The 123,489-nt window shown below is 43.1% G+C and overlaps 2 protein-coding genes and 1 long non-coding RNA gene across 7 annotated transcripts; 1 reads left to right on the forward strand and 2 right to left on the reverse strand.

Annotated features, from left to right (window-relative positions):
• Nucleotides 1-505: 505 nt before the first annotated feature.
• Nucleotides 506-6,526, reverse strand: LOC147602262 (uncharacterized). Its single transcript, XR_015261034.1, has 2 exons — nt 6,313-6,526; nt 506-758 (listed from the first exon to the last, which is right to left on the reverse strand). It is a non-coding gene; the product is annotated as an uncharacterized LOC147602262 (long non-coding RNA).
• Nucleotides 6,527-49,303: 42,777 nt separating this feature from the next.
• Nucleotides 49,304-83,427, reverse strand: HSF2BP (heat shock transcription factor 2 binding protein). Of its 3 annotated transcripts, XM_086766097.1 has the most exons (8): nt 83,372-83,427; nt 81,022-81,172; nt 76,364-76,467; nt 72,129-72,278; nt 67,813-67,951; nt 65,526-65,643; nt 58,643-58,746; nt 49,304-50,030 (listed from the first exon to the last, which is right to left on the reverse strand). In XM_086766097.1, exons 1-8 carry the CDS (start codon nt 83,405-83,407, stop codon nt 49,822-49,824), a joined length of 1,011 nt encoding a protein of 336 aa, XP_086622223.1. In that variant the 5' UTR covers nt 83,408-83,427; the 3' UTR covers nt 49,304-49,821. The 3 variants fall into 3 exon arrangements, with proteins under 3 accessions (XP_086622223.1, XP_086622207.1, XP_086622217.1); XM_086766081.1 differs by lacking the exon at nt 72,129-72,278; XM_086766091.1 differs by lacking the exon at nt 72,129-72,278 and having other exon boundaries at nt 81,022-81,169; nt 83,372-83,415.
• Nucleotides 83,428-83,642: 215 nt separating this feature from the next.
• RRP1B (ribosomal RNA processing 1B) lies at nt 83,643-109,258 on the forward strand. Of its 3 annotated transcripts, none has more exons than XM_086765987.1 (16): nt 83,643-83,812; nt 89,100-89,182; nt 90,122-90,179; nt 91,351-91,436; nt 92,464-92,525; nt 94,603-94,732; nt 96,175-96,239; nt 96,810-96,973; nt 97,543-97,637; nt 98,458-98,555; nt 99,072-99,091; nt 99,496-99,621; nt 100,030-100,772; nt 103,689-103,835; nt 104,598-104,664; nt 105,774-109,258. In XM_086765987.1, exons 1-16 carry the CDS (start codon nt 83,680-83,682, stop codon nt 105,959-105,961), a joined length of 2,265 nt encoding a protein of 754 aa, XP_086622113.1. In that variant the 5' UTR covers nt 83,643-83,679; the 3' UTR covers nt 105,962-109,258. The 3 variants fall into 3 exon arrangements, with proteins under 3 accessions (XP_086622113.1, XP_086622121.1, XP_086622128.1); XM_086765995.1 differs by having other exon boundaries at nt 97,546-97,637; XM_086766002.1 differs by lacking the exon at nt 83,643-83,812 and adding an exon at nt 87,658-87,771.
• Nucleotides 109,259-123,489: the final 14,231 nt, after the last annotated feature.

The raw sequence follows: 123,489 nt of genomic DNA on the forward strand, positions 1-123,489 counted from the left end.
AGACATCGAGGCAAATCAAGCACTAGACGCACTGTCTGGCTGGTAATGTGTTTGAGAGACGTGCTATTTGCAATGGCAGAGAGCAAAACTCTCCTTTTGCTTGCGTGTGCATCACAGCTTTCAAACAATGCCCTCAGGTAGAGTCAGTGCTCATGCTAGGGTTGGGGGACCGCTGCCCTAACCCCTACCACCCAAGTACCTGCCCTTTCTCTCCTGGGGTCAGAGCCCCTTCCTCCCTCCAAAACATAAGCATGAAGCTCCCACTTCAAGGCGAGGGGGAGGCCATTTGACATGAGTGCTCTCCTCCTGCTTTTTGGCTGTGTATAGGCAGTGCTAAAAATCAACCTGCATAAACCACCGGAATAGGAATGGAAAGCGTAACAGAATGATCATATGCCTGGTAGCAGGCCAAATGCTGACAGTGAAGAAGCCTATACGGGCTTGTTAACCTACTAAAATAACATCACTCTTTCCCCACTGGTGCATTCATACATGACTTCTGCCATAACAGGTCAGTAAAGATTTATTTACCAGGTCTGTGGCACAAAGGGTAGGAAATGCTAGCTGGACCCTGCTGGGAGGCTGGAGAAAAACGCAGTAAACAGCAGCAAACTGTTGTGAGTGTAAGTGCTTTGGTGCTTCTCCTCTTGCTGAGACCTCCGTTGATGACTATAAATCTTCGGCTGCCACTTGCAGTGGGTATTTATTAATTCTGGCATCAGCACGTCTTGTACCAGTCTGTGGGTCCTTGGGATAGCCTAGCAAGGGAGCAGAAATAGTTTTTCAGCGAAGGCAGGTTCGAGGAATGAATGTCTCAACACTGATTTCTCCACCACTCTGGCAGCAGTGCTAGGAAACTGAGGATCACAATACGGAGAACAAGGATGTTAATTCTACCTAAATAACAGACCGCGTTTCCTCTACCCGGCTGTTCTGGGGAGCTAATTACACAGATTCCCAAATCAAAGAAATATAAAACAGTCTGCAAACGATTGCAATGTTGATGTGTTGGCAGTCCAAAGCATGACATATGGTTCTTCAGTATGCCATCCCAGAGAACAGGCTCACGAGCAACGCTCGTTACGCAAAATAATGTCGCAGATAACAGAAAGAGGCTGATTTTAGAAATGTACTTGAGGTGGCTTCCCTGCTTAGCCCCACAAGAAGACAGTCAGTGTTTCACAGAGCTGCTGCCAGCCTGGTGATAGGTTCCCAAATGTACCCCTCCTTGAGGGGGAAGGAAGGTGAATCATATCCAGATGGGATCCCTGCTCAATGAATACCCACACACAAACTTTGCTAAAACAGTGCTAAGGTTGCAAAGTTAAGTGTTCGGCACCAACGCTCACTGAGCACCACGTGGGTGTGTGCCACCAGCCCTGTTTTGGGAGCGCTCTGCAGTGGTGTGCCAGCCATCAGTGAGACTTGGACCTTGAAGTTCACCACCTGGATCCCCACCACACACCTCGTGGAGTCAGGGGTGCCTGCACAGACCACCTGTAGGCCAGGAGGGGAGAGGGGTGAGACACGAGCATTCCAACGGCTTTCACACGCCTTCGCCCACAGCAGCTGCATGGAGGCTGGGTGATTTGTGGTCCCAGTCGAATAGGTGAGCATCGCTCCTGGTGGCACAGGGCTTGTGCTATTCCCCAAAAGTGAGATCCTTCCTCTCTCCTCCTCCTTCATGCTGCCCTTGCCTGAGCTCTTGCTATTCTTTCACCCTGGCAGCACCTCACTTGGTACCTTTGCAACTTGAGCCACTGCCACCACCCCACCTTGGCTCCTGGTCAGCCCCTCAGTTTGTCCTCTGTCCCCCACGGGCACCCCAGCACTAGCCCATCCAGCATGCTTGGCCTCAAGCAGAAACCCTCAGCAACAGACCAGCGCTCCTCCCTGGCAAGCACAGAAGTGAATTTCCCTCTTATTTTCTCCTTACCCCTGGGGCTACGAAGTTCAGCTGCTTGGCAGCACAGAGCAGCACCCCTGCATCGAGCAGCTCTGGGCACTGAGATCAAGATTTTCGCCCAGAAGACAGGTAACCCAGGCTCCCCTGCCCACATCCTCAACCCATCCTCCTCTTGCCCCATCAGGACCGCAGGGTGGTAGGGAAAAGGCAAGGGGGAGTGTGTGACCCACCACACTACTCCTCCCTTAAGGTCATTGGTCATTGTTTTGCTGCTTGTAGCCCTGGGAATGGATTATTTTTACATGCCCAACGCCTGCTCTGGACAGAAGTCATTTGCTGCGGAGTTTATTATTCCAGGAAAGGCTAAAGGGGCACAGTGCCATCGCACTTGCCTGTCTTACTGCACAGTGAAATCCCAAATTCTGGCGTGCTAAGGGCCCCAGGTTGCTTTCCTCTTGCTCTGTGTTTGGCCTTCAAAAGGGCAAATATAACTCCGATAACGGCACAGAGGAAAGCTCGGAGAGGCCAGGGCAGCCTTGCGCCTCTTGGGAAGGAGGCAGCAGATAAACAGGATTAGAGAATTTTGCATAGCACAACCTGCCAATTTTTGCAAAAAGGAAATGTAGGCAGTGCCTGCAGCCCTGATTCAGAGGAGAAGCCTTTGAAATGCCTGCCAGGCGAGACGTGTTAAGATACAAGCTGCTTTTCCTCCTTAACAGGGTGCCGTGCAGGGAACAGCCCTCCTCTGTGGAGCCCACCCTGTGCCAGGCACAGTCTGTGGTGCGTAGCTGCACGGTGAAAGCCCTGGGAGCCAGGCAAAGTGGGCCTGATCCTCCATCACAGGCTCCACCTACTACTGGCATTCAAACAGGGAGGTCAGCTGCAAGATGTTCTGTTATAGACCAAACCCAAAAAATTTTGCAAAGAATTGGTTTCCCAGGAAAATCTTGGGTTTTTTCACCTCTGTTTTAGAATCACAGAATGGTGGGAAGGGACCTTTAAAGGTCTTCTAGTCCAACCCCCCTGCAAGGGACATCTCCAACCAGATCAGGTTGCTCAGAGCCCCGTCCAACCTGGCCTTGAATGTTTCCAGGGATGGGGCATCCACCCAGGGATGGGGCATCCACCACCTCTCTTCCCACCACTGGGCCACCTGTTCCAGTGTTCCACCACCTGGTGTCCACCCGCTAGCTCCAACACCTAGTCCCACAGCAGCAGGCATGTTCTGCAGTGGTTAGGGCTTCACACTGCAGGAAAGTGACATTAGAGGAGCCACCCTAGCATCACATAACTCTGCCCTCGAGAGTCTCACACTCCCAGGAGGAGAGAACGTGCCCGTAAATTGCCTCTGCTCTGGTACAAGGGGAGCCACCAGTGTCTCTCCCCAGAGGAAGAGCCCCTGGCATCCTCTCCCCACTCCTCGTCACAGCACCAGAGGACAAACGCTGATTTCTGAGTGAGCTCTCTGCAGGCAACCGCATAGTGAAGCCTGTGAGGGCTCTGCTTATTAAACCCAAGGGACGCATACTGGGAGAAAGGGCAGAGGCACTGCAAAAATAAGTTGCTGCTGTGTGATCAGCTCTATGCTGGTCCAGCCCAGCTCATACGATGTCACTGGATCACTGTGTTGGTAATACTTGGCATTATCACCAGCAGCTGTTCCTTTTTGCCCCTCAGGTTTGACTGGGGATGGTGCCCTGAAAGCCCAGATGAGTTCTGCAGCAGTATCTGCGTCCCCTGGGTGGGAGTGAGGTGACTGGTGGTGGTGTAAGGTGGTGGAGATCTCCTGAGTGCCCGGAGTGCTCACAGAGGATTTGGCCATGTGTCCATAAGAGAGGGGAGCGAGGCAACCCCCAGGCAGCTGCCAGCGATGGAGCATGGGGCCAGTGTTCCCCAGCGAGGAGCTCCGGGTTGGGGTGGCTGGTTCCATCTTTGCAAGAAGGCTGAGTCCGCAGGCCTTGCACCTACAGGGCTAAACCAAACCCCAGCACACATAAGCACAAAAAAAACCTACACTCCTGGAGTATTTAGTTCTAACCAAGTCCAGTAAAAATGAAGAAAACTCTAAGCTTTTAGTTCATGCATATTCTTTTAATTATTTATTTGCAGATAGTGATTCAGAAAAGCTTTTTTTCGAGCTTGGTCTGGACAAGCCTTTTGTTAAAACTTACTCTTCTCCTGCATGAGTGGCACCCACCACTGTTATATGAGCACAGAACTAAGTGAGGAATCAGGTCTGTTTTCCCTGCATCTGATGTGAATTTTCTCTCTTTCGCATTGTATGACATTTGTTCTCTCCCTCAGGGTACTCTTGTCCTTGGATGAGATTTTAGTGTTGCTCTTAAATCTTATTTGGATGGACTTCCAGCAAGCCCTAGACAGCTGAAAGCTTGGTAGCATGGCATGCGAGATAGGACCCATAGGTACGTGGCACAAGGAGCAGGCATGGGTAGAAGCTGCTTCTTCAGACAAGGTCTCATGTGTGGTGGGCAGGTTTCCAAAGCAGAACACCTCATTCCTGCTCCCCTGGGCCTGGGGGACTGCAGGTGACCTGGGCTGCTGGCCCACTCCACAGAGCCCTGTGTGCAGCCATGTCACCCACCTTCATGGCGCAACCATCGCAGCATGTTGGCTCTCAGGAGCCAGCAAACACAATTGCCAAATTGGCAGAGGTTGGCAGCACCCAGAGGCAATGCCCAGGGCTAGGAGGAAGCTGGAAGACATGCCTATGGAGATCCTGGCTGCACCCATGCTCTCTAGCAGGCCAAGGGATGGCTAGGTTGGTCAGCAAGCTGAGCTGTGTCCTGTGATGTCCTGAACACTGATGCAGTTGGATGCTAAATGTTCATAAACGCTGGGCCTGAAGCTTTACGCTGGATCATGCCCAGAGAAGAAACTCAACTCCCTCTCCAAGTCTTTCTCTCTCAGGTAAACTGTATATCAAGTTACATCTATGCAGAGATTGCTTAGGACATTAGAGACAGGCAAAAGAACCTGTAAGTAAAGAAAAATTGTCAAAGAAAAGTTGAAAAAATATCAAATATCCCACAGCAGTCTGAAGTAATAGCTCAGCTGCTATAAAAGGTGAAATTAAACAGGTCAATCTGTAGAGCTGTGCCATTTTATGCCAGACAAAGAAGCTAGCTTCTTGTCTGCTAGACTATGTCATCATTTGCTTTTCCAAGAATCCATCTCTCTGCTAGTAATGATGTCAAATAAATCTTCACTAAAATGTAAAAATGTTTATGATTATACTTACTGACTCGTTCCTTTATTAAATGAGGACAATAGGATGATGCCCTGATATTTGCTAATGGGTTACTCCCATCCAACCTTTTCTTGTTCATCCAGATCATCTGTTTTCATTTCATCATACAATAGTTGCCAATAAAATTAAGTCAATTAAATTAAAGGTCTATTATGTTCTTTGAAGTCAGGCTGAGACCTTATTTCTTTCCTCAGTCAATACACTGAGAAGATTTTTGATAGGGCAGCTGGGAAATCTGGAGCAGATTCTCATCTGCTGTAAATTGGTTTAGCTTTTCAGAAATCAATGGAGTGGCCCTAGTTGAGGGCCTGAACTCTGATGTGTATGAATAAGCCTCAACCCCATCTTTGGACCAAAATTTAGATCTGGAATTTCTCCCTCACCCAGTCTCAAAGAGCTTGTCTACTTACCGCAGAGTTAGCAGTTACCTATAACATAAGTTCTGTAGTTAGGTACAGCATTAGCAGCCGGGTATACGGTGCAGTTACACCGTGATCTCTCCCCTACGTAAATACCCCTATTCTAGTATAAAAATGACCTTTTAGAATTAACTTTAAATGTGAGCTGTTCCCAGAAGGCATAAGTGAAATCAATAAAAGGCTCTAATGTCACATACTAGTGTCTGCATGAAGCTGCCTGCTTTGTATTTCTGATATAAAACATTTTGCTGCATTCTTTTTCCAGTATAGACAAGACCTTAATATCTCATTCAGTGATTATTTAAATAAAAAGGCAAACAGAGGAGGAATGTTCTACATCCTCACAAAATCCTAAGCTCTAGCCTTGAAATGTCATTCAAGTATCTTAAGAACTAGTAGTGGATATTACAACTATAAATGGTCTTAATTTGTGGACAACCCAATCACTCTGCAATATCTTTGCAAGTGACTTCTCATTTCTGGGCGAGGCTTCCAGTAAAATTTTACCGTAATCAGCTGCTTCTTAAAAAAAAAAAAAACCCAACATTCAGCTATATCATCCTTACGGGAAAGGCTAAGGCTGATAAGGCAGGGTGCACGTAGTTCATTCCCCTGCCTTGCTGTGGGACAAATGCTTTGTGAAGAGCTGAACGTGCCCCCAGACAGGATGTGTAAATGAGGGGAGCTCAACTGCTTTGAATATCCCCGGTGTGACTCACCGGCTGGTGTGGTCCCCAGTTCTGCCTCGTCTTTGGAGAACGGCCTCTCATGTGGTGGGGCAGGACAGATGCCTCCAGTCAGTCAGTGGGAGATGCAGCCAGGCGCTCCGACCCATCCATGGGAACACCTTGTGTCAGGACGCCTTGTAGGAGACATGCAAATTGGCTTGTACTTCCTAAGCAGTTGCAACTGATTAGTAAGCCATTAGTGACACCAGGGTCATGACTTGGCAAGGTTTAGGGGCTGCAGTATGAGGCTGGGCTCTCAGCCACCAGGAAACCTTGGACTGCAGCCTCCAGCAGCAGGAGGTATGGTCTGCCTGGTGGAAACCCTGCACTGTGGCAATCACAGCAGGGAAACCCCCCCGGGGATGGGGAGATCCTTCTTCAGGCACAGATGAGTGGCAACCGCTTGTGCAAAAAGCCACATGCTGGCATGTGGTCAGGGGAGAGAGGAGAGGCTGCCAGAGCAGCTGGGGACTACCGCGAGGAGGCTTCCCGAAAGGTGTTGGGCTGCAGCCCCATAGACTCCTGGTGGAGTGCGGGACACCAACCAGGACAGGCCATGGGGTCTCCTTCAGTCTCATCTCATAAGATGGGGATGAGACCTGCCTTTCTATAGCCCCAAATGTCAGGCCTTGGGAAGACAAAGGGTATCTTATCTGTCTTAGAGGCCCAAGATATTCTGATTAACCCTTTAGATGGCATAGAGAAGTAAGCTTGTTCACATCACTCCAGGATACCTTTTCCTTTTTGTGTTTTAGTGTCTTCCCCCTCATTATAAAGAAGGAATACGGATCTTGTCTGTAAAATTCTTACAGGGCTAGTGAAAATTTCACAAATAAACCTAACCAAGACACCATCATCTAGCTCAGGTCACAGTCCTGGATGCTTTTTTCGAGGTGAACCTCCCTTAACACTCTCTCTGAATGCTCTGGCAGAAGTCAGCTGTAAACCCTTAACCCATCATATCAGTACTGCTGTTAAATTTGAGTCCCCAGCTCTCTGACAGCAATCATCCTGAAGAGCTGGTGCACAAGCAGAAAGTGTTTTAACTGTCTTCCTGCAGACTTGATGGCAAAGTTAGCACAATCCCCACCAAGCCTAGACAAACTGTGCTGTGAAAGGAAGGCAAATAAAGACCTGGAAGAGCTCCTTCACAGAGATTCAGAGGAGAGAAAATGTTTACCCAAAAAACTTAAAGCAAACTTGCGAATTAACACTGAACAGCTTTGTGTGTATTTCCAAGTGCGAGACATTGTAAGCAAAGCTTTGTTTAACTCTCTGCTGTCACAAATTCAAACAGTGAAACAGCTCCTAACCCTAATTAACTCAAAATGTTTGACATCTTAGAAAAGCTTTGAAGCACAGAAGGGCTTTCTATCAGCCAAACCTACAGTGCAGACCAGAAGTTTCTCTATTCAAACTTCAAAGTTTTTCAGTTTGCATCAGGCATTGTATAAATGACACGCAACCTTACACAAGATCCAGCAACATATTTTAGTTGTAGAGTCCATTTTTCTAGGGAAAAAAAAAAAAAGCTTTAAAGTGATCAACACATTTCAAACCGTGAGCAGAAAATCTCAACTTCTTGTCAGACCCAAGGGACATGAAAATCCATACAAGAGATATGGGCACACCATCAAAAGGCAAGGCAAAAATGTCCCTTGCATGGTGTTGCAAGGGGGATACGATAAGAGGTCAGGGTCAGACCTTCCTCTGAGATGATCTCCTCTCTGCCACTGAGCAAGGAAGGGATGGACCAGAGATATCCCAAAGTTTCTTGCCATGGCATCCCTACTCAGGCTGGAGACTGGCTAAGGATGGAACCATAGAATCACAGAATCATAGAATGATTTGGATTGGAAGGGACCTACAAAGATCATCTAGTCCAACCCCCCTGCAAGGAGCAGGGACATCTCCAACCAGATCAGGTTGCTCAGAGCCCCGTCCAACCTGGCCTTGAACGTTTCCAGGGACGGGGCATCCACCACCTCTCTGGGCAACCTGTGCAGTGTTTCACCACTCTCATTGTAAAAAATTTCTTCCTTACATCTAGTCTGAATCTGCTTCCTTGTATTCTAAAACCATTACCTCTTGTCCTACCAACACAGACCCTGCTAAAGAACATAGAACATTTAACACTCTTTCCTCAAACGATCTTATAATTCATTTAAAGGTTTCCAACTCTGAACAATCTCTGAAACTATGCAAACAAGACTGGGTTGCTCGTTGCCTGTTAATAACCCTGATGTCTGCAGTTTCATCAGCTCTGTGTAGAGCTAATTTTTGCTAAACAATCACAGCTAAGCTGCTGGAAACCCACATGTCATCAATTTCAAGAACTGTAAAGGTGAGCTTCCTCCCAGGAGATCCACAGCCCTCCTGTAATTGTTGAATTAATGGAGTTACGTTGGGTTAAAAACAGTGTAAATGAAGAGGAAGCTTGCTTGGCAATTTATCTGCTGTATCAGGAAAACATTATAACTTCTGATGTATCAGGTGGATTCTCTGTCCACTGACACCTCTGTAACACAACAGTGATTTTGATGAAATCCTTAGGTAATGATTACATCAGGAGAGTTACACCACTGAAAAAAACTACAGCATTTTCCATCTCTGGAGCACATTAAATATCAGCAATGAGGACTTCCATGGGGTTATCGCTGTGTAGAAGTGAAGCAGTAGAGTTCAGATGCCTGCGTTTTTGTCAAGGCAATGCACAGCTTTACAGTTACTTCCAGTTGCTCACAGGGAAAGAACATCTTGAGGTGCTTTACTACATTGCAGCTTACAAAGCAAACAGGGGTCACAGTGTTGCCACAGGTAACTACGGCTTCTCATCATGTGAAGCCTGAGAGCCACAGCCAGACCTTGGTGTGGGTGAGAGAGAAAGGGAAGGGGATGCTTATACCTGATGTGCTCGGGGAAGGAACAGGGTTTGACCAACAGAAGCAGCAGTAGAACAACTTCTCCATCTCCAGATATGCATAATGGCTACAATTCACTGATTTTCACAGGAAGTAGAAGAATAAAACTACAAACTTGCTGAACAAGATAATCTGAGTTTGTACACAGCAACCTTTGCCATCCACTTGCCTTTTCCTTAGAGAAAGATCTTTCTTTAGATCTTTAGATCAAGGCCTTGATCTATCAAGGTGCCCCAACGAGAGTTAATGCTCCCTTTGAGCAAAACTGAAGTGTTGCTGTGATAAGGATTAGCCTGGGGACTGTGGAAGAAAGTGTACCATGCTGAGGGTAGGCCAGGGTGGTGCGCTCTGTCACACGGCTGCCCAAAGGCTTTGCAAATGAGGGACGTCTGGACTGCTAAGTCACACATGTGGAGAGGGCTTCTGCTGCCAGCAGTGGCCAGAAGGCCAAAACATGCAAGAAAAGCTGTGTCCCATGTGCCTCCCATACACAACGTGGGATTTGGCAGTATGATTCAGGAAATCTGTGTTGGAAGGGATGACTGAGAGGCTTAGCCCTGACTGATGGGTGAGGGGCATCCATTGCTAAAAACAGCAGAGGTGTGTGGTTCCTGTACACAACACGGCATGCAGCAGCAGCTCCCACCTGTGGTACCTATGCATCCTAGAGGGGCCTGTCCACCACCTGGGCAGCACCTCACTTTTGCCAAGGAAAGATGCTGCAGGGCATCCCTGGCCTCTCCACTGGGCTCTCTTCAGGCCAGAGCTGCCAAGGAGGTCAGCTGCCTATTTTAAGAGGTTCTGTCTTGGATTGTCTCCTGCCCTGGCTGTTGAGCCTCAGTCGAGGCCCTGCTGCATCTGGCTGCAGGCACCTCCATGTGAGGAAGGGAGCATTCTCCCTGAAGGCTTTCCCCTGGAAGAGTGGAAAACCACCATCAGTAAGAGAAAAGAACGGTAAGATAATGCACCGACGGGGGTGGACAGCGGTGAGAGGGAAGAGCGGTCATTTGACAGTCTGATTTATCAGGCAGGAGTTATTTACAACAACATCCACAGTGGAGTGATGGAGCTGCGGCTTTTGTGGGAGTGACATCTTTGAGCCCAGTTCTAACAGCCAAGGGCTTCCTGTGCCACAGGTCCTGGCTTTCCTTTCCTACCAGGTAGACTGGACACCTGACATGCTTTTTTTTCCCCTCCTCTTGTTTGCTAATGGGAAGAGGAATTCCACTGCATTAATCTGGGAGCAAAAGCCAAGAGAACAAAAAGGAAATCTTACAAGACTTACAAAATCACAAGAGTTGGTAGCACTGCGTAGATTCACCTGTATGTTACTCATGGGAGACTCAACCAGCCCACTGGCAGAGACAGAGACACATGGTGCTTCATAAAACTCGGAGAGGAGAACAAAGTGAAAAGGTAGTGTAACCCAACTCCCTGCAGATGTAGAATTGCAGCGTGACAGTCTTACGGATCTCATCTCTCTCTCGGTGAATGCCCTTGATCCCTGCTGTGTCTCCAAATCTCTATGGATTTGAGCACGAACAGGTACTCCTTGAGCCTTTCACCAAACTGAAGGGGAAACAAGGTCCATATGACAAGAGCATGAATTAAGAAAAAAAAGGCTTTTTAACTCCAGGCAGTCTCCAAGTCAGTGTGTCTAGACTGTATCCAGACCAAAGCTGGTGAATCCTGCCTGTGCCACGTGGGCAGACCAGCTTTGATTCCCACTGCCTCTGGCATTTCAGTGGCCAGCAGTGTTTTGTGGTGCAAACTTGTCTTTAGTTCACTCACAGTCCTCTGCGGTTCTCTCGGGACTTCTTTGATAAATGTATGATCTTCTCAGTGTCACCACAGTAAGGACCTGTGAGCCATATCCTGTGCTCCTCATGCATTTGATACTTTCAGGCCCACAGAAATATCCACTCTAAGGCTAACATCTCAAAGGAAAAGTTAAAGATGCCCTTTCAGAAAAATATCGTGGTTGGACGCTTCAAGTCTTCTCTCAGATCTGGAGCTTCAAAAGCAGTTCTTGGTATGGCCACATGGTTTAAAGGAAAGCAACAGCTTGCATTTCGTTTCTAGACAGCCATTTATTAAAAATGCCAAGACAAACAACTTTCCAGAGAGTCACACTAGCCCCTTTCTGCCTGCCGAAGGAGAGCTGCCTTAACCAGCCACCAGTCAGACTCTTCCCCATGGAAGCACACTAAGCCTAACATCCTGCAGCACCTAGGTCTTCCCTCTTTTGACTCCAGCTTGGGTTTAGGAAAGGGGCTCGGCTGATATAACACTGCAGGAAACAAGATATTCTTAGGCACAGTGGTTACGGTAATATTGTACCTTTGCAGGACAGAAATAAGACCATTTCTTTTGACAAGAACCAACAGCAACAAAACCACTGATGTGGTGGCAAAACCGGGCGTGGTGAAGGAGCGAGAGCCATCTGACAAAGCTAAGTAAACACGCTACAATAACCAAGATAATCCCAACCATGTGGTGGGTAACCAGAGCAGCTTTTTCTCTGTCTATACAAGCACACACACATGTACACGTGCATCTATATATACACATACACACGTGTGTATATATATACACTCAGGTAGAACTATTATTCAGATAGAGGTCTAATTTTAAGCTGATTATGCCCATTAGTGCAAGGTGTAACCAGCAATTTGGAAGCAGTTGGAAACGTTTCCTTTCATGGGTGTAGAGTTGCTAAACTCGCTGCAGAGGCAGCAGTGCCTCTCTCTTTGGGAGACCATGCTGCGCAGCCCAGGGCTGGTGCCTCTGCTGCCCCGTGTGCCTTTCGTTGCAAGTCAGAGCCAGGCTGCAAGGAGGATTTGCTGCCTTATCACCTCCTCCTGCCCCTTTCACTGGAGTTTACATCAGCCTGAATCTCGCCTGGCTCATTTAAACAAAGCCATCAAAGAAAATGTCACTGTGTTTTCCTAAACACAAAGCGATTTAGTGAGCCCAGCGTAGCAAGTGGCAGCGTAAAACTTGCTTGCTTTACAAGTACAATCTTTCTGATGTAAACCAAAAGACACATGCCAAGGGAAAGTTTAATAGTCACCTGGAAAAAACATTAACTTGAGTTACATCTGTTTTCTAATGGCATATTGTGTATGTAACAACACCCCCAAATAATTTTTGGAGCAGGGATGTTCCCCCTTCTAATTGTTTTCATCATGGGGGCCGCCGGGGCTCTTACGTGTGCTTTCGACTGCCGCTGTGAAATATGTGTTCCCTGTTTGTTCTTGTTCTGCCTCTGCAGGAAATCAGGGACTCTGGCTTCCTGTAGGCTGCAGATGCTTTATTCTTTGTATTCCCCAAATAGGAAGTCCTGGGGTCATTCTGCCAAATATATGGAAACTTAATTTCATTTCAACACAGGATTAATCACTAGGAAGTGTCAGGACATTGATGGTCTGATAACAAGACAGTTTCAGCAGAAACCTTTTATGGGCACCAGGGCTCAAGCATTTGGCAACAAACACGGAGCTGTAAGTCTCTGCATCAAACGGGGAAGGAAGGCTACCTGATGAGAATTAATGCCGGCAATTGTAATAGTGGTGGGTTTTTTTAATGCCCTCTAAGCCTTACCAAACTTTTATGCCTTTATATATTTTAAGAGGAAGGTAGATTGTTTTTGATGACTAACCTCCGTTTTTGATGAGTAAGCTCTTATGTTTTTTCTCTGCAAATCATAACAGTCTGCGGTGAACGTCCTCTCACTTACCACAGCCTGGCAATGGCACACCTCCACTCAGCTGGAGGAACGGCTTCGGATTTGCACCCTTGGGAGTCATCGATCAGCCCCCTGCCACCACTGCGTGTCAGAGAGGGTGCAGATTTCTCAGGCTAATGGATACAATGGGAACACTGGAAAAACAGTTGCTCAATTTAAGTCTATAAGCAATTAAATGGAGTTTCACCAAGTGTGCTCAGACTTTCTCTTTAAAGCATCATCTAAGCCCAGCCAATGCTGTAATGCTGGAAGGTTATCAACTATTATTATTCCCATTGTAAAGACTGGGAAAAGTGGGATGCAAAGTCGGAGAGCCTGTCTGTGCCCACAGAGTTGGGCTCTTTGTCAGCCCTCAGGGATCGACAGCATCAACCTTTGTGCAGCACCCAGCTTTTGCTCAGGGCTCAAGATAGCTTGCGGAAGAGTTGCTTTACCTAGCATCCAGTTTTAACCGATCAAATCCCAACAGCATGACCTTCATAACACCTCCTCCTGTATTCCCTTCTGTGTGGGCCAGCTGTTACAGGCCCCCTCTCTCATACGGCACCCTGCTCAGCTCATTAGACATTTTCACACTTTTTGGGAGGTCCAGCTTTAGGGACAGGCACAACACTGTTTTATCATGACACTGGGCTGTGTTCATCTTAGCTGCAACTGGGACAGAAATGCAGCTCTGTAAGGGACTAGCATGGTTTATGGCAAGCAGTTAAGGACAAGACAGGGTTGTGCGAAACATTTTGTGAATATAACATCATCTCCTGCCTTAGAGGAAGAGAGCTGTCTGAACTGTAGGACTTTGTGAAGACAGTATGCTTCAGAAAACATCATCGGTTTAGCATTTAAAATGTTCAGGGCCAGGCTGGATGGGGCCCTGAGCAACCTGATCTAGTCGGAGATGTCCCTGCTCCTTGCAGGGGAGTTGGACTAGATGACCCTTCCAACCCTAACCAGATTCTATGATTTTCTATGAGGAGTAAACAGTGAGGGAGGAATCTTCTTGACAGAAAGCAAGAACCCCCTTCACAGAGACCAGGAGGCATGAGATGCCTGGCCCAATCTGCCCTTACGCAGTGTGCAAAGGGAGCTGACACCTCCTCCCTTCTACAAACACACTGCAGCAACTGAGTATTTTAATTTCCACCCTCGTGTGAAATCTGCTATGGAAAAGCAGTCAGATCAGCCCACTGTGCTTCAGATGCCTCCTCCATCTCCACCAACAGAAGCCGGCAGTGAGAAAAACTAGGCCCGTAGAGGGATCACCCAGCTGCCATCACCCTTCCCACCCAGCAAAACTGAGATGCTCACCAAGGTCTTGAGCAACCCCACAGAGCATTCCACCTGGCAAATCCCACACCACAAAAATGTCCCCTGATGAGTGAGACTAAAATATCAACATTGTGCCCTGGGAATGAACTGTTGGGTGCACAACCGGCAGCGGGGGGAGCCTTGGGCAGGAGTGCACCACTCCTCCGTCTGAACCCAGCTCGGCAAAGCTCCCCCCTTCTTGTAATTAATCCCCTTCTCGTTCAGTGATATAGCATGGACAGTCACATAAATCCAATAATAAGCCATGGGATTTGAGCATGAGTTTAATATTAAACTCATGGTTAAACGTTCTGCTAAATAGAAATGGAGCCAAAAATGGGCTTATGCACTTTGCTGAACAGGAACGGTTTGCTGCCATTTGGCCTCATCGGAGAAGGGAGGTTACTCCGTGAGGATGATTCACTTCTCTCAAGCCCAGACAACTCCGAGCTCCGCAAGCCAGATCCCACCCTGCTTGTAAAGGTGACTTCAGAACACAGGAGGTTGGAATTGAGCAGCAATGCGTATGATGACTGCCAGAAGACACCCAGGATGTGAAAATAACAAATGCAATAAGGTTCGCTGCAGAGCATCACTCCCTCGGGGGTCTACGTGGATCTGCAGAAACACTGCATGAATAAAGTGGTCACCTCACCTAACTGACGTACGGCAATTGAGTCAAACCACTGGCACTCCGGTCAGCTTCACTTAGGAGCATTTGTCTACACTACAAAGCCTTTACCAGCAGCTAAGCCGGCTGATTTATATCAGCAACATCTCCCAAAGCAGACCAAGCTTATATTTGGAAGCGGGTGATTTGGAAGATTTATCTTAATGTCCTCCCTGAATAAAATAAACTGTGTACTTCTGCTGGTCTGAATTCTGCTTACTCGGCATGTTTTCCTGACCTACCTAACCTGGTTTGGGAAATAATCTCTTTTCCTCAGAAAAACTACAGAACATCAGCTTGACTGAGGAGACTGACGCAGCAGCAAACACACATAAAGAGGGCAGCTTAGGAGAAATGAAATATAAAGATGACAAGACGCAGGAAATTTGGGATAAAAAACAGGCAAGGAAAGGCTTCCTGATGCTAAATTTTTTTTTTTTTTTTTTTTTTTTTTAACAGACAAAACCCAAAGGGAAAAAAGCTAAACAACTTATCACAGAAAAGAGTCATGCTAAAAGCCTGTCACAGAGAGAGTTTACATTAGGGGACAAACAAAAGACATCAAGAAAGGCGTAAAATGTTGCCCTGAAGGACTTGTCCTTTTCAGAAATGGTCGGACTCTGGAGGACAGAGCAATCAGATGAAAAGGAAGCCAAGAGACCTAGATTAAAGCATCCTGCTGAAATCTGTTGAGATATCTGTTTCAGTATTTAAAGCCTGAACTGGAACAGTCCCTAAAAAAAGTGAATAACAGCATTTCTTCAATTGAAGGGTTTTACCAGGAATCTTCAGAAGCCTTCTGAAGATTTATGGTGCGCACATGTGTAGCCCAGGGCATGAGCTAGCTACAGCCCCCATGGCGGGTGTGAGTGGGCTCTAGCCGGCCTCTGTGCCGGCCAGTTCCAGCTGTGCCAAGCAGAGATCTCCCGAGCATGGGAGCTGGCACTGGCAAGGAGCCACCAGCACCAAACCAAGCCCCTGTGGGGAGGCTGTTCTTGAATCATCACCGACATCTTTGTGCAGCTGTACAGAGCTGGGACCAGAGAAAGGGGTGAGGGGTCCAGAAGGGGATATATTGAGAATCAGATGACCAGTGAGCAAGAATTGCACTTCCCAGGAAAAAAAGAAAAAAGAAAAAAAGAAGGATTTCAACACTTGTTCCCCACTCCATGCCAGAGCAGGAACTCAATTTTGGATGGCCCCAACAAAGGAAGAGGAGGGAGGAGAAGGGAGAGGAGCGCCGCAGCAGCAGGCAACTCAGGCTAGGATAAAGCCAGCATGCCTGAGGTCAGGCGCGAGGAGCACTTAATCCTCAGCATGGCCATTCATTTCCTCATGTGTTTAAAAAAATACACATATTTACAGGACCTCGCAGGGAAGGGAAGTTCTGTGAATCAGTGTCTGGCTATTAGTTGCGGACTCAGATGAAGGCATTAGTAATTTGGAGCACCCCTTTCACGTCGGCGCCCCAGGCATCCTGTTCGCTGTGTGCCATTAGTAATTTACAAGGGCTTTCTCTTCCTGCCTTGAAACTCTTATTTCAAGCTCCTCAGCTTGTTGAAGTGCAAAATCTTTCAGCTTCATGATAGGAAATTCTTCAAAAGGAGGTACCTTCTCTCTACACCGCACTATCCTTGGAGCTTCTCATGGCAACCAAGTTCCTACACTAAGGTGCTTTTGATCATACCATTGCTCTGCACAGCACCCCAAAACATCTACTGCCAGTTTTCAAGAGCTATGGATTGCTGAAGGAAATCTTGAAGCTGCCCATGTTCTCCTAGGTATTAGAGACACTCCTTTCCCACTGCGAGCTGCCATCAGGCTCCGCAGCACTTCTCCTAGGCTGAAGGGTCACATCTGCTTTCAGCCTCTGTCAATGAGGCCTTTCCTGTACACCACAGCCCTCGTCCCGGGCCAGAGAGGGGTGGTATTCAGGCAGCGTGGCCACTGCGGTTTCCCCAAGTTCCTCATGCCTGCAACAAGGGAAACCCTTGGAGCAGAAGGGCTATTTGGAGCCCTCGTGAATTAGACAAGTCCTAAGTTTTCTTGATGGCATCTTCCAAACTTCCAGCGAAAAGCAGTCCTGGGAGGTGAGGACCAGCACGTCAGCCCAGCCCGGGGAGTGCATGGCCACAGAGTAAGGTGATGTTGGAGTCTGCGTAAGTGATGGAGAAACTTCACAGTGGTTTTAGATAAGAATTAGGCACCTGGCGGCACATTTGTAAAGGCACACAGGCAGGGGGTTTTCAGAAGATCCCAATCTCCCAATGCATTTATTTCAATGGAAACTGAGGACCAAGGGGCTTCACAAAGCCCCATTGCTCCCCCCACCACCAGAGATCATTGCACATCTGGCCTTTGAGAGCCACTGGCATCACCAACCAGCAGGATTTCGGCTCTGAAGGCTGCAGCTCTGCCATCATCACCATCAGCTCTCTGCGCTAGCAGGTCACTTGGCAGGACAAAGCTGAGCCCGAGCAGTCAGGCTTACACGGTTGCCTCTTCGTTGAATTAGCTGCAACAGGCAGCTCGACATCTGTGCAGCTTTACTCCCTCACCCTGGCCTCCTGCCAGCTTCAGGAGGACGTGGAGCACCTGATCTAGCACGAAAGCTGCTGTAATAATGTTAACCCATCCGAAAACACTCTGTCTGGTGAATAAGAAGTAGCAGGGGGATTCAAAATAGCAGCTTGCTGTTTCGTGTTATAGGGTTGCAATGGATTTGGGTCAGCGCTAAGTGCCCTGAAAGTTGATTTACTATCTCATTGAGCCATGGCCTCTGCTACTTGGGAAATTTGGAATAACATTTCCAGAAGTACCTGATAAATTTTACTGACAAAAATTAATTTCCTTAATTTCCTCTTTTTCATCCCACTTTCTCCCCTTATTCCCATTATAAAGAATTTATGTCAGTGCCATGAACAGCTCTGAAGTCATTTACTTACAGCAGGGAGATTTTTTTTTTTCATCAGAAGGTTTTATTGCATTTATTCTCTCCTCCTCCTTTCTTGCACCTATGCCTGGCCTCTTCCTCCCTGCACTAGCATTTCAAGACTCCCCCTCAGCTGCTCTCGTAATGGAGGCATCACTACTGAGTCATCCCTTCGCATGCAGCTCCTTGCTAATTCACCTCTTGCTGTTTCTTTCACAAGGGTTGTTCACTCCTCTTCCCCACATCCATGCCCAGCAGTCTCACCCTCTGTCACTCCTGTTACCTCCTCTCCGAATTTTCTCTCTCTCCTTTCTCTGGAGACTGCAGTATTGAAGATGGTGCCTGTCCCTTTCCCCTACCTGCTGTTTATTTTAATGTCTTCCTCAGATATCTTCCCAAGCTTCTGGCCTTCCTCCTTGCCCCCTTGCTATGAAAGCAGCTACCTTATCCTCATCTTTACAGTCACCGCGGATGCAGCAGGGATGGGCTTGGCAACCTTTTGTTTTGATAATTTTCCATGGGAAACAGTTTTCCCTGTTTTGTCTTTGCTTTTGTTTCTCTGCTCTGGCCACTGGAGTCCTGAGACCTTCTCTCTCTCTCCTCCTCCTCCTTCTTCTCCTCCTCCTCCTTCAGAGGCAGCTGGGAAGGAAGGAGGCCTGGCTGCTCTTGGAGGCTGGCAATGCAAAGTCAAAGCCTCTCCAAAAGCCTCTCTGCACCTTGTGCTTTTGAGGCTGACTCAGGAGACAGCCCTAAGTAGAGCTCCTGCATGAGATCCAGGAACAGAGAAGGGAGGAGAAGTGCTTCCAGGCAAAACAGCTGAGGTAGGGCAAAACCCACTGTCCCTCACACTATGGTGTAACAAAAAGAATCATTATTTGCAACACCACAAAGGATATGTAGCACACTGCAATGACTTTATGGGCGAGTTGCTTGTACTTAACCAAAAAAACCCTTGGTTTTCCCACCTCCCCTGGAAAGAAGAGGACATCATAGTCCTTCAGTCCTCCAGGTCCTTCCCCCTCCCCTCCTCTTCCTGCAGCCCTCTGCTTGCGAGTCTAGCCATAGGGTTGGGGGACTCTGAGGGTTTCGTCCTCAGGCTGCCTCTGCTTGGGTGTCTGGGAGCTCAGAAAAACCTGGGATGAGCATGACAGCAAGGAACCACACCAAACACCTTTTAGAGAGGAGCTGGGGCTCCTTTGAAGCATTTGAGTCCCCATATCAGAAGCCGGTTGTTCTTACTAGAGATGAATCACACTTCAGAGAAATGGGCTGTGCCAAAAACAGTGATTGATAGCCAACACCAAGAACACAGGAGGCTGCATGTTTTTTTTACATCATGGTCAGGAGCTTTCATACCAGATTCTCAGGGAAGGGCTGAGACCACCATCGAAATCAGACCCTTTCTCGTCCAAGCAGCAGCTCTGCCCTCCAGCACAGTTAAAGGCTTCAGAGCTGAAGAGACTCTCTGTGCATGAGCACATCAAAAAAGGCTGTCACCCCACTAAGCATGCCCATACCGGCCTCTTCGCAGTTGTCATCCAAGAAGTCCAATGTGCAAAACAGAGGTAGAAGATGGATAGGGAACAGGACACGTTCCAGCTCATTCTTTCAGAGGTATACAAATACAGTCCGTGTAGCCAGGACATCAGCTGGCAAAACTCAATCACCCAACAAAAAGGGGAAGTAAAAAATAGGTTTAAGTGTCCACAATTAATTCAACTGACAACAGCAACAACCTTTCAGCAACATGCTGGCTATTCAGTAGCTTTTGGTGCCATTTTTATTAGCCATATAGGATGGAGATTACATGGTCCTATCTGGGTAACACCATTAAACTAGGAAAAGATACTACAGCAAAACAGCCTTTTCTGTGGCTTAATTACATGGCCTTCATCCAAATTCCACTGAAGTCAGTAAGAATCCTTGCCACTGACTTCTAACGACTTTGCATGACTGAATACTCCCAGCAGGGCTTTAATAGGAAGAAAGACTGAAGTGTAAGCTGCAAAATACAGGATATAATCCGTACAGCAGGAAAGCTGCTGACACACTTCCATGGCATAGGCAACTGTCATTGATGGGAAAAAGGAGATTCTGACCTAATGGGAGAGCTTTGGGGTTTCTATCTTTGTTTTCTGTTGGTGGGCTGAAGGAATCCTTTGAGATTTGCATTAATAAACCAGTGCCTAACTATAAAACGTCCACTGTCAGAGGGCCAAAATGGAGAGGTACAGTATGTTGACACCCAGAGCTCGTTTTCTTACTGTGCCAAATCTTGATTTTGTTGAAGTGAATGGAAACACTTCCACAGGCTTCAGCAGGACAATGATTTAGCTCACTCTCTGGAAAGGGCTGGCATTGTGCAAGGAGCACGATTGCACACTCCGGACTGACTGTCACTTCGCAGAGTTCTTTTTATAGATGCTTCTTGTTCATAAGCAAAAGTACTTACATTAACATTGCAAAAACAAATAGTCTGATGTTGTTACATTTTAAGGGCACATTAACTTGAAAGAGCAGCCAAGTTTGTTGACTGAAATGATTTACATAACTCTAAGGCCACTAAACAAGTATTTCTCAATGTCTCATCAGCAGCTCAAGGGAGCAGAAGCTAAAAATGCCACAGCTCAACAAACAGTTCTTACCGTTGATAAGTACATCATGTTTCTTTGAAAATAAAAGACTGTCAGGGGTTGCTTTAGGAAAAAAACACAAAACCAAAACAACAAACCAACAGACAAGCCATAATTAAACAAATAACACAAATAATTTCTAAACACATGCTGTTCTCTTTCCCTCCTTCCATTTCCCTCCTATAACAACTTCACTACCACAGCCCCAACAAATCACCTGCAATATGCCCAGGATTCTCTAATTACCTTCAAAGACGCTGCTGGTTGGCCAAGGGGCAACCTCTCGTGTGGCTGTTTCAACAAAACAGCCCTTTGTTTGGCAGGGACAGGAAAGTCCGTGTGTCAGTAAACTCCATTTACACAAGTTGATCATCCAAGGTGCTCAGGTTGCCCGAGAGATGCTGAATGTCCTCCACCAGCAAATATTTTGATGGGAGGTGAGCGTGTTCAGCATCACGCTGACCTGGTAAGCCCCTCACCGGGGCCAGCCCTATGAGCACAAGTCCATGCATGGCCATGGGGCCTTATGTGTTATTCCAGTTTGCACATGCACCCACTTAACATCCCATGTCAAGTTGCAATGGGAATAGGTCCTTGCCAAAGGCTGTCATTGACAAGAGCTCAGTCAAGATCTCTGCTCAGCTCATCAAAGGGAAGGGTCCAGGTGCCTTGCCAAGGGAGCAGTATGAAGTGGAGATGCTTCTTTAACAAAGCAGGCAAGGGAGTGGTAAGACAAGAAGGTGGAAACCGAATTCAGGAAAGCATATGCTAGCAGATGTCTAATACTGAGAGCAATCAATCAAGGGATTCATTCCCAAGGGACACTGTGCAATCCTCATTACTTGGTGCCTTTACATCTAGACTGGCAAAACTTTCATAAAAGACACTGTTCAACCAAAAGTTGTTGTGCTTGATTTTAGGAACTGGAAGATAAAATTCAAAATCCTCCGCCATATAACGGTCAAGCAAGGTGATCACAAAGGATTTGAAAACACTGAAGACTACAGATGCAATCATTTAAAAGGTTTGAAAAGCTTTTGTCTGTCAAAACATAGGAGCAGCAGAACGGGAAAGCGTGCACTGCAGCTGGACTGCAGGCAGTGGAAATACCAAGAAGCACTACACTGCCCTGTCAGTTTTGGTAATTTCCATGGCCATGGTTGCCAGACAACAGACATCCTCACTGATGTGTTGACTTCAGCAGGCCTAGCAAAGCATGAACATGGCCAGCTTTCACAGCTATGGAAGGAGATGAGAACCACTGCTTTATGTCATGCAGTCACATAAAACATCAATGTGTCATCATGGAGGCATGCAAAGTACTTGCCTTACTTCCTCTGCTAAGCCAGCTGAGAATATGTTTAGCTGTTGCAGTAAAAATGGTCAATCTGCTGAATGGCACATTTGGGGCACACATCTTCCATCATATATAGTTTGTCTTTTCCTTTGGGTTTCCTTCTGTTCTCTGTAAGGTAGCAAGAAAGCTTCGCTGTAAGTAGACAGGCATCTCGCAGACTTGATTCTGACTCAGGTCCTATATCCTTACCATGCATATTCATTACACACATCTGCTCTGCCACAAGAAGATGGCTGGTCTTTTGCCTGTTATAGGATCATTTGCCAGAAATGTTTTTAAATAGAGCAGACAATGAGCCTGTTACTTAGAAATGTTTTCTGATAATTACGTTCTGTCACCCTGAGCCAAAATGATATAACATCTCTCCTCAAACGGTTTCTACACAGATGCTGTCTGAGACCCGTTTTCCCTCTGAACATTTGGCGAACAGTGCGAGATGAAGCAGGAAAACACCACTTTGAGTAACATTTGGCAGTATCTCCACGATGCCGGGAGAAGTCCATGAGCTGAACTCTCTTTACATAAACACCAATAGGGGATAAGTCAGTCCTCTTGAAATCAGTATGTCACCTTATTTCAACATCAAAATGAAGCTTGATGCGAAAATTCAGTCAGAGCTGAAGCTGGCTCCACAATTTATAGTGTTTATTTAACTTAGGAGCCAGCATGATAGTAAAATATCTCGGATATCTCTGGAGAGTTTATATCCAAAATTGCAGTTAACTGTTGGAGGATAAGAAGCAGGGAGAGCCACAATTTGGAGAAGGTTTTATTTGGTGCATTGGTAACTAACTGCCTCTTGGATGCCCATCGTCAGGAAAAAGACCTGGAGAGCGGGTCCAGAGCAGAGACGAACTCTGGCCTTGGAGGCCAGAGGAGAGGCGGGAGAGGAGCGGGAAGGGAAAAACATGTCCATACAGAAGGGCAAAGGCACTTGGGATTTCCCCCAAAATGTATGCTACAGGGCAGGAAGCTCAAATGAGAAAGGCATGGGCCAAGCTTGGCACAGGAGACAGCTCAACTAACCGCACTGCCCCAGGAGGAGACGGGAACGGCTCCACAGGCGACACACGCTGCCTGCACTGCTCATCTTCATCTCCTCCTCCCTCCCTCCCTGCCAAGGGGCAACGCACATGTCCTCTGCGAGGGATACAACCCAAAAGAGCATTCAGTGTCTGGCTATTGAGTCACACACGGCCCTCGATGTAAAGGTTGATGTTATTTTGGATGCTAATGACTGGGCTGAAATCTGCTTCAGTAAGGAATTATACCAAATTCATCTTCAGTTTGGGGGGCAAGGAACAAAATCTCAACAATTTGCAAATTTCCCCTCTGGGACATATAGCTATGCATTTGGATTTTTAAATATCAGTTTGCACCTTATCTATAATATAAACATACATTTGCAGACACATATATATAAAACTTAATAGACTTTTTAAAAAAGACATTTAAGTGAGGTAGAAAGTTGTTCCACTTCTCTTCAGGCAGAGCCCCAAAATGCCTCTCACGGCCAGATGGCATTCCCTGCCTTCTTCCGCAGATGTCTCAAGAAGGCAGCGGAGATTTGTGCTTCCTCGAGAGCCGGAGTCCCTCGGAAACTGTGGAGGGACTCGTGCTGCCCATCTCATGCAGGCTCAGCCGGGAACGGACCTGCCACAAGTGAAACCAGGTGAGGTGAGGCCAGGTGCCCCCGAGGCAGGGGGGCTGCTGTGCTCTGTACAACAAAAAGCGAGGCTGTTATCCAGAGGGTGCTGCAGCTGAACTACTTGGGTGCAACATCAGGGTCAGCACGTCTCAAAACGGCCACAGGTCCCAACACAGACCTGCTGCGGGTGGCACAGGCACAACGGTACCCTTGGACCCAAACCGCATGCACCCACAATTGCCGTGTTGAGTGGCTTGGTTCGTTGGGATGGTGACAAGACCTAACGAGGCCCAAGGCTTCGCTTTATGCGTTTGCCTGGTCCTGGTTAACCGGTGCCAAGATCTCCTCCAGGACACCGTGACAAACGCCTTGTCTAATGGCTCCCCCTGGAAAGCCAGGATTTTCTGAGTCCCAAAACCAGTCATCGCTGGACAGTCTAGGAGGCAGACACAAGTGATTCAAAGAGCAAGCAAATGCCAGAAAGGAGATGGTTTCACTGCATTACTGAACCACACATTTGAGAGATAAGCCTGGCAACCAGGACCCTGTCCGCAGGCTGACTCCCAACAATCAGCTACTGCTGTAGCTCCCAGCCATGAGGCTGCACCGCTGCAAACGCACGAATAAATAAATAATCTCCTATAGCATTTGTGCAATAAGCAGAATATTAACATGTGGCTCTCAAGATGACCTTTCTCAAAGGAAGCAGCATTTATACTGGAGAAACTTATCTAAAAATAAATTATTATCACTCATGTATACATAGAAATACCAAGGGCAAGATATGACTTTCTATAATGTGAAATGACTCATTTTCCCCCTGAAGTTTCAGTGAGTGTCGAAGATATGTGCTTCTGAAAGTGATTCACTCCAAACAGCCACTGAGTTTGAAGGAATCTTGGGGAGGAGAGCTGACGTAAGGTTGAAGGGCCGTGGGACTTGGAATGCATGGGCTATTTGCAGGGCAAGGATGGCAGACATTAGCACTCAGTTGTCACTAGTAAATCTCAAATTGCTTTGACAGGTGGCAGATTGTGAGACGTAAATGGCTACAGCTTCCAGGGGAACACTTCTTTTCCTGGAAAGTGGGATGAGGCCAAGGGAACAGCCCATATTTTTTCTTTATGTATGTGTGTGCTTGCGCACATATTTAGCTGTAAAAATTAAAGCACCTCTTTTATGGATCAGTAAACTAACTTGAACCTCATTTATACTTACTAATCCCAAAGTAAGAGCTCAAGCTTTCTGGAAGCGTAGCTGGATTGCGAGCCTCCAGAACAAGCCCAAAACAGTTCTGGTGAGTTATCTACAAGCTTTGCAAGTGCGACAGAATTCAACAGCTCTCCCGGTATTCAAAGGGAAGTGAGTATCTCGCTGGGTTCAAAACACAATCGATGACCACAGTATGATGCCTGATGTGAGTTTTTTTTCAGTTTTCCCAGGGAGGTTTGTCCTCTGTGTCATTCCCAGGTGTCCACGTCAGCATGGGCACTGATTGGCACCTAAGGACATGCCACAAGCCTTAGGGAGAGGTGGCAGCCCCTGTCTTCCTGGATTCAGCCAGTCTGGTCAGCATATTAGTTGTGACAGCACCAGGGGAAAAGCTTTCTTCTCTCTTCCCAGTGGCATAGATGGAAATTGAGGGTGGGAGGAGCAGGCACAGCTGCAGTGTGCTAACCAGGGACCCAAAAAAATCCTGACTCACTTAGGAGTGCGTCCCCCAGGGCACAGGCATTACATATACATAAATATCAGCTTCATATTGGAGAAAAGTCCCAGGGAGGGAATCACAGAATCATAGAATGGTTAGGGTTGGAAAGGACCTTCAAAAGTCATCTACTCCAACACCCCTACAAGGAGCAGGGACATCTCCAACCAGATCAGGTTGCTCAGAGCCCCGTCCACCCTGGCCTTGAATGTTTCCAGGGATGGGGCATCCACCACCTCTCTGGGCAACCTGTGCCAGTGCTCTACCACCCTCAGTGTAAAAATTTTTTTCCTAATATCTAATCTAAATCTACTTCCCTCTATTTCAAAACCTAGTTTCCCCTAGTCCTGTCACAACAGGCCCTACTGAACAGTCTCTCCGAGCCTTGACTTTACAGATTAGCTCACAGCTTTTCTCAGTCTCTTTAATCAGTGATTAGAGCAGCCTGGCTGCTGAGAAGGGAAAGATCCCCAGAAAGCTCTGCCTTCCAGAGGAACTTAGCAGCCTCCAGAAGCAATGCAGGTATAACTGTACTTGGTGATAACACATGCCAGCCATGCAACATGTCACTCAGGTAAAAGGGGCTGAAACAGCAATGCACGTATGCCTTGGAAATGGCAGCACATGGAAATTAATATTCTACAATCCACTACGTACAGTCCAGTGCCTGATGCATGTGTGGATTGTCTACACTCAGTGAACTCAGTTGCTGAGCAAGGGTCCCACACAGGCTTTACACCTTGCGAAGGGACTGGCTTACTGGCAACTGTGTCTTTCATTTTCCACTCCTGCGGGGAGCAGCCAACACAGCTTGCCCTGTATTTTGTAGGGAATTTCGTGGAAACTAGTTGCAGTGGGGTACAAGTTTTGCTGTAGGCTACAAGAAAAAATTTAAATCAAGTCAAACTGATTCAAGGCAAACTTGTTCGGAAGAAGTGTTTCCTCAGAGGACAGAGCTGTCACGCAGAAGGTCTTTCAGAAAACATGAGAAACCTCTTTTGACTAACACAGTCTGCCAGAAAAGATGAAATCTTGGAAGGATTTTGAAAATGAGAGGCAAATGTGGATATTCCCAGTACTGCCATAGAGATTTTGTGTGACCTTGGAACAGTGGTTTAACCCCTCTTTGAACCATAACGTCTTCCTTCCTTCAAAGGCAGAGAGATGACAGGAATGCCTGCAGTTCCTCCCGCTCTATAACAGCATTGGTAAGTCTAACACACTAGACAGGTAGGGATTTTAAGCAGGTGAATTATTTGCTATAAACATTCTTTTCCGTTTTGCTAATTATTCACATACCTATTTGGACGGCTATAAATTTATTCCTGATTATTAAACAAGAGAGGGATGCAGCTGTACCTCATCCTGCACAAAAATTATTTGCACAACAAGAATGGAGTCAGCCCTTGTCCCGCTGCAAGAGCTGTGCAGCTGCACAGCCACAGCCAGCTGCGGCTCGGGGAAGAAAAAGGCTCAGGATGTCTTGGCCAGCCTCACACAGCAGTAAAACACGAGTGCAAACCACTCAATTTTTTTGCTGTCGTGGAGTTACTCAGTTGCACGCCCTGGTCCCATGATACCTGATGGTCAAAGCCACAAAGAAAAGCCAAACTAACCCTAGGAACCCTTCCAAATATTGATATATTTGCATTTCACCTTCTTGAGAACAGTCTCAAAAAAACACAAAAACTCTTCAAGTAAGTGGAGTCCTCAATAGCCAGTAACTCATGTGGTTTCTAATGAAATTAAGGTTTCTGGGTCCTTTTGGGAAGAATTTCAACTGCTCTGCTCTTACAGTGATGCAGCTTATCTAGAGGAAAAGATATTGTATAAAAACACAGATGAACTGGTTTGAAATCCCATCGTGCCCCGGCTCTCCTCTGTGACTTCAGACAAACTGGGTAAGCATTAACTACAGTTTCCATTTTCCACCAGAGGACATTCAAAGGACTGTTTCACCAGTAACTGAGAAGAGCTCATAAACTACACAGATGAGATCTATAACCGTTTGCACAGGTGGAGCAGAAGACTTCAACATGACATGCTTATTTAACAGAGAGCCAGGCAATAGCTGATACCTGAAGAACAGATTCTTGCATGAAGAATTTCAATAAGTACATTCCATTTTCAGTGGCTGAGATTCTCCTTTGGAGAATAATTAAGAATGCAATATATGGTTTAAAACAGCTAGGAAAGAGATTGAAAATACAGAAATTAAAGGAAATTATTTCACACTGGAGTGCTCTGACTCTGGAAACTAAGTTATAAATGCTTTTGAGAACCTGCATTTATTACTTGCAATAAATAACTTTTCTTCCAAACACGCCTTTGTGTGAGAGACAGATTAGCAGTGCAAGTGGAGCATATTTCTGCTGTGCAGAAGTTACTTATTTTAGAATAATGGACGTCACATATTGGCCCTGCATAGCAACACTCATTGGAAAAAGATCACAGTTCCACTTAACACAAAAGTGCAATCTTGAAGCCCATTGAAAATGAAGTCTCTTCACAGGGCAAACACTGAAGTAGCTCCTCATTTGCGTAAAGAAGCTGGACAACTGCTCCACTTCCATACACAAAAAATTGCCTAGATATCTGCTACGCATGAGGAAAGGCTCATTAATCACATTACAGAAAGTGAACATCCCAAGGTTAAATCCTGCTGCTGTGGAGTACTTCAGTGTTTTATAAAGTCATCTAAATGGGATTTATATCCACAAATCTTCACCGTGTGGTGAAGATTTGGAGCTTACCTTTCAACTCGGGGCACTTCTTTTTCCCTGTAAGAAAAGCACGGTTCTGAAAAACAAATTTAGATACATAAGCTCTGATTCTCCACTACATTAAGCCTGTTTTACAGCTGTGTCACTGCAGTGAAAATCAATGGAGTGGCACTGGTGGAAAAAAACCATAATGACGAGGAGAACTAGCCCAGGCTCTTTAAAACGCAGTTCATGCAGCCATTCCCTCAGGTTTCCTTCAAGTCCATTTTGCTAGCTGCTATGTGGCAGGAGGATGTGGGGGAAAAAAGGCCATGAGGCAGCAAACTCTTCCACATTTATTTGCTTGGTTTATGGCATTCCTGTCTTTCTGCCTGTACATCATAACTCTGCTTTCCTTCAAGGAAAAGAAAACAATAAGACCTAGATTTATCCCCACTAAGCGAGCTGCTTTCCTTACAGTTTTTTTTCAACGAGAAGCAATTACACCTGAATTTGTTCCACTGCTTCTCACCACCCTGGGAGGACGGCCGGGAGCACAGGCTGTAAGCCAGCTTAGCTCTAAATGGGACCAAGGGAAGGGTGCTGATTTACACCCACAGAGGACCTATCTCACGAGGTTTGCCATCAGGCATGTTATTTTGCTTCTGGAGTCTCCACTGGCAGACACCAAGTTTCCCCTTAGAAGCCGGCCAAAACTGCTCAAAAATCTCGCAGACGGCTTCAAAGTCACCTTGAAAACACTTGTGAGCAAAAAGGGGGCAGCTCCCCTGCTCGTCACCAGTCACATGCATCCCTCCCAGCGCCCGCTGCCTCCCACCCAGCCCACATCAGCTCTCACCCGCGCTCCTCCTGGCCGCTCCGCACTGGGCCGTATCCAGTCTCACCACTCCGTCCCAGACAGAGCCAGATGATAAGGCACACATGCTGGGGTTTCTCCTCATTCCTCATACCAAAAGCTGCTCTTATGTGGCTGAGGCCCAGACACAGGATGTCTGGGTTGGTGTTTAAACTCGCTATGGACTCCCTGCCTGAAATTAGGGAAAACACTTGAGCCCTCTGTGTCTCAGTTGCCCGTCTCTGATGCTCACACCATGGCTTGCCCTCTCATCCACTCCCTGTAGGCTGCATCAGCTTTTGGGAAAAAAGGCCTTTTTTTTTAATGTGTCCCCCCAGATTTGTCCTGCCCCATCCCACTTCACTGTGTGAAACTCCGTTCAAAGCTTAAACTCCCTTCAGAGCTTAAAGGTGGGTTGCACACCTGTGCTTGCATTTGCTTTCTTAGAGCATTTTTCCAGAGTTTGGGTATAATAAGGCCCAGTGGCAGGAGAGCAGGCTGGGTGCTGGGACTCCACTCAGCAGAGTTGCGGGCTGCCGAGTAGGTTGGCAGAAGACAGCTGGCAGCAAGAAATTAGAATCATAGAATGGTTTAGATTGGAAGGGACCTTCAAAGGTCATCTAGTCCAAGCCCCCTGCAAGGAGCGGGGACATCTCCAATCAGATCAGGTTGCTCAGAGCCCCGTCCACCCTGGCCTTGAATGTTTCCCGGGATGGGGCATCAACTACCTCTCTGTAAAGCTTGTTGTTCAAGCTTTTGTTCGAGTCAGAGGAGCATGTGAGCAAAAGAAAGCATGTATGAGCACAAACCTGCTTGAAAAAGAGGGCCACACCTGGGACCCTGGCTCTGGAGAACTGAGAGGAGAAAGGAGACAGGATGATTGAGCAAAATCTTGGGCAAGAGTCAAAAGCCATGTAGGCACAGAGCAGCGCAGCACACTGGCAAATTTTTCACACCTCTCTGATATGGCCAAGAAACATTATTCCCCTTAAGCACTTTGTGTCACACAGCTGCAGTGTTCTTTTGCCCTGGACAAAGCGCTCTAAACCCAGATTTACCACCTCCCAGACATGGAGACAGCCCTATGGAGCAGGGATTCAGGATCCCTGTGCAGCGGAGTGGCTCTGTGGTCACATCTCCAACAAGCGCTGCTGCTGCTGCTGCGGTGCAGTTGTGTGACCCAGCAGAGCTAAATCACCCTTCGTTAATTAACAACTGATTCAAAGGCCACGCAGCTGTCATATCATCCGTCCCATTCCTGGGGTCAGGCTGTTTTAATTTTAGCAGCCCCACATACCTCCGGGGCTACTTAGGGTAAGTTGGAGACGGGGGGTTTCCAAGCGAAAGCTGTGGGCAGCCAGACCCGCTCAGAACTTCTCGGTTCTGGAGATGACGCAGCTAACTGGACGTCAGCAACTGGAAGGCACAGGCAGCTCCACAAGGCGGCTGCGAGTCACATCTGCCTGGGGTTTCTGATTATGGTTTCCCTTTGTCTGGAGGTACAAGTGAAGTGCCATGACTCCCAGTAAAATGACAGAGCACAAAGAGGAACTGCAGGGATTCAGCCAGTGACAAAGTAATGAGTGCAGCGGGGAGGAAACTCTGCCTGGAGGACTCTTCTGTTCATCCCCAGCTGGATAAATTACTCCTCCTGATAACTTGCACACATTGTCCACAGGCAACAGGGTGGGCTTACAGTTTTGTGCTATGTTCAGCAAAGCACAAGATTCAGCACCCGTTTGTGGGAACATGGGGCCAGGTAAAGGAATGAGGTGAATAAGTGATATATCAGGAATAAAACAAGGTAAAAAGTTAGCTTTGTCAGTGGTGTAGCCAGAAGGAAACACAGGTGAATACAGCTTACCCATTTCTAATTCAGACACCTCCTTCCTTCATCTATGAGGAAGCAGCCAGACAAGTGAGTTTACCCACCTCCTTCCTTACCAGGTCCCACCAAGCTCCCCTGTTTTATATTTAGCTGAATAGCCAGCTCCAGCACTGACTTTTAAAGCACTACACAATCCTGTGTAAGCCCCCTGTAAATAAAAGAGCTTTCTATCCTGAGGACAGGCAACTGGAGACACCCAGGCTACATCCGTAACAGCGCATCAGACATGCCCAGGTCTATCCTCTGGCACTGAGGCCAGCCAGTGTGAGATACTCCGCTTCCAGGCTATTGAGCTTTCTTATCTGCCAAAACAAGGCAGTTTCATCTCAAATGTCTACCGAAAATGGTCTCCAGGCCCAGTTGGCTTCCAAGCCATGCTTTTGAAACATCTGAAGGACCACAGACGTGCTTTGGACATCCTAACAATTCAACAGTATAGATGACTCAGTCTTAATGTCTGGGAATGTGCCCTGGCACCATTTAATTAAGTAGCAGAGAAGTAGCTTGAGGTGCTGAAGTACTGCTACTCCAGCTAAAACCAGGGGACGGTTTCAGCCAGCCACTGGCAGCTAGCCCTCTCCGTGGTTTGAGCTGAGCACCAGCATCCAAGGCACCAAGAACAAAGCAGCTTTCTAAAGCCTCTTTGTTGTGATTGACTCACTGGAGTAACAGAAGATGTGTCAACATCCCTGCCCCAGAGCATCTCTTGGATTGTCTCTTATCTCCTGCTGGAGAATGATGTGGGAGTGAAATGTCCTTTCCCTCATCCCCCGTTGCACCCTAGTTCCCACACAAAGGAAATCTGAGTGCACAGGCTGAGCTAGACCCATGCCCCAGCTTGAGGAAAATGTAGATGCAGCTGCAGTGATCCAGAAGAATTTGGAAACATGCTCCTCAGAACTCTACCCCTCCTCACATCATCGTAAGAGCTCTACCTCTCCTCTGCCTTTTGCCTCAATTTTCTGGACAGTCATCTTCTGTGGCTAGGTCCTGGAATCAACCCTGAGTTTAACTGCACAAATGACAGCATGCAACTTGCTAATTAACAGCAGACATGTCAGTCTGCATTCATGGAGCTGCGCACATGCCACGCATTTTTAACATTGCTTAGTAAACAGCAGTGATGAAATGCGATAAAGAATGCCAAATGTTTAGCACTGATACGATGCCCAGACAGGTTTGAGTGCCTTCGGCAGACAAGGGAGCGGGTGAGCTTCTTTTCTTTGCCATCACAATAAGCCAGCAGTCTCACTAGAATCGTATCTGCAAGATCTCAGAACGAAGCAGGATGTCCTGTTCATAAATCAAGTCCCAGCAGACCTCTCCCTCGATAGGCTTTTCCCTTCCTGGACTGGACTTTCTGGAAACTTAACATTTAAGATTCAAATCCTGCAAACATTGGTACGCATATTTTCCTACCTAGAGGTCCCCTTATTGAAGTTAAATCTGTGCACGAATGTCGACAGTACAGGCCCATGCCTAGGAAGAGATTTTGTAATGTTTCTTTTCAGCAAGGTACCTATTTCTAAACAAGTATCTGTATTTTTCCACATGACCTCATAACTCTGGGACAAAAAGAGAACTGTATACACCCACTAAGTGACATTATAATCAGTTGTCTTAGCAGCCTTGCCCTATACCAGATTTGGGATGTGCCCTATGGAGTACCTCAGATATTGCTCAAGTCTGTTGCACTTCCCTCCCTATTATTTAGGCAGTAATAGCTGATGGGGAGGGTATTTCCTGAGAGTCATCTGGAGAAAATGAGGTCTCTGCCTTAGGCCCGTAATTCAGAGAGGAAGTCAGTCCCGCCCGGTCCCCCTACGCTGGGCCCATGGCTCTTACAGCAAGGCAGCGCGTGGCTGCTTGGTTTGGGGTTTTCAGGTATAAAAAATACGTTGGACCTACATTTGTATTTTCTTCACTGAGCCATTTCTCAGGTTTCCAGAGTGAACGGTGATTTTGGGGCACAGGAGGCTGCTCTACTTCCAAAGGGAAATTTTGCCTCAAAGGGTCAATGGACTGTGGGATGTCAGGCTGCAAAAGAGGAGATATAGAATAGACAACATATGCAATATACGATAGACACAATCAATATGTGATTGCTGTCACGTGTCATGTATTGACAGCTGTGGCCTTGACAGGACACATAGGAAGGCTTCACAAGCAGCAAGGGGCTGCACTCTGCATTTGAAAAACCTCTGCTTTACGTAGGGACAAATTTACTGATCCAACCACATGCTCGGAGCCACTGCCCTGAGCCATAAGCCGCCATCCATAAGCTGGGTTTATGGCTCTATTGAATTCCCGGAAAGCTGCACAGCAATCAGAGCACACAGGGGAATCCACCACAATTATTTTATACCAGCATTTCTTTGACTGGTCTGTTCTTTTCATAGAACCTTTTTTTGCTTAAAATTGTTACGATTGCAGGAATTATTCTTCTCAGCAGATATACACACACACACACATATATACATATGCATATACACATATACATTTCCTTTTTTCCTAACAGAGAAATTAAAAAAAAAAACCAACTTGACACAGAGATTTTAAAAACCTTGAATTCAAACCTGGAAAAATGCCAGAGGATATGCTGGGGAGAGTTTTGTTAGCTTTGTGCACTGTGAGAAAGAGAAAATATTTTTTCAGATCTGTGCCTGTACGACTACAAAGGTTGTAGCGCAGCCCCAGCAGCCTGCAGAATTGATTGCCACGGGACAGCAGCGTGTTCACAGGCTGGGCAGGATTGATGTGGAGTATTTGGAGCCATGGGGTATTCTCTAAAATCACTTGTTGCTGCTGCAAATTAGCACACTTCTCCTAACTTTACCAGAGAGCTGTTGCCGTCACTGAGGTTTTAGCTGCAAAGGTTCCTGTGGGCACAGTAACACCAGGACTAACAGGCTACGGTATCACAATACAAAGCCATCAGTAGTAACACTGGCTCAGGCAATTAACATTGCCCTCCCTTCTTGTCCCGTGTCATTCCCTGACACTACCTGGCACCACTGTCTGTGGGGCAAGGTTTTGAACTGGCTCAGGGAGTGGAACCAGCAGAAAAATAATTTAAAAATAAAAAAAAAACCAAAACACAACAAAGAATCCTTGGGTTTTGACCCACCTCAGGTGTCCCACCTGCTTGGCAGCACTGGCCAAAAGCAGGTAGGCAGCACAACAGAAGGCGGGCGAGCCCCAATGCAAGGCAGAGGTGAAGAGCCGAGGGAATCCACTGCTGAAGTCGGTTGTGCTACCAAAGACTCGGCAGTGCAAAAGCATGGCCTGGCTGAGCTCCCCCAGCTCCCCATGAACAGGACAGCTGTTCCAGCCTACAACCACCTGTGTTTCAGGGATTTCCTGAGCCAGATGCAGCATCTATAACCCTTCTGGTGACGCTCAGTGGATTTTCCTCCATGAATTTGTCCATTCTCCTCCTGCATCCACATAAGCTTCCTTAGCATCTACAACACCCCCACCCCAGTAAGGGAGAGAGCTACTCCACCACCAGGTCATGGGATGGGATCACCCCGCCGTGTGATGGAGGATGGCCCAGGCAGGGAGCGTGTGCCTCCCAGCAGGATTCAGCAAGGCCCTGCTGAGGGCAATGTGGCACAGACCATGAGTCAGGCTGACTCCTTGCATCGAACACGGTGGTAGGGGGTGTTATGGGGCAGGAGAGATGCCAGAGTGCCTTCTCCTGCCAGAGCACGAGGTAGTGGCCAAGGACCATGTGGCAAAGGCCAAGGGGCCATCTCATGCTTTAGAGTACAGATCAGAGCAAATAACGGGGCTGAGGAAAAAGTGTCCTGTTCCCCTCACCCTCCTAAGAAATGTAGCTGTTCCCCAGATTTTCAGCATTTTCCTTGAGAACATCTGGTGGTGTTCTCTGACAGAGATGTGATTGGGGCTTATGGGTTGTCATTTTCCTGCTGCTGCCTTTGCACGGTCCCCACCACAGCAGAAACAACTTGCCTGCAGAAGACATAGTTCTTGTTGTTCCTTTAGTGCTGATCAATTGCACATTTTGGGCAGGGCTGTCCGGATTACTGCTGATGTGAGTTATAGCAGAGTGTCAGGTCCTTAAGCATCCAGAAGGTTTCAATATCTTGCACCTGCCACTTGGACAGCAAATCTTGGCATTTCATATTTCCACTGGACAAAACTTCAATCTCTTTACAGAAGTTGAGTTTTCAAAGACACCAAATCCTCTAGCTTGGCAAAATAGACAGCATTTCTAGATTCACTTTACTTTGTTTCTTTTTATTTAAAATTGCATCTACACCCTAGCGTGGCTGAAACTCTGGATGTACAAATCAATTGAAACTGAGTCACAGGGCTTGATAACAGCAAACAGACGTCATCATAACGGGAGTGAAGCCCCACTTCAAGCCTCTGCCGCCCTGCTGAGTTACAAGATTAATTAAAGAAATGTATAAGACCGTATGCAATGAAGCAACCATTAAATGTGCTGCTAATATTTAAAGAAACCTGGCCAAAAAGAAAAACTAGCTAGCAGACTAACGTTTACATTGTAAAATGTAAATTTACAGTGTTAACTTTCTCCAGAATGAACAAACAAATATTTTAAGGAAGGAAAAAAAAAAAAGCACATACTTTCAGCATAAGCTGACATCTTCTAACGCTGGGGTAATTCTTGTCATGCTTAAGCCAAGTGTGACACAACACCTTGTAATAATTATCCATCACTGAAGCTTATCTGGGCTTGCTGATAGCCTGGTGTTCCTGGAGCACATAAAGAAATGTGTATTTCACCCCATTTAACTTGGACACCAAGTTTATTTAATCCACCCGCTGCCTTAGGAGGTCCAAGTGCCTGCATACTGAGCATAAACCAAGAAACACTTGGGTGCTTTGAATGACTCACTTGGGGCTACAGTCTTTGAAGAGCTGACAAATCTATTAACTCAGATGCCTAAGGCAGGGTTAGTATTTACTAAATATCCATCTCAGGAGCTCAGGGGTTTGGTCTCCCACTTACAGGTTCACCAATGGGAAAGCCATTGTAAGTAACTTCCCCCCAATCTTCAAAATTTACCGAGAAAGAAGTCAGGGTTTCTTTTAAATCTGTGAATCTGCGCTGCCCCACAAGCAGATGCTCCACTACTGCTGGAGAGCGTATCCTGTGCTGAGAACAGGGGAGAGGAAGGGTAGATAGTGGCAGAGGAGGACAAAGTCTGTTATTTGGGGAATCACAACACAATGCCATGCCCTGCTTTCGTGCACCCAGGGAAAGCAGAAGAGGTCTTGACTAAGACCACCTTCATGGACCATGAAGAGTGTGCCAGTGCTCCCAGCTGCTTTCACAGTGGTGACACTCTACCTTGTTGGAATGGACCAATATGGACCACAGGAGAAGGTTTTACTGGCAAAATCATGCTGTGCCCTAACGTTGTGGTGACACCACTGTTCAAGTATTCAGAGATCCTCTTCAGGGCAGCTGGAAGACCACCTAAAGGTGCAATGTATCCGTGACTACAAAATACTTGTGCCAAAGAGCCAGGCGGATGCCACTGTTCCAGCAGCAGCTGGGCTGGGTGGCCTCTCCCCATCACACTGCATAGCAAAAGCAGTCCACAAGGCAGAGCTGATGGGGACACAGGAGGGCAGGGGGCTTACAGTCCCCTCACTCACATTCCTCTTGTTCCCCCAACCTAATCCCTAGCAAAGCAAAGATCTATGTGTCTTTCTACTGAGCTTCTCATTCTAATGCTCATTTGTAGCCAGATTTTATTCAAGGGATAAACATTTTACCTGCTCTGCCTTTTTTTTTTTTTGTTCAGAGAGCATTTATATCAGGTTACATCAGGGGGCCTGTGTCTTTGGTACTGATGCGGAGAAGGGATAGCACTTCCCACTCACCCCAATTCCTTTTATGGGGAATAGCAGCTAAAAAGTATTCTTTACTGTCAGAGCAAAAACCACTGTTATCAAATCTCAGCAGCAGAACAAGTTCTTTAGTTATGCCTTGAGTTCTGGTCTGTAGTACAAGAACTTAATGATATTGGTGAATAAGTCAAACAACAGATGCATGTGGAACAATGAGGAGATAGGGAACAGAGTAGAGAAGATAAACAACCATGTTGCACTCTTCTCACTTCCAACAGATCCACATTTTCAAGCCACAGAATCTAATTTTCATGCTGTCTCTAGACATAAGGATAACTGCTCTTCAGGAGCTACTTTGTGTGTTAAACAAATATGACATTTACAGATTGTTTTCTCCCACTATTTATTTGCTATGTCCTAAGCTAATGACCTTAAAAATTGCTCTCTCTGATGGCATTAGTGTGAGATGATTTCCAAAAAGCATGAAATTGCAATAAACTGTCAAGTTTGCACAGGTGCATTAGAGATTAAGAGATCAGCCACAGAGACATCAAGATCTATGGCAAAATGCCCAATGGGACCAAGATCAAACCTTCAGAGTGTTTTTTAAAATGTCATCATTAGTAGAGAGATGCCTTGCCTGGCAATCTCAGGAGTTCAACATAATGCTGGGTTTTAACCGTGCCCTTCTGCAGAACTCCTCTGAGATGGCAGCTGCTGGAACTTCTTATTCATCTCAAAATAGATGAAGCAAATATTAATTCTGCTGGAGCAAAGATCAGTGGAACATCCCCACTGAGATCCTGGTATATACAACGGAAGCCTTTGAATTCTTCCTAACGTGCAGGAAGAGGGCATCTTACAGGTGCAAGAAGGCCGTTTGCACTCATTGGACAGGGACATGCTTTTACCTACTACGAAAACTAAGGAGCCAGCTCTTGTGAAAAATCACACCGGCCATCAAAAGGTGGTTTTGAGATCAATAACTGTCTTCTCTGCAGTCACACAAGTTTCATTCTTACCCTGCTACCGTGCCACATGGAAGGATCCTGGCTTGGGAAGCTTCTGCTAGCTGGTATGGCCAAGGGCAAAGGTTATGTCCCGAGCTGTCTTTCTGCACAGAGGTGGTGTGGAAAGAAAACAATCAGTGTTCACAATCCCACTGCTTTCCCTGATGTTTTTGTGGAAAGACAGACAGGTTCCTTTTTAACTGCCTGGGGAAGAGCTCTAGAGCATCCCAGCCCAAAGAGCCATGAGATATGCTCCAGGCATACATGTGCAGAGGCAGAAGTACTGGTTCTCCAGGAACACAGGTGGAGATTCGCTTAGCAATGCTCACACATGGGGCTGACTCTGCATACATGATAAGTAACGAGTAGAGTGTTTGTAATGGCTTGGGAATGCCTTTCAGTGCTTCTCATCTGAAAAATGACATCATCAGTGCTGAGGTTACATTTTGCTTCAGTTCGCTATTGGCAAACTCCCATTCCCATCCTTTTGTACTATCACTTCTGCTCCGTATATTAAGTCTTACCCCACAAAGAAAAACAAAGAGAGAAAGAATAAAAACTAATCCAACTTTTTTTTCAAACTTTCCGTATTGCTTTTCCCGAGAGAAAACCCAGGATGTTCAAGGAAACCCATACCCCGTATCGTCCTGTTGAGCGCATACTTTCGGTTATTTCTTCAAATATTTTTCTAAGATAGAAAAGTCAAGCAGGAGGCGGGAAATGGCTAGATCTGAGGGAACACATGCTTAGCGAGCTGAGTCACCCCTGAATCCAGCCAGCTGCCTGCAGACAGTTCCTCTGCTGCTCAACTGCAAATTAGTTCTGGCCTTCTGCAGAAAATCTGTTAAACAATACATAATAGGTGTTACTCCTCTAACACTTTCTTGTTGCTGATGTCGTCCTTGTCCCCTCCCACCATGGCGCAGGCACCTCCAGCTCTGCAGTTGATTGCATTATCTGCGTGATACCAAAGGAGCTTTCTGCATGCCAGTTCACAGAAGCCCAAATTGGACAAGCATCAGGCCTTGTACTGCTGACAACAGACAGCTATAGCCCAGCCGCTACAGCAGTTTTCAGCCTTTTTCAATACAAAGGCACATACGGGTTTTCTAGTGCCTAATCTTTGGGAGAGGAAAGAGGGCAGAATGGAGGAGGGTGCCTGTCTTTGTGGAAAGGAGTGAAAAGGGCAAGAAATGGAAAAAGATTCCCACTGTCAGTCACAGACACCTAGGAGACCTTCTGCTCTGTCCCTGTTGTTGCATCCGCGGCCTTGGCTGCTATTCTGAATTCAAGGACAACGGGATTTTCAAAGTGAAAAAAAAAAAAACAACCCAAAATGTCCCCTGCAGGGCGGAGGAAGGAAGGGAACCACAGTGAGCCCTTGGGAGAGGGTTAGGATAAACAGAAAGTCACAGCACCTACCTGTCTGCCTCCCTTCCTCTCTCTGCAGGTTGTGGCCATGGAGCAGACAGAAGGCACCCTGCCGCAGCGGGGCAGCTCCTGGTGCCCCGGCTCGGTTTCTCAAGACAGGCCAGGTAACTTTACACAGCATTCCAGCCACTGCTGCTGCTGTTTTCCTTCCTCAGTTCTGCCCTGTCCCCTGCAGCAATCCCACGCTCATTGCCGATGCAGAGAAGCTGAAATATCAGCCTGCGTGGTTAGGACAGGATTTGCAGCTCCTCAGGGATAGCATCACTGCAGCTACCCTGCTGTCAGTTTATTAGATACACCATCCAAAGCCACCAGCACGCTCAGGGGTGTGGGGAGGTTGCTCTAAGACTTTGTGAAATGAAGGAAGGAATTTCTTTGAGGCCTGACAGGGAGACGAGGGCTGCAGGAGCAGCACTAACACATGCTGTGCTTGGCTGAAGGTCTGGGGGATGTGCTGATCCACAGTCAGAACGATGCCATAGACAACCAGCTTCTCCAGGCTCCCACTAGCGGCAGGAACAAAACACATGGGACACTTTCCAGTTTCCAAGACACACTCCAACTCTTAGGTTGCCTGCTCCTTGACTGTATCTTTTACTTTCCAAGGAAGCCAAGCTCTTCAAGAATGAACAGATTCAATATTCAAAAAGCATCTTGCCCTGACCTCCCCAGGGGAGGGAAGGGAGCCAGGTCTGGCTCTGCTGTGGCATGAACAAGCGCACACTGGGGCCTCCTCAAAGCCCGGCCCATGAACAGCAGTGCACCAGTGCCTCAGGCAATGCCACCACAGATGGTGGTTTCAGCTTCTAGAGGACCAGTTCCCCAGGGAACAGACCTACCTCCTTGCCCTGCCCCAAAGGACAAGTTTTCGTTGGCTAGCTGCTTCTTCCTTCCCCACTCTTTAATTTCCTTTTTCACTTCCTCCGTAAACAGAATCTCTTTCTTTCTACATCACTGTGCTTAAGGGTTGAATCCTTGGAAGCAAGTTTCTTTTTATTCTTCCCTTCTGTGCCAAAATGTCCTTTGCCCTTTTGTCTTTCCTCAAATTATACAAAAGCCATTGCTTAATCCTTTGTTTCTTCTTTTTCTCTCATTGAGGATTTTAGTAGTCTCCTGTCTGGAGGGGTAGAGGAGCACAGGGATGGAGTATTTCTCCCCCCCCATAACCTATGGTGGTAAGAGCGGGAACACCAGTTTTAGCCCTCCCTGCAATATAGGAACTGCTCCTCTCAGCACCTGCATCCTGCTTTCACAGTGTGAGCGCAGGAGAGCTCACGGTGCCCAAATGCAGGCTGCTGTGTGCAACTGGGCTGCAGATAGGCAGAAGCAGCATGCCCAGGGCCTTCTTTTCCACTGAGTTCTCTGCAACCTGGCAGGAGCAGCACCTCCTAGGCTGGAAAGGATTTATAGGACTTTGCAAAGATGGGTCCTCTTAGCAGCTTCCATTGATTTCACTCATTACCCGTGGGTGGACTACCAGGTCATGTCACAACTACACAACCAACTGAACCAGGAGCCAGTTGGTGGCTGGGAGCAGTAGCCTGAGTATCCTCAACACCTCGGGCTCCCTCTTCTCCTTCCCTCCACACCCCATTACTCAGACAGCAGTACCGGCCATTAGTGGTGAGTGAGGACCTGTGGCTGCCAAGTGAGATGACAGCCCCTTTGTTTCTGCCAGATGCTTTGGACACTTATCTCAAAGGCTTTAACAACCCAAATAAAGCTGGTCAGACCACAGCAGAAAGGAGAGGAGTTACATGAAGAGAGAACCAAAGCAGAAATCTAATTTGGAGGACTGAACCCTCCAGCATTATCCCTCTGAAATCAGGAATGATCCAACAGAAGCTCAGCCCCTCAGCAAATTTGGTCCACGTGGCCTGCCTGGGCACACAGGAGGCCTGTGACCGCACAGGGAACAGAATCCCCTGAGTCTCAGATAAGCCCAGCAGCTACACCCTACCTTGTCCTGCATCTCAGGCCCCATCCGTAGCAACCACGGAGACAATATCTCCTGACCGTCAGTGGAGCACAAGCCGTATTATCTTCTTGTGCTCAAAGGAACTGAAATGCAGGTCTAAGAAACTATAATTTAGTAGCAGCAGAGCACTTCAGTGGAAACGTTCAGTTTGTGTAGTAACGTTTCGTTTTCTGTGGCATTATAGCAGTGCCTTAGAAATATTTCCCAGTCCTTTCCTCTGTGCTCCTCTTGTGACAGCCTTATCAGTAAGAAGGTTGCCGGTGGGCCACCTCCTGCCGTAGACAGTCTGTACAGTAGAAACTACCTATCACTACATAACAGTCCATTATAATTAAAAATTAATGACAAATGCACTTTCTTCCTTTCTCCATCCTGAAGTATGTGTATCATTCTGGCGACCAAGGCTTGTGGCATACCAAGCCCATTCTGTTACAGGCTCAGTACATCACTCAAAAGCTGCGTCCTCCGTTTTGCTGTGCTCTCATCCACAATCTGCCCTTGAAGCCTTCCCTCTCCCTAGGCCACTTACAGCAGCACTATTGTTTTTAGCAGCTTAGCTCTTCCGCTGACTTTAAGATCCCCAGGGGCGGTCTCTTTTTTTCTGACTGCGTTCCAGGTTGCCCTTGGTGCTCGTGAAACGACTCCCGCACTTTTTGGTCCCTTGCCATTTACAGCCAAGAGGGTACCTCCTTTCCCTTGGCTTCCTTACCCGAGATCTGTCTGCTGCTAGATTAGCTGCCTGGGCACTGCAGACAGTGGCTATGTCTGACAAGCAATCTCTGAAGGTTTCCGGGGCAGTATTACACACTGTCAGCATTGTTAAAGCTGAATAGCTCGGCGGCGGATCAGGGTTGCACAGGACATCATTGCTCGAGAGGCTTCCTGAAGGGGCTTCCTTACTGGAACCAGGGTGACTCACTCCTACTCAGCTGCTCTTGTTTCAGAGAGATTAAACTTCTGCTGCAACAGGGTAGTAATGATGTTCATGAAAATCACTCTGCAGGAGTAAACAGTTACTGGAATAAAAGGAAGAGAAAGGATACATTTGGGAGGAGCAGCAATTGCTATCTGTAGCTTCTCGCCACCAAACAGTTTCTAAGTGCACAGAGAGCTCTGCGCTTCTTCATGTCAGGCACAGGATGAAGCATTCACTGCATTTTGCAAAATGCAGCTGCGCCCAGCCAAGCTCTGAAACGCACAAAACAGTCACAAGAGCACGCGTAGTTTTCTATGTGCATGCTGGGGATCTTGCAAGCGCTATGGCAAGCCTACACAGGCAAAGCAGAGGTAACCAGCTGCCCGTCTGCCACACAGATGATGTGACTATGGGCCCATTATGCATCACAGATGCCCCAGAAGTCCCCTGTTTACCCCGTGAGCAGCTCTGCCCGCACACCTCCTCTGCCAGGGTGGGCAGGGGATCTGCTGGGGCTGGCTGGAGAGCCTTTGCTTGCCAGCACACAGGTTTACAGTGTCTGTCTGCCCTTCAGGGTGGCCACCCGCTCCTTCGCTTCAGGCTCGTTACTAGGAAAAGGCATCCCACGTAATGCTAGCCCCACTTTCTGGCACGGGCAAGGCCCTGGAGCTTTCAGCCACCCCTTCAAAGTAAGGCAGCTCAGGAAACTCATTCAGGATCACATGCGCCAGTGTCCCCCACTAAGTGGAAAAAAGCCTTCCCCGCTGCCAGGAGAAGAGCCCAGAGCATTGCTCAAATCCCGAGTATGTCCACCCTGACTCCACTCAGCTGCTCTGCCCTGCCCTGCCCATCGTCTCCTCAGAGACTTCACTCTCTCTTATCGCTGGTGCCCAGCCCGCTTTCAAGCAGCGGAGTCCAGCCACGGGCTGGCATGGCGGCAGGGGTGCATGGCTGCTGAGTGCAGGTTTCCCGGGGCTCTGCAGGGCCAACTAAGGCTTGTCTACACCCTCTTTCATGCCCATTCATGCTGTGGAGGCAAGAGACACTTGGCTTGAGAAGCTTCAGACAGCTCACCCACGCGCAAAGTGGCCTTTTTGTCCAAAAACCTCCCTGATGCTTCCTCTCAGCATCATCAACAGCAGTGTGGAGGAGCGGGCTGCCAGCTGGCCCTTGCTGCCCTCAGCACACCAAAGGCGGCTGACAGCTGCTCAGCCCAACCCCAGAGTGCCATCAGCCACATTTAAAACGGCTGAGGAGGCTGACCCACCCACCCAAAATCAGTCTCTTCCCCATTTACTGCACCCCTCGTGCCAGGCCAGAGAAGCCCCGCTGGGAGCTTCGCAGCCCCGTTGGGAGGGACGGTGCTGCCTCGTGGGGCCCCAGGCCTCCCTGCCCTCAGCACCCCAGTGCTCTGCTCCCCGCTTAGACCAGCCTGCACACCGTCCCTCATGTTTCTCTTTCCCTGCCATCACTATGGCGTCACCTGGAAGATATTCCACCTCTAATTAAATGTTCTGGCACATGCTTAGGAGTACCGACACAGATCCAGACTCCCATCCCAGCGACTTGGAGGACTTCTTACCCTAGCAGGACGCCCTGACCCTCCTTGTCCTTTGAATGCCTTCCCTGTGCCACCAGCTCCCAGAAACCCACAGGCTGAGCAAATGGCAGAAGCCCTTCTGAAGATCTGTCCTTGTGCTGGACTGAAGGCCCCAAAAAGCCCCACGAGAGCTGTAAAAACGCCAGGAACCATAGTGGCATGTCCTCCATGGAAGCTGCAGTACACTGGCAAGCAGCGAGGGGCTGGCTGCATTGATCAGCTTTCGCACATGCCATGGCTAAGCCAAAGTGCCCTTGAAATTGATTCTGGACACCATAGATCCTGCTCAGGAGGAAGGAGCGCAGACACAAGAACTGGGCTTTTCCCCCTACATTCTCCATTTTCTGTTTTGTGCTCATACAGGGTGACTGCTGCACTTTATTTGACCCTGGCGGCAATACAGCTACAGAAGAAAGGAGGCATTTATCTCTCTGCAGAAAGCTTCAAACAGTTCAGTTGATTGCCTAACACCCAACCCATTCCTCTGCCTCAGACCCAGGTGGCATGAAAACCACTTACGCAGGTTGGTTGGACCTGGCTTTCCCCATCCACCTGGCAGAACCACCCAGGTCGCGCAACATCTCGCCCTTTCCCAGCCCTTACTGAGGCTCACAACGGCCTTGCCCTCCATGATTGCTGCCTCTCGTGACTGCAGTCCAATAGCACAGAAAATGAAAAACACACGTATTCAAAACGATTGAGCACCTGGCATCAGAAGTGCTTTATCTGCAGTCGCACCCACCGTAAAAATTATAGTCCTATAAATTACATGTGGAACTATAATTTGGTCAAAGTCTTTTTAAGGTTTCTGACCGAGCAAGTTACAGGTTGTAAAGGTCATCACAAAGCATTGGAGAAGTTAAAATCTGTACAACCTCAAGAGTTTTCTGATTACTTTTTTACCTTTTTAACAACTGTAACTCACATGTATGAGAAGCATCTTGCAGTTGCAAAAGCTCCTGCATACGGATCAGGAAAATTATCTACAGAACAACACAGACACGGGCAGATGCAGCTGCACATTAGATGCTATGGAGGGAAGTCATGCTTTGCAAATCCCTTAACTTGTAGTGCATGCAGTGGGTAGGGACGAGAGAGGAAACCAAGATTCCTTATTCCCCAGTAGAACTCCTTTCTCCTCACCTCCAGCATCCTTGCAGGACTGGAAGCAGTAGAGGAGATGAATCATACAACATTTGCAAGACTTGTAAAATCTTATCAATTCTGAAGTCCAATTTGGGCTAATCAGCGCAGATCACAAGTGCAAACGTTAATCCAAGGAAGCAGCTAAATGACTGGTGCAAGCAGCTGAAACGGAATAATCTGAAAGTTCATTTGTGGCCATATGACCAAATTGCCACCCTCTCCCATTCTCCCTCCAACTTACTTCTCTCTTTTAAACAACCATAACGGGATGATGTGTCTTGAACTTGTTTACCACCTCCTCCTGGGAGTGGGCCAGCATCAGCATGCAACAAAACACCATTTTCTCTCAGGAACTGGGCAGCTGGTTGCCATTCTCATCAGCTCTGGTGACACCCCACCTGGAATACTGCGCCCAGCTCTGGAGCACCTCTCCTATGAGGACAGGCTGAGAGAGCTGGGGCTGTCCAGCCTGGAGAAGAGAAGGCTCTGGGGAGACCTTATAGCGGTCTTCCAGTACCTCAAGTGGGCTTACAAGAAAGCTTGAGAGAAACTCTTCAGCAGGGCCTGCTGTGATAGGACAAGGGGTAATGGTTTTAAAATAGAAGGAAGCAGATTCAGACTGGACAAAAGGAAACAACTTTTTACAGTGAGGGTGATGTAACACTGGAACAGGTTGCCCAGAGAGGTGGTGGATGCCCCATCCCTGGAAACATTCAAGGCCAGCTTGGACAGGGCTGTGAGCAACCTGATCTGGTTGGAGATGTCCCTGCTCCCTGCAGGGGGGTTCGACTAGATGACCTTTGAAGGTCCCTTCCAACCCTAACCACTCTATTATTCTATGATTGCACAGTCCCCTTCAGAGATGCCAGGATACTCATGCTGCCATGCCCACCACTCAGCACAGGGCACAGAGCCACCAGAGAAGGTCTGCCTTCAGACTGGGCCTTACTTTCTTCTACTGAGGTTTTCCAGTTCCTCTTCAGTCCAGGTCAAACATCAATCTAAGACACCGCACAAAGAACTAGTGAGGCAGTACGTTACATAGCTAAATTTCTTAAGTTGCAGGAAATGCGTTTAGGGGACCCTCATTTATTTTTCCTTTGCACCTAACTGATCATCAGCATCAAATATGAAAAGTCAGTATTTCCCAGTGGTGTCAGCAAACTGACGTCATTTCAGGAGCTCTGTACACAGTATATAAAACTGAAAGGAGTAAAGTTCAATTTTAATTGTGCAGCTGATACTGTGAAGTAAACATGCACTTCTACGGATTTTTAAAACAGATTTTTTATCTTTTTAGATGGCTCACCAGAAGAGTCAAATATTGCCGTCAGTTATATGGATATAAATCTGGAGCTGATAATCTCCCCAAAGCAACACCAAACTCATGTTTTCTTCTTCACTGGAAGACTGAGATTTAGCAACAGAGGAAATGGCAACGATGGAGTAACTCCAAGCTTTAAACAGGGCTAGTAAAATCAGTGCTTTGACTGTGTGAATCACCTTTACTCCCGCAAGCTAGTAATGTGATTAATCAATTACAACATAGAAGAATCACAAACTTTTCAGAATGATGTGGAAAAAGCAACATTCTAAAGCTGGTGTTCCCAAAGCATACACTGAACTCTTGATTTTAAACCAGTAAAACTTCCCATAGTTTCAGACAGAAGCAAAGCTTCACAGCAAACTAGATATTTATAACGCATGTTAAACCAGTCTTTAAGTGCATCAGCACCATATAGTGTCATATGGTGTTCTATCACTCATGTTCAACTTCGTAAATAAAGCTTTGACATGCTCTACATCTTTTGAGCACCACTTGTTATTTAGAGACTTTATTTTATTCCTAAAGTGTTGAAAAAAACATGTGTTTCAAGGGAGAGGGAGACTCAAGGAGTTCCACAGCTACCTAACAGTCTATTTTCTGTCACTATCCACAGAAAGACAAATTAAAACTTTAAACGCTCTTCTCCTCCAAACAAGGATTTCTCAAGCTTATCAACAAATAAGATCCTTAAATGCTGTCTGCAAACAGTAGGGTAACCTGAAAACTTGTTCTGTACTATTGCAAAATAGACACCAAAGGGTAGGATCCATCTCACCTAATTTTAGCCACCTAGTCGGTACCTTCTCTCAGCAAGTCACTGGAGCTTCCTCTACAGACAGTGGCATGAGACTCCCACCAATTTTAGCATGGAGAAAGAAACAATAGAGGGCACTGGTGCCGCTGACTGGAGAGTACAGATCATTAGTTTATGATAGATGCTAAGGTGTGGGAGAACCCCACCATGACATGTCCAACAGTACACATGGGGTACAGCAGATGCCTGTATGGTTGCAACACAGCCCTAGACCTGTACAGGAGCAGGAGGAGGGGGCTGGTCCCTGGCTCCATCAAATGGGGGATTGGGGAATAAACGAACCTGAAAACCAACAAAAAGATGTAACAGCTGATAATGCAATCTGCAACTAGTAACATTCAACTAAAATATTTAAGTATGAGAAACCTTAATGAAATTTCAAACACTTTGAAATGTCAAGGGGTCAGGCTTATCCCTGGCTTCTATCCACTTGCTTGCTTCAGCACAATTTGACTCCAGTGACCCTTTTTTTTTTTTCCAAACCAAAAAGTATTATGAATTTGCTTCCCTGTGATAACAAGTTCCCCTCTAATGTTTTATTTTCCTTTTCCATAAACTCAAATAAAGAATTAAAACTATAGCATTAACTGCAAACACATAGCCAAAGTAAATTTAGGGAAAACATAAAGACTTCCCTAGAGGCCTGCTTGTCACAGGTTCTCTCTGATGCATCTGGTATTTTTGCTCTCTGGTATTTTTGAACATGCGCTGTGTTTCACAGATGGGGTAACTTTTTCTTATTTATCCATCTTGCATAATGAAACACTGAGTACAGAAAAAAAAACTCTCTCAAGGTTGGTGGATCATTGATGGCTTGATTCCGAAGAAACAGTCCTGGTGAGCTATACCTGAAAATAAAGTCATCTGGGAGACATTCAAAGACTTATGATCAGATCTGAGCAGCTTGCTGGAGAAACACTGTAGTGCCTGGAATCATCTATTTTAACGCGGCTTTTAAGTGCTGATTATGCCAGCAGACACACAATTAAAACGAAACAGTCCTGAGTGTTTTGTTTCCTAATTTCATATGGAAATAAGGCGCAATTGCATTGCCAGTCCCTCTCATAACATTTGAATCTGTCAGTCAGCTCCCAGCAAACTCAACAGAGGGAGAAGACTTCTCAAGGATGATTAAGCTCCCAGCTAAGGTAACAGCAGAAAAGACCTGAATTGGAAACTTCAGGAGGGCAAAGCTGGCAGAGTGGCATACACCCTGCTTGGTGGCAGCTAACCGGCCCATTGCCACAGCTTACTAACCTGGCCATGAGCATCCAATGTCACCCTCAGCTCATGCACTCCATGCTGCCCCTTGGGTGGACTTCAGGGGGAAGGACAGAAATTTTCAAGAAATATCTCAAACCCACAGGATCTGAGGTTTCACCAGCTCTTCTGCTTACATAACTACTTTTTTATTTTTCTATTATTTACTGGCTTCCAAAAGTTTATAGAATCTTTAAGGTTAGAAAAGACCTCCAAGATCATCAAGTCCATGAAAGTCTTATGAAAGACCTTCATGAGCAGATACCCATGGAATGGAAAGTGGGTGGCCCTTTAGTGTTTCTTAAAAGTGAGCACTTTCATGAGTTGATATTCCAGGACATTACTGATTATCATTTTGATCTCTTTAGGATTAAACTCTAGGAGGTTTAACTAGGATAGCAAGATAAGTAAACAAATCCAAAGAAAGCATGCTTTAAGAAAGATATAGAGCCTTCCAAAAATCTGCAATTGGGTAAGTTCAATGTAGTGTTGAATAAGACACGGCAGAACCCCACGCAGCCCTTTCATGTATGTGAGATCTGTATCTGATTCTTCATTTTAGACAGTCCCAAATCAGACGAATATCAACTGTAGCAGTTGAGCCAATTATTTCAAGTCATTTTAAGCTGATTTATTACATTTCTAACTCTGAACATTCATCATTCTGCCACTAGCCTAATGGGAGGTGACCTGTACTTTAACTTACACATTTAACAATGGTCTTCCTCCAAAACCGTCTGCCAATCACAATATTTAAATCCTATGAAGTTTACTTTGTGTCTTCTGCATATTTGGAGTAGAAGTCCACATTGTACTTTGCTAATACGCTGGGTTCACAACTGAGGTACCATAACTTTAGTAAGGACAAAGTTGCTATCACAGCACTGCATTTCTCTTTTGCTATTCCCTTGAATAGCATCACCTAACTGGCTGTGTTTCTGTCATCACAGAAAGGGATACTATTTCTTTTTTCTTAAAAAAATGCATAAATTGTACCAATACAAAGCATGTATTTACCACTGAGGTAAGCAAGTTGTACACAGAAGCTCTAACACACACCACAGTTGTGAGGCAATGCAATGCTGCTCACAACAGAGCAGCAGTTCGTTTTACCTTCTTCAGCACACAACTAGGTACCATGGGCAACAGTAATTAATTTCCTTTTTTCAGGGCTTTTGAAAAAACAATCGCTCAGTTTCTAGTATGCCTGGCAGCCTCACACCAGGTTGACTTGCAGTACGAGTGAGTCTGAAAGTGAATTTTGAAAGCAGAATCCATTACATGCCACAGAATTGAAGTTTTCTTTTATTAGAATAGAAAAAGAGAGGTGAGAAATAACAACAATAAAATTGGAACTTGGGATGCATTCTGACACAAAAGAGTTACGAATAGCAACAAAGTTTTCCTCACAGTACAGTAATTCTTAAGGATAGACCAAAAGGATTATTTACCACTGCAATAAACGATGTACTATCAATGAATGAGATGACTGCTTTTTTACTCCCTATATATGATAAACAGACAATATAACCGGAATCATTTTGGAAACCCATTACCAACAAAATCCTACTCAAAGAAATTAAGTCTGTCTCATCTCTACCACATCACCTAAGATTATATTTGAGCAGCTAAAACCCAACATGTTTTCCCAAGTATTATTTTAGTTGGGTTACCTAATTTCCAAAAAGGATTTTGTCAGAGGAACTTAGGTGGAGGTTTTTTCAGTCAAGCCCATGTCCAACAACTCTTGCAGCATAAAAATATAGGAAAGACGTAAGCAGTTGGCGTCATAGAGCTCTTCTATGCTTCATACTCAAGTATTTTAAGATCTTCAAGTAGTTCTTTTGCAAGTGCTTGCAGATCTGCATTGCGGCTCTTTGACAGTGCAATGATACGCTGAAATGGCAAAGTATCACGCATCTCAGAGGCTGACTTGGCTAACACTTCTGGCTCCAGAATCACAGACTGGAGGAGCCGCAGAGCATGAAGACAAACTTCTGTATCCGGGTCTAAAAGCAGGGGAGGAAAAAATCCAGCACTTATTACAAGCGAGTCCAAAAAGCAGCATTAAAGCTCTACAGTGCCATTCCTCACGACCCACCAGGCAGACAGGGAATAGCTGAATTTTCATAATTCACAGCTGCCATTTGGTGCTGGCTGGCTGGCTCTAGAAGGAACCTGAAAACATCTTTGCCCTCCTCAGCAGCTTGTGTTCAGCAGTGTTTGGGAGGAAGAGATAAACAAGAAAGTTTCTCTTTGTTTTTCAAATGCTGAAAATGCTATATATCAGGGAATTTATCAACTTGAATTTATCCAGTCAGTAGCCAAGACGTACTGTTGGATGCAATCTGATTTAAGAGCAGAACAAGATATATCCCATGACTATTCAAACTTAAAAACCAGACCAACTAATCAAATCTGTAATAAATCACCAGGCTGCCCTTTAATTTCTTTTTATACAAGGCTTCAGATTTCTTCAAAGCTTAATAAAATATTAATCTTTATTAAACTTTCTGGTAACCACGTATCAACCTTCCAAGTGTTTAATTGAGTCTACACAAAATTGAAATGGGCACTGAAGCTAAGCACTGCTGCTTAGGAATGCGTCAGAGAAATGTAGCAAAGACCTTTGACTGACTTAAGCTAGGAAGACGTATAATAAGTCTACTGTTAAGAATACAGGATGCATTTTTAATTACTGAAACATTAGGAGCATTATAGTTTAATCGTTCACAACAGTCCATTGGCATTTAGTTGTTTATAGCTTTATCAAAAGCATCTGGTAGAAAGTCTCATTTTTGCACTTCTCTATTCTGCATATTCCAAATGAAAATGTAGAACATATTTTTACGGCTGAAGTAGTTATTTGTTCCACGTGCCATGCATTTTTTATGTGTTTGTCATTAGTATACCTAGTCTTCAGCAAGCTTTTGATAAAGCCTTGTACAGAAGTGTTGAGAAAAATTAATTCAGATCACTTTGTACACAAAATCACCACATAGGCCACAATCTCACTGAAGGAGCATAAATGCAGCGCAGCGATAAACCACACTGTACGGAGTCTGAAGGAAGCATTTGGTGGAATGAGGCAAGTTATTTCCTTTCCTGGCTTATTTAATACCTAAAACTGGTGACCTGAAAAAGGTCTAAGGAGAATTATTCATTAAAACATAAGGGGAAATATTGAAAGCACCCAAGGGAGAAAACAGAATGTGATGGACAGTGAAGAAGACTAGAGCTTTAAGCATGAAACTGACTGTCAAGATGGGAATTTTTAAGTAATTCCCACTAGCACGTGGCTAAAGTACAATATTAAAGATTGTGACATCTGATCTACACCCACAAGCCAGACACTCTCTCTCTCCCTCCATTTTCAATCATAAATGAGATATGTAGGTCTTTTCTACCATACCTTCTTCCCTATCTAAAGTGTAAACCTCTTAAGAAAGGAATTCTGCTTTCTCCTGGGAATCTAGCAGAGTAGGGTATAATCTGAGGACAGAGGAATTGTCCAAAACAGAACAATAATATGCATTTTCTGATTTTCTGTGCAATGAGAATCTTAGCTATTGGGCACACTGGACAACTTTAGACAATCAAATCAGCATTTTAAAAACCCAATCATTAGTGCTGCATATGCTGCAGAAGTGGCCATACCCACACCACAGCTACTCCTATTGCTGCCACCTGGGCTGAAGGCTCTGAGGAGTCTTTCCATCATCATCTCCATCAGTACCTGCAGCTGCAATTTTCCAAGTGATGAGCAGTCATAACTCACAGAAAAATGCTGCAACTGTGCTGCTCATAGCAAGACTTTATGTCCAACTTCTTGGGCAACAACACTTCAGTAAATCCTTTTGAAAAAACGTGGGTCCAAGTTTTGGTTTTTAGATTTATTCTGACCTAATCAAAATATGACTAAAAGCCTTGAATTTGTCCTCCCATTCCTTCCATTTTGGTCTTCATGCTTGCCAGTTTTTTTTTTTTTTAATTCCTATTTTTTTTTGCCACATATAATATTCAAACTCTGCACATATCACCTGCCCCCTTTCTCTGTACTTAGTAATATTCTACATTTAGTCACTGGAAATAGCAGCAACAAGCCATAGCCCAAATAGGTAAGAAGAAATAAGCTTTTGGGAGTGAAATCTATGTAGTTCATTACAATCTTCCTCCATGTGACATTATTCCTCCATGAAATAAAGCCATTAATACTTCTAATGGCTTGTAGTACTGCTGGGAAGCTTCATATATGTAAGATACTTTAAATCCCTGGATGAGAAGTGCTTTGTTACTAATACTGTTACAGGCATCTATGCTACTATTATCTGCAAGTGTTTAAAGGCTGTAAAAAGTAAGAACTGATCAGAGAAGAAGCCTTAGGAGGGGAGTTAACAAAATTAGGATCTGTAGGAGATCAGGAAATGATTTCCAGCTTGACAAGCAAGAATATTTTCCAGTAACAGCAAAGAGATTCTAGGAAGAATCTCCAGCAGCAGCCAGGGAAGCTCAACGGCTTGAGTCACTCAAATGAAGAACAGATTAGGCACCCGGGCATACAGCAAAGGAAGGAAATAGTCCTGCACCAGAAGATGACTTAATATGCATTTAACCTCTGATTGCCATTGTTTTGCATGTATTCTGAGATGCTTTGAGTTAAATAAATACATATGCCTTAAAATACACTCCCTCAGGATTACATGCAGTTTTGAGAATACTACTTATTACGGATAATCAGGTTTTCTAAGAGGATTTTTAAAAAATACCCTAGAAGTCTCTCTTGTCTTTCCAGTATCATTAGGGATTTTTTTTTCTAAAAACTCAGTCTAAAGAATGCTCAGAAGAAATTTAAGGAATCTTCATTACTCAGCATTATATATATTTCGATAGCTTCCAGATTTAGTAATTTCTACATTAGCTGAGTAACATTTTGTTAGTACAAGATCAAAAAAATCCTTTAGCTGTAATCAAATCACTGCATCATATCCTCCCAACAACTAGCACACACATCTCTTAAACTAAAATTTCAAAACTACAATCATTATTTCTGGGGAATAGGGGAAGAAATCAAGCTGCTTGCCTCAGTCGGGAATCACAAGCACAGCATAAGCCTACCACTACCATAAAATGCTGATGCAATTTTAACAAGGTGTTGAAACTGCTGGAGTTTGCTGACGTTCTGCTAGCTGCTAGCACTACCGTTTGATGTCACTGGCTTTCAGTCACTGACAAAAGCAACTGATAACGCGGACAGATTTTAGTCACATCTGTCATTAGCACCATGCTCTTAGATGAACTGTTCCCTACAGCAGGGTTTAAGTAATTGCATTGCATCAATGCTAAACAGCTTATCTACAATTGGCTCTGAGTTGTGTGAACTCAATTTACACGTGTCCATACCATTCTCTGGCCACCTGAACGCAAGATTTATTACTAGCAAGCTGTTTACAGCTATGTCAATGTACAAGAGCAGTACTTCAAAAGCTTCCCACCGTTGTGTACTTCAATTCAATTACTGTTTGATTCCAGCATGAAGGGGTGACCTGCCACTCCTCCTTTCCTTTTTATGAACCTGTCAAGCTACCTAGGTTCACAGCATGTCTAATGCAGAGAGCTAGGGCCACAGCTTGCCCTACGTAAGATCCCTGCGTTGCCAATGCTGGCAGAGCTGAGCCAGTATCTGCAGCAGCAGAGAGTTTTCTGGTCATTTTTGTAATTCTTATAGGTCTGAGGAGGCAAGAAGTGCTGCAATAGAAACATTATGCAGGGAAGGAGCAGGGAGAACACCGTGGGAGAAAACAGACTGAGCTTTGCTGCTGCAATTCCTACAGGCACAAATGCACTTTCTCTCTGCAACATATTTGCCCCAACTCCTGTATAACAGCTGGGTTTGCTTTAGTCTCCTCCCTGGCCAGGTGGCTGCTCTGACATAGAGTTCAGCTAACTAGAATTCTCCATTCTCCTACAGACACAGGCTTGTCATGCTTTATCAGAGAAATCCTTGAGAGAAACTGCCAGGGTCCATATCGAAGCAGCAATTTGGTCCCAATTTGCCTGACCACTACTTAGGGGCTGCAAGTGAAAAGGAGCTTGCATAAACATCATTCTGCAGCTGACAGATTTATGGGTGAGCTGTTAGATATGTTGTCCAGCTCCCATCAATCCTAGCTTGGGCTTCTGAGGATTCCCTCAGCAGCTACTGAACCAAAGTAACAATGTAAGAGCAAACTTATGCTTTACAGTGACAAATGCATTTATGAGAGTTAAGGTTTCTCACATATATTCACAAAAGCAGAAGCACTATGCTCCTCAGGAGAATGTCAGTTTGCATGAGTCTGCTGCTAGGCAGGGCGAGGACCTAGTCAAGAAACTCCTGCTCAGACGGCGAGGACAGCTACACTGTGCCCAGCCAGAGCTCCATCTGGGCAAGTATCATTTGCAGCAGCTGCTTAGAGTATGGAAAAGGACAAGCATTCAGTGAGACGTTCCCTGGTCACTCTTCCAGCCTGTCAGTTAACTGTGGTTCAGGGACTTTCTGTGTCACAGCTGACATCTTTGCATTTAAAAAAAAAAAATTGATGTGATCTTAAAGGCCAAGAAGGGCAATCCTCATTTTAAGACTAGTTTCATAGTCTGAAGAGTACGAAGCTGTTGAGCACATGAAATACTGATAACCGAGGTTTTGATTTACAAACCAAAATTTGTTTCAATATAGACATCAGTTTATAAATAGAGAAGTTCTGTTTGTCCAGATGTCTTTTAAATAACATGCTGCCATGCAAATAACCTGAATTTTCAAAAACTCTCACAGCCATAACCAATTCAAACAGAAAAGCAAGGCATTGGAAACCTTCAGGGTTAGTCATGAAAAGCAAACACTGAAGGTTGCAGGCAGCATTAGCAAAATGAGAATGTGCTTCATACAGGCATTTACGATAAAGACTCATTTGCAAAGAATTTGGATAAACAAGGTTAGATTTCCGCACGGAACTGGTGGAGGAAACTGAAGGGCAAGATCTAAACTTAGTCATACTTCTCTTGTCTTTTGTTTAATGAAGATCTGGAGAAATTTCCCAGCTATAGATGAGTAAAGTCACTGACACAGTCTCTCTGAATCGCACACTGTCTCCTGTATCCAAGGAGAGGAATTTTTTTAATCTGCATTCAAAGTAAGGACAAGTGGGGAAAACCAAAATAAAGATACAGGATAGTATTAAAAAAAAAACCAAAAAACAAAAAAAAACCAAAAAACCCCACCAAAACAACAACCAAACCAAAAAGCAGAGAAGAGCCTAGAATCTTTTTCTCTAGCACTCATTTGTTGGTAGATGTTCTGTATGATCAAAAATGAAACACATAAATCTAGTCTTTATTATTAATATCTGAGTTTACTGAGTCTCCTTATTCTTCAAAAGATACTTAGCAGAAAAAAGTCTCAGTCTGCCTCTTTGGGAATTACAGAATGAAAGTCTTATTGCATCTATAGATGTAAAGCCCCAGAAAAAAATATTGAGAAATCTCTGCTGGATTTCTACCCAAAATTATGTAATTTTTCTATTCCTGAGGAGAGGGCTTCTTTAAATCTGAAAGTTATGTGAAACTCTTAGCCAAAATATCAACACAGGGACAGCAGCTGCCTATCTTCTCCAAGATGGGAACAGCTGCTTTGCAAACAAATGGTGCTCCACAAGAAGAGAACTCTACTGATCCCACAAGCTGCTCTGTGGACAGAAATCTGAGTCATCATTCACGTGGTTTATGCTGGCACCAGGCTGGGAAGGTATAGGTAGGCATAGCTGATTCCAATGAAGAATAGGTACGTAAGCTACCAGAGTATATTATTCAGTGATCAGTGTTGTTTATTAAAGGGTGCTCATCTTTTAGACAGTGTTTAAAAAGGTAGAAAAAGAAAAAATAGCCCACCTTATAAAGTGCTAAAACTACAGAGATCTGCATTACCTTCAAAAAGTGTGTTAAACATTTGTTTTTCTCCTATTATCTGTATAGCCTCCAGCAGAAAGAGCTATTAAGAATTCCTGTTAGCAAGTGTGAAGTCATACTGGCTCATCCAAATTTTCCAGACAGTAGGATAGATGAACTCAGTTTGCTGCTAACATTCTTACTTCACCAGAAATCTTTATTAGATTTTTCCTTCTTTCTCTTCCAATTTGTGTACTCAATGTCAAGGCATATTTCTGTCACTTCAAAAAGTCGGCTAGACAACCTGAATCAAAACCCTCTTTGCTTCAGATACAAAAAAGTGGAATAAAGAAAATCAAATTAATGATTTGCTCTCCTTACTTAACGGGAAGGACATTCTTCAGGGGACAAGACGACTGGACAGAGACTGAGAATTCAGTGAAGAAATTTGAGGGATTTATCAGTTGCACACAAGCCAGTGGGAGAAAACTGGCCTTGATGTATAGGCTGGGGTCACAGACACTTGTAGATTGACGATGGAAAAGCAAATAGGATGATTCTCTGGGAAAAAAAAAAAAAATAAATAAATAAAAGTCAGAGGATGATTTCTGGGGCCTCTCTTGGTGGGAATGCTGATAAAAGCTTACAGAACTGTGGAAAGCTGAATCATCTTTGAAGAAACTTCCTGCAGGAAGGCAGCATATACAGGATACTGTGCCAGCAGAGTGTAGTGCTCTACTCTCTTGCCTAGAAAAAAACATCATGACCTTATGCTGTAACATCTCCAGGTGTTTATAAGCTGAATCACGGCTAGCAGAAGCTGAAGATGCCACAGAAATGGAAGAAGAGCAAGAGAGGGGGAAGCTACTGAGTTTTGCAAGTTGAAAAGTTTACAAATAGATTAAATACAGAGAGAACTACATAGTTCTCATACAAAACGATGGAAACAAGATTAGGTCTTGGATCTGACCTCTCATCTGGTATACAAACTAGTCCGCCAGCTCCCGTGACAGTAAGCAGACTTCCTCCAAAGTCAGAAATATGAACCAGCAGATGTGGTTTATCTGAGAATCTTCCTCCTTTGCTGTAACTGGAGACCTTTATTATCAAAAAGCGAAGGAATTAGCCATGCCCGTCCCTCCTTCTACAACACAGCCATATACAAGTAGCATTTTCAAGATGCAGAGTAGCCTTTCCATTTCTGATTTCTATTAGCAGCTGCAAATTAATTATAATTGTGCCACATTTCATCCTCTTTATGTGATACTCAAGAGCCTTCTTCAAACAACAGACTGCATCAAACAATTAGCAGCTTTGTTTTATCAGAACATTTAGAAGGGCACATTTGAAAACTCATACTTGGACAGGGGTTTTGAGCTTTTTTTTTTTTTGCTAGAACAACTGCTTACGTATATAGTAACCAAACAAAGTAAAAGGAAAATCTACACTAACATATGTTAAATTTCTAAGCACAGCAGAACAAAGGACTGTGTATTTAGAGTTCTCAAAGAATACAATTTTCCTCAAACTACATTAAAAACAAAATTAAAATGGGTGTTTTCCAGAAGTCTTACAAGGATTACTTAATTTTCTGAAATCTCAGAAGAGCAATCCTATGGCATTGCAAAGCAGTAAATTATTTGGTGAAAAGAACAAGTATCTACATTTTCTGTAAAACAATTGAGGGGACTGTGAGCAACAAAAGTATCTTCCAGTTTACCAGCCCAAATTAAAGCTTTTCCAAAACTTCAATATCAAATTAATTCATTGAAAAAGCAGATGCAACCTCTCCCACTTCAGCTGCTGTTAGTGTTTGCTAGTTGCATTTTAGCAGGGTTTTGCATGGCAGCACAGAGTGCTGACGTGATTAACCCCCCCCCAGTCCTATGAACTGCACACCAAAATCTTCTCACGGACAAGCCACAAAAACCTGAGAAAACCAAGACAGAGCAACTCTAGGAGCAGTTCATAGGCAGGACAGTGTCATGGCTCTGTCCTTACTGCTGTCCTCACTGTCCCCCGCAAGCTGTGCACACAGCTGCCAGCCAAGTTGAACGCACACCGGCAACGTCAATCTCTGCTGGCTCCTACGCAGGGATTTGAAGCCTCCGAAAGAGCAGAGCCTTGATGTCACTCTTGTACCTGACAGTGGTAACAGAAGTCCCTGACATCCCTGAAGTCCTGCACTGACCAAAGGCAAAGCTGGGAATAGTACTCAAGCCCTGCAAGATTAAATCCTATTACAACACAAGGTTCAGCTGTACAAGGGGTCACTTTTGTCACAAAGGAGTGTAGTTACAGAGGTCGGCTTCTTTCCTCAAGATGTGTCAGAACACAGTTACATTTTCTTTTGTTACATGATAGTGATCTGATACATAGTTTACCCTCAGTGTTTATTTTAAAGTTGGTATGTGAAAATACAGGTGGTTTTTTTAAATCCACTTAATCAAAATTTTTCCATTCCTTATTTTTAATACTACCATTAATAAATTTTTTAGCAATGGAATACATACAGTGCCAAAAAAGCTGTGGAAAATGCACATCTCCCACTAGTTATTTACCCTTTTTGTTTACTTTTAATCTGACAAAAGCTATACATAATCAAGTTACAGATATAAATGTATGTTCTGTTATTTGGAACACCTATTGCCAACCTACAATCCCCAAAGTTCCAATTTACAAGGTTCTTAGAGCAACTTACCGTTCAATAGCCACCAAAGCAAAGGAATAAAGCCTGGACTTTCACTGATGTACTTCAAGCCTTTCAAGTTGATACTCACATTGTAAAGTGACATAAGCATTAGCCTAAAATGGAAAGAAAAAATATGTGATGTCCTTTGATTCCTTTGCGTGTTTTGGCATCTTTTGCTATTTATGCCAAGCATGTACTGAAGCAGAAGCCTATTCTAATAATTTATATTTTGATAAAAGAGAAGTCTCATATATAAGCAATATTGTGCAAAATCTTGTTTCTATGGTTAAATCACGTATTTCAAACACATGGAAAAATACCCCATGCAAAAGTAAGAACATCTCACAAACTCCATGAGCTTCGTAACACAAAATGTACAAAACCAGGACTTGGCTATACCTGACCATACAACCTATACAACAGAGCTTTTGTCATTACAATCCCCACTGGGCAGATGATAATTTCAAATAAGCTGTTTGCCCTGACAAATAAAATGGCCACTAGGAAACATGGAAAGCAAGGCTGTATATAGAGTACTAGAAACAACGTCAAAGGGAGTCTCTGCTCCATCAGTTGTGCCACACTGGCCTTTCTGTACACCAACTCTCCGGTCAGCTGAGACACAGACACATTGCCTATGCCATCCTTTTTCAAGCATCCTCCTGTTCCTTCTGCAAATGCAAACAGACGCGATATACAGCCAGCGCGCAGCAAACACCAGCGTAGTCTCTCTCTACTGTCCGAGAAAGTTACTATGCCTACAGAAGCATTTGGAAGAAGAGGATGGGCCTGAAGAAGGGAAAAGGAAGGCACCAATAGTCCAAGCTCAGCTTAGCACGCTCCCTCCTAAGCTGGACTTGTCCCTTCTGTTCTGGGTGCAAGGCAGAGAACTGGCTTGCTCTGCCTCCTCTCTAGCCCCTCGCAGTCAGGCAGACCCGTATGATCTGGGCCATCGAATGAGACCCTGCTGTGAAGAAAAGACTGCTTGTCCCTTAAAATGTCATCATGGACTTTCCCATCTGCTCTGCCTTCAGGAGTCCAGATTGATTACGTTCAATGTACACGTGGTGGATTTTTTTTTTTTTAAAGTCAATAACACTGGACTTCAATTTGGCTATAAACTGTGCTCTTGTCTGAGCAGATCAACACCAGGATAACACAGGTCACCTGCACCTCCTCTCCAAAATTTTTTCCAAACAACATCTGAGCCCACTCAAAGCCTTTTTTTTTTTATCCAGAAGATCATTTATTTTGGTCTTTTATTATGGTCCTTGACTTTGAAGGAGTACAGAACCCATAACCTGTCTTACAGGTAACAGAGAAGGTGTATCGCCTGGCAGCTAGAAAACATTTCCTTCACTGAAAAAAAAAAAAAAAAAAAAAGCAAAAAAAAAACCCAAACCCTAAGGTGACACCTCTGACAAACCAAAACCCAAGACTGTCGCTTGCATGTCAGTGTGTAAACAACAACAAAAAAATAATACACATAGTGAGTATCTGTTCATTTCAGCCACATTTTCAATAGCTTCCAAACCAGGATTTCCTAATTTATCAAGCTCTTAAAATAGGAAGTTCATTAGTCATTTTGGGGTTGCATACATCACAGGTTATAAATCAAACCAGAGTCTCAACTTTTCCACAGAGAGAAAACCAGGTAGGCTGGAGAAGGCTCTGCATTTTAAAAAGACTGCTCTAGCCTGCCCATTTCACTGCCTTCTCCCATGGCGGCTCACGCTGAAGTTACTGCAAACACAAAAAGCTCCAGTATGATCAGTAAAATCTGAAAACTTGCAAAATCTGAAACCCAAGAGGGAAAGGGCATTTGGCTAACAATCGCTAATACTCAATGCAGAGCATTTTGTTTGGATTAAATTTTTTCCTGCAGTTTCCACTAAACTAAGTTCTGCTCTGAAACATTTAATGCTGATTTTGATACACTGTCTTCCATGTTGCCAATACAAGTTTTTTATCGTTTTGGTGGATAAAACTTTCTTTTTCAGCTAAGCTGAGCCTCAGGGGGCTTAATGCAAATTATCTCAATTTCCCTCCAACTTCCAACAGGAATGGGACCTGATACTCAAAAGCAGAAAGAACATCCAGAAAAAAAATCTCCATTGACATTAACAAGACAAACTAATGCTCTGCGTCTTACAAAATCAGATCACTACTGTACTATGAACTTCAAGCCAAGAGGACTCTGATGTGCCCGAAAAAAAGAGCCGTACTCTTGAGTCAAAAAGCTGTCTTACAAATCCTTTCACACTTCTAGCAATGTTCTCCTGTCCTGCCTTTTATGCAGATCACCCTCACAGCTGTGAAGTAGTTAGGGGGGAGACAGCATTAGTGCACTTTATGATGTGCTATGATGGATGCCATTACTTTTATTTTATTTATTTTCAAAGATGGTAACATGCAAGTCAATTTCCTGGACAATGAAAAGGGATGATGAATGAGAGGGCTCCTACAACATTTATGGAACATGTCATCATACCCACTCACAGCTGGGTGCTGGGTTGCATACAAAACAATTACAGAGAAACAGGAACAGGCTGGAATGTTCTCCTCCATGCTAGGGCTAGCTTGGCAGCTGCTATGTCTCATGACTGCAATAAACCTGCATGTCACTGCACTGCCACCATTTCCAAACAAGAGAAAAATAAGGTTATTCCAAACGGACTTGACACTTCACATCCTATTCTCGAATGAGTTCTCATAGCTTAAGTTACTATGCCACTAGCAGACTTTCAGACACAATCCGTGCAGACCTTCAGAGAGCAGGAAAGGAAAATAACACAGCTCGTGTCAGCCTGCAGTGGAAGAGGCGTTAAGTTATATTACGTGCTGCACCATTGTTAAGTTTGATCACTCAGGCTCCTAAGCAGTAGAAAAAAGAAATAGTAGGTATTAAATCTATTGCATCAGTGGCCACTGCAAGCAGCGAGGTGTACTGTGAAACTGAAACTGCAGCTTGTAAAGCCCATATGCTCCTTGTCATACAGCCTCTGCAGCTCTTACTTGGGTTCCAGAATCCAGGCCCTGACAAAGGAGCACAGCCATAACTACCTATAATCAGCCAGAATTAAGTTTTCAATAAAAAAAAAAAAAGTATCTTATAATGCAAAGTGTTAACATTTCTTGACAATGTCTTTCATCCTTAATCTGTCTGACATTTGCAGTTAGAAATAAAGTGACGTAAAAAGATACTGCTAAGTTTGTATTTTTATTTCACTTGTTTGCTTTGTGCAGATGAAATGGACTGGTTGTGGTGATCCAGGAAAGTACTATGGTTTTGGAGTGTCAGAAGAAAACTTAACTCACCCCACAAGCCAATGTAAGGGCCTAATCCAAAAGCAGCAGTGTATTATTACTAATTAAACACACTCACCTGAGCACAACATAGAAGCGTTTCTAGGCCCTTTATACCACCTTCACCTCTAGTACTTGCACATTCTAATGAAGTATTTTTTGAAAAAAAAAAAAAAAAAGTATTTATTGAAAAAGTGCTTATTGAAGTAAACCTGACACACAAAATGACTGGATAAACAACACTTTTGAGTTTGTTTAATGCAGAGGGCTTTTTAATTGTGTACTTCATAGTCTTCCTATTTTGACAAGCCAAATTTAATTAAAATCTTGTACTACTGCATCTGTCAATGCTTTCTTTAAAATGTGGAACTAAAAGTGTAGCTAAAGCCCCTTCTCTTCTGCTTAATACACAGGATTAGTATCTAAAATGTACTAATATGTACTGAAGTATGTATTTTTACTGGCCACTTTCAATTGCTACATAAGCAAAGTTGAAGATTCCTAACAATTTAATTATAGGTATGAACAATTGTGCAAATGTTTATTGACTGCCTAAGAACTACAAATGTTGAATAAACCCTATACCAATGAGAAGAAAACCTAATTTCTTTCACACCACTGCTATTTCCAAAAAGCAAAGACATTCATGAGACTTCAGTCCCAGCACTCATGTAGAGGCCTTGGACACATTTATTACATACTTATGGACTACAACGAATATTATAGCAGTACTGAAATAAATGATAGCTTTTTCCCTGTACTTTTAAAATTTATATACTGTTACAAGTAAAACACAGGATTGCTAGAACTAGAAGAAAGATAACTCCTTTTTTTATCAGTTGACTTTGTTTGCTACTGCTATGTGTAGAATTAGACTCACAGTTTCCCCTGATTTGTCACACATAAAAGAAAAATATTTTTGAAAATAAAAGCTAGAAATTAATTTTAAAACCTCAAAACTGCGCAAAGAACAAACATATCCTTGAGAATACTAAACCAAATTGTTTCTTTAACTGACTAAATTTTAAGTTATGTCCTTCCATGTCACACCACGGTAGTGTTTAGAGGAAAACATATTGCATTTCCAAAATAATGTACAGATATTTTAATCCATGAGGTGTAACTTAAAAAAAATGCGTGTCTGTATGTATGCTTATGTATATAAATGTGCGTGTGTGAACATTATTTCTGATGACTCGAGTTTGTCTACACATAACTTTGAAATTTCACTACAATTTCTGTTAACTATCATATCCTCATCTCACAACTGTCTTTCATTTTGTACTGCCTTATGTTCCTTACAGAGAAAATGGAGTTCTTCTGATACGCCTGCTTACGAAAATGTTGACTATTTAAGATTAACAAGCAGCTAAAAAACTTCACATGCAGAGAAGAATTTAAAAACAAACAAACCAGCCAGCCAGCCCCCAAACCCCTTCTTTGCTGGGGCTGCAAGAGTGGAAAATCTCCAAAAAGGACAGGAAAAAATCTAGCATTAGTAACAGGTTTTAAGAATCAAACATTAAGATGACACATAAGGAGCTTGTAGGCAAAAAGGAAACCAGACCATGGACATAAAAGACAAACACAGGGGAAATATTTTGCACTAAAACATTTGAGCAAACTAGGATCCCTCTTTCCATGACAATGCCATGAAGAAATCTCCCTTCTGACATTCACTCTATATAGAGTATTTTTTTTACCAAATGGCAAGTTCAAAGTAAGAAAAAAATTAATAATTCTGTAGAACATCAGAAAACATTATCATTGCATTGAACTCAAGCTATTGTAACATACACTTAATGTTTCTCACTTATCAAATACCTTGTGCAATGTCTTTTTTTAGGCTTCACTCAACTTCTCAGCCTAAGGAGGCTGGCCACTGTTGAATCCCTAGCCACTTCATAGTATTATTTTATGTATATTTTATCAGTATTGCTGTATGGCAGCCAAGTTCATATCACAGTATGTAATTCTTCTGCAACGCAGGTAGATTTTGAAATGTAATTAAGAAAGCACCCAAAACATCAATTCACAAGGAAGGCCCTCAAATCCAAATACATTAGCCCATTATATTAATACAATCTAAAATAATTTTAAAAAAAATCATCTATCTTGACCCATAGACACACATTTGCTTGAAATCTGGGGTGGGGGGAGAGAGGGAGAGTGTTTGGGAAACAAAACCTTAAAACCCTCTTTTTTTTTTTTTCCTGTACAGATTTTGAACCATTATACATCCTCTTTTCTTGTCTTTTTTTTTTTTGTTAGATACATGAAGGCGCAAACTACCTTTTCTTTCTTAAGCTGAGATTCTCATACAAATCTTTTAGTTGGGGCTTTAAACAGTGGGGTTTAACTAGCCTGTTTTGAGCACTTGCCTTCAAGCTTGACACTTGGGAAACACAGTAGATGACTGGTATAAAAGTATGAAACCCCTAGCACAGGCTAGTCACCTTCCCCCTCACTACAATGGGGAAAGGCAAGCACCTTCAGAAGCAACTCATTCTCCCCTAACACGGGCTGAGTGAGCGATCATCTGGCAGCACCATCTCTTTCCACTGACTGTGGGAAGAAGCCCAGACAGTTAGCAGACACTTGACATCTAGTTTCCTGATAGCCGAGGTAAGGCAAGATAAAAGCTATGCAAAGTTAAGACTGATTTTCATGTCTATCACGTACAACCTGCCTAAATGAGTGCATGGACACAGTCAAGTTATTGTGGCTGACAGGCCTGCTATTTGTCAGCTGAGCTGTGACAGTTGTTTTGTGTATGGATTCTTAATATGTGTGTCTCATTTATGAAAAAACCCACCATATTGGCTTAAGCCATCTTCATGAACAATTTAACCAGGTGTACGGGGCAAGTGCTCACAGCTTAGCGGATAAGAAAGTACTCATTAAGCCACTGTAACTTCCTTGCTCAAGGCCATGTATTCTCAGCTTGTAACATCTCTGACAAAAAGGCAAAGATGATTGTTTATTTCATCTCTCCATCAGCTGGAAAGTACAATTTTCCAGCATCTGAACTGCATAACATGGCCTTTTACAATATTGTTATCGCAAGATCTCTTTATAGGCAGTGCCTTTTACAAGCATAAGTGCATGGTACTTTCAGCTACTAAGTAGCATAAACTAATTTAGTTTTTGCTCTTAGCAGATACAGAACTCACTTTTTACACTAATCAGATGTAGTATTTTACAGACAGTCTTCATATTGCAAGGGAATAAATACAAGTCCACAATTCCCAGATTCTTTTTGTTTAAAAACTTGACCTCACACCTTCCTTACCTGACCCTCAACTCGTGAAGTCCTCCTGAGGTAGAGGAGTGCATCCCTTTTCATTTCTACAACATTATGGTGCTTAAGAGACTTTCAAAGAGACACAAAACCTAGATGAAGACAGTCTCGTAGCCAAGCCTGGTATATCTGCAAGGAATGCTACTGTGAAAAGAGAGTTTCCAAAAATTATGTTTCCTCTCCAGGAAAGGAAATAGTGGGAGAGTGAGAAGACAGCTGTCATCACTGTGACCTATACTGCAAAACAATGCATTTCATTTGAAAAGAAAAAAAAAGTCATCATACACTTTAAATTTGGTACAGAGTCCTGGCTTCATGTCTCCCAGGAGGTGCATCATTGTGTCCAGTAACTCACGACTTGAACTAACCAAGAACTCACGGCCATAAGCCAGTGCAGCCACATCTGTGAGAGAACACAAAACACCACCATAAAAATAATTTTTCAAACAAAAGCTCATGCTAATTATCAGGATCACTAAAAAGATAGGTCAGCTGTGAAAAAAGAACTATGGGATCTACACAAGCTTCAAACTATATTCATAAACATAGCAAATACTGAAGCAATAAATTATACCGGTCAAACTTCTTAATAATTCTTCTTTGGTAATTAAAATATCTATTCAGGGTGGCCAGTATACCAATAGTAACACAGTGAATTATGAAACAAAAGGCTGGATTCAAGCAGTTCCAGGCTGACATCTGCAAATACTGTGGAACTGAAGCAAAGCTGGCCATTGTAGGTTCCACTTTACAGAAACAATATTGCAGATTGTTCTACAATCGCTCAGTCCAATATGCCTGGTACATTATACAACCAAAACACTCCTAGGCATCTACTAAAAGCTGTTTTCCTACCTGTCTGCAAGCACTGCATTATTCATGCACAAACCAAAAGCCAAAAATACTTCCGAAGACTACTGCTGCAAATTAGACCTTCCTCTAACAGGTTCCCTTATGCTTGCCCCATACTTTATGGCATCCTTATGTGCAAGAGGTATCCTCCAGCTTCCCCAGCTTCTTTGTACTGTGCAACTGGCCAAGTCTCCTCCAAACACATGAAGTGTGGTGATGCAATTAGTGACAGAACCCAGTTCCCTGGCCTCCCGTTCCAGGCAAGCTTGGGGATCTGCTGCATGACACAGTTCTTCCATTTTCATGCAGCCTCAGACTCTCTCTCCTATGTATGTACATCGTGATGCCTTTTTTAATCTCAGAATAAGCAGAGGTACTATGGACACAGCACATAATTGAAGACTTATTGCAACGTTTGTGCACGCTGCGCTGTGTTAAGACTGCACTGAGAACTTCTGTTCTGGTGTTTTCTAACTTCTGAATACTTGGCACTTCATGACCACCTCTTCAGGTCTTTTAATATAGCTTTTTAGTGTAACATTACTTTACAGTGCAACTAGGAGGACTAAACTGGTACCCTCTACATCGTTTGTCTGACTGTATCCTTTATCACACTTGAGCTTCAGCAACCTCCTTTCTCAAATTAGAGACAGAGAGGAATCTTGGTAATATCAAATTCACTAGCAAAATCTGTATCAGCTTCAGTGAAACAAGTTTTTATTCCACCATCCTGATTCCTCCTCAGGCAGAATGCCCAAAGTCCCTTGCCCACCCCCACTCTACCCCAGTCTTTAAACATTTTCTTTGTTCAGACTTTACTTTTGCTACGCTTTTTTTTTTTTTTTTGTCTTTTTCTTTTTTTTGTTTTCAATGAAGTAATCAGAGAGAACTGGATCCTGCCTTGGTACAGTGGCATAATGCATCACATTTTTCTAAATTACAACCTTTAATCTAAAATCACACTTTCAAAAAAGCTGTTCATGCAAGATTCACTTATTTATATCAATACCCACTGTTTCACCTATCTTGCATCATGTCATTAACTAGCATCATTTTGACAGTTGCTCAGTTTCACAAAAATGCAGATGACATATCAACCCCACTTCTCATAACCTTCCAAGCCAAAGGCAGCCATACTAAGACAGATCTGTGGCTTTCCAGTCATTTTCTGACCCTAAAAAGAAACATTTAGTATGGAAGTTAGGTTTATTACCTTTTACTTCTCTTAGCACTATGGATTCAGGAGAGCAAAGGTGGGGCCCATCTGGCAGCAACAAAATTCTTAAGCAGTTTCAAAATGCTGAGCACATACCTTAAGATGAAACTGATCTACTTGCATCATCTGCAATTCATGCATCTTGAAGATGTTAGCATCACTGGTGATTCAGAAAGTAAATTGCTTGACATTTACAAACTAAGGTGAGCATACATGACTAGTGAAATAGCCCTTGTTTTACACTAGATTGAACGGACGTGTTAGGGAATTTCAGAACTGAATGGCTCTTACCCATCTAATCCTTAACTGTGTCACAGGCAGTGCCTCACAGAGACACCAATGACAAAATCTGCTAGAAAGTTAGAAGACCATGAAGTCACCCAAGATATCAGCATTGACTAAATACCTGACTTTGAAAAGCGGCATTTATTGCAACACGTATAAAACAATATAGGAAGTCCCAGTACACGTGGAATGCTATTCTGAGAGATAACATTAACTTACTTGTTACAATCCCTGCCAAAGCTAATACAAACTGATTTTCATCAGAATCCAAATCCTGCTGTTTCATGTCTTCACTCAACGACTTCACAAAGCTCTCCATGGTCTGTGCAGCCATTGTGAAAAACTTTACTGCTTTATTCTGCAAGCATGGAGGAAAGAAAAAGATCATACACACTACAGCAACTATGATTATTAGATGCTACAGTAAAGCTAGACAATCTGCAAAATTACTAAAACATCTAGTCACTTCAAAAAAAACAACAGAAAACAAGTGACATGTTTGATCCCCTAATATTTGAAACCATTATCTCAGAAGAATATGGGAAACTACTCAATGCTATATTTACTTACAAAACTATACTATTGGGTATTTACCTCCCAAACCCAAAATAATACATATCAAACAGTAGAATTCATGCTTATTGTCAAAACTGAGGATATTATCTCTTTGCTTTGCAATAGCTGCATCAGGTGTTTCACATTTACCTGGGCTACTAGAGCTGCTTTTGTCAAAACTCTATTCAGGTGAAGACTGGAGAGCAGCTTGACTTAGTGACTCAATACAAATTTCCTAAGAAAAACCAATGAAATACCCAGAAAAAAAGCAGAATTTTATGAATCCTAACAGGATTCATGAATCATTCAATATGAGATGGAGAACAACTGTCTAAGTGGAAGTTCTTCAGAAAAGGAAAAGAGGTCTCTCCTGGGTCATGGGTTGAATTTAAGTCAACAGCGTCACATGAGAAAGATGATCATCATGCAAGAGCGTACAAACAGGAGTACAGCCTGTAAGCATATTATGCAATCTTCTCCCTATACTGCTCCATTTTGGGTTATCTTGCTTGAAGAACCAGCCACCTGGCACAAAGCTCAGGGCAGGTCAAAGAGCCTAGTCAGAGATGCAGAGCCCACAAAGACAGACAGAGAACTGTTTGTGTGTATTAATAATTCTGACGTGTAAAATATTGCATAATTCCATAAATTGGAACACTATTTCACACAGATAATGCTGGTTTTCATAACAAAAATGGCATAGTAGAGAGACCGTAATGACAGGTTTCCCAATGTGTTCAATAATTTTGCTGGTCGTTTCAGGAAGCAGCTGAAACTTTTAGTCATTGCTGGCAGCAACCCAACGGGACAGTCCAAGAGAGTGCCATAAATTCCCATCCTCTCGTGAAATGCCTGAACTTTTACTCATACTGAAAAGTGACTGAAATTTTAGTAATTTGTCAAGACTACTGCCTTCACAGTATGTGCAAACCTTCTGATTAACACTTGTTTACTCCTCCACTGCTGCACATTCACCACATCAAAAACACACAGTACCTGTGGGGTGACTCCCAACAACGGGGCGTAAAAAGTTGGGTCAGTCAATACTCAGTTTCTTCACAAATGATACTGTGGTTCCAGAATAACAGGAACAAATGAATTGTGAGGGAAGAGAACGGAAAAAGAAGTGCATTTCTGCACGTGCTGGATGTACTTTATAGGCTTATATGGACACCACACCTCAAAGATAGCAATTGTAACATAAGTAGTGACTGTAGTCCACAAAGCAGAAGGTGTGAGAGAAAATGAAGAAAGGAAGCCTACTATAGCAAACTAGTATAAGCAATTAGAAAAATACATATTCAGATGGAAACATTAATAGAGTACTAAGCAAACAAAGTGGTTGGTAAGTTGCACAGAAAACAAATGAAATCTTCTATTTGCCAGTCTCTTGAGGTGCCACCGGTGTCCTCTCTGATGAAGCTTCTTTCCAAATAGCCATTAATTAACAAGCAGTGAGGGCTGAGGAGCTGAAGCAGAGACCAATCAGGTTTATTAATAGCAAACACTACCTACTCTGCACAGTCTCTTACTAGCTTGACAAGATTTTCATGGGACTGAAGAATGTCTTACCCACAGACATTGAGATAAGGACAGTTCTGAGAGCAGCCATTAAGATGCTTGAGTGCAGATGATGCAACGAACCCTTTGCTGTCCAATGTGAAAACATCAGTTAACATGCAAAATTGCTGTCATAAAAAAAAACAAAGCCAGCTAACTGAAGCAGCAGACCACTTTGTAGGATCCAAAATTTCTCATGTTGAAGCAAACCTTGATGTTGTTCTGAAATCAAACCTTCAGTTCGCTTTTCCATGTGAGAGCCCTGTCGTGTCAATATCTGGTTGAAGTTTTTGAAAGACATCTAAAATAATCTCATGGGAATTAATTCTTCTTTTTTGGCACATGCAGGTAGGCATTCTTGAAAATTCTCTCTCATGCTGCTTCTCTGAATGTCTCTCTAGAAACATTAAGCAAAGGCAGAAACAGTAGGCATCTCTTCCTCACTGCCTTCAAGACTACTTGTGTTAAATTTAAAATTTGCTTCTCGAGTTTTGACTTTCTGAAACCATACGGACACAAATGGTACATTGGTCCCAACCATTATTTCAGTCAGTCTACGTTACGGAACTGTATGAAAGACCTACTTCTGCAGGTCTGTGCAATGACTGAAAAAAGCTTAAGCATTGGTCTGTAAGGCATGCTTAATTATGAGCAACAGTTTCAAAGCACTTTTGATGTTCTTATACATTTCTGTAGCTCAGAGCATCTTCTCAGAGGAGGGGAGAAGATACTGCAAGCTGTACAACTTGTCCAAAAATAACTAAAACCAAGAACATTGTATGACAAATCTCTACTATCTTTTAATAACCTGACTCACTGCCAGTTGTAATCTGTGGTTGATGCAATGCCATACAATCCGTTTATGTTTTTTCTAGTAGCCTTGTTGCAAACCCAGGCATGTTTCTTATCAAGTTATGTGTACCATCACAAGAAAATGCTGCCTAGAAAAGTTCCTATGAGCTTCACCAGAAGTATAGCATTTCAGTAAGCTCTAATGATTGCTAGGAATCACTACAGTAGAAGTATTCTGCATTTCAAACAAACCTAGAAACAGAAGTATTGCATCTTCACAGCTGGACTTTTTACTCTTATACAAATCATCAGGTAACGGGTTTGTTTTATTTAATTCTACTTAATTTTGATACTTAAGACTGCTTTCAACAAGGCTTCTACTAATTTTACTGTCATCTTGTAGAAATACAGTCATTTTAATCACTGCTAGCATTTCTGTTTTGGGAAATATACTGTTTCAATACTGTTTCACAGGTCAAATAACAATGGCTAGTCACTAAATACTGTTGACTCTTACAGTTATAAACTGTTCTGAAAACACAGAATGTGGTTTTAGGCTGTTTTTGTTACTATGTGGGGGCTCTGTAGTACCCACCCATCTGTCTTTTTTTAATAATTTTAACCGCTTTATACAGTGTTTTTACAGACAACTTTTCCTTGGTAAGTGCTGCCACTTGGATCTTGAATCATCAGATATTGTCACCAAAAGGTATCACTGTACAGCTTTCTAATATCCAGTACAAAGTAACTGTATTTTGGTGCACCTAAACTGGAAAACCTCTTACAAACACACTAGTTTACCCCTTACTATAATGAACCAATTCTATTCACTTGGGTGTTCATCACGCTGCTGAAAAAAAATCAAGCCAGAAGAAACTGTGGCATCAGTTAACTCAGATTAAATACAATTCCTTCTCATGTTGGCTGTGACAAGACTGAAAATCATATTTTTATCAGGCCTGTTCCTCTGAACCCTCCTAATTCCATCAGCTGCACTTGGCAGTGAAACTGTGTTAGCTGCAATACTACCGTTGTCTTTAACTATTGTTGTTTTGGATGTTTTCTTTTTTCTTCTCCAAATAAGCTACCTGTCTACATTCAATACTGACGATTTAATAAGATTCATTAGTCTCAGCACAGCTAGACTCTCTAAATTTCCAAGACTCGCACAAGTATTAAGGCAGCACAAAGATTTAAAGAAGTTGAGTATCAATGGATCTGTCTTCCATGCATGGTAATAGCTCCTCCAAGCCTTCTACAGGCATGAGAACTCCTGCATGCACCCAAGAATTATTTTCTTCTGCTAGCTTGCAAAGATATTTTCATTGTGCTAGCTGTAGCCTTGCTTACAGTTAAACTGTGTGTGGCGGAAAACAGATAACAGTTGTTTGGTAACATAAGAATTAATTACCGCATTTATTCCCAGCCTGGTTCATAACACTTTATAGCTCCAACACTTCTTAAATGACAATGGATGGTTCCCAAAGAATATACAACTCAGAAAACATTTCTGCAGTGCAATTAGTTTCTGAAATATTTCCTTACATTAAGGTGTGTTAGAGACCAAGGTCCTTATTTCAAAGACCTAACAGCATTACCACCGGTAAGTATTCACCTGCCATACTTACTCCTCCTAGAATGGTTTTAACAGCTTCCTCATTGCTAGATACACCCCACAACAATGTACACACTGCTGCACCCATTTCTGTGCAATACTCTGCTTGCTGCAGGAGCTGCTGCTTGGCCTCATTCAGCTGCTGGCGGAGGTCTAGTTTCTCCTGAAATAGCATAAGGAAATTTTGGTTGCACTTCAGGTCAGCCAAATCACATTTCTAGGCTAAGGAACAGAACAAGAAACAACATCATGGCCATATATGAAAGGGGCAAGGGGGTGGCAAACTCACAGCACTTGCAGATAGATATAGCTTAGGAGAGAAAGTATGTAAGTAGTAAATACATCATGGAGACTGACAGTAACCAGAAGCCTGTCCACAAGGTCAGATCAAGTGACCCACCGAGACTGAGTGGCACCTAGAGAAGTCTGATAGGAGAGTCGACTCCTCCTAAGCAAATAGCTGCACGTCTCTACAAGAGGGAAGGGATTTCAGCATCAGAGGTCAGCCTTTCCAGACACCTTACAAAAGATACTGGAAACATCTTACAGGAGAAGGGAGGGTTATTCTGTTTTTCAAAACAGACTTCTGCCTTAGCCAACATGGTAAAATTGCTGGATACCTAGGATAAATACTGTTGTCTCTTCCAACTTTCTTCTATTGGCACATTCCTAATCCGCAGTGACAAAGGAAGACAGAGTCCCTGGAAAAACACACCTAAGGTTTGTAGTTCAGAGGGCCTTTCATACCAAGAAAGTCCAAGCACTGTGCATCCATCACTTAAGTGAGCTGATCAGTGGTCCTTGCCACAAAGTGTAAAGAGAAAACAGAGCAATTCAACACAACCAGGACACAATTTCAATTTGGCAGTACTTTTTTTCCAATCACATGGGAAGTTGATCAGAAGATGATCATGCGATTAGGTATGACTCTAGCTCTCACTGGCTTTCTACCAGCTGCCAGAAGGGTAGCAAAGCTGCTGCACTTCTCCACTTAGAACTAGCGTGGACAGTGAGATGAAGGCAGGGATACCACAGTCTGTGGTCTCTGAGGGTGTGTGGGGACTCCCTGCTAACTCTGAGTGGGGTGGTATTAGACAGCGTTGCCGGGAAAGATAAAGGACAGTCAAGAAAAATTATGCTAACTCAAGTACTAAAAGAGAGAGAGAGAGAATCATAGATCACACAATGTCAAAAGAACAGAAGGCTCTTGCTCTACCCATTTTACGGGCATGGGATATTCAGATTCACCACAGGAAGTGCCCTCCTCAGCCCAGGCTTCCCTGTGTGTTTAGCTATTACTATGAAGTATGGGGAAATGAGAAGGGATCTTCTCCATGTCAATTCTGAAAACAAGTAAACAGAACAAAACTTTCAACTGTATATTCCCATCAAGATTTTAAAATACGTATCTTGTCATTTTGGGGGTTCACCTCAATATTTTGTGTTCAGAGTTTGGAAAGAATAAAAACAAACCCATCTGAAAATTTACGTAACGTGGTATCAACCAGTACAAAGCTCCTTGTAATGCTTGTCATCAATTTCCTACCTAGCCTCCTGTATCACACCTGACAGCCTGATGCTGCTAACGGAACACACAGGCTAAAAGTTAAATTTATCAAGATTTCTGCGTATTTACTCTCTGGAATCTCCTTCACCTTATGGTTTAATATATGCAAAAGCCTGACACTTGCTGCTGATTCCCTAGGCATAGAAGTCTCTTATTTCTTAACACTCCGATCTTTTTTAAGCAAGTTATCCAAATTTTATCTTTTGCATAACTTACTGCCAGACTCATTAGCTTTTCTGCTACCATGTGCATCAATAAAACGTCCACAACCATCCTCCTGTCTAACCCCTATATTGTCCCTGTCTTCCACACCATTCTCCTAGGAAAATGTATCTTTTAATACATTTTATTTGCCTATTGCATTTGGATGCTAATACTGAATAGTACGACATAAAACTCTGTAATACCAAAGCTACATCCCTAACAAGGATGCAAAGCCAGCACAAGAAATGCCAGAATTTTTAATAGATCAAAAGCAACATCAGAACAAAGATACGAAGCAAGGAAAACAAAGTAGTACATTCAAGAGCCAGGAAAATAAACAGCGCCTGCAAAAGCAAATAATCTAGCTGGAAGCAACACTCCTGAGAGTTCAGATCATGAAGCAACCACTGTGCTATGCAACACCACCATCTTCAGGAAAGGGTCAAGGCACAGTAATACAGCAGTGCTTAAGTACTTAACTATGAAAAGACAGACAAAGACGACATTAGCCAAAAATAACACATGTACTTCAAGTTTTGCTCAGGTTCAGAAAGCAGAGCAATTCCTTAATCAGCAATACAGGACTGCATAGAAATTTTGGAAAGCAAAATATTGTTTTATGATCCCCTGAGAAAAGGACACTGCTCAATTAGAAAATGCTTTTATTTTATGTTTGTTTCAGTGAATTGTTTCCTTCTCCTTCAGAAGATATATGCATAGAAAATAATTCAGAAACCATATGCAAGGATGCCTATAGCAGAACACCAAGTGAAAAACACCATGCAAAGCGATTAACAGGAAGGAAAAAAAAAAACCACACCCGAAAAAACCCCACACATACACAGATGCCATCTTCTTTTATCCCAACGAGCTAAAGGATTTCACAACGTACATAAGCACAACCCACTCAGACAAATACACCTTTGTGGCATATAACAAAAGCCATTTAGGCAACCAGTGTATACTGCACAATAGGAAAGATATGAAGGGAAGAACTTTGATCAGGAACATCAAGACAACTACTCTTAGGAAACTGTTATTTAGCTAGAACTTTCATGCAAAAGAAATAACAAACCTAAACCAGTCACCATTTATTTTGTAATATTAACATGAACGAAGAGTGGGATCCACTTCATTAATACCTAAAGCAGCAACATTAAATCTTAGGGATTTCATTCTGGATTCTTATACAACTGAAGGCCTGGGTGCACAGCAAAGCTAACCATGTCCCTATTGTCAAACTGCAAAAGCTATCCCAGAAGATACTTATTTTGAAGTAAGGACTACCCAGATAGACAACTATTCCATCACACTTTACATTCACAGCAAACTTCATTCCAGAATCACTTGTCCACACAGATGTGCCCTAAAACTGCATGTCTGAACCCTTCATTTATTCCTTTTCAAAAATTATATCATTTCTATAGATTCATCTGTCTTTGTGCCATCCTAAGGCTGGCAGATTCTGACTCTAGAACCCCAACAAAGCTACTGCTGACTACTCAAGACAGCTATCAGCTACAAGGATATGAACTTTTGCAGCAAATAATCACAACTGATTATCACATTTCTCTCAAAAATTAAGCCGCTAGCCTATGCGATCCTATTTGAACCACAGCAGCTTCACAGAAGACCCACAGTCTCACAAGTCAGAGTCTTTGCTATTCCTTCATTGTTAAGAAGCCCCCTGTCATAATCACAAAATGCAATATTGACTGAGCAAAAGGAGCCTTGTAACTGTTCTCTGAGTCACAACTGTACATGGCAACTGTATCAACAGGAGCATTGAGAAAGACTATTAAAATTAAACAAAGGCACACAGCTTACAGTAAGCCAAAACAGAAGTCAATTTCATTTTGTACACTGCACCACTTACATTATCTTCTAATTGTCCTCTTTGAAAATACCTTAAACTTACATTAAATTAAAAAAAAAAAAAAAAAAAAAGATTCTGTGAAGAACCTTTTGATGCCAATTACACCACAATCTTCCCAAATACCCAATATTTTACTTCAGCATGTTAATATAAACCAAATGCTAATGGTTGACTTTTAACTTCACGTACACCAAAGTGAACCCTGCCAGGAAGACTTAGTGCAACCCCATACAACCACACCACACACTATGGAAGTTAAGAGAGATACATGCGGTTATGCAAGTGTTATGCACGTAAGCGGGAGACTGACTGTCAGTTGTACCTCTATTTATACACACATTTTGGTACTATATGGTATTATATTTTGTCTAGTTATAATATTAGATACTTTTGCTCTAGAAATATCAAGAGGGAAAAAACATCAGTTATGATCTTATAGGTAATTAATTTACTCATCACCTGACTGCATTAATAGAAAACCCAGATTGTTTTTCAGGCTGAGAATGTATTTTGTGACATGAACATAAAAAAACCTGATCATTACTGCTTTTGTTATTAAAACTCAAGCATACAGGTACCAGTAGTCCAATAGCAAATATACCCTCTTCTCTCTCATGCAATCTGCCTGGGCTGTTTCCAGACGGGCTCTGAAATGTTCACAATCCATTTTCAGCTGCTCTATTTCCTCCTCCTTTTTCTCCATGTCTGTGATAGGATAAATCAGAGAAACAAAGTAGTAAGTTATGACCAACGGGTTTGCATTAAAAAAAATAAAAAAATAAAAATCCACCAAGTGCAATTTTAACGAGGTGCCCTAACCATTTGCTTGTGTTAGATCACCTCCTCGTGGCTAAACTGCTATATCGCAGTTTGCCACGTTTCAACAAGTTCTTGTAAGAAACCAAACAAACATGATGTTTCTGATTTAAAACAGGGCAGGACTGGAAGAATCACATCTAGCTGTTAAATACTGTGTGCTGATAAAGACACCATTCTGGAACTGAGCTCCAGCTACTCAAGGATTTTTTTAAAATTTACTCAATTTTCTACTTTGTTTGTTTTCATGTCTGGCATCTTTGAAATCCAGTGCATATAGTGAAAAACTAGGAAAAGGAATATTAAAATCAGTCACAAGTGAGTGTTTCTATATACAATATACAAATTACATTAATAGTAAGAATGAAATGCAACTACTCCAAACATTTTAAATTAATGTTTAGGAAGTGTTATAAGACATTAGAAATTATTTAAACATTATGTCAGTGACAAACAAATTTTACTACTCCCTTAAAAAATTAATCTCTGGTGTTATCAGAAACACATTCCAATTTAGATTCTTTATTTTAGTGAATGTCTGTTTTAAAAAATTTACTTTGAAGGATACTTTTAACAGTCATTGCATGTTGTACTTTACTCTAAAACCCACAGTTCTGGATGCTTAGTATTTATATTGAAGAAGGAAACACATTCCAGTAATTCCAAAAAGGAATGTCCAAACAGCATCTACTGTAATTTTGGTTAGCTTAAAAAACAAGTTACACTCCACTTCAAACATCATACCCTTGATTATGAGAGCGTGGTCTATAGCTTAACATACTTCAAAGATTTCCCCTTAAAGTGGTCAATATTTTTGACCAATGAGCATATCAAATTCAATCATAAAAAGATAAGATCATTAAACAACAAGAGTTCTTATTATCCAAGGAACTGGGATTCTGGCATTTCAGTTTAGTAATTCTACATCATTTGGAAATAAATTCCTCTACTTTTTGATCCTAACTAGCAAAATGTTATCATCTCAAATACATACATATTGCTTTGAGCAGCAGATACAAAAGAAGATAATCTAGCCACAAACAGTTTTCCTAAAGAGGTGGAACATATTTCCACTCAGCCCTTCTGTGATTCTAAGCCATCAGCACTAAGACTTTTTAACAGAAACCAGAGGCAAAGCAAGGCTCCACTCCTAGGAAACATGTATATACCAGAGCATGCTCTCCGAGCATTCAGTTCTTTTCAACCTGCAATCCAAAGGAAAAGAATGAAGCAGGGAATTGATTAATCGAGATTTTGAGGAATAACTCTGGCCAGTGGTCGGAAGCTGCTTTCCTTCCTCCCTTCAGGTAAAGAAAATTGTGTCTCATGGCCCTATTACTATGCAGGTGATAGTCTTCAAGTACTTGACAGAAAGACATCTTGAGCCACAGTAGAGCATGCTCTGCTTATCAATGGCAGACCAACAACCTGTTTATCCTTGCCAGGTAAGCACATCCAGTGGAACCCAGCTCCCCGTGAAAATCTTCCTCGCTGCAAGGAAACAAGATCTTCTGAATGAGAAGAATCACTTCCCGCATTCAAGTGGATTCATCCTGAATCCATCTATCCTGTGCCAGCAGACACACAAAGATGCCACATCCTTCACTAGCAGACTTCAAAGGTCCTGGAACCAAAATGAAGCCAGGAGAAGGGGAATAGTATTTACTAAGTGTTAATACAACGCTACCTGTATTTTTTTTTAAGTCCTTCAGATAAAAGATGCATGTGTCAACCTCCTCTAAGGTATCACAGTGTTTTATGTCAAGGAAAACTACACCTAGGTCCATTCTAGAAAGAAAAAATGGGTAACACTGGAAGCTGATAAGAGATCCACTTCTAGCTGTGCCTTATTTCTGGAAACTCCCCTTATTACACCCAGTCAGCTCTCCCAGCTGTGCACACCTTTGCTCTAAAGAGAATTCAAGGTTGCATGCACAAGTCCTGACATTTGACAGCCCCTTGACACACAACAGCAGACATTTTGGTGACACCAAAGACTGCAGCTGTGCTGTTGACTCCTGTACACTGTGGTCCTGACCAGAACACAAGGAAGCCCAACAGATTCTCCCACTGGCTGGAAGTCCCAATACCCTGCTAAGAAAGTTCCTTCCCTCTTAACACTAAAATCTTGAGGCACAGACTGTCTACCTTCACCAAGAAAAGCAGCAGCTTTCCCTATCAACTTGGACGACTAAGAAATATGGAGCAGCATTCTTATACAAACAGGAAATACATAACTTTACCCCTGAAGTGGTGAACCAGACTCTGGAAAGAAGTGGCATTTGTCCCTGAGAGAGACAGCAGGCTCAAAGGCAGAACAAGGCAATGGGCACAACAAAAGAAGGGGAGGCCCACCTTTCAGGCCTTTTCAGATGAGTTCATTCTCATCCACGTACTAGGAGATTTTCTGGACCAGAGATCTAATCTCAAAGCTCTGGGAGGTGGAGAAGCAAGTACAAATAGGATGAATGCCAACAAGTGATGGAATTCCAATTCTACTGTTCCAAATGCCAGATCAAAGTTAAACACAGTTCTTAACATTTCCCAAGTGGACTGAGTTGCACCTAAAAAAGACAATTTCTTGGAGCTATTTTTCTAAGATTCCTAGAGCCAAATACTCTTCCTGAGGATGGCAGTAAGAACAAAGCGGACCTTTCTTTTTGAAATGAACAATTACTCCGGCAACAGCCTTAGTGAAAACCCTGACTCCAGCCCGAAAAGTAGGTGTTGGTTGCACTGACCGTTGCCAGCCGAGATCTCAGACACCACCAACGGGAAATGCTCCCATAGCAAATGGGTATCCTATTGATCCAGCCATACAAGTGAAACACACAAAGATCTCAAGGTTTCTTGAAGCTATTCAAGACTCATCAGTCTCACAACTGAATGGGTCAGAGGTGTTGAAAGACTAACTACAATCTGCACTTCTTGAGGAGCGTGAGAACCTGCTAACCACTTCATGTTTACAATACTTAGAAAACTGATGAAAGTCTAGAGAGATATACAAATCACCTGTTAGGCTTCTGTAAGAACGACGTGAAAAAACATCTGTAGTAGCTGCCAGGACTCCTGAAGCTTCATATGCCAACACCAAAAGCCTCCATTTAGTAAACAGCCCAGAGAGCTCACTACTCTGAGACTGAAGAGTGCTTGTGTCCCTGTGATGTCCAACCTTTTGTGAACTCTATGCTCCAAAGCCTCCTTTCAGTCTGCCTTATTGCATGCTGCAGAGGTAGGAGCAGACTGGAGTAGCAGAAGTCATCACTTGACTTGTCCAGCCGTAGTGGCAAACAATGGCATGAGCCTGAATAAATATTCAAATAATCTCATTAACTGTAAGAGAAACTCCACTGCAGGGATACACTCAAAGAGAGTTCAACCACTGACTCGGCTTCAGGTATACCTCCAAAGGACCCAGAGAATACTGGCCAGCCAGCAGAACATTTGAAGGGAAGTCTTAAAATCCCCACGTTGATGCCACAAACCTGCTGCTGGAAGGCCCTGACGGTGTCTCTTTGATGCCTGGTGCAAGAAGCATAAGAAGGATCAGTAAGAGAAATCTTGAGGTCGAGTACTGATAGAAGTAGGAAGAACAAGGATCTGACTAGCTAAGGATCATGCACACTTAATACAACTGGAAAGAGTCCTTGATGCCTTGCAATAGCATAAAGAGAACATGTCTAGATCCTACATCGCTTCTTGTGACACAGATGACGTCTCAACTGGCAGCAGGAGAGGTGGTGCAGTCTTCTCACCTCTGTTAGCTTCTGATGGCATGGAACAATCTTTCCAACGAGTGGATCATTGAGGCAACTGAAAGCTCTGCCCCAATGTATTACTCTGTATTGGAGACAGGCCGTGAGGCTCTATCTTACTCTTTCTTAGCTAGCCGTTGCAAATTAATTTTCAATTAATCACTTGATATTCTAGAAGAGATACATTCTCAATGCTAATGTTTGTCCCACGTTTTTTCAGACAAAACCAATTTTTATTATGAATTTTTGTGGGAAAAAAAGCATACAAGCTAAATAACAAGACATGCTAAATACAATATTATTATCTCTTTCTTTAAATTTAACTTTTGATCCACTGCTATTTACCACATTTTTTTTGCTGTGCATCTAAAGTAACATTTTGAAAAAAAGAATGCTTTTACCTTTTCTCAGAGGAATCATTTTTTCCTGATACAGCTTCCCTTACTGCCTAAACTGTTTGTATCCACAGTAAAATATTTTTAAAGATTAATTTGACATGTCTAATTATTTATAATGCAGTCTGTAATTTTCTTCATTATAAACTCCATTAATTTACTGAAGCAGTCATTGAACATCATCATTTAACCCAGAACACCTCTACAAACTCTACAACTATTTGTAGGGGCATGACAGTTTGTTCTATGTAGTTTTGAAAGAAACTAATAGCTTGTAGCACAGTACTACTCACTTGATTCAATAGCATCCAGTTTCTGGAATGTCCCCAGGATATCCCCATTCAGTATTTTGGGTAAGAAATCCCGCAGTTGCATAACCTCAGTTGTCAGCCTTTCCAAATCCCTCCTTCTAACTTTAACAAATTCCTCTTTGGTCTCAGCCTTCTGAAACAAAAAGAAAAAAGCAAACAAACCAACAGCCAAACAAAGACACTGTTACAGCTTTGCAAGGCTTTTCTGCTTGAATCCCTTCTCTCAGACAAAAATATTCCTCTGTATTACATAATTTCAGAAATTCATAACCTTTTAAAAGGGAGCTATCCAGTAATAACTAAACTCAAAAGTGTCTGAGATGGACTCTTTTGAATGTAATCTAATTTTTGCCACTCTGGCCTAAAGCAAATCATATTACCTCTCTGCATCTGTTTCTTCACCTAAAATGTGTGCCATGTACCTCAGAATGTTGTAAAAATTAACATTCACATTTTAAAACGTGAGCAACTATGCATATGTCAAGCTACTATTTCAAGACTGCTGTAAAGCATACAATATAACTCAGTCTTTTGATTAACTGAAGTATAGCACAGTGACTGAGGAGCTTGCAAAAATTCCTTTTAGAGTAAACTGTATTTTTTCAAAAGAATTCATCTTTTGTGAGGAGCAAAAAATATTTGTAACTATTTGTTACCCAATCCCACATAAAAGTAATTTAATCCCAAGTTAAGACAAAAAAAAAGTTTATAGTTCCCTCTTCTGCCAAGCTATTGCTATAAAATATCTTTAATTTCACAGTCCAAGAGAATGTACATTGATTTTAAGTAATAGAGAAATTTCTGTACCAAAAAAACCTCCTAAACTGTAATTTCTGACATACGTACACATGCACACTGCTGTATCTTAAAAAGGCCACCATATACACACAGACATAAAAAAGATTTAACGTCCTTTGCCTAAAACATTAATCACCTAATATTCTTTCACAAAGCAAAACTATAACACATCTTAGTACTGTTTTGCACTGCATTGAGAATGGCACAGAAGAAAAATGAGATCTTTTACATATCACATCTTATTCTAGAGGGAAGAGGGTACTACAGATCAACAAGAGAAACGATCTTTTTACAGGTACAAAACATGCCATCCCCAGTCTTCTCGAGTCCAGCTGCACAAGACAAACAGAGGTCATTATCCCTGGTACAGACAATGCTACCCCAACGTTGCTATCCTTTCCACCCATTTCCTACAATTCTCTCTTTCTGCTTCCCTGCTCCATCAGGTTAAACATTTCCTTTCAGTTTTCCTTCCTTCTCTATTTCTTTCCCAACAGTCTTTCAAACCCAGACAGCTGTAGGGACAGGACACGCCAGTTCCAGTTTTCCCAGTTCAGAGGCATCAGAGCCACAATGAAGTTATGGAAGAAAGATTTCACTTTTAACTTCACTTCTATGCTGTAAGCTGCATTTAGGAAGTGCTTATGGCAAAGTTAGTATGGCCAGGTACCACCATATTGCATGATTCAAGAAAAATATAACTCATTTAGGTCTCAAGAAAGTATGGAATAAACACACGGCAACAGGACTTTACAGAAGAATACCCCTTGTACGTCAGCAAGCAGGAAGGACAGAGAGACAATGCAGTACTCCTCCAAATTATGGCGCACAATTCAGTACAGGCGTAAAAATAGCTCTACTCACTAGCAGAAGCCAAATTCAAATAAAGTCTACTACTGAAGTATTGAGGTTGAGACATGAAATGCACTGTAAGGAGAAAATTCTCAATTACAGCTCCCACTGTAAACACAGAACTTTGCAATACTGCAGTTCCAACAGACAAGTTTTATTTTCTGTGCTTAAGCAAGAGAAGGCTGAAGGGGGCCGAGACCCCGGCTGGCAATGGGTACCCAGCAGGGAATCACGACCACCCCTTTCTCGGCTCTCCGCTCGCCCCCACCACGCTCCCTTCTCGCAAGGGCCCGGGTCCCTCACCCTCGCCCACCGGTGCGTTACGGGCTACGGGCAGAAGCCCACCGCAGTACCACGCAGCTCCCAGGAGCCAGGCTCCTCCGTGCCTCGCACACCCAGCGCCGGCTCGGCTCGGCTCGGCCCTGCCCTCCCGTCCCCTCGCGGAGCTCGGCCGCGCCGGCCCCGCCACCGCCCCCTCAGGGCTGCCGCGAGGCCCAACGGGCAGCGCCGCCCGCCACGCAGACCCTCGCTCCCCTCCCGCCTACTTCTTCCGGGGAGCCAACCCCCGCGACAGGGTCCCCGCACGCCCCGAGCGGGCAGAGAAAGCCCCGCGGCCAGGCCGGGCCGGGCCGGGCCGGGCGCAGCCCCGCGTCCCCCAGGCCGGACGGGCCGCGCGCGCTACCTGCGCGTCGCCAGCGAGGCCGCCGCGGCGCCGCATCGCGCCCAGGGCCGCCGCCCGCCTCGTGGGAGCGAGAGAGGGAACGCGCGAGGGCGGGAAGAGCGCGCCCCTGGCATCACGCCGCGCCGCTGGCCCCGCCCCTCGCGGTAGCCCCGCCCCTCGCGGTAGCCCCTCCCCCCCAGCGGGCGGGGCCTCTCCCCCGCTTCCCTCTCCCGGTTGCCTCACCGTTGTGACGACAAAGGCAGGGGCCGGGGGTGACGGCATCAAGCGGCGACGGGCTCTGCGCGGCGCGGCCGGGAAAGGCGGAGGCCATGGGTCCCGCCGGCGTGCAGCAGCCCGAGATCCAGTTCGCGCAGCGGCTGGCCGCCAACGAGAAGCGCATCCGCGACCGCGCCCTGAAGAAGCTGCGGAGCTACATCAGCGTCCGGACACAGCGCCCCACCGGTAGGGCCCGGCACGGCACGGCACGGCACGGCACGGCACGGCGGGGTGGCCCGGCCCGGGGGCGGTGGGGCCGAGGGGGGTCCGCGGCGCGGGGGGTGGGGATTGGGCTGGGAGGAGCACCTGGGCCGGGGCCGTCAGCGGCGCGGTGCGGTGCGGTGCGGTGCGGTGCGGGACGGCGGCAGCCCCGGCTGGCGGGGGCGGGGCAGCACGCGTGGCGGGGAGCCGCGGCTCGGCTGCTGTTCCCCGGGCCGGTCCGGCCCCACGGGACCACCACCGGTGGGGTCTTCAGGGTCTCTTGTTTTTGTTTTTTTTTTTTTCTTTTCTTTAATTATTTTCTCGTTGGTTTTAATTTTTTACTTTTACGCATATGGGGGCCAGCGCAAACCTCATGAGGTTCAACCAGGCCAAATGCAAGGTCCTGCACATGGCTCGGGGCAATTCCCAGGCACAAACACAGGCTGGGTGGAAAATGGATTGAGAGCAGCCCTGAGGAGAAGGACTTGGGAGTGCTGGTGGACGAGAAGCTCAGCATGAGCAGGCAATGCGCCCTTGCGGCCCACAAGGCCAACCGCATCCTGGGCTGCATCAAGAGAAGCGTGGCCAGCAGGTCGAGGGAGGTGATTCTCCCCCTCTGCTCTGCCCTGGTGAGACCCCACCTGGAGTACTGTGTCCAGTTCTGGAGCCCCCAACACAAGAAGGACATGGACCAGTTGGAGAAGGTCCAGAGGAAGCCACAAAGATGATCAGAGGGCTGGAGCACCTCTCCTATGAGGACAGGCTGAGAGAGTTGGAGCTGCTCCGCCTGCAGAAGAGGAGGCTCTGGGGAGACCTTATAGCAGCTCTCCAGTACCTAAAGGGGGCCTACAGGAAAGACAGGGACAGACTTTTTACCAGGGCCTGTTGTGATAGGACAAGGATTAATGGTTTTAAAATAGAAGGAGGTAGATTCAGACTAGACATAAGGAAGAAATTTTTATGATGAAAGTGGTAGAACACTGGCACAGGTTGCCCAGAGAGGTGGTGGATGCCCCATCCCTGGAAACATTCAAGGCCAGGTTGGACGGGGCTCTGAGCAACCTGATCTGGTTGGAGATGTCCCTGCTCCTTGCAGGGGGATTGGACGGGATGAACTTTAAAGGTCTCTTCCAGGTCAAACTATTCTATGATGCCAGCAGCCCTTAGCAGAACAAAGGACCTTTCGGATACTTGCCCATGAAGCTTCCTGGCAGTGGCCGCGGGCAGACCAGGGCACAGCAATGGCCCAGAGGGTTGGAGGACTTGGGGAGACTTAGCTTGGCTCGGAAGTGGGTCTTGCTGGCAGCATTAACGCTGTGGGGATTGGAGTGGTGTAGCTCAGACGCTCATTCCCAGGAACAGGATGTAAAGGCACCGAGCTGACCCAGACTGATCCCACCCCGGTATACAGAGCATATAGTTTTATTTTCTGCTGTGCTGCCTGGTGAGGTGGCAGCTGCCTCTTTCTGTGACTGATGTTCGGGAGCATCGGAGGGAACTGAGGGAAGCTCAGGAGTGTTTCAGCACTTGTATAATTGAGGTCAATTCTCTGTTACCTGTTCAGATGGTCTGGGTTACCTGTTACCTCCACATTCATGCTATCAAAAAACTTATTTCCAATAAGTTTTATTATCCTATTTTAAGCTGTGTATTGGCACCTTAGAACCAAGAGTCCAGTGCATGGGCACTTCAGTGGTGTCCTTGGAGACAGCTTGTGTCCAGCCGTGCCAGTCATAGAATCATAGAATCTTCAAGGTTGGAAGAGACCTCCAAGATCATCAAGTCCAACCATCAACTTAACACCACCATGTCCACTAAACCATATCCCAAAGTGCCACGTCTACACGTTTTTTGAACACCTCCAGGGATGGTGACTCCACCACTTCCTTTGACAGCCTGTTCCAGTGCCTGACGACTCTTTCAGTGAAGCGTTTCCTAATATTCAATCTAAACCTCCCCTGCTGTAACTTGAGGCTGAAGGTGCCTCCTGTGCACCCTCTTCTCATGGACACAGGTTATAGGAGGCTTACAGGGTCAGTTGCAGTGTTGCGTGAATGCGAAGATCCAGTTCAGGAAAGCTTCCTGGTGGAGTGATATGGAGGACGATGCAGAGATGTCCAAGAGATTCTGTGATGTTTCTGAACTGCTTTTTCCAGCACACTGTGTTGCAAGCTGTACACAACATGGGAGGGGAAACTGGTCATGGGCATTTGCAGAGCACTTCCTCCCACGTTTGGGAAAGTGGTACTGAGGTACACGCTCCTTTGACTTTGAGGAAACCAGCCTAGACCTGGCACCCCAAGAGCTAAACTGGAATGCTGGTTGAATCTGAGATAATTCCTTGAAAAGGCTCTGGGGAATAGGTATCGTTTCTTCCCTTTCCAAGTAGTATTTGACTCATTAACCCAAATTGACAGAGGGAAGAGCCTTACAGGGTCAGGCTAGGGAGCCGAACAGCCCATTGTTCCATTTTGGACAGTTACCGTAGATCTAGGGGTTGCGTGAGGACTAGTAAGAGCACTTGAGTGTACACTGTATTCCTCCCAAGTGGTTTCTGAGCCTCCAGCTATTTTTAATTCTGAGGCTTCGTGAGCTGGACGTGGCTTCTCTGTTCAGTAGCGCTCTGTGTGTCTCTTTGCAAGATGCAGATGCCTTTAGGTTTGTGGAGGTAGCCTGCTAGATGGACAGGAGTGCCCTAACTGGGGGAAAAAGTTGCAGGTTAAGCAAGGGAAATTGTCGGCTGGGGTGTGAACCTTTTTGCTCGGTAAAGCCAGCTCACCATGAAATGCAAATAAGTAGGAAACAAGGGTGACTAGTTTCCAGAGCTGGTAGATGTACTGACTGTTAGTACTATTCAAGCTAGTAATATTAAAACAAAGTTTAACTTCTTTGGACTTGGAGAGAAAGCGTTATGTTCAGGAGCGAGGTTTTCTTAAAGTTATTTCTTTATTAGCAGTCTTGTATCCATCCGGCATTCTGAGAGAGCTGAGGCTCCCACGTTGGATAACCCAGCTTGATGCCCTAACTTCAACAGTTGAGAGCATGCTCACTTTTGAAAGGGGTGATGAAGTTCGCCAGACGTTCACCTCAATGTCAAATGTTTCGTAGGCAGGTGGGACTGCTCAGCATGGCCTGTGCTACGGCTGAATCATGGGTCATGCTGGGGAAACTTCTGCAGAGAGCTAGAGCTCTTAGTTTTCAACAAGAAGTTAAACTCTGCAGAAGGCACTGAACTACTGAAGTCGTGCATGCAAATGAGCTTGGATGAGCACATTATTCCTTGGAAGTGGGCCTTTTTTTTTTTTTTTTCTTGTTAGCTACCCTGAAAGAGAAGAAGAGCATGCTGTACTGGGCTGATAATAGGAGGATATCTTTATAGAGACATTAGTAAATGAATTGGTGAAAGAATAGTAAATAAAAATAACTTCTAATAAAAGAGGAAAGATTGCTGGGTGTTTTCCTATCTGACAGAGCTGCACTTTCTTGGGCCCAGATCTGGAGGGGTTTTATGTAATTTCCACAGAAATGTGTCCTTGGGCATCTGGTTCTTGGAGATTATCTAGAATATGAAAAATTGCAGCAATTTTAATGATAGCAATGTCAAAACAGCATAACTCCCAAACAGAAATGCTAACAAGCCTTGCATTAAAGTAGCATGTCTTCAGCGAGTGATTGTAACATTACCAACCCAGGCTTCCTTCTCGAGGTAGCTTTAAGGTAAAGAACTACTTTCTGAGTGACTAGGATAAGAAACTGGCTCTCCAGCCTTTTGATCAAGGTCCTTTGTCAAACAGGCAAAGGACTGCCTAGGACACTTTAAAAAGCAACCCCGTGGAAGACTGTCTTCCCTAGACAGGGAAGAACTGGGCCACCTGTATAGGCAGCAGCTGACATGCCCAGGACATAAGCCTGGTGTCGAATGCCTCTGTAGAGTTAGTGCTGCTGTAAGGTTAAGCCTGCTTCTTACTGCTACGTGCATAGTGTATAATTCCGTTAAGCAATATTATTGATTTTAATATTTCAATTAATATTAAATCAGTGAATAAAATTGTTTCATATTTAATCTTAATATTACTGCCAAATATAAGTTTAATTTATAGTTAATGCATAATATTACTAGACATATTGCTTCCTACGTAGTATTTTGCATATTTCCTTCACTCAGCTCTACCTCCTTTCCTTTTGACCAAGCATAACTGTAGACAATTTAACTAACATGTTTACAGTTTTTCATCTGAGTGGAGAATGATGCAGTAGTGATAATTACTTTCAAATGACTTGGTCCAAAGGAGGAGATACTTAATTTAAACCTAGCACTGGGTCTCAGGCTTTTCGATTGGCAGACCCCTGAAAATTTTCCAAAAGTGACAGCAAATTTCAGCTTGCAGATGACAATTACCTTTTTAATGTAATTTTTCTTGAAATTACTTGAGAATACTTAATAGGCCATAGTTTGAAGATAGCTGTAGTAGGTTGTTGTATCTACCTTGTAACAGTATGCCATTATAATTTTCCTTCCTAAAAATTGATGTCGTGAATAATTCGGTTTTTAAAACATTCTTGAACAACTATTACTGATAGTAAAATTTTGTTTTCAGCGTAATACTACTGTAATGTGTGATTTTGACTAGAATGTGAACTTTGTACTGTTAATAGTGAAAATATTCTTTGCTGTTAAAATTCAGATGATACTGTAGCTTAAGATTAACTGTAAGGAAAGTATTTTCATTATGGTTGCTCAGACTCTTTGATTATGCATTTTAATATCACAATGAATTTGTTGACTCCTAGAAGCTTATTCTATCAAAATAAGTCCCTAGTAAGAAACAAAACTATTGGTAAAGTGAGGCTTCATTAAACAAACAAACAAAAAAAAAAAAAAACCAAAAGCCTTGGCAGTTATGTTTGAGGATTTGCACATCACCTCTGTTTTAAAATTAGATATGATGCCCTCATTAAAAGTATCTCTCAGAGCTGGTGCTAAAACTATGCACCAATATGCATTTATCAGAATTGTCTTCGTATTCATCTCATCTGCGATTTCTTTGAAATCTTTGTTACTTTGGTACAAGATAGAAGTTTGCTGTCACAGAATCACTGAACTGCGCCAAGTTGCCTTCCAATTAGTGGGCTTACAGTGAGAACCAACATTTGCCCAAGAGAATATAATAAAAATAAAGAAGAAAGCAGGGAAGAGAGGGAACTGCATGAAAAACATTTTGGTGGAAATGTGGGATTTTTCATTTTCATTCAGACTTCTTCTGTACCATAGGTGGCTTCAGCGAGGAAGAACTGCTAAAAATATGGAAGGGGCTGTTCTATTGTATGTGGATGCAAGATAAACCTCTGCTACAGGTATAGTAACTGGTTTTGTATTTGCTTGAGTGTGTCTCTTCTGAAATATACTATAGAGACATACTAGTTTGAAATAGTGAAAGTGACCTTAGTGAGTTTTGCTCACTTTTTTTTTTTTTTCCTCCCCCCTTCCTCGGCTGCTTTTATGTGGCATGTGCCGGAGACATGACTAACTCAGTGATCCTCACCCCATGAACAGAAGCCTAAATGGCTTCCCCCCCTGAACGGCAGGTGTAGCTGCTTACCTTCCAAACCCAGAACTGAAATACACACCATTATGAGGTGCATTGATTTGGTGGAACTCAAGCAGTAACAGCAGGTTGCCCTTAACTGCAACTAGAACATACCTACAACCTTTAGTTAGCCTTATTTCAAAGTTTCAAACTTTCTTTTGTTAGTTCAGTAGCACTTCTACTACCAACTTTGTCTCTACTACTCGCTTTTGTCAACTACTACCAGCTTGTCTCCCTTCTTTCAAAAGGTACCACTTTTGGAGTACCAGATCTTAGTAACCTCACTTAAACAGTTTTCAAATTGCTTGTCTGTTTGCAAGAACAAGGTTTATCTCACACGTAGCACAGAGAGCTCCACCTACAATTAAGCTCTATGAAAACAGTACCCCTAAAGTTTTACATCGTATGTTAATTAAAATAAATGGGATTTTTCTCCTCCTTATTTAATTTTATCTGCTGTCAAGAGGATGATTTGTGCAGAGATCTGATGAAATGAACAGGGCTTGATACCCTTGAGTCTTGTTTTACAACTGACCCAATCGCAGTGGAAGGATAACTGCAGTCCTAAAGCAGCTGTTAAGAGAATATTTTTAATTTTGAGGGGTATTTCATGATATTCATACTTCTTGCTGTTTTCTGATTGTGTCTTTAGTGAGGACGCCAAGCCCTGAAACATGCTATACTAACTATACTTCTTTACTTTTAGGAGGAACTTGCAGACAATATCTCACAGCTTATCCATGTTTTTCAGAATACAAAGGCTCGTAAGTATTATTTTATTATGTAACACTTTGTAAGGTACTTTGATCTTTGGTGGTTTTGAGGTCACTATCACAGTGCCAGAACAGAGTTAGCCAGACAGGGGTGCTGCTTTGTTTTTTTGGGTTTTTTTGCCTTTGCTTTTTGTCCAGTTATTGTGTGTGATTGCATTGAGGGAAGCATGAGATGCAGTTTGGTTTTGGTTATTGCAGGGGAAGACTTGAATCTCCAGTGTGATATAGGTGAGACTTTGCAGGGCGGGTAGCAAAGCAGACTTGTCCCCTTACTTTGCCATTCTGCATAGACATATTTGTTCTGTGTATTTCCTACTCTAAACCAACCTCGTTCTGTGAGCTGTTGTACTGGCTCTGGCTAGGATGGAGTTAACATTCACCTGAGCTGGGTGGCACCTGTGGCTGGAAGACACGGCTGGGACAGTTTACTAACTAGCCAACAGCTAGGATAGTTTACCCAAATTAGCCCATCCCATGTGACATCATGCTCAGTATAGAAGTGAGGAGGGTGCTGAGGGGAGCCTCCTGCTACTCGGGAGGAAGCTGGGCATCAGGATCCACCATGAGCTATTGCACTGCGAATTATGTGCTCCAGTATCTTCTGTTATTAGTTTTGTTTGTTTGTTTTCAATCTCTGTTTTGTTTTCTTCTGTTATTCTCTGAAACTTTTTTTTTAATCTCAACCCACGAATTTTTTCCTTCTTTTCTTTACCGATTCTCCTCCCTGTCCCACTGGAGGGTGGGGAGAGTGAGCGAGTGAGAGACTGTGTAGCTTGGTCCTGAGCAGGGCTAAACTATGACAGCTGTTGAACCCTTAGTATTCAAAGTGCACTTGAAATAGAGTGCTCAGTCAATGCCAAAACTTGCATAGGTAGAAGTGAGCAAGCAATGCTCTAACTTGTGTGCATAAACCACTAAATATATACAAACTTGTCCCTGAAATTACACTGGTCTTTAAAAGTAGCTGTGTGCCTTTTCTTGTGTTCTTCTGAAGTCCTTGTACACATCCCAAGCATGTCTCCCCATGGCTCTGTCCCAGTCACTAGGCAAATCCCTAGAGAAATGCAGTCCTTTCTTATGTTGAAGTGATTTCTTGAGATTCTTTTAGGGTAGGAAAACAAACCATTGTGCCAGACACGGACATTTGTTTACTGTCTTACAGGGCATCTGTTCATTCAGGCATTTTGGCGAACTATGAACCGTGAATGGAATGGGATAGACAATCTGCGTCTTGATAAGTACTATATGGTAAGACTAACTCTCTTGTAGGGCTTTTCTGCATGAAAAGATGTGGTGGTGGTGTGCTGCAAGGCACCTTTGTCTGCACATGCATTTATTTATATTGTAAGAGATGACAAGTGACTAGCTTCTTGACGCACTGCAAGAGATGCTTGTTTTAAAGGCTTTCACTCACCCCTGCAAATCTAAAAGTCATTACAGTTTAGGTCATGCTGCAAGTGCTTTCTTGTTTGCCTTCCCTTATAACATAGCGATGTTTCTCATTTCTATACGAGTGTAAATACTGTCTCAGAGAACACTGCATCAACATCACTTATTTAGATCAGACTGCTTAAAGACTTTTTTTATGACTCTGTGTAAAGTAGTTGTCACTAGAACCCCAACTTTCCGCCACTAAAGTATCCACTATGGTACATTCAACTATCAGAATTCTTTCTATAGGAAACATTACATTAAAACAAATAGTAAAATCTGTGAGAGACCTGCCTTTGTAAAGAACAAAATCATGTTAATCATCATCTTTGAAAAAAGTTAATTGCAGGCACTTCACTGCTGTTTTTTGTCTCTCATTGTTAGCGGAAACCAGGTATTTCACTAAGTGAAGTGTTTTGAGCCAGTTTGATGTAGCTATTTTACATATGGCTGTATATTAGGGCAAGTTTCAAGTAAATTAAATTATTATCATTATCATCTGTCCCGTATTGCTGTCTCCAGTTTAAGCTATGTGAGGTTTTTTTTAGATTTGGCAGCACTTAATGAAGAAATCGGGGTGATGGAGCAAGAGAAAGCTGTATAGTAGAAATGGTCATGGGTTTTTCTTGGCTTAGGATGTGAAAATAGTTTATTGTCGTTTGAGCTTCGCAGCGTCCTTCTGTTGCTTCACATGACAGACAAGTCTGCCTAAATGCTCATATGAGGAAGCTTTCCACCTTGTACTGCAAAGAGGTTTACGAAGGAGTCTATTCATATTACAGGCACAGTAACTCCTTTATCAGTTTTTGTGAACAACATGTATGACAAATTTTGTACTTTGCAGCTAATGCGTAAGATTCTGAGGCAATCCTTTGAAGTGTTGAAAAGAAATGAATGGGACGAAAGGTAAGCAGATTTTTGAAAGTAATGTCATCATTGTCCTGGTTTTGGCTGGGATGGAGCTAATTTTCTTCCAAGTAGCTGCTGTGTTTTGGATTTAGTGTGGGATTTGGTATGTGAAGAAGTTGATAGTACACTGATGTTATTAGGTGTTGCTAAGAGGCGATGGACTTTTTCCAGCTTCCCAGGTTTTGCTGATGTGCAGGTACAGGAAGCTGGCCAGACTGGCCAAAGGAAGTATTCCATACTGTAGATGTTTTGCTCAGTTTGTAAGTGGGAGTTGGACAGTGGTCAGAAATCTGGAAATTGCTGTTCAGAGATCGCTGCTCGGGATCATTCTGAGATCACTCTCAGTTCTGTTCTGAGATTGCTGCTTGGGACAGGCTGTATCAGGGTCATCGGTGGTGAGAAATTATGCATCGTTCATTTTATATATTTTATTATTATTATCATCATCATCTCTTCCTTTTCTGTCCTAGTAAATTGTCTTTATCTCAACCCATGAGTGTTCCTTTCTTTGCATTTCTCCTCTCCGTCTCACTGGAGGCGAGTGGGTGAGCAGCTGTGTGGTGCTTAGTTGCTGACTAAGTTAAACCATGAGTTGCTGACAGAGTTAAACCATGGCAATCATAAAGAAGTTGCCCAATTTACCTTTTTTACCTTTATCAAATATATTTTCATTTAATAGATCTTTTTTCTCCATAGATGGCGCTGTCATGAAGTCCTAACACTAAGGCTTATTTGTTCTCCAGATCACTTATGATATGTAGTTTAGAAACAAAGTTAGGTGTTATGCTTCGTTAAGTTAAATACACGCTGCAATCGATAACTCTCATATTCACCTAATATGTTTAGTGCGTGTTTCACAGAAAGAGATTTGAGAAAGCAATTCCTGTATGCTTTTGCAAAACCTGAACATAGGAGCTTGTCGTGTGGTATTCCAAGCAGTTGTGAAATCTAAGGGCACCGAATTTATAATGGAATGTGCTATATCTGACTGATTTAGCCAGGAGAGTTATCAATGGAATATCACATGTGGAATGCATAGAGGCATGTTTTTGTGGAAAAAGAAAGGAATGCAAGGCTAAAGTACACCACATCCCCTCTGTTCTACCTTAATTTTACATTGGGTAAATGCCTACAGGTTGAAGAGTTGAAAATGTTCCTTGACAGGAACAGAAAATGTGAGAGGAGGTTTGATAAAGCCGAAGCCCTTCTTCCTCACACACGTTCCAGAGACATGATCACCCAAACCTCTGAGGTTTCTTAGGGCTTTGGCCTCCCTTTTTCCAGCTTCACTGGAAGGATGTTCTGGAGGCCCGTCACCACAAGATGAGGCAGTGTGGGAAGAGATCATGATTGCTTTTTTTTGCAGAGTGAGAGAGCTGCCTTTCCCTCCTAGGTAGTGCCTAGAAGCTGCCTACCATTTCTTCCATTTCTCTTTTCTTTCAAAATGCTTTTGAAGAAAGGTGTATTAAAGTAAAACTGAAATAATCTTTATGGTTTTGGAATGATATAAATTCTCTTTGGAACTGGAACCATTTGTTCTGGGCAAAATGGCAGGAGGTCTCACAGAACACCGGGGCGGGGAAAGCATGGAATATACAAAGCTTCACTTTCCTGAAAGGTAGCAAGGATAGGCCTGGGGAGAGGGGGGAAGTCCCGGGTTCTGCTGAGATGCAGGAATGCCAGCGTGTCTCTTTGAGCCATGTCACTCCAGCAGTATTTGTCTACAAAATTAGGGCAGAATCCCTTCTCCTACCCGTCAATCATATGGCATAATAAACTTCAGTCCAAGTTAAGGTGTGAATTTTAAAACTGTGATTTTCACTGTAGCAAACTGCAGACTGTAAGGGCTTCTGATTATGGATGGATTTTTTTTAAAAGTTTGCTTTAAGATGTGAAATTGATCACTGGATTTATTTCTTACGAGCGTTGGACAGCCATCTTAAAGAACTGGTAGAACTATGAATGACTAGAGTTTGTTTTCAAAGCAAATGGAACATGAGCAATTGAATATTAATATCTTGTTTGGTTTTTTGGGTTTGTTTCCCCCCCCCCCCCCTCTTGTTTTGCTTTTCAGTCTAAGTGAACTAATCCTGCAGCTACTAATGAAGGAAGTTATGGACCCAGACAGCAATGCTCCCACTGGGATAAAGTTACATTTCATTGATATCTACCTGGATGAATTGGCTAAAGTTGGTGCAAAGGAGGTTAGAAAATACGCTGTAATTTTCTTCCTGATTAATGTTAACTGTAGCATGCAGCACTTTAGAAGAAATATCATTTTTATATTATGTATGTCTTAACAGTTTTAAATGTAACATAGCAACATTGAATAAGTGTGAAGAAGGTGACTTATTACAACTTATGCTTTTACTTTTATTCATAGCTTGGTAAAGACAGTGAGACTATAGTAGTTTCTCTCAAGTTCCTGAGTACTGGTGTACTGGTTCGAAATACCAATAGAAAAGTTGGACCATTCTCATTTATTTGTTTCAACAGAAAGGACTTAACATCTTCTCCCTTGTGTTTGCCAGTCTTTGATTTTGCAAAAACAGACATAAAGCCTACTCTTGGCTGATTGTCTAACACCTAAATAGAGGAAGAAAATGAGTTTTCAAAGTTGTCTAATACTTGCTTATTGTCCACTTCCAACCTTGTTGCCTGTACCTTGAGCAGTTTACCCTCTACATCCAGCTGTTCATTTTGCTGATGGCATCTGTCTTTCTCTGCTGTGTATTGCTGTTTCGGTTGCATTTTGGTTGATGTTACAGCGCTGCAGAGTTCTGTAGCAACCGAAAGCCTGTTGCTGCAGCTGTCGCTGTTGAACTTCTTACACAGATTTTATCTCCTGTTACTCTGCTAGGGTGAGCTGCCCACTGCCCCATACTTCATTCCAGGCTTCTGCTCACTTACCTCCTCTTGTTTATGGCGTCTGATACATCTCCTAGCAATGGATAAAGCTGTTAGGAATTTTCCATTTGTATTCTTCGCAGTCAGTACTGAAAGCAATCCTGCCTGCAGCTTTTGTGGTTCTGGATTGTGGAGTGTGAGAGAGAAGATATCTGCAGAAGAGAAGTGCCTGCACTTGGAGCCCAAACAATTTCTGCAGCTCCATGATCACAAAACCCTCATTCCATGGCTAAGCCGCTCACAGGAAGCATTGGGAATTAATCCCCTAGGCTATTTGAAATCACAACTGATGTTCATAAATTGAATTTAGGGAAGGATTTTTAACTTAGTACTACTGACAGTGTTTTGGTCCAAGCGGTCCGGTTAAGAGAAACCCAGATATTATTCACGGCTGCTACAAACCTTATTTCTGAAAGAGCACAAAATTATTTCAGTTTTTTTCTGCCTTGTGTTTCCATATCTAAAATAAGAAGCTTTGTTATATTTCTGTACTCAGTAGCTTAAAGTTGGCAAAGTAGTCAACATTTTTATAATGATTTCAGGGAATATTTGGAAGTTAGTGGTAGCAGTGCTAACAAAAAGTTACTGGATGCTCCTGTCAGTTGGAATTGGACACTATGCTGAAAGACTTTGACTTAACTTCTTAAAGAAGATCCCCCTACACCAAATGTTCAAGGAATTTGAGTGTACACCTACAATATTTACTGTACTAATTATTTTTTTCTTTCTCATCATACAGCTTACAGCAGACCAGAATCTCAAGTTCATTGAACCTTTCTGCAAAATTGCTGCCAAATCAAAGGAGTAAGTTTAATGAAGCAATAAATATTTTTAAAGAATTAAGAAGTTCTGCATATACCACTCCACATAGTAGTAAATGGATTGAAGAAGAGTCATAGTGTAACTTCAGAATGTAGAGAAAGAAGGATATTTTACTAATGATGGGCACAAACATTTTAAGATAATGTGTTTATCAAAGCTATAGATAATTTTAATGAATTTATAAGAACTATGTCAACCTCTGCTAGTTGGTTTTGTCTAGTTGTTTTTTTTTTAATGTGCATAGAACAGCTGAGCTGGTTAGATTCTTCGTTGTTACAGTGTAATATAGAGCAGTATATAAACATAGTGAAATTTAAGAGGGGAACATTGGCAGGACACTATTTGTATTAAAGGACTGCTGCTTAGAAACTAACAGGTTCACTTTCCTCATATGGAGAGCTAGATGCTCTTCCACTTTCTTCTTTCTTACCCATTTTCCCTGTATCCTTCAATATCCCTCAAATTGCCCTTTTTTTTTTTTTTTTAATGTGAGAGGGGAGAGTGTGTATGCTTCTGCCTTTTGGCTCTCATCCCTGCTTTCTTGTTACACAGTCGATGTGTACTGCATGCTGTAGCCACTGGTATCTTTGAGATCATTGTGGATCAGTCCCCCTATGCCATCGAGGACCTAATGAAAGAACTGGGTAGCAACAATGGTGAGGAAGATATGTCTGAAGAAGATAAACAGGAAGATGAAGAAGCACTTAAAACCAAAGGTGAGGAGGAAGTTCTCAATGGCCTTGGTAGCACTTGCTGGGATTTAAAAATCTGTTCCTTAAAAATACATTTCTGCTCTGAACCAGTCAAACACATATTCAAGGTGTTGTAAGGACAATTAGTGTTTTCCTCTCTTCCCTTCACATGCACTTAAAGCAACTGCAAAAATCCATGGTCTCTATAAAACCAGGCAATATCAGCTTGCTGCAATAGTGCTAGGATGATAACCCAGTCTGGCTTTTGGCTCTCGGATGTCCGTAACATTTTTGAAGAAGATGAGGTTTTGGCATTCTGTGGGAGTTTAAATTAAAAATAAATAAATAAATAAAAGCTGAGCAGAAAGGTTTTCAATCAAGTTGTACTCTAGTATAGAGGCAATTTTTTAACAGGTGCTCAGATAATGCCACAGTTATGTATTGCATAATATTGGCATAAAGTAGTTAAATCAGTCCAGGCTCACAAGATCGCATGAAGAAAAATGCACTTTGTCTTCCATCTATCAGAGTAGTGTGTGCCATCTTGGTTTTTACAAACTAAACATTAATATTCAGTCTTTTTCTTATAATAGCAGACAAACGTTTGTCAGGAAAATCAGCACAGAGCTCTGAAAAAACAGAGGATGTTTATGAAGATGCTGATGACAGTATCGGGACTGTTCTTCAGGTTTGTGGCTTGCTTGCTCTGTTACTGATACTTCTGCGCTGTTTTCTTTTTCCCTATCCCTGTCTAAAGATATAGAAGTTAAGGGTGTTAATCAGAAAAACATGTTACAAAATTTTAATCTCCTGCTTTAATGTGAGGTGGTATTTATGTAATGTGTACTCTGTGAGTAGTTTGTAAGAAAATAAATCCATATCTAAATTCTGAATTATTCTTTCCTCTCCCTCAGACCTTCTTTTTTCTGCTCCTCCCTTCCTGTTTCAGGAGTTCAGAAATGTGTGGCAAAAGCCAAGTCGCTGTGGGTGGTGAGGCAATCAGCCTAGGTTTCATTGACAATAAGAACAAAAGTAATGGCTGATGTGATACATAGGAGAGAGGGTAACATGTTGCAATTTGGCGTTTTTTAGACCCTCTTCCAGTGCAGTGTAGTGTTCTTGACAGGTCCACCAATCAAACACACACGCAGGTAGATATGCTTCATGTGTGTGGCTTTTAAGCAAGAATTAGGACATGACACACTTTAAATCTGATACTTAGCTAAATATTTGCGGGAGTTTTGAAGTTGGTTGGCTTCTCTCTTGAGTAAGAATTATTTATGAATGTCTGAGAAAAGAATACTGGGTTCAACTGTTCTGTTAATGAAGCAATCATCTGTAAAAGTATGTATGTGTGAATTTCAACAGAGAAAAAATACTTTGGGTTTAAAGGAAGCGGCTGTTTAAAGGATGTATATGCTACCTGAAGTGTTGATAACGAGTTGCATTGGGTTACCTTGCATGAATAAGCTGACTAAGAAAAGCTGTATCACACTTTCCTCCAACAGTTTGATTACAAGGCAGTTGCTGACAAACTCTTTGCATTGGCGAGCAAGAAAAACACACCTTCCCGTAACAGAAAGCGTCTGTACAAGCTGGTGAAAAAGTGAGTTCTGTTGAAATACACCTTGCATGTGTCACCTTGTCCTAAACAACTTTTACTTTGCTTTCTCCTCACCCTCGCTTGTCCTGGTGACAGTGTCATGACAGCAGGCTTGTTTCATAGCCCTGGATAATGTGCATGAGGTGCCCGAAGCCTGTGCTACCGTTCCTCATTGGTGCTAGGCAGCTGCAGCTAGCTGAGATGTATCTACACTGGATGAATTTGTACTGCACCACGTGACATAGATTGTGTGCAGTGCAACTTACAGATATGGGAGAAGTGTTAAATTGCTGTTTTCTCAGTACTTGCAGTGATTTGCTTTGAGTTTTTGGATTTCTGAGGCAGATCTTTTCTGGAATGAACTCTTTAATCTCTTTAACTTCCTGTGCAAAATAACGTTGTTTCTATTTTGACAAAACTGTAACAAGTAGAGTGACACTATGCTGCTGGTGTTGTTATTGGTGCTAAACCAGTAATACTGTTTTGTTTTTACTTCTCTCCCTTCCTCCCCACCTCCAGGTTCCAGGACTTAGCAGAAGGTAAGGACTGAGCAGCATACAGGGACAGTAGTTTCTTTCCATTTAAAGGATATATAATGTTCCCGTACAATATATATCACAATTTTTTAATTTTTTTTAATGTGTATTTCAAGAATAATGTTTTGAGGGTTTGTGGGGTTTTTTTAAATTGCATTATAAGACACATTACACATTTTTGAAATGGCCAAATCCCCTTCACAATTTGAGCAACGTTGTACTTTGTCCTTAAACAAAAGATTAATATTTTTACTTAAATAGGAATCGCTTGTACGATTCTCTTGGGTTGAATGGGGAACAAGGAGTTGCTTTTCTTTCAGTGGGAGTTATGCTGTGTGTGAACAGCGTAACTGTTAATAGAAATAGAACTATTAGTTTTCAGGTACCTTATCCTTCTTCTTCAACAGGAATCTTCCCCCAAGATTTTCCCGAAGATGTTTCTGCAGATGAAGACGATGATGAATTCAGCAGTGGAAGGCGAAAGAAAAAAGCTGTCAAGCCTTGGGAGCAAAACAAGTTGGAAAAAGTAAAAGGTAAAGCAAGATCAATCTTTGGAAGAGAGAGTCTCTTGTCACTCACTGTCACTTGTGTCATTTGGCAAAGTATGACATAGAAGCTCTTCTGAAGAAGGCAAACCTGTTGTTCAGGATCTGCTGATTTGTATCACGTTGCAATGAAGGTTAAATGTGAAATTAAGGTATCTTTGACAGTGGTGGGAATTTTGTTACCAATTTTGAGGCAAGCATCACCTCAAAAATTTCTATCAAAAGCAGAAATGGAAGCAGTTTTTTGCATTGTTCCATTGAGCAGTTCTCTTTACTGTAAGAAAGCAGAAACGTGTCAGTCGTCTTAAAATAGGATGACTGTTAGAATATAGGAATTAGGGATACCTTTGTGTTTCACATCTGTGTAATACGGCATTCTTTTTCGGATGGATTTAGAGGATGAACAAGAGATGTCAAGTGCAAAAGAAGCATCAGTTCCCCAGAAGAAGAGGAAAAAAAGGAAGAGGAGGGACAGCCCAAGTGCTGATTCTGGAACAGCTGATGGAAACTGTAAAGAGGGAATAGCTGAAACATCTGGATCTAATGTTCTTAGTCAGGGAAAGGTGCCAGAAAATAACAAGGAAAGGAAGAAAAAGAAATTGCTAGTAAATGAGACAAATGCGACCACAAATGTAGCAACTGACACCAGAGAAAATCACAGTATCTCTGCGCAGAACAGTCTGACTGACGCAGAAAAGAGTAAAACGAGTCAGTTGAAGAAAATGAATCCAAAAGTGCAAAATGTTTCTATAAAACCAGCGTGTCAGAATGGATCCACTAATGCCAGTGAGGCAGAGGATGTCAGCCCATCTGTCACACTGTTAACTCCGAAAGTTGTTAAAAAGAAACAGAGAGCAGAGTCTGTCTCGGTGAATGGAGATACCCTTTTGCAGCAAACTGACATGAAATCCAACAAGGAGGGCTTGCTGGGGACCCTGTTAGGAGATGCGGACTCTAGATCTGCACCTTCCAAAAAGGTCAAATTGAAGACAAAGACAAACCTAGTTCGTCTGGAAGGGATGAAAGTCTCCAGCCAGAAAGCAGCAACCTTGAAAAAGAAGAGAAAAGTGAAAGAGATGCTAAACTCTATCGAAGTCAATGGTGTTCTGGAGACTCCATGCAAGAAAAATAGGAAGGAGGTATGTATATCTCATTATTTTCTCTGCCTTCTTCTTGAGCTGCCAGGCTCGTTTTCAAATTTGGCTTTTGCTTTCTGAGTGTGGGGCTCCATGGGCAGGTTGCATGCTGATGTCATCGTGCATTGTCAACAAAAAGAACTCAGTTCCCCAGAAACACACAGCCACTGCCATGGTCTTAAGCCCTCCTGTGCAACAACACTGAAGCCTGTGCCAGCTACTCAGCTGAAGAACTCATCTAGCTGCAACTTGAGTTGTTAGGGTTTGGGGTTATCTTTTTTTTTTTTTTTTTTTTTTTTCCTTGGTCACTGGGTTCATGGTTCTTTTGCACTGGATCTCTGGTTGAGCTTACGGCATGTTCACAAAGGGCGTATTTTGGCAAAAGGATGAGAATGGGAAGATGGAGCATCCCTTTTTCAGCAGCACACACTTAGATTAGTATAAGCTCCTTGTGAAGTTGCCTACAGCAATTCCAAGAGTGGCTGCTTTTGCTAGATCACTTTTCCATCTTAAATTTTTAGTACTGTATGGGGAAAGTATTTGGTGAAAGAGCAAACAGAGAATATGACACTGTGACTTTCAATGTCATCAATGGCTGTATGATCACGTTTATGAATGGTCCAGTTTCTTACAAAGACAATACTGTGAGATTTTTTTTTTGCTAGGCAGGTCTGATTGTGGCCTTCTTAAAAAATTTATGTCTTACAGTTTGGGAACAAGCTAGGTTTTCTTCCCCCTCTCTACCTCCCACTTCCATTTTTTCTTCTTAACAATAAGTATAATAGGGTTGATTTTGCTCAGCAATTTGAGAGTGAAGAAGCATTTTCCACTGAATGTTTTTGGTAGCATGGCTAAGATTGTAGGGATTCTTCCTTCTTCTGCCACTAAAATTATTTTAACTACTCATTTCCTGGTTGTATATTCACCTTAACATGTTTAGGGGTTCAGTTATGTTCTTGGAAGTCTTGCTGACAGTCTCACTTTGGTGGAAAGAAAATTCATAAAGCATAAATGAGATTCAGAATACAAAATAATTTGATCTTCCTCTCACTAAAAAGTGCGTGTAACTGACCTATCAGCTCACCTGTGTTTGACTTAAGTTTAAGACTGTATGATTAGTTAAGTAGTGCAGCCTCGTATATGAACTTCATACAACCACTCAGTCCTTCAGGGGAGGAAAAAATGCATTTTGAAACATTGCTTAAGTTGTATTAAAATAGCTTTGACATTTTCTGGTTTTTTTTTATTATAAAGTACTGAGAGGGAAGAACCAAAATATTTCTCTCTCCTCGGTATGCAAACTGCATTTTTCTCACTGCAGAGAAAAGTAGGAACCGTTGGTGTTGTCTCCTGTTGCCTAAATGTTCCATGTTTCATAACTCATCTTTCTTTCTCCAGAAAAGCTTAATTTCTAAGAAAATAAGATTGTGCCACCCCCATATCCGTTTATAAGTTTGCTGAAACTGACCAGCAGGTTCAAAGACCCACAGTAGGTTCACAATTAAGTTCTTGCAAGCTTCGTGGAAATCAGTTGTTGGCACAAATTAGCGTAGCCAGGGAGGGAAAGGCCGCAGCACGACCCCAGCACTTGTCTGGTGGCTGGCCAGTCAGTGCACAGGCTAGCAGGCCGCTTTTCCCATGCGTAATTCCAAAGAAACTACAGCATTTGCTGTTTCTCACTCAATCCAGGTAGCTCTGTGTTAAATGTGTGTGTGCAGTGGGAGCAGGGGGACGCAGACAAGGAGAGAAATTTGGGCGTTGAGTCAGGAGGACAATAGAAGTATTGGTATAAGAAAGAAGAGGGCAGGGTAAAGGTGAAACGCACAAACGTGGAGGAAATTAGGCTTTGCTAATTTTGTTTTCATTGCTTGAGAAATAACGTGTTGTTTTATTTCCTGGTTTTAGTTATGTAATATTCTTATGCCGAGAATCATGAGGGGCATGTTTTGATTCTTGATTTCAAAGACAACGCACACCTCCAAAGAATTAAGCTTCAAATATCAAGAGGGAGGAGGAGAGGGAGAAGGGGAAAAACTAGACAAGTTCAGTCACAGTTGTCTGCAGAATTCAGAAAGCTAGAAGACTTACACTTTTTCACTTTGTTTAAAGCAGAGGTGATTTTCAAATCGAAAGAGGCCGTATCCCCTGGACATTTTCCACAGCACAGTTGTGAACTGCTTTAGGAATTTCGCATCTGTAGTTTGGTGTAAAGCATAGCTGAACTTCCCCTCACAGTAGTCCAGATATCTGGGGCCCATAGACAACAGATTGGAAAGCTCTGGAGTGGTGCACTTTGTTAGTGGCACTGCTTTACAGCTCCTAAGAATTGCCTTGTGCTGGAGAGAGAGGTTGCTTTAAATGGCAATACTCAGTGTGAATTTGAAGCAGAAAACTAGTAGCAATGCACACTAGCTGGGTTTCTGAGAGGGTACACAGACTTCATATTCCACCTTTTTTTCTCCTAAAGCTAGGTTTGTTCATTAGTTGTGTGTCTTATCCATCCAGAGGTACCACAGAAGATATTTTGCTTAAAGGCAAGAAAAAAACCCAACAGCACTTTTGTGCAGGAGAGCTGGGCTGACTGTAAGGCAGCCTCATGCACGTGAAGAAAACATCTTTCTTTGTACTCTGACGGACCAAGCAAATGTATTACAAGTTCTTCCTTCTTTGCTTTGCAATGGCCTTCCTATTGCAGCGCACAGCCTGTCTTAAACTACTGTTTTCAGTCATGCTAACTGCAAAATTAACTCCTGAGAGTTAACCATGAAGATTAGCTTATATGAGTACCAACTAGCGCGCTCTCAGCTATGGCAATATTTACAGCAGCCTCGTGTGGTGAGCACTGATCCCTGTACTAGGTATTCTTAACCACAGTGTTTTTGTACTGAGAGCATTTTTTTTCCTTTCCCTCCTTTATAGGAAAGCAGCACTGCATTATCACCATTAAAGAAAAGGAAAGCAAAACCAGGAAGTGACTTTGTAAAATTTGAAAAATCAACTTCACCAAAGCCAGTATTCTTCAGGAAAGCCAGAAGCACCATCTCTTCCACCAGGGCATCCAAGCAGGTAATGTGATCTCACAGTTGAGTGAGATCTGTGCAGCTGAGTCTGGGCACAGGTTTCTTCCCAAGCTACCTGCCCAAGCGAAGGGCATGACCTCACTCATGCTGTCTTTTTCTACTTTGTGTTAGTCTCCTAACATGGGCAGCTAAAACTGGAAATGCTGCTGCATTTCCTTGTAGACAGTCACACATGGCTCCAGAGTTTCAGAAAATGAGTTGTAGGCATCTTGAAAATCTCTTCTTCCTTCCCCCTTGCTTTCAAAAATAACTTCTTGTTGGAAGGACACCATTCTGAACCTGTTCATTTTGCAAGGAAGCCAAATCATAAACTGACTTTCAGTCTTGCTAAGGGACTTTGAGCCTCCATTTCTTCCCATTTGTGGAGGCTGGCAAAAGTACAGGGCTTCAAAAGACTGCCTTCTTTTCTAAACCGTTTTAACATATAGCTTTGCAAGTCATTTTTGCTTTTTTGAGGCCTGAGTGCAGTGGGGACAGTGTATGTAATACACAAGTATCTTCTTGTTTGTTGTTAACATAGTGATGTTAGGGAAAGTATGTGATTTCTCTACAAGTGGAATGTGTTTGCTTTTGGCTAGAAAAACAGTGCTGTCTTAGCAGGGGACAGTGCTAGAGGAGTGGGGGCATTCTAAATCAAAGGAAGGGAAGTAAGCTGCTTTGCATTGGTTTTGATGGGATGCAGATAAGAGAACTCATAGTATTGTCTCAGAAATCTTATTTTATTTCATGTCTTTATTTTGCTTTACAGCTGAACAAGCTGCAGTCGTCCAGCTCCAAAAAAGTCACGTTTGGCTTGAATAAAAACATGACTGCTGGTGAGTCCAGTACATCTGTATCTCCACGCTCTCTCTTGTAGCTGAGGAAGGGGGAAGCTGTATGTGCTCATACACACCTGTATTCTTCACTTCTCTGGAACAGAATGATTCTGATCCTTTTTTTGTCTCAACATTTGTATATAGTTTATAAACCATCCTCAAGTTCCTGTCCAGAGGAGGTGGTATAGTTTAGAGCATTCGGCCCAACAGCTAGACTTGCACAATTCCAGGGTGCTGCATTGCTGACTTGCAGATGGAGCCTAAGAGAGAGAAAACAGTGCAACAGAGCGACAAACGCCCCTTCCTAAGCTGCCTGTTCTGCAGGGCACCTCTCAGAGAAAAACGTGCATTTCAGTCTTCATCGTTCACTTCTGCTTCCCAGGATAAAGGTGCTGATATGCTGATGAGCTCAGGCTGTATAATAGCAAAGTTTCATATTTTTTTCTTGACTACCTCTGATATATTCTTGGTTATGACTAGATAAATGTCAGTTCGCCCCTGGATCCCATGTGTAAGTAGACTGTTTACGCTGTTAAATAAATGTCTTGCTACGTAGCCTAAAAGTTTATTCCACGTATTCATTTAGCTCTTCTTTTTTTTTTTTTACTTTTGGAGATGTGCTATAGGCCAAGTTCAAACAGAGAGTAATAGGTTTTGATATGTGTTTTAATGTAACACAGCTTCACAACGAGAACAAAATTGCTTACCTGCTGGCAGAAGGGATAACCAGGAATCTCTAGAACAGTGCTGCTTAACAGTCATAACAGAGCCACTTCTTACCCATCACCAGCTTTTAAACAAAAGTGTGGTGGTGTTCAGGACAGCTAGAACAGATGTTTCTGAGAGTCTCTGGTGGTCTGTGAAACCATGGGGAATCATTCACAGCCTCTGTGTGGATTGCAGCAGACCCTATTCTTGAAGGGTCTCTGCTAAGAGGTGTGCTTCCACCAGCATCTCTCCATTTTCTCCCAAAGTCTTAGGCTTCTGATCTTTAATAATGGAGTTAAGGGCCTAAGGCAGACTCCTAGGGTTGGGCAATTCTAAAGTTGATATGCCCAGTTATTCCATGGGGTGATATTTCTTTTAACTTGTTTGCTTTTTTTTGACAGAATTTAAAAAGACCGACAAGAGTATATTAGTGAGCCCAGAAGGACCTTCCCGTGTGGCTTTCAATCCTGAACAGAAACCTCGTCATGGGGTGCTGAAGTCACCCACAGGTGTCCCAACAGGAAAGCCTCAAACAAATAAACCGCTTACTGTATCAACCAAGAGACCAACTGCTATGGACTTTTTTTAAATCAACAAATGTGGCCTACTTTTGTACAGGACATTTTGCTAACCTAGAATGTTCTCTGGAGGTATTTTGAACTTCCTTATTTTTTTAAGTTAATACTAATTATATATACAGAATTCTGATTGTTACCTGGCTCATCGCTATTTTGACACCACTTCAGCTGTATCTTAAAATACTTGCTTTGTCTATTTACAGAAAATAAACAGTATCAGTCTCTGCTCAGGTTTGGTCTACAAAAAGTACAGTCTTTGCCCAAGACTTTCCTGAGAGAGTTGTTCATTTAGTTAAGGAATGTTCAGGGATTGATTTTTCCAGTGATTTTTTTTTTTTTTTTTTTTTTTTTTTTTTTTGAGCCAGTTTGAGAAAACTTGCACTTCATGCTATTAAACTGTCATTCATTGGACAGGGCTTAAAATGGAATAAGACAATGTAGATTTTAAACCTACTATTTGCTCATGTATTTTAAAATTTTATGCCATTCTTTTTCCTGTATCACCCTTGGCATCCTGTTAATTCTTCTTCTGGAAATAGGGATTACCTCATGTCTTTAGTTAATAACAGCTGGACTCGGGTAGCTTTACAGACAGGAAGCAAGCTTTCCCTGGGATAAGAAATGCCTAGCTGCTCAAGTGGTCACTGTTGCAAATAAACCTTCACAGCTGGTTGCCTGCTGAGTTGGAAACAATCACCACATTATCTTCGGTAACACAAGTGCCAAAGCTGGCTCATGCTTGTCATATTGCAAGCTGGCTTCTTCTCTGTACTGTAACTGAAATAATGCTCTTGCACGGGAGAAATCTTTGCTATTTCTAGGTCTTCCCCCTCACCCTCACTGCTGTCTTTCCTTGAAGGTCTGACAAGACTCCTAGTTTTCTTCTTTAGCAGCTGCTGTCATCACATTTTACCAGAACTCAGATCTCATTTAGTGAATGAACCTCTGATTGTCCTAAGGTGAGCTAGATCGATCTAGTGCATCTTTAGTTAGGACACTAACATTGCTCTGTAAAAGCTTTGGTGCCTCTCAATACAGGGTAAGATTTTGCAGCCCAGACAGTTTATTTTTTATTTTGATGTAAAACCAGAAGAATTCTTTCTGCAGCATTTCCTTGCATTAAGTTTTTATTTGGATATTTTATTACTACTGTGCCTGTTTTGTTTTTTTCTTTGCTTCTTTGGTAAAGAATGAGGTGTACTTCTGTGCAAGACCACTAAAGTATTCTGAGGGAGGGAACTATGAGGGCGGGGAGAGCAAATGAAAATAAAAACTTTTGATGCGGTTGGAAGACTTGAAATCTTTCTTTGGAAGTTTTGCTTATGCGAGCAAGTCAAAGGCTTTGCAGCAGATCTCTATATTAGAGCTCAGCTTCAAAGCACAACCTGGTGCCATAGCAAAGATATTGGTGAAGCTTCCCACCAGTTACTTCTGTGGTCCTGGGAGAGAGAGGGTAGGCCTGCTTTATTACCTTGTCTTGTGAAAACTGGTAAACATTTGGCTTCTTCAGCCAGCAAAGTTAAATTCTGTGACATATTTGCATACTTCAGTACTACTTTTTACCAGTATTTGATGCTGACTGTCCTCTGACAGATCACTCCCTGTAAGCAACTGGATTGAAACTGCTCTTTCATAGCTTATCTGTAGTTTCTTCCATATACTTGTGTACTTGTGGATTGCTGGTTGGTCTCAGTTGCTCCGTTCTAATCCATGAGAGTTCTTGCACTAAGTTTGTGACAGTCCGTGGTTTGTGGTACTGCCAGAAAGTAATTTTGCTCTGGTCTCTTCTCATTTAATTTGGTTTTGGTTTAGTTTGTATTTGTTTGACTGATCAGTAAAGAAATCTGGAGAATACATCTGATAAAATTAATAATACTTGTTGTTTGAGCAATTGTTCATTTATTTTAAAAAAAAAATCTCACTGTATATTAGCATAATGCTTTTTTTTTTTTTTTTTTTTACAAGATGATGGTAAGTAGGATTTAACAAAGACTGTTCAGTATGTTGTACTGTTTATCTTGAACTGTGTGGGTGAGAGGTCTTTTGTGGAATATGCATATAAAGCATTTGTATGTGCATGGTTGTTAATGCGTTAGGTTGAAGATGCCGTATTCCTCCAAGGCTATAGATGCAAACAATCGGTAGGTGGATCTGGTGTGCACAGAGAAGTAGAGGATCAAGAGACATTGGGGTTTGGTTTTGTTTGGTTGTGTTTTTAATACATACAGTCTTTAATGAAATGTATTTAAATGATTGTCTGGATCTTTTTCTATTGGTTGTTAATCCATTGAGCCTGTTGTGTGTCCAAATATTTTATTGCCCGCAGTGCTAAATGGAGAGGGCAGAAATGGCAAACAGTTTTTTTTCTAAAATTTTAGTACTGTGATTGTTTTTTGGGATTCATGCATAATCCATCTATGCCGTGAAACTGGTGGAATGTTTTGTAAATATACTTTTGTGGTGTGTATTGTCTTCAGTGGTATCTAGAATTTCATTCAAGACAATCTGATCTGGTTGGAGATGTCCCTGCTCCTTGCAGGGGGGTTGGACTAGATGACCTTTAAAGGTCCCTTCCAACCCAAACCATTCTATGATTCTAACTTCACAAACAAAAATCAAGCACTGTCAATGCAGTTCAATCGACATTGCTGGGTTAAATTACACAAAATATTTGCATAGTGAAAATTCCGATAAACATAGAAGACAAAAAAAAAAAGGATAAATAAATGTAACATCTGGGATATTCACTGCACAGACATGATAGTACTGTGAGGAGAGATGTATCTATAGAAAAAGAGGAAAGAACAAATGATCTGACCTGTCTGATGTTGCTTCATAGTTTTTTCCATAGTATTATTCCAACTCTGCAGCTGCCAATCATGCTCTGAGTCAAAGTAAGTTAATGTGGCATACCTTTTTAAAGGACAGTATTTTGTAATGGTTGTCTCTACATTTTTGTGATGAATCCGATCAACTTTGTACTTCTCAAGCTCTAATAGTTTATAGTTCTTTTTAGCTTCAAGAGACCTCAAAAGCACAAAATTAATTCAGCAAGGCAAAAAGTTGACATTATACTTAAATTATTGGGTATGCAAGACCTTTTATAGTCTATCAAAACTATGTGACTTGGAAAGCATCAAATGCTATTTTTGTCATTTATTTCCTGTGCTTAGACTTAATTACAGGCAGAAAAAACATCCATGTGTCATTTTATGTACCTCTGCAACAGCATTGTTAATATAAATACAGTGTCTAAGCATTACAACATTTACTCTAGTCCAATAAACCATCTCTTTTTGTGGACATTGTATTTTGGGTAAACTTGTAAATTTTGGGGTGGGAGATGGGAGCGTATTATCCAAGGGGCCACTTGAAAGTACAGAAGAAGTTGTTATTGCATGCATGCATGCACTCTCTCTATTTTTTATTGTGTAAATAACCAAAACTGATGAAGACTCAGGCACCACAGAAGTGACATTGTGAATAGGATACACCTGTTCATACACCTTGAGCTTCTTACCTTTCTGATTGCACCATGGAGCAGATACCAGCAGCGAAAAGATTGCTCAGGAGATACAAAGGAGATCACACACAAAGTCATTCCTTGACAACTAAAATTGATAATTGAAGTGATAATATGGCAAGAGGTGTACTTGAAAGGTATAATTAGGCAGGTGCCAAAGTACGTAAGAGACAGGAACTCTGAAGGGCTTTTGCATGTTTGTTAGCAGCAGCATGCTATCTGGAGTTGTGTACGTACAGGAATCCTGCAGAGAGTACTGCATCTCCATCTCTGGTGCTAACAGGTCCAGCAGCTGCATGGTTGATCTATTTAAAAAAAAAAAAAAAATCATATTTTCTTGACAGGCACAGAAATGCAAAAAAAAACTCTACTCAGAAATGCAAAAAAACCTCTACTCAGACAAATAAAAGTGACCTATCCACAGCAGTGGCACTAGTAAAATTAAAGTATAAATTCTTGTGTAAAATGAAAATATTTCCTTCAGAACAAAGTCCTGTAAAAGTGACATTTTTCTTATGTGTTTAAAAAAATTCACACATTGAAGTTTCTAGATGTAATATGTTTTGACAGTGTTGAAGACCATAGTAATAGCATACAACTGTAAATTAAGTGCTGCATGTGCTTTTATTATGCATGCTGTCAAGTTGAAATCCTCGTTTGTAGTTTAGCCGCGGGGCCAAGATATAACTGATTTATTGCAGTACCTTATGCCACCTTCAAGCCGTGTAGGATTCTTATTCACTCTGGTGGGGTGCTGTACAGCAAAACTTGCAGTGCCTGCTCTGAACACACTCCAAGGGGTCGTAAGATTTGGTGCCCCTCATGGTTCTTCATGGGGTCCATGCAAGCAGGTTGGACCTGGATTGGCATTCAGTGATCCATACTGGCTGGCGTTTCCAAGAAGGCAGAAAATGTCTGTCTGCACAACAGTCTGCAAGGTAACGCAAACGTATTTTACATTTTATTTCCACCATGCCAATCAATGTTGTGCCTCTTTCAAGATTATATTAATCTGTTGCAGAACTAAAAGGTGAACCATAGAAACAACCCTTCCTGGGAAAAAAAAAAACTTCTTTAAAAAAAAAAAAAAAAGTATGGATTTTGTTACTTCAACATAACACTGTAACAGTTGTCATATGATATTTTGGACAGATACAATTATTAACATGATAATTCTGTGATCTCTAAAATAACCAGTCTGCTGCAGTCAGACATGTGTAAAGACCACATCCCAGATGATATAAATTCTCACTCAGGTAAGAGAAGTTGAAAGATTTTTTTTTTCCTCTTGTCCCTGAAATTACAATGAGTGTGTATTTTCTGTTGTAGGAGCCAAACCAAGCATTTTGTATGTATAAAAGCACAGACCAGTTTGAGGAGGAAAAAAAAATAATTTCATCTGCAAAAACATTGCAACATGTTGCAAATAATACAGTTAATTACTGTAAATAAAATCCAAGAGGTGGTCAAAATACTTTTAATGCCATTTTGGACAGTGATTTCCTTAATATAACCACTTTACTGGCATGTCTTTTTATTAGACACAGAAGAGGAAAAATCTTCCAATCTTTAGGAAGCCTTTTAAAAGGGAGTTGAAGAAACAAAAACCTGGTTTTAGGACCTGTTTACATTAATTTCATTGCGGAAGAGCAATTATTTTACAGAAAGTGACTTTCAAAAAAGATAGGGCTGACTGTTCTATAGAGCTGCCTATGCTCTTTATTTTTTTAGAGGTTGGCTTCAAGTTTTATCACCTCCGTATTGTCTTTCCGATATTGGCCCCACACCAGAAAAATACATAGAAATGTTAAAGGAGGCATTTGTGAGATTCCTATGTAAGAAGTCTTGAAGGTTTCCTTTTGGAGAAGAGGTTTAAGGCATAGGCTTAAAGTCCTTCCTACGATCAGTTGTGTGTTCACTCCTTTTGGGGAGTTTGAGAAAAGCACTTTTTAGTAACAACATCCTAAAGGATCTGTACGCTATTCTTTTGAAATATCACAATGTTTTGGATTCAACATCAGCAGATACTATAGCCAATTTCGGAGTTGAATTTTGGAGTTGCTTTTTTTTTTTTTTTCCCCCAAATCTGCAATAGCTCCAGCACAAGCATTTTACAATGCTGCACGTAGAACACGTAACCCCGTGCAATCACACAGTTCCAAGGCTAAACTGTTCCTTATTTACATTTCTCTTTCAGATATTTGCCTTGCATAATCAAAGTAAAGCCCTGGGAGGTTTGAATTCTGCTCGCTGTGTGGTTTTGACTGTGGGTACAAGTTCTGCAGTCTTTGAAACTGTCTCCTGTCTGTATTCCTGCAATGTTTGTTGCTGAAAAGTTGCTGTCGCTGTTTCCATTCTCCACCTTCCCTGAAGACTAACAGGGCTAACATGATGGTCAATGTAATACTCAGCACAAAAATATGCATACAAGGTCAGAAAGATCAAGAATTAAAAGGGGAAAAGACTGAAACTTGGAGTTCAAGATCTTCATAGTAACAAAACCTTAGACTTCTCCTCGAGGTCCAGTCAGATTTCTGGGTGCATGATTTCTTAGAATTTTTCTGCTGTTGAAAGCTTTAGTTTAATCAAGGCTTGGTTGGGCTCCAGCCTGTACCCTTCTCTGTGATCCTGCTCAGAGGAGGATACAATACAATACTGAAATAGCTCTCAGTGAGGAAATTTTGCTCTTTACAATGTAGTGGGGACGTGGAGAGAATCCCCGATTAAATCCTACCTCTTTCACACAGATTTCTAAAAAACCAAGTGGAAGTGCCAAGAGCTGTGCTCTCTAGGGAAGTGAATTCCACACTCTTAATTTCGGGAGCAGATCTCATTCTAGTCTTGAGCCACATTTTCACAGGCTTTGCCACTACGGTGAACATCTGGGAAACATCTGCCATATTATGAAGGCTGAAACTGTAAACACTTGTATAATCGAATAATGTGTACTTGTCTCCGTAGAGTATTGCCATGAAGTAATTTTGTTTCTGAAAAGAAAGCTCTCAAGTCTTTCCCTGTCATTAATCCCTTTGAAAGGAAGAATGGGAATCATTCACGAGGTCTGCTCCGCGTCAAGTTGACTGACAGAGAGGAGAGAGTGCCCACTGTTCCTTCCTTGGAAATCCACTCAGGAGCCTTTTACAGCAGAGGGGAAGAAATTGCTGTTTGATGTTCGCGTTGACCATTGAGGGCCTGAACTCCAACAGGGTTGTTTGCCAAGAAAGGAAGTACTGTATCGCATTGTAATGCCGGGCACGGGAATTCGCAGTTGACCGTTGGCATGTTTAGGGCTTGCATAGGGTAGAGAAATTTTGGCTGATTATTTCTAAGCAGCCATGGCAAATGATGTTAGTTTGCCGAAGAGCCTGCCATTGCTGCTGATAATGATAAGCAGCTCAGAGATCTGCCAGGAGCAGATGACAACTCTTCGTCTTTGCCCATTTATCTCAGGCAATCTTCATCTCTTTTCTGTGTCAGTTTAGCTTATTTAGTTATAGAGGTTGTTAGTCATCCTGGAGAAAAACCTTTGCTATCAAACCTACTGGTATCTTGCTTGGATGTTTTTCACTATGCAGTGTTGATAATTTTTATGTAAAAGGTTTTCTCTTCTCTCCTTCAATCCCCAGATACCAAATTAGCAAAGATGAAAGGTCATCATAAGAAATAATCTTGTATGAAGTATCTTGCTTTCACTTAGGCGAGAGACTGAAATGAGTCCAAAACAACATTTTAAGTTTCCCATTGCAGAAGCCTGAATCCAGACTTGCACTGCTCATGTTACGCTAATGGTCTGTAGCCTTACGCTCTCATTTTACTCATTTTATTTTTGCTAGATACTTGGGGGGGCTACCTTGGAATTGCTGTTGCTTGCTGGGAGGATCTTAAGCTAAATTTATCTTCAGTTCCAGAAAAAAAAATTGTTCGTTATTCGTGTTCCAAGAATGGAAGCTAATGATTAATTTCCTCTGAGTTTTTGTAACTTTTTGCCTATTTGTGTGAATTGCAGTGCTGGATGAGTATATGTGGGGTTTAGGCCTCTCTCTCTCTCTTTTTTTTTTTTTTTTTTTTTTTTTTTTTAAGATACCTATGGGTGCTAAACAAACTAGTAAATGCTAAAGCTAGCAAACCTAGGATCATTCTGAAACTCCTGATGGAAATTTGGTATGAAATCCTGGTCCAATTAATGTCTGCTAATTTCATCATACCATTATGTTTTTGTACTAAGAAGGAAAAACCAGGAGACCTTCAGAACTACATAGGTTAGCCATTGCTGCTATTCACAATAGTCAAAGCTACAATAGTGGGAAGAATTGTCCCCTAATAACACTGGGAAAATCAAGATCAAATTAGAAAGTAATTTCCAGCCTGGAACAGGACTAACATCTCTCACACTCCTGAAATCTGTCCTCTATTATTGCTCTTTTTCTAATTAGAGAAATGACACTAACTGGAAAAATTACATAGTTTGTTTGTGAACTTACCGAGTTTCATTCAGATTTTTAAAGGTTAATTAAAGGTAGAAAATCTTTTTGTAACCATTGAAGGAAAAGAACAAAATTAAATTACCATTACCCAGGTAACAGTACTAGAAATAGATGCAGTATTAGTCAACTTCGCATGTCCCTCCTGCCGCGTGAACTCAAATGCAAATCTGTTCTGTTTCGAGCACAGCAGTGGCCTGACTTCCCACAGCTTTGTGTGCACATTTCCCCAGGGAATAAGCTGTGCAGCAGCCTAGCTTTGCCAAGCCGATATCCCGGAGCGGTAGGAGCTGAAGCGAGTGAGTCATGACTGCAAGACAACAGCATGTGATGCAAGACACGCACAAGACAAAATGCTGAGAGATGCAGTTCGGGACGGAGAGGTTTATTCCCGCTGCCAGAAAAGCCCTTGTTCTTTTCCAACTGTTACCATGTTTTATAAAACAAATATACATACTGTGGCATTTCTGATCCAAAATCTATATCAAACAATTTTCTCAAGGATAAATATTAAAAACTAGGTACAGAATTGTCTGTGAAATCACAATATAAAAAGCAATGAAGTGACACTGATTTCTTCCCTCTTTCCTCCAAAGTGCCTTAAAAATGAAGCAAAATGAAAACGTTAGTATGCATTTCTCTAAAGCTGTTAGCATGAGCACACACCGTGGTGTACTGTATTGCACTGTAACTGCTTGCACGTCCTACTTCTGTGCTTGCCAGAGCAGGGTTTCAGTCTGCTGCTAGAAAAACACAGGGGTTGGCAAAGAGGTACGTGCACTTACTCTTCTGCCTCTTCAGTGCTGGTGAATGCTATTCAAGGACAAAAAGGGGTAAATGGGATTAAAATCCTGATAATAATGAGTTACTTTTCCACAGTATTAGGCAGTAAATACTAAGCAGAGTAAGACTGCATCCTGAGGGTACAAGCATGAGCATCCAGAACAAAACTGCAAGCTGATCCCAGGCACTGTAGCTCCCTTAGCCAAGCAAAGGAGGCCTTCTGCTTCCTGTTCCTTAACTTCAGCCATTTTGTTAAATGGACACTGAAACCAAAATGTGCAGATATCAACACCAAACAAAATATTTGTGTGCAGTTACTGGAAATTGCACCAGTATAAGGGGTGTTTTAGCTCAGAATTTCACAGCAGAGTGGTCTGGCTTTTTTTAAAAAAGAGGAGTATTTTTAGGTTTCTGAAGGAGATGAGGATCAAGAATACCATGCTATACATTGCTGTTCAACTGTGACAACTTGTGACAGTGATATAGCATTTTAAAAAGAACTTTGTTATCACTGGCCTGTCTCTCATCTTCACACCAGGCCACTGGTGTGTTTTTCATAGGAACAGTTCTGTTTACTTCAATAAAACAATTGATGTGAGGGTTGTAAGATGGCCTGACATTTAGAGGCTGATACGTTGCATGGTCTCCTCCCTGAGGCCCCATTTTACAAAAATGCTCAGATTATACAGAGTTTCAGCAAGTCAGTCATAGAGAATAGGTTCAATTGAGAGGTGTAAGAGAATGGACAGCCCACTGTCACTCTTCTGGTCGTGTCATCTCCTAATAAATAAAATTACCTCTTTTTTTTTTTTTTTTTTTAAATGGCTACAAGGCCAGGCCACTCTGGGGAGTGGGAAAGATTATGCAAGTCCTTGTTCTGCAAGTTTCAAAGGCCATTAAGTGTAGGGAGTACCCAGCAGTTTGTACGATTGGACCTGGAGTACAGAATTTCACATGCCTCCTTCATTATTTACTGGCTGTTATAAGGGTTGTTTCTCTCAATTCTGTTTAAAGAAGTTGGGGCATACATGAGTTCTCTGCATTATAATCACTAGTGGAATCAATATGGATTTAAGTCAAACAATTTTTCTGCAGGCTGTTTTTTCACCAAAGCTGAGAGCATTTCAGCCTTCCTAGTTTGCAATTCTATTTCATGCAAGGTTTTGGAGAAACAGCACTGACGGATGCTCTTTTTGTACTAGAGACAGCAGCCCCACCTGCCTGTCAAAGGGTGTAGAATGGCCTTTCTAATTCCCCTACGCAGAATAGCTTTGATGGCAAGATCAGTTTTCAATAATCTGCTTTCTTTTGCTGAGTAAATGACTCCTTCTCTGCCATTATTGACAATTCCTCATGAAGTTAATAATTTTAATACAGGCCAAGTGAAAATTCGGTCTGAAACAAAAGTAATTCCCCCCTCCTACATCAAATGCTGCTCATACTTTATTATTACTATTCCAATTATTAATTGGTATCATAAATCGGTGTCATAAATCAGTATCTTAAATATAGATGATCTTCTGATTGGGGAGTGCACAATTATTACTCTCCGCTGGTCCAATTCTGCTGCCTTGAAGACTTGTTGAGAAAAGGAAAGGCTATTGATATGACTTTTACATAACTTTGACCTTTTATTTTCTGTTGATACCTACGATGACTTAAAGAATCCATACACAATTTACAAAATCTGATCTAAGATCCTCTCTCTATGCATCTTTTATCAAGCTGAGTGTGTCATATTCTTGGCAGCCCCATATCTTTTCTGTTGTGCTCATGTAGAAAGTCTGGACTTCAGGAGACCTTGGTAGTTAACAAAGTCTGTCCCTTGTTCCAAGGCAGACTTAAATATAGCAAAATATTACAAAAATATTTCTTCCCCTAGTTACGAAAAGCAAACAAACTAAAGATAAAAACTCATCAATCTCTTCCTGTGCTTTTCATAATCCTTTGCTTAATGGAGGTAAGCCCTCCATTATGCACATCAGTTTATCCCTTCTGCTCCTTCCTGGATCTATGTTATATGTATTTGTAGGCTGTTATTAGAATTGAGCTTTCATTAAGCTAAAGAAACCTTTTCCTCCTAGGTTGTGTGGCCTGAGCCTTGGGTCCTTCTTATGACCTCTCACATTGTTCTTTCATGAAATGTTTTTCAAAAATTTGGCAGTACTCCATCAGAGACCATACCAGTGGTGAATACGCTCCAAGGATCACTTCGTATGTCTTGCAGACTATATCGTTGTTTAAGCAGTCCAAAAGGTGATTACATTTATTGCAATATTGGGACATTGTTGACCCATGTTAAGCTTGTTATTCACTGTAATCTCACGATTTCTTCATGCCTTGTGAGCTGGAATTCCAAAGGGTAACAATATAGACCTAGGAAGGCAGCAGCCTGTGCAACAAATGTCCCATAAAGGTGTCTGTCTTGCCTGCCCAGAAGCAAAGAAGGTAGGTAAAGATGTGTCTCTTCCTGGATTGCTGGCAGGCCAGCTGTCGTGTATTATTGCCTCAGGTCTGCCATGGGGTATATTGCTTTTTGGTGCCCTGACAGGCTGAGCAGAGGAGTGGGGGAAATGTGAGAAGGATTCAGGGGAGTTGTAGAAGGAGAGCACAGGAGGAACAAGGAACATTTGTGGAAGAAACATTGCCAGTTGTTGAAAAATTGTAGTCTTTCTGACTATCATCTCACTTGATCAAATTATGATAATCTTCTACTCAAAATTCATTATTTCCAAAAAATATTCTGCTCTGACCAAGGAGAACTGGTTTGAGAGATCAAGTTACCTTAAAAAACAAACGATAAAGACCCATGGACTGTCCAGTGATGAGGTCAGGAGCTTGAGAAGGTATCATCCCAGTAGTACTACAGCAGCAGCTGTAGTAGGAAGCCTAGGACAGCTTCTCTATTGCCTACATTTGATCTAACCCAGACTGCCTTTTTATTTTTTCCTAATGAAGCCCTTTGTCACCCACTGAATGGTTATTTGCTCTTTGCATAGTCCTAGTGACCCCTAGATTTGGAGGAGTACCTGGGAGTTCATTTTTTTCAAATAGAATAGGCTTGAGAAGGACAGCATAGTAGAATGCGTAATGACCATGGAGTTGAGGCCTACCTTCACTTTTTTCTGAGACACGCACTCTTTTTTATGAGGAAGGGGCCTGACTTCTTAAAGAATAAATAGGGCAATGTCTCTAAAAAAAAACACTGCTCAGAAACTGGGTGCTCACATTTAGATGAGCTGCTTTCTAGAAGAGAAGGTGAATTGTTTTCTGGCCTTTGTTTTGCTTGTGGCAACTTTTTTGGTGCATAGACATATAGGTTCCCCCATATTTTGAAAGATGTTGGGGCTCGATACTGTTGAGTCAAACCCTTGCTTACTTATGGTTGTGTATACAGGTTCTACTCCATAATCCATGAAAAATACTTCAATTTTTACAGATTAGAGTATAAAGGTAGGCTTCAGATGTTCCTCTGCGGTAAGCATAAGGATTGCTAGGAATATTTGCCTTTTTTGGACCCTTCAGAATACTAGGAAGTAGACAGCAATCCTGCATAGAATACGTTTCTCCACTTGCTTAGAGAAACAGCATGTGTTCCCCTGTAACAAATACTCTTTTCACTCCCAGCAGCTGCAGAGGAAGGCAGAGCGCTGCATTTTGCTTTCTACAAAGGATCTCAGTATTATCGCTCTCACAGACCTTATCGCTCTCTACAGCTACCTCAAAGGAGGTTGTAGTGAGGTGGGTGTCAGTCTCTTTTCTCAAGTAACAAGTGATAGGATGAGAGGAAACAGCCTCAAGTTGTGCCAGGGGAGGTGTAGATTGGATATTAGGAAAAATGTCTTCACTAAAAGGGTTGTCAAGCATTGGAACAAGCTGTCCAGGGAAGTGGTTGAGTCACCATCCCTGGAGGTATTTAAAAGATGTGTAGATGTGGTGCTTGGGGACATGATTTAGTGGTGGACTTGGCAGTGCTAGGTTAATGGTTGGACTTGATGATCTTAAAGGTCTTTTCCGAGCTAAACCATTCTACGATTCTGTGATTGCTACACATGCTTTAGTTTCCTCACTCAGGTGTAGAAGCAGTCTGCTCTGCAATGTCAGACTTCCTTGAACTTACTCCTTGCTTTGCCTATGTGGTCTACTAGGTGCAGGAGTAGTGGCTGTACAAAACCTAAGGGCAGGCACTAATAAACATATGAGGTGTGTTTTCCTTCTTGGGGGGAGGAACTTGCTCCAGTGAGAATGTCAGACATGCTTGGGCAGTTTTTAGAAAGAAGAGCTGTAAATGCCAAAACACTTCCTGGCATCTTCTTTGGACAGTATATCATTATCAGGAAGGGAAAGATACAGTTGGCGTAGGTACTACAGAGACAAACCATTAATGTCACCACACAACTGTCTTGAGGCCCAGCCTTACCTGACAATGCTGTAGAACCCACAAGATAGATCTTCTTGAGTCTCTGTGCCTGGCAAGGTCATGGAGCAGATTCTCCTGGAAGCCATGCTAAGGCACATGGAAAATAAGGAGGTGACTGGTGACAGGCAGCGCGGCTTCACTAAGGGCAAATAAGACCTGACCAATTTGGTGGCCTTCTATGAAGAGGTTACAGCATTGGTGGACAAGGGGCAACCAACTGACATCATCTACCTGGATCTATACATTGTCCCGCATGACATCCTCGTCTCTAAACTAGAGAGACATGGATTTGATGGACAGACCACTCAGTGGATAAGGAATTAGCTGGATGAATCATTCTATGATTCTATGAGTCATGCCCGAAAGGAACATATGCCAGAATGTATGTATCATATACTTACAAGATCAAAGTGGAACATTAAGCCCTATTGCTAGGGAATGGAAGAAAAGCAGGGGAAAAAAAAAGACAAAATCTTATTCCAACAATTGACCTCCAAGCCAGAGGAAGGCCAAAGAATCATGGAATAGTTTGGGTTGGGAGGAACCTTTAAAGGTCATCTAATCCAACCTCCCTGCAAGGAGCAGGGACATCTCCAACCAGATCAGGTTGCTCAGAGCCCCGCCCAACCTGGCCTTGAATGTTTCCAGGGATGGGGCATCCACCACCTCTCTGGGAAAACTGTGCCACTGTTCTACCACCCTCAGTGTAAAAATTTTTTTCCTAATATCTGATTTGAATCTACCTCCCTCTATTTTGAAACCATTACCCCACATCTTATCACAACATGCCCTACTGAAGAGTTTCTCCCCATCTTTCTTATAGGCCCCCTTTAGGCACTGGAAGGCCGCTATAAGGTCTCCCTGGAGCCTTCTCTTCTCCAGGCTGAACAGCCCCAACTCTCTCAGCCTGTCCCCACAGGAGAGGTGCTCCAGCCCTCTTATAATCTTCGTGGCCCTCCTCTGGACTCACTCCAACTGGTCCATGTCCTTCTCATGTTGGGGGCTCCAGAGCTGGACACAGTACTCCAGGTGGGGTCTCACCAGTGCAGAGTAGAGGGGCAGAATCATCTCCCTTGACCTGCTGGCCACCCTTCTTTTGATGCAGCCCAGGATGTGGTTGGCTTTCTGGGGTGCAAGCACACATTGCCTGCTCATGTTGACCTTCTCATTCACCACTACCCCCAAGTCCTTCTTCTCAGGGCTGGTCTCGATCCATTCTCTGCCCAGCCTGTATTTGTACTTGGGATAGCCCTGGCCCATGGGCCTTGTTGAACTTCATGAAGTTTGCATGAGCCCACCTCTCCAGGCTGTCAAGGTTCCTCTGGATGGCATCCCTTCTCTCCAATGTGTTGACTGCACCACACAGCTTGGTGTCATCAGCGAAGTTACTGAGGGTGCACTCTATCCCACTGTCCATGTCACCAACAAAGATGTTGAACAGAGCCGGTCCCAATATGGACCTGAGGAACACCACTTGTCACTGGTCTCCACTTGGACATTGAGCTGTTGACCACAACTCTTCGAGTGTGACCAAAGAAACTTATTCTTCAGTGTATCAAGAGATATGGAAAAATACAGGATCATAGCACTTAAGAATTTGTTGCATTGTGTTTGTGGAGGCTTTAAGAGGAGCAAAATGGAGGCACAGAAGCCTCCTGTTCCAAATAATAATGCAGTAGCCACTCCCTTGAAAAGCACAAGACACATGCAGCAATTGCTATGAAATGAAAAACAGTGGTTGGGCTTCAGGCTGAATGAAGAAGTTGTAAGTGTGTTTCATGTTAACTGCTGGCAGTGTGTACCCTGTACGGGTACGTATTACAGAACAGGCTGTGACCTTTGGATGTGCATCACGGGAGCGGCACACAGATGTGGCACATGCCTTACTGCATGTATACGTTCTTCTTTATGGTGTGCACATTCTGTACTTGTTTAAGCCGAGCATCAAGCATAAGCAGGACTGGAAACTTCTCTTATGCTTGCCTTCCCTTTTCCATGTGAGACCTTACTTCTAGTTCTTTTTAAATTTCCCAGCACTTCAGTGTTTTCATAGAAATTTTCTGTCTCATGTTCATTTTGGGGTAAGAGAAGGAGAGAGGACAGAGGGAATGAGTATTAGCTAGAATAATTGAGTCATCTCTGGAAATCAGTCTTGAAGAAGATACAGAGTATACCACTCATATTTTTGGCAACCTTTATTTTAAAAGATGATGCCATCTTAAAACCCAGAATCCCTGATTTCTTATTTGGGGGAAGAGAGTGCTTTCATATCAAGAATGTGTATTTTGCTTAACTTACTAAAAGCAGCCCCAAATGTAACCTGATTCTGTTAGCCTTTTTGAGGAAAAAAAAAAAAAAAAAGTAATTGTCTACGCTCTGTTAAGATTTGCTAGTCCTTTAAATTCTTTACAGTTTTGTCTTCTTTAAAGCAGATTTGACCTGCAGCTGCCAATCTGGACTCTTAAGTATCCTGTCTTTTTTTGGCACTGCAAATGGAGGCTTCCCTTTTCCTGCCTTCTGAGTTCAAAAAACGTCGACCTCAGTCAGCTGCCTGATTTGGACCGGAGCAAGATGTGTTGGTGGGGAGAGTGCGAGCAGGAATGGGTGAAGGAGTCTGAAGCAGGAGAGAAAGATGGAACAAAATGACACTAAGTTAAGAGTCATCACTGGAAACTGAAACTAGGTAATGAAGGACATGAACTTGAGAAATATGGAAAGACAGAAAGAAACAGAGAAAGAAAGAGAGAAAGAAAGAAAGAAAATACATGGTGGGGTTGCTGGAGATAGTGGAGTGGGGGAGCACAGAATGACTCAAATCAGAGGATTCTTATGAGGGAAGACTGGCACAAAAAGTTAGAGGTGGGAGGGAATGTGAATGAGGTAACAGGCCTGGCAAGCAGCTTTGGCTCTAAGAATACTAAGATGATGAGAGGAAGACAATTAGTACTTGGGACCCTGAAGGCTGAGGGATAAGGAGAGTGACTGTGTGGAGGAAAGCAGGCAAGAAGCCCGGAGGCAGAGAATGGAGATGGATGACCAGAGGCTGAGGAAGATCACATCCCAATATACACCTCTGCCTCCAATTCTTCTAGCTTACCCTGCCATCCATAACCTCCACATATGAAATGCTATTTTGTTACCTTTTCCCAGAATGCTGGATCTGGAGCACACCTGCTGCAAATCATTCATTGTTTTGGCCCTATACTCTATGGAGGTGCACCAATTTCTACAAATCAAGAAAAGACCTAAATTTATAGGTGATGGAGACACTGTTAGTAGTAGGGCCAGCCTAGAACAAGCCGTAAGTTTTGCGACTGGACTGATTATAGAAAAGAGAACATTATGTTCCCTCATTTTCCAACAAATTACTTATGATGAGGAAAATATTCTTTCATGTTGCTGAGAAGTAATTACGCTATTTCAAGAGTCGATTTAAAGCTATCCAAGAAGAAGAACAAGATGCATTGGGTATGAGTTCTTGTTGTGAAGGGATCTTTGACTGACGGTCAATAATGACAAATGACCAGAGGAAGATTAAATTCCCAAACAGGTTACGAAGCCCTATCTCAGCAGGGTCTTGATGCATTGTATAGCACTTGCCAGACAATACATCTTCTTTTACACTTTGGCAGCCCTCTGAAGGGTGGTGTTTTGGGGTTTTTTTTTTGTGTCAATAACTTACAATTGCACTCACTTCAAAACCCGACTGTGAGGGTGGTGATTTGTCAGGGCCCTCGCAGCTCAGGCTGGCGTGCCACCGCAGGGCATTGTGTGGGGCCTGCCTGCAGCATCCGTGGCTCCACAGGTCTTTCTGGACGCTTGAGGAAGGGAAGGTGTCACACCATCGGGATGTGTGCGCTGCTTGTGGCTTTTCAGTGCATGGAGGGGCAGGTGTGGCTAGCGCTGTGGCGCGTGGACAGCAAATGGCGGTCAGCGCACAGGACGGGTGGCGTGGGGGGGTTGAGTGGCTGATGCTATCTGTACTGGCCAACGTTTGGGCCAACCTATGGGCGCTGGAAGTGTGCTTGAGACATCAGGTGCCGTGGTGCTGTGCAGTGAGGGCAGGAGGAAGGTGACCGTGGCAGCCGGTGGGACGTGCAGGACTGGGCGAAGGGGGTCTACGCGTGTGGTACCCTGTGCCGTGTTTGGGAAGGGGTACAGAGCCTGGCGCCCGGGAGCACCAGCACGGACAAGGTGGCTGTTGGTACCCGCAGTACCGCAGAACCTGTGCTGGGGCACACCGTGGCCTTTGTGGGGTCAGCGAGCCCCTCAGCGCAGGGCTGGGCGGGAGCAGCGGTACCGGGCTGAGTGGCGCAGCCTTCCCGCTGCCAA

The sequence above is a fragment of the Chlamydotis macqueenii genome, chromosome 1 (assembly GCF_036417535.1).
Source record: "Chlamydotis macqueenii isolate bChlMac1 chromosome 1, bChlMac1.mat, whole genome shotgun sequence".
NCBI classification, from domain to species: Eukaryota; Metazoa; Chordata; class Aves; order Otidiformes; family Otididae; genus Chlamydotis; species Chlamydotis macqueenii.

Coding starts and splice junctions, on each gene's coding strand:
- HSF2BP (XM_086766097.1), bottom strand. CDS start 83,407: ATGCGGCGCCGCGGCGGCCTCGCTGGCGACGCGCAG. Junction 76,468..81,021: donor ACTGGATGCTATTGAATCAA/GTGAGTAGTACT, acceptor ATCCTATCACAG/ACATGGAGAAAAAGGAGGAG. Junction 58,747..65,525: donor CTCTGTACCAAATTTAAAGT/GTATGATGACTT, acceptor TTTCCATTTTAG/GCTAATGCTTATGTCACTTT.
- RRP1B (XM_086765987.1), top strand. CDS start 83,680: ATGGGTCCCGCCGGCGTGCAGCAGCCCGAGATCCAGTTCGCGCAGCGG. Junction 83,813..89,099: donor CCGGACACAGCGCCCCACCG/GTAGGGCCCGGC, acceptor TCTGTACCATAG/GTGGCTTCAGCGAGGAAGAA. Junction 94,733..96,174: donor CTAAAGTTGGTGCAAAGGAG/GTTAGAAAATAC, acceptor CTCATCATACAG/CTTACAGCAGACCAGAATCT.